Consider the following 141,860-nt stretch of genomic DNA (forward strand, 5'->3'; position numbering starts at 1 on the left):
TGCCATGGATGAACCTTGAAAGCACTGTGCTAAGTGAAAGAAAGCAGACATAAAAGGCTACTTATTGTGTAATTCCATTTATATGAAATGTCCAGAATGGGGAAATCTATAAAGACAGAAAATAAGTTAGTGGTTGTCAAGAGTTGAGGGAAGGGAAGAATGGAGAGTGGACTGAATTGTGCCTCCCCCAAATTCCTAGGTGGAAGCACTAACCCCCAATGTGACTATATTTGTATATAGGGCCAGTATGGAGGTAATTAAGGTTAAATGAGGTTGTAAGAGGTATCCCTTATATGGTAAGATTAGTGCCCTCATAAGAAAAGACACCAGAGAGCTTGCTTTCTCTTTCCCCTGAGCATGCACAGGTCACGTGAGAACACACTGAGAAGGTAGTCACCTACAAGCCAAGAGAGGAGCCCTCAGAATGAAACCTACCTTGCCAGCACCTTAATCTTGGACTTCCAAGCCTCCAGAGCTATGAGAAATAAGTTTCTGTGCTTAAGCCACCCAGTCTATGGCATTTTGTTATAGCAGCCCAAGCAAACTAAAACAGGAGTGATTGCTAATGAGTATGGGGTTTCTTTTTGGAGTAATAAAATGTCCTATAATTGTAGTGATGGAGACACAACTATAAATATACTAAAAGCCATTGAATTGCACACTTTAAATGGATGAAATATATATTATTGAATTTTATCAAGAAGGCTGTTTTTCAGCATAGTATTGGCAGAAAAACGGACACACTGACCAATGGAACAGAATTGAGAGCCCAGAAATAAAACCACATGCATATGGACAAATAATTTTTGACAAAGGATCCAAAAATACACAAGGGAGAAAAGAGCACCTCTTCAATGAATGGTGCTGGGAAATTTGGAAAGCCACATGCAAAAGAATGAAACTTGATTATAATTTGCCCCATATACAAAAATTAACTTAAAATGGATCAAAGACCCAAATATAATATCTGAAACAATAAATTACATCGAAGAAAACATACATACTAAACTTATGGACCTTGGTCATAGAGAACATTTTATGAATTTCACTTCAAAGGCAAGGGAAGTAAAGGCCAAAATAAATGAATGGGACTATTATCAAACTAAAGAGCTTCTGCACAGCAAAAGAAACAGTCAGCAAAACCAAAAGTCATCCCATTGAATGGGAGAAGATATTTGCAAACAATAGCTCTGACAAAGGGTTAATATCCAAAATATATAAAGAACTCAACTAGTACAACTCAACACCAAACAAACAATCCAATTTAAAAAAATGGGCAGAGGGCCTGAACAGACACCCCTCCCAAGAAGACATACAGACAGCCATAGATATAAGAAAAAATGTTCAACTTCACTAGCTATAGGGGGAAAGCAAACCGTAACCACAATGAGATACTACCTCCCACCTGTTAGAATGGCCATCATTAATAAGACAAGTGTTGTGGAGGTTGGAGAGCAAAGGAACCATCATTCACTGCTGGTGCGAATGTAAACTCACACAAACACTATGGAAAACAGTATGGAGGTTCCTCAAAAAATTAAGAATAGAGTTACCATAATACTCAGCAACCCCTCTTCTGGGTATCTACCCAAAAAAGTTGAAAACATGTATTTGCAAAGATATATGCACCCCTATGTTCACTGCAGCACTATGCATGGTGACCAAGACATGCAGACAACCAAAGTGTCCTTCGACAGAGGACTGGATAGAGATGATGTGGGACATGCACACAATGGAATACTACTCAGCCATAAGAAAGGATGAAAAATTTCCATTTGCAACAGCATGGATGGGCTTTGAGAATATTATGCTAAACGAAATAAGTCAGGCAGGAAAAGCTAAGAACCATATTTCACTGGAGCTGAAACACAACTGAGTCCTAGATGTTCTCTCCAGTTTGACTGAAACTGTCTCTGTGGTCAACAGACCTGAGGCTTTGTTCCCAAGATTATTTGATGCTGATCAGGGCCTCATTGTCCTGAGGGCTTAATGATTAAGGGAATGGACGTGCCAGGGAGAAGGAAGCAGATGAGGCAGGTGCTGGATGAGGTCAGTTTGAATCAAAAGGAAAGGAGAAAAGATCATATTTAAGAAATAAAGCTTCTGCATTGTTACAATAGGATCAGAGTTATGCCAGTCAGGTCCCTCCAGCCCCTTCTAGGGAATTTTGGTTCTACCTAGAGATCTAGAATCATAGACAGAAAAACTGTAGCTCTGCATCCCAATTTTCTTATTAAGTGAAGATTATAGCTGTGCACCCCACTCCTGCATTCATACCGTGAGGTGGGCCTGCCCCTGAGCAGGTGATGACGCGTTTCAGAGGGAAGGATCGTGACCCTGTCTTGAGGAGGCAACTGCTGGGGGTCCAGGCAAAGAGTGCATGATGGGAGAGGTCACAGCGGGCGGTAGATGAGCACAGCCAGGCAGCAGGGTCAAGGCTCCAGAGGGAGACAGCAGCTCCCACAGCCCCTCTGCTGGGGCTGTGGTCTTTCACCCCTACAAGGGAGATCAAGGCTGTGGACAGAACTGTCTCAAAAAGAGAAGGCCCTGAGCAGTGGATGGATGTTGCCCTATCACTCAGTCTCAGTGATAGTGTGGTAGGTATGCTCAGCACCTCCTCAGGGACCCTCAGGGACACTGTGGGAAAAGGCATATTCATGTACACACCTGTTTTGACTTTCTCCCGAGTGGACCATAAAGCTGAGCTTTCCAGCTGCTCTGATTTCATTCCCCACACTGTATCCACAGTACCCTGGTTGTCGATGCTCGTCTTGAACACTTACTGTCCGAACTCAGCCTCAGCTGTTGTGGGACATTTTTAACTATGAGAAAGTCCTTCCTTTATTTGAGCTGTCATCTGTCTATGACTGCTATGCACTGGATTTTGTGTAAATCAGTAGTGTGTGTGCACGAGTGCGCACCATCAAAATGCAACGTGCACCCCGCTTGACCAGCAGTCTCCCTTCTAGGAATCTGTTCAAAAAAGGTGGCACAGTATGCAAAACAGAAGCACACAAGGGTTGTCACAGGGAACTGCAATCTGCTCCCCTGCTGTTCAAGCAGGACCTGCATGCCCCCCCAAACAGATGCTGTAGAGGGACCCCTACATTAAACAGGATGTGAGGGAGAAAAAATAATTTTCCTCTACCCTTCTAAGTTCTGCTGGCTGGTCTAATCATCAAATTGACATGAGACAGGTTAACAAGGGAAAATGACCAAAATTAATATGTATGCACATAATATGAGGCCTGAGGCCCAATCGGCCACTTGAGGCTCATGTGCCTATTGAGCTAAGGGGAGGGTGGGGAAGAACAGTGCGCTGGGCCTTCCAAGGGCAGGAAGGCAATCCAATGGAGATGGAAAAGCAAATACTGCGACAGAGAGAGGGCCTCGCTAGGTCCCCCTGTCCCTCGCCGTGTTCATGGTAAACTACAGGTACCTGTGATGACAGCGCCCTTCCTGCAGCAGGACCTCTACAGCTTCCAGGGAGGTAGGTGGAAGTCAAAACGCTTGGTTTTGTTAGTTGTCCACTTTTTGAAAATAGGCCGCTTAAAGAAATATCCCCAAAAGGCATGTTTCGGGGTGGCAAACTCTGCTTCTCAAGGACAGCGCGCTTGCCCTCAAAGGGCCCCCTTAGGGCTCTCACGGCAGATGCTCTGGCCTCACCTTCTGGCCTCTACCTGGCCTCTTTCTCCGCTGCGCCCCTGGGGAGCAGCCAAGGGCTGCGTGGGGGGCACGATGAACGTCAGGTGGGGTTTCACCTGCTCCGGGGGGCGTCGAGGACCACCGCCGCTGGCTGTGCTGCGGGAGAGTGAGGGGAGGGGGCCCCACGCGCCCCTCCCCACATAAGCTCGTGAAATGCCAGTCAAGCCGCCCACGTCCGCTGCTCTGCGGTCTCCAAGCCCGCAGCCTGGGGGTGAGCACAGCCCTCCCCGTCTGCAAGGCCGGGGCGGAGGGGCCGGGACAGACGCGCCCCCGCCCCAGGGGAGGGGCCGGCACGGCAGGGGCGGCCCGCAGGTCCTCAGGGTCCCGCGGTCGTGGCGGGGCTGCAGCGCGGCCGTGGGCTGGGCACGGGCCCTCGCGGGGCAGCGCGGGGGCGGGGCCGCAGGAGCAGAGACACCCGCGGGGCTGCGGGAAACAGCTGAGGCCCGGAGCGGGCGCGTCCCGTCCTCGCAGGGGGACGGCGACGGGAGCAAGGCGGTGGGGACGGGTGCGGGCGTCGCGGGGGCGCGCAGAGGCGGAGCCCAGGGCGGGCCCCTCTCCCCGGGCAGGGCCCTTCCTCGGCCGCCCCGCAGAGGGGACGGAAGGACAGGGGCTGAGCGGCCGAGGGACAGGCGACCGGGCTCCCGTCCTCGCAGAGCCGCCGTCGGGGGAGGGACCCTGCGCCGGGCTGCGCGGGGACGGGCGTCGGCGGGCGGAGCGTCGGGCGGCGGGGCCGGGCCTGCGGCTGGGACCCCCGGGGCCGCGGTCACCTGGGACCCGCCGAGGGGGCCGAGCCCGGGGCGGCCGCGGGGTCAGCCCAGCGCCCCGGGGCCCCGCGCCGCCCCCGCTGCAGGGTCGGGGAGGGGGCGCGACAGGAGCAGCTCCGAGGACGCCGTCCTCGTCGGAGCCCGCGCCCCACGGCCCAGCGGTGACCTCACGGCGGACCCCGTGACGTCACCGTCTGCGGCGCAAGTTCCCAGCCTCCCGGGCGCCCGCACCTCACGCCCCTGCCTGAGCCAGAGCGCGCTGGGCCCCCCTCCCCCGTGTCCTCGTGTCCCCGGGTCCCCGTGTCCCCTCCCTGAGCGCAGACAGCCGGCCCAGGCCCCGGGTCAGGCGGGGGCCCCCGTCCCCCGGGGCGTGGGGGGCTCTGGCCGTCGGCAGGCGCGGCGGGAAAGCCCGCCCTGCGCGCCCCGGGCGCCGGGTCCGAGCTGGAGGATGGGGGGGGCCGCACGTGCTTCGGGACCCGCGCGGGTGTCTCAGGAAAGCGGTTTGCAGCAGCAAACACGGGGGGGGGGGGGGGCAAAGGGCCCTGGAAGGAGGGCAGAGCAGGGCGGGGCCGCACCCCGGGGGGGGGGGGAGCGGCGGGGGACGCGCGGCGCCGCTGGGACGGAGGGAGGGTCAGGGGCGCGTGCTGGGCGCGACGGTGGGAGAGGCGGCGGGGAGCGGAGCGAGCGGGGTGTCCGCGGGGGGGCATGAGATCAGAAAGGTTTCGACATAGTTGATATACGACAAAAACCTGTTCAAGTCTGAAAGATCCCTTCCTATAAGATTAAAAACTCCAAGTGACAGAATTGCAAGATCACCAGTGCTGTTATGAGAAGTAAAAATAATACACATACGTGCCTGTGCCCTACAGTTGGTGCCCTATGATGATGCTAATACTATTATTGTTATTAATACAATGGTTCCTTTACTCAAAGGGCTTACATTCTGGGAAACAAACATAAACATAAAAATATCCATTAAGTGTTTAACGAGACAGCAGAGGAGGTGCTTTGAGGTTTCAGTGAAAAGTGAGAGTTGGAGTAACCAGGGAAGCCTTCTGGATGGGACTTAGAGAATGAGCATGATTTCATTAAAAGGAAATACAATTTTAAGTCGAGAAGAAATGAATATAATGTATTTTCAGAAGAATTAAGAGGCCAGATGCTTACAGCAGAAAACTAAGAAGAAATGCCATTTAAAAGATACTTTTTAAATGAAAATATAAAATGAAGTAATTTGGAAGATGGATTTACTGTTATCCACCACCCCCACCCTACCCCTCAGCAAATACGTTGACCAGAAACACAGAGGATGAGCAAATATCCAGGTGACCATGTAACTCAAGCAAGTTTTCCAGAGAGAGGGACAGAGTGCACAGGGAACATACCTGGGCTTACAACCTACATCCCCACAGACAAACTGGTGACCTTGGGCAAGTCACTTGAGTCTTTTAAGTTCTGTTTCTTCGGCTGTGAACTGGGACCAGTGATGCTTGCCTCTCGCGGTGGTTGTGAAGGTCAAATGCAGCAGTGTTATCAGCTGCTGTTCATCTGCTGACAGAAAAACCACTATCCCTCTTTTAAGTAGACTCTTTCTCAGGGAATCTAACTTAAGACATCCATGCAAAGTGCCTCCATTAATAGAAAGTACTTAATATAGGGAAGCAACCATATTTCGAGTCTAAGAGGCATGAACATAAGATGCATGCTAGAGACTGAACATTTGTGCCCTTTCCTCCCCCCCAATTCATGTGTTGAAACCTAAGCCCAGTGTGATGGTCTTAGGGACTGGGCCTTTGAGAGGTGATTAGGTCATGAGGGTGGAGCCCTCATAACAGGATTAGTGCTGTAGAGAGCCCTTCCACCCCTTCTACCAAGTGAGAACACAGCAAGAAACTACTGTGTCTATGAACCAGGAAGCATGCTCTCACTACACACTGAATCTGCCAGCCCCTTGATCTTGAACTTGCCAGCATGCAAAAGTGTGAAAAAATAAGTGTTTCCTGTTTAAACCACCCAGTGTATGATCATGTTACAGCAGCCTGAATGGACTAAGACAGTGCATGTTAATTGAGGGATTAGGGGCTTACGAAACCATTGAAAGGGCTGGAGGAGTGGGCCCTAGCTGGGCTTTCAGAAATAACTCCCAGAACAACACCCCAGAAATGACCCACCCGGAGAACGGCCACCTCTGTCCCCAAACAGGAGCTGGGGAATCAGGAGGCTGCCGAGTGACAAAGATCCAGGGCCATGCAGCTTAGCAAAGATGCAGTGATAAAGAAGTCACTGCCTCTGGGGCTCCAGGGACAAATGGCCTCGGCTCAAAGACGACCAGGAAATTTCTCCAAGAACCACGCCCACAAAGTACATGTCCCACTTCCTGCCTGGCATGCCCGCCCATGCTGCTGCAGAACAGCTCTTTCAGCCTGCTTGCCGGCAGCAGCCGGGGAGGCAGCAGAAGCAAGGCCCCCCCATTTCACTTCTGCCCCCAGGATCGCCCATGAGTTCATCTGACTGGCCGGCGCTTCATCTCGCCACAGACCCTTGTTGTGATGGAACCAGAAACGTGGCTTTTGGCCTCCAACCTCTTGAGTCCAGGAAAGCCAATGAGGGGAGAGCAGAATGAGCGCCAGCCCTCCACACTCACCCCAGGGCGCTAGTGCAAAGAACCCAGCACGGCGCCTGGCACCTATGAAGTGCTCCGTACATTTCCAGCTGGAAAAACAACATGAAAATGCGTATATTTTCTGGCTTAATTTAGGAGAGGATCACAGGAAAGAGGGAGGCTAACCTGTTTCTTTCCCCCTGGGTGACCTTTGTCCCCAAACAGGAATGTCTCCCACTGTTATCTATACAACAATAATACAGATGGTTCTCTGAAGCAGCTGGTTTGCAAAGTAGCTGTGGCGGTGAAACTCCCAGGTGAAACAAGCAAAAGACGGGCCTCTTGTAGCAGACTCATTGCAAAGCCCTTTCTTTCCTGAAAATACATTGCTCCTTCGTAATGATTAATTACGCCAGCGAAGCCCTGGGCATTTCAGAAACTCGCTGAAGTGTTTTACTCCTGGCTTCCCACGAACAATTTCAAGACTCATGATACTTGTTTCCTCAAGAGAATGATTCATCTAACCAACACCTGCCCTGCTCACCTCCCGTTAAAGGGGACCCTCTTCTTCTGTGTCCTCTGGGATACATGTGGGGGGAGCTCAGGGATGAAGGGCCACATCGTGCTCTGCTCCTTGAGTCACCCCTTTGCATGGTCCTGATCAAATTATTCTCTTCTCGGGCCTCAATGTTCTGACCTCTAAGATAGGGACTAAGCCTGTTTTTTCTACCAACGTTCCCCGCATGTTAGGACAAATCATAAAACACGGGTACAGGATGCACTCATTTTCAAGCAGTAATCTGGTTTGCCTTGTCCCCCTCCCTCCGTCCCCCACTGCACCACAGTACTCTAAATCTTACTATCTCCTCGGGCTTTGTTGTGTGTTTGTTTGTTTTTGTAAAATGCTATTCCTGTTGCTTTTTTCACTCCAATAGAAAAATTATTACTACGGCTGGAAACCACACATTGCCCACTTTCTTTCTTACCTAGGAACATAACATGAAAAGCTAAGAGTACAGCACCCATGCCCTGGGCACTGGCAGCAGGCTCCATGGTTAAGAGCAGGGTCTTGGGGTCGGGATTGGATTTGAATCCTCTGCAACTAGTTGTGAGACCTCATACGAGCTGCCCAATCTCTCCAAGCCTCAATTTTTCTCTTCTTACTGGGGGATGCAAGGAGGGGCCCCCCATAGAGTGAAGAGCGGGTGACCCAACAGAGTGCGGTGCTTGCTGTGGTGTGCCAACCAGATCAACCCTTCAGAACTGAGGTGCTTGCCCCCAGCTGCCAACAGCAATGGCCGATGACAGCTTGCATCTGAAACGATCCCCAAAATTGCCCTTGGTCAAAGGGAGACCCTGCCCAAGGTTACAGCCCATTTGGGAAGAGCCCTTAGGTAGAGGGTGGAGCCTGTATCCAGTGGTGGTTGACGTGGGAATATAAAGGCCTGCTCCACGTTTGCTTCAACTGGGGACACCTCCGAAGGATCATCTCAGTCCCAGAATCTCTACCCACTATAGTATCAGCTAAGCCCTCTGTCCTGGCTGCATTGTAGTTACATTCCCCCTCTGGCCAGCCGTGCTGCCTTCCCTGTCCCACAGCTGCAGATCTTGAGAGCACTTGTCAACAAGCATCTGCATCAAGTCTCAGCTCAGAGACTGCTCACCGGCAACCGGACTCAAGGCGTGTGTGCGAAGAGCTCATGAATGAAGGGAAGCTACCAGATGCCATCAAGTCTTAGAGGCACCAATCACAAGATGCCCATTATACTGTGTACCACTAAGAAAGAGAAAGCATTGGATTAAAGATGATGGCAGACTGAGTGGAAGCCACACTGACACTCTCCCAGGACCAAACTGGCATTACAAGTAAAATATAGAAAAACCATCCTGAATAATCAACTGCAACAGAAGACGAGCTGCAGAGCACCCTCATAACCAAGGAGGAAAAGGGGAGCCCACATAGAGACTGGGAGGAAGTGCAGAGGCGCCAGAGGGCTGGCTGGGCTCCCCCAGGCAGCAGCTGAAGGTCGAGGGACATCTCAGCTGTGGGGGTTCCCACTGAGGACTCTGAGACCTAAACCCCAGGCTGGGCTCCCCAGCCAAGAGCACCAGAGCTGAGAAAGGTGCCCACATAACATGTGGCTGTGAAAAGCAGCCGGGTTTCTGTCTGCCAGGGAGGGACGGCTGGAAATGCAGGCCCCCTCTTAAAGGGTGAACGCACATAGTTTCATATGCAGCCACTCACCTTGGGCTTCAGCAGAGGGAGGCAAAGTGGACTAGAGCGGTGAGAGGAGAATCTGGGGTTTCAGGCTCTGGAGATGAAGCTCAGAAGGCGACCATCTGGATTCCTGTGCTGCCATTTGCCCATTCTAGAGGACATCTCTCTTAGGCAGACCTTTGCCAGCCAGGCAGCTTTGTCTGGGGGGGAAGCAATTGCCCCACCCACTGGAAAACCTCTTGCCCCACCCTGTGGAGTTTAGGCCTTGCTGTGGTCTACAGCCTGAGGCTCATTAAGAGATTAAGATCAATCAGCCAGCAGGCGGAGGCAGACCTCTGGGAGCCTAGTGTCTTTGCCTGATCTGCTTCTGGACCCAGTATTGGAAAAGCAGACTTTGGTGTTTGCCACTTTTGAGTAAGGCTGATTGGATAATCTCAAACCTTTTAGTGAATATTAGTTACCAAATGGTAAATTTGAGATAGAACATTTAAAATATATATATTAATATCTTTATTGACTTCAGAGAGAGGAAGGGAGAGGGAGGGAGAGAGAGAAACATCAATGATGAGAGTCATTGATCAGCTGCCTCCTGCACGCCCCCAACTGGGGATCGAGCCCGCAACCGGGGCATGTGCCCTGACGGGGAATCAAACCTCGATCTCCTGGATCATAGGCCACGCTCACCCGCTGAGCCGTGCCGGCCTGGCAATATTTCCTTTTTTAAAGCTAATATAATCACCTATGTACTCAATAGTACAGAAATATTAATTTAATACTACAGAAATGTGCACAAGGTCTCCTGAGGATGCTTTCTTTTTAAAAAAATGTGTAGTGAATTTATAAAAGTCCAAGAGTTCTGGTGTACAGCCTTGCTAAATTCGAAGAGTAGAAAAGTAAAATCCACTCATGGTTAAATATGTTTATGAGACCAGTTTCTTTTTGTGTATCTTGCTTTTGAGTTGCTATACTAAGCCATCAGGCGGGCTAATGATTAAACAAAAGCTCTTTTAAGTGTACAGTTCAGTGGCATTAAGTACATTCACACTGTGCAACCATCACCACCATCCATCTCCAGAACTTTTTTATTTTCCCAAACTAACAATCTGTTCATTAAACAATAACTCTATTCCCACTTCCCCAGCCCCCAGCAACCACCAAGTATTCTGTCTCTATGAATTCGACTACCCTAGGTACCCCATATAAGTGGAATCATACAATATTTATATTTTTGTGTTTGGCTTATTTCATTTAGCATAATGTCCTCAAGGTTTGTCCATTTTATAGCATGACACCAGTCTCCCTCCCCCTCTCCCTCCTTCCCTTCCTCCCTCTCTTCCCCTTTATTTTTTACTTTATTTTTTTGTAGAAATTAACAGACTGATTTAAAAGTTTATATGGAAGTGCAGTGAACCTAAAAGAGAACATTTTATGGAGGAAAAAATGTCAAAGTTGGAAATCTTCTATTACCTGATTTCAAGATTTATTATGAAGCAAATAGTCACCAAGAGAGACTGGTGCTGGCATAGGATAGACATGTGGCTGAGTAGAACAGAAAAGCAAATCCACAAAGAAACACACGGATATGTGATCAGTTGATTTGTGACAAGCTACCAAGGTAATTTAATGAGAAGAGAATAATACTTTCAATAAATGGGGCTGGAAAAACAGGATGCATGGAATACAATGAACCTTAAATTTTACCTCACACAATATACAAACATCAGCCCGAAGTGAATCATTAACTTCCATGTAAGAGCTAAAATGTAAATTTTCTAAAAGAAAACATAGCAGAAATTCTTTGGGACCTTGGGCTAGGCAAAGATTTTTTTTTAAATAGGACACATAAAATATAAACTATAAAAGAAAATCGCTGAGTTGGATTTCATCAAGTTAAACTTTTGCTCATCAAAAGACACTGTTAAAATTAAAAGGCAAGCCAGAGAATGGGAGTAAGCATATTACAGACAAAGGACTTATATCCAAAATATGTAAAGAACCCTTGAAACAAATAACCTCCCCAAAATGGACAACAAAATTTGAGTAGACACTTCACACAAAAAGATACATGAATGGCAAATTTGCACATGAAAATATGTTCAACATCAAATTAAAACCATAATTAATTAACACCACGGCTGAAATTAAAAGACTGATATCAAGTGTTGGTGAGTATGTAGAACAGCCAGAACTCTCATTTACTGCCGACAGGACTGTATAATTGTACAATCACTTTAGAAAACTGTTTGCTAGAGTTTTCTTTATTCTAGGCTAAACATACACTTGTCATACAATCCAGCCATTTCTCTCCTAGATTACTCCTGGATTGCTCCTATTTACTAAAGATAACAGAAAATTTGTTCACGCTAAGATTTGTCCACAGACATTCAGAGCAGCTCTATTCATAGTAGCCCCAAATTGGAAACAGCTCAACTGTTCATCGCTGGGAGAGCAGATGGATAAATCACCTATTCAGGCAGCAGGCGACTCAGCCATAAAAAGAAATGAGCTACAGACACATGCAACCAAGTGGATGAATCTCAAAAGCATGCCCAGGGAAAGAAGTCACACATGAAAGATTACATACTATTTGATTCCACTTATACAAAATTCTAGAAAAGATACAACTATAGTGACAAAAAGATCAGTAGTTGCCAGGGGCTGGGGGAGGGGAAAAGGGACTGCAAAGACGAATGAAGTTTTTCAGGATGGTGAACGTTCTATATCATTATCGAGGTGTTGGTTATACGACTTAACATTTATTAAAACATCAAATCATACACTTAAATTGGTGACTTCTGTTGTAAGTAAATTATACCTCAGCAGAAGAAAAAGTACAATGGCCTCTTCCCTCAGAGCTCCCTAGTCCACCTAAAAGGTCCATACAGGCTTCTGAAAAAAGTGTGAGGCAATGTATGGTTAGCAGGCAGGTGTGGTTCAATGGTAGTCTCCTGGAAAGGTGAGAGTAAGGGTAAGGAGACCAAATATAGAAAATTTGGTAATTCCACATAAAGAACATTTGTGGGCCTATCCCTCAGGGTTGTGGGTTTTGAGTCTATTGGAGATGAAGCTCCAAACCTAGTAGTTCTAATGATAACCCCAAAAAAGCTGAAAGAAAACTCTTAAGGCAGCAAAGGGGAAGGGGTGGCAGTGGAGATGGATGCGGAGTCCTGGAGACGCAGGAGAGGGGGGCTTTCTCCCTGACACGAGATGTACGAGGACAGCCCGTTTGAAAAACAGTAACCCCGCCTCCCAAAGAACATTGTTGTAAGTATAAATAATTGATTTTATTTCCTTGGAGAAAAAAGTTGAATTTGAAGCCAAGGAAGCAAAACTATACCTTTGTCAAATAATGGTTTGATCCAGAGCAGACACATTTCCCACAGTTTTCTGCAGGTGAGAAGGTGACCGCATACACGAGGCAAGTTACTCTGCGAGGTTATGAAGAGCCTGCCCCTGGAGGTGGGGCGTTCTGTTGGAGCTGCTCATGGTAAAAGGTTGTCGAGCGGGATGCCGGCAGTGAGGAGGCCACGGATGTGGGGCAGGGGATATGTGGAAGCTCCCTGTACCTTTGCTCAGTTGGATTGTGAACCTAAAACTGTTCTGAAAAAATGAAGTCTATTTAAAAAAGATCATTAGCAAGAGTGGCTTTGTTTGACAGGAAGAATGGAGATTTGGGATTAAAAAAAATTCTAGGAAATGAGAGGTTTCTGGGTAATATGTAAACATGAGTGGAATAAATTGCCATGTTTTTCTGGCTCCAAACTTTTTTTTTTTAATGAAATCACCATTGAAAGTCAAAATGGACAAGCGACTCTAAATGTCAGAGCACTGGGCCTTCTGAACTGAGGGAGTTGTGAGCTGGATTCTCCGGTGAAGGGAACGGCTGGCTGCTCCCAGGACACTCACCCGCCACGCCCGCCCTTCCCTGCCTGTCTCGCTCGGTTAACGTGGGGCCTGTGGCCCAGCCTCTTACAGGTCTGGTGAGGAATGGACGCTGAGTGGAACTGGGTGTCATCTGGGAGGGAGGGAGGGAGGGAGGGAGGGAGGGAGGGCCAGCAGACAGCGGCTGACCCCTCACAGAGAGCAGGTAGGACAGGCAAGCCTCCAAATTTGGCAGCTCTTAGAGGACCACGGAAATGTCACCACTGTCCTTTCACCAGGAGGCTGTAATGGAAAGTGCCAGAACTTCCAGCATCTCTTCAGTTTAGTGAACATTCTTCTTCGGCTGTGGAAATGTTGAAAGCCCATGTCAGGAACATTACTGAGCGGCATGTCAGAGTGGTGGGGGTGGTGGGAGTGACACTCATGGGGCAACTGTTCTGAATACAATGGACCCAACATACATTATTTCACTTAATCCCCACCACACCCTATGAGGCAGGAGCTCTCTGTCCCATTTTACAGATGAGGAAACAGAGACAGAGAGTTCCAGTAACTTGCCCAGGACTACACAGCTGCGAAGTCTCAGGACAGGGGTGCTAAACCCAGAAGGGTCTGCCTCCAGAGCCTCTGCTCCTAACCAACCCCTGCACTTACTGCTTCCCTGCGGCAATCATCTGAAAGTACCCCTTCCTTTGCTTCAGTCCAGAGTAAAAGTAGATTGTGATCTAAGGGGACTGGCCAGGGAGAGGGGCTCAGGAGTGGGGAAGGGCCTCTGGATGAGGGGCCCCTGACCCTGGAGGTGGGCCAGATGCAGCTGATTCAAGTTCCCTGCTCAAAGCCATATACCCAGATGCCTCCACCTCTTCCAAACTCCCATCTTCCTTGCATGATCTTCAAGAAAAGAAATGGTCTGCTCTCAGAACTGCAGGTGTGCAGTTGATTCACACACATTTTCAAGTCTGTGTGGAAATAGGCAATTACCACACTCCACTTTTTGTACCCCTGTTGTTGAAAGCCTTTCCCATTTGGAACTGAACCTTCTCTGGGTGTCATAACTATGAGGAGGGTGGCAAATCCTGCCACAGAAGGAAGAACTGGTTTACAAGAATGACACTAGAACCCACTGGAATGTAAGCTCCATGAGGGCAGGGATTTTGTTCTATCTATCAATGTAACTACAGAATCTAAAACGTAGGACAGACTGGCCAGGCGTGGATCAGTGATTGAGCATCGACCTAGGATCCAGGAGATCGAGGTTCAATTCCCAGTCAGGGCACATGCCCGGGTTGTGGGCTTGATCGCCACCAGGGGGCGTGCAGGAGGCAGCCGATCAGACTCTCATTATTGATGTTTCTCTTCCTCTCCCTTCCTTTCTCTAAATAATAAAGACGTATTTTTTAAAAAATTTTTAAAAATAAGACATGTAGGACATGTTCAATAATGATGATAACAATAATGTGTATTTAATGGGAGAAAGTGTGAGAAAAATGAGTCTCGGGAAAGTTAAGTGGGTTATCTTAGCTGAAATAGTTAATTAGGACTAGAAATGGACTGGAGCCCAGCCCTCCCAATTTCTGCTCCAAGCTCTTCCCTACTGTTATTGGTCTTACTAGATATGTTATTTTTAGCCATAGTGGGTTATTATCGCAGTGATTCCTACTTTGGAGCTACCAGCTTTGGGGTTCATAGGGAACCTGATCATTTTCCATGGTCAGTTTTGACTGTCGTGAGCTACACGGGTCACGATGGGAGCTCCCGCCACTGCAGAGTGGCAGTTGGCCGTACTTGTATCCTTGTGAACAGATTAATGCCGTACTTCACTGAGTCTAACACATATACCGTTCTCTCTTGTTTTAACATCTCTGAAATCCGAATGGGTTTTACGATCACTGTTGACAAGAGAAGTTGAATTTTTCCAGGAGAGTTTGTGCTTGTTTCTGCCAGTTCCCTACATGTCCTGTTCTGCAGGGAGACATCCTTTGGTTGGTCCCCCAGGTCTATTTGGGTGTCTCTCATTAGACTTCTTAATGCTTTTTCTTATTTTGGAATTTATCTTTATTGTTGCAAGTATTACAGATGTCCCCGTTTTTCCCCCATTGATTCCCTCCACCCCACATCCACCCCACCCCCAGGCCTTCCCCACGCCAATGTCTGTGTCCATGGGTTATGCTTATAAACATGTAAGTTCTTTCATTAATCTCTTCCACCCACTCCCCTATCCCCAACTTCCCTCTGAGATCCCTCAGTCTGTCCCATGCTTCTATGTTTCTGGGTCTATTTTGTTCATCAGTTTATTTTGTTCATTAGATTACACATATGAGAGAGATCATGCAGTACTTGTCTTTCTCTGACTGGCTTATTTTGCTGAGCATAATACTCTACAGTTCCCTCTATGCTGTCCCAAAGGATAAGAGATCCTTCTTTTTTACAGCTGCATAGTATTTCACGGTGTAAATGTACCACAGCTTTTTTATCCACTCATCTACTGATGTGCACTTGAGAAGAATGTGTATTCTGCAGCTTTGGGGTGGAATGGTCTGTAAACGTCAATTAAATCCATCTGATCTAGTGTGTCATTTAGAGTCACTGTTTCCTTGTTGATTTTTTGTCTGGAAGACCTATCCAGTGAAGTCAGTGGGGTGTTAAAGTCCCCTAGTATGACTGTATTGCTGTCAATCTCTCCCTTAAAGTCCTCTAGAAGTTGTTTTTTTTTTTAATAAATTTAGGTGCTCCTATATTGGGTGCACATACATTTATCAGGGTTATGTCCTCTTGTTGGATTGATCCCTTTAGTATTATGTAGTGACGTGACCTTTCTTGTCCCTTATGACCTTCATTTTGAAGTCTATTTTGTCCTACAGGAGTATTGCTACCCCAGCTTCTTTTTCATTTCAATTTGCATGGAAAATTTTTTCCATCTCTTCAGTCTCATCCTATGTGTATCTTTTGTTCTGAGGTGGGTCTCTTGTAGATAGCATATATTTGGGTTTTGTTTTCTTATCCATTCAGTTACCCTATGTCTTTTTATTGGAGCATTTAATCCATTTACATTTCAGGTTTACTGATACTTATTTTTTGCAATTTTAATTCTTTATGCCTATGTTTCTCTCTATATATATCTACTTCTAATTATAGCAGTTCCTTTAACATTTCCTGCAATGCTGGTTTGGTGGTGATAAACTCCTTTAGACTTCTTTTGTCTGGGAAGCTCTTTATTTCACCATCTATCTTGAATGCTAGCCTTGCTGGATAGAGTAGTCTTGGTTTCAGATCCTTGCTTTTCATTACCTTGAATACTTCATGCCATTCCCTTATGGCCTGTAGAGTTTCTGATGAGAAGTCAGCTGACAGCCTTATGGGAGCTCCTTTGTAGGTAACAGATTGTTTTTCTCTAGCTGCCTTTAAGATTCTCTCTTGGTCTTGATTTCTTGGGATTTTAATTATGATGTGTCTGGGTCTGGGCCTCTTTGGATTCTTCTTGCTTGGGACTCTCTGTGCCCCCTGAACTTGTGTGACTTTTTCCTTCATCAGGGTAGGGAAGTTCTCTGCCATTATTTCTTCAAACAGGTTCTCTAACCCTTGCTTACTTTCTGTGAATATTGTTATGTTTCACGTTGTCCCACAGCTCCCTTAGACTGCCCTCCTGTTTTTTAATTGTTTTTTATTTTTGGATCTCTGATGGAGTGATTTTTTCCTACCCTGTCTTCTAATTTGCTGATCTGATCCTCAGCTTCCTCTAACCTGCTGTTTATTCCTTCCAATGTATTCTTTATTTCTGCTATGTCATTCTTAATTTCCTTCATAGTTTCTATATATTTTTTCATGCTGTTGAGCATCCTTACAATCAGTATTCTGAACTCTTTATCTGATAGATTGTTATCTCCATTTCATTTAGCTCTTTTTCTGGAGACTTCTCTTGTTCTTTCATTTGAGGCTTGTTTTTTTGTTTCGCCATTTTGGCTGCCTGTTTGGGTCTATTTCTATGTATTAGGTAGATCTGCTGGGACTCAGTATTTTTGGAGGGTCTCTGGTGCAGGCCAGTATCAGACGCAGTTTGTGATTGGCCCTGAGTACCCTGTTTGGAAGTGTTAACCACCCTCAGCTTGAGGTCTCCTCTGCTGGGGCTGGGTGCAGTTGGACAGGACCGAGAAGCACACCAAAGTCTGCTTTTCCAGGGCCCGGGTCCAGAAGCAGATCAGGAAGACTCAAAGCACTCCGAGGTCTGCTTCTGGCTGCAGGCTGATTAATCTGATTCTCTTAATGAGCCTCAGGCTGTAGAAACTCCACAGGGTGGGATAGCTCGTTAACAGTCTCTTAAAGAGCCTCAGGCTGTAGAATCTCCCCTGGGAAGGTGAGAGCTTTTCCAGCAGGGTGGGGCAATTGCTTCTCCCCTAGCCAAAAGCAGCAAAATGTCTGCCTGAGAAAGATGCCCTCTGTAGTATGGGGGAATGACTTGGCACAGGAATCCAGATGGTCGCCTTCTGATCTCAATCTCCAAATCCCACAACCCTAGGTTCTCCTCACACAGCTCCAGTCCACTCTGCCCTCCCTCTGCTGAAGCCCAAGGTGAGTGGCTGCATATGAAACTCTGTGTGTTTGCTCTTTAAGAGGGTGCTTGCATTTCCAGCCATCTCTCCCTGGCAGACAGAAACCCGGCTGCTTTTCACAGCCACATGTTATGTGGGCACCTTTCTCAGCTCTGGTGCTCTGGGCTGGGAAGCACAGCCTGGGGTTTAGGCCTCAGAGTCCTCAGTGGGAAACCCCACAGCTGAGGCATCCCTCTTGGCCTTCAGCTGCTGCCTGTGGGAGCCCAGCCAGCCCTCTGGCGCCTCTGCACTTCCTCCCAGTCTATGTGGGCTCCACTTTTCCTCCTTGGTTATGAGGGTGCTCTCCAGCTCATCTTCAGTTGCAGTTGATTATTCAGGATGGTTTTTCTATATTTTACTTGTAATGCCAGTTGGTCCCAGGAGTGTCAGTGTAGCTTCCACTCAGTCTGCCACCATCTTTAATCCAATGCTTTTTCTTTCTTAGTGGTACGTATTATAATGGGCATCTTGTGATTGGTGCCTCTAAGACTCGGTGGCATCTGGTAGCTTCCCTTCATTCATGAGCTCTTCGCATATACACCTTGAGTCAGGTTGCTGGTGAGCAGTCTCTGAGCTGAGATTTAGGTCTGCACCTCCACTTTAGGTCCTTGGTTATGCGGGTGCTCTCTAGCTCGTCTTCAGTTGCAGTTGATTATTCAAGATGGTTTTTCTCTATTTTAGTTGTAATTCTAGTTTGGTCCTGAGAGAGTGTCAGTGTAGCTTCTACTCAATCTGCTGCCATCTTGGAATCTGTTTCTTATTGAATGTAATCAGTGCTCTGGGCTCTGCACAGCAGCTGCCTTAACATGTACATTTAAGTGACCATGTCAGTCTAAGTATCTAAGAAGTTCCCTTAAATTCTTCTGCTCACAAATGGCTCCTCTTGAACTTCAATAAGCATTGTTTTCCAATGGCAGATTGAAACCACACCCAAACTCTCTTCCTTGGGATAAGCAGGTGGGATGCAGTAGACAGGAAGATAAAGCAGATCTGAGTTTTTCTTCAGCTGATTCCAGCATCCTAATGTTGAGATTCCTCCAGGAATCTGGCATTTAATTGTCCAGCAGTCTTAACTTTAGGAGGGGCTGTGAGGTACTTTCATGTCTTCACGTAAAATCCTGCTTTACAAAGTTGATCAATGCAATGAACTTTGGTTCATAACCAAATGGCATCAAGTTATAATACAGGTTTGTTTATGAAATCAGTTTTAGCTTAACAAAATATCAGGCAGTAAATTGTTGTTGTTTTTAATTTATAAAGGAGTTCAGAGAATTCTAGTGGACCTAAAGAGACTGCTATGAAATGACAGATACTACCACAAGATCAGAATCCACCAAAACGGGTTCACAGGTAATTAAGTGGCTTATATAGTGGTCAAGACCAGGGACTCCAGTTCCAGTATTTGTTGTTTTGTTTGTTGGTGAAATAACTAAGCATCTCTATGCCTAAATTTTCTCATCCATAAACATCTATCACCCCCATCTTTCAAGAATTATACTAAGCACTCTGGGGATTCAAAGATAATCAAAATGTATTTTACTTTCAAAAGTTTACAACCTAGTTGGAGATAGTAGTAGTACATAAGAAACAGTACATAATTATAATACAAGTGGAAAAACTGAAAGTGTAAACCCTGGAGCAAGACTGCTTGGGTTGGAATTCTAGCTCTACCCCTTTCTTTGAGAAGTAAAGCAAGTTACTTAACTCATGAGCCTTAGTTTCCTCATTTCTAAAGTGGTGATAATATTTACACCTCAGAGTGTTTTATGAGAATTAAGTAAGTTTAATATAAAGAGCTCATCAAAAACCACAATGAGGTAGCACTTTATACCCATTAGGATAGCTATTATCAAAAAACAAAATAACACCAGGAAATAACAAGTGTTGCAAAGGATGTAAAGAAACTGGATCCCTGGTGCACTGCTGATGGGAATGTAAAATATACAAACACTGTGGAAAACAGTATGGTGGTTTCTCAAAAATTAAACATTGAGTTATCTTATGACCCAACAATTACACTTCTAGGTAGGCACTCATAAGAACTGAATGCAGAGTTCAAGCAAATTTTTTACACCCGTGTTCACACCAGTGTGGAAGGAACAAAAAGTAGAAGCAACGCTTGTTCATCCACAGATGAACTGACACACAAAATATGACATATACATACAATGAAATATTTAATTTTAAAAAAGAAATTTTGACACATGCTACAACATGGATGCACCCTGAAAACACTATGCCAAAGGAAATAAGCCAGGCAACAAATGAATAAAATATTAGATGTTAGGTGATAAGAGTCTGCAAATGCTCTCGTCAAAATTTAAAATAAATTAACAACTATTATATACTAGGCATGGGGGTTATATCGATAAATAAGTCCAAAACACAAACAGGTACGCATGGGAAATTAATACGTCCAAGGATCAAACAAATACCTCTTATAATCTAATTCCACATCTTATTGGATAGTCTGCAGTAGTTACTATACTTAAAATTTTGGACTTTAAACGTAACTCTGGTTACATTTTAGATCATTTTTTTCCATACTATCCTATTTTTCCATAATCCCACCATTCCACTCTCCCTTTCCATTTATTTCTCTTCTACTAAAACACCCAAGTATGCCTTTTAATTTTACTCGTTAGTTTCTTCCAGTTAGTAAAATAATTAAAACCATAATGAAAAATAAAATTATAGATTAAGTTGTACTGTATGAAACTGTTGATCATTCAAATCATTTACAAAAGCTGCAATTTCATATAGCTCACCATTATGGTAACTCCAAAGTCCTTGTTTTTAAGATTTTTAAATCTGAATTTTAGATATTTAGAAATTAAGTAAAATGGCAAGTAGTAGGACTTCATATTGGCAAGTGACCTGTTTCCAACTTAAAAATCTTGAGAATTGTTTTCTATACCTGAAACCTAACAGCCAATCTGATCTAAATCCAGCCAACCTTTCTGTCTTTGTCAGTTACATAGTGAAATAATTAAGGTTTCATTTCTATCTGGAACCTACTTTGGAATCTTTTAAGTTAGTTTTCCAATATTCAGATATGAGGAGCTTAACATTTATTTTTATTTAAAAAAAATTTTATTTTAATCCTCACCGAGGATATTTTTTCCATTGCTTTTCAGAGAGAGTGGAAGGGCGGGTGGGAGAGAGGGAGAGAGATCAACATGGATGCAGGAGAGAAACATCGACTGGCTGCCTCCAACTCAAGCCCTGACTGGGGTGGAGCCTGCAACCAAGGTATGTGTCCTTGTCCTTGGCCAGAATCAAACCCAGGACCCTTCAGTCCGGGGGTCTGAAACTCAACCACTGAGCCAAACCGGCCGGGGCATGAGATGCTTAACACTTAATGCCCAAATTTCACTGAATGATCTACCATATGACAGAACACCCTACTAGCAACAAAAAGGAATAGACTACTGACACAACAACGTGGATTAATCTCAAAAATAAGTGGAGCGGAAGAAGGCAGAGTACATACTATAGTATTCCATTTATATGAATTCTATGAAAAATATATCTCATCAACAGTAACAAAAAGAGGATTTCTGGTTGCTTACAGCTGGGGGTAGAGAAATTGATTGTGGAAAGGGGTATAAGGGAACTTTTTGGGGAGATGGAAATGTTCTCTATCTTGATTGAGGTGATAGTTGCATAGGGTGTTTAAGTTGGTAAAAACTCAATGAAATATACACTTAAAATGGATGCATTTTATTTTACGTATACAATACCTCAACAAACTTCATTTACAAAAAAACAAAATGACAGTATATTTTTAAGAGTTCATTTACAAAAAAGAAAATGACAATCTTTAATCAACAACCATGAATATGTTATTTTTTAAAAATTAATGTATTATGGATAAAGCTAAAGTTTCCTTTGACTACTCTCCCAATCCTCACTGCCACCCCTTATCTCTCCCAATTATACTGTCTCTCCCAAATAATCACTGTTGTGAGTTTGGTATGGACTCTTCTGACCTTTAAAAATATATTTACATACATAAATAGCCATTGAAAACACATAGTATGGTTTTGTACAAAGATATAACTTGTACATATTTTTTCTGCAACTTGCTATTGTCACTTAACATTATGTATCTGAGATCTATCCACGTTAATATAAAGTTTATTTCTTTTAAATCTGATATAAATAATCTATTATATTATTATAGTGCATTTTAGTTAGGCAGGCCTTTCCCTCCAGACAGGTATTTAGGTTGCTTTTCCCTATCACAACTCACCAGTGCAGTGGTAAATAGTAGTCACCACGGGGCAGCCCCAGGGAGGGTGGTGTTCTGTAGGATTAAGTTTTACAGTGAGAATGCATTCGCGTATTATTTATATAATTTAAGTACTAACTTTAATTAAAGAATTTTCTGATAAATTATCAAAAAAGAAAAAAAAGGTGAGTAATAGGAAGCAACCATCTATTAAAGTATACAAAAAACAGAGTTATGGGGCATAACAGTGTACTCATGGCTTGAGACATAAGCACTTACTGAAAAATAATGACTAGAGCACTGAACAGGTCATATAAACACATACTCCTACTCAACGCAATTATGAAAATATCAGCATATTGGTTACCATGGCATCACCATAATTAATATATGCATGAGTACTTCATTTATACTTTTTGTTTTCTTCTTTTATGACTATGATGTCTTTCCCCATCCCTGAAATGAAAGGGGTAGAAAAAAAACTGTCATAAATGATGAACATTTTAATAGAAGAGCGTTAAAATAATAATTCATCAGTAAAATACTTACATCATATATAAACCAGAACAAATTAAAATGACTTAGAACTGAAAAGTGATTTTTAAAGAGTAAATATAGAAACTACATCATTAAATCAAAGGGAATAAACTGAGATGGGGATAAACAAAATAGTTTTTAAAAACTGCACTTTAGAGTTCCACTTTAAATTTAATTTTGAATATACGTACACCGTTGATGATTAGAGAATTCACAGCAAGTAGAATATTAAAGTCAGGGGAGAAACTCAGAAACTGTCTGATGTCCTTTTCCTGGCTCCTCCCTCAACTGCCCACAATTCATTCTCTCTCTGGGGGAGTATCAAAGATTAGCTACTGAGAAATATTTCCTGCTACTACTCAGTTTATCCTCCCTAAAAGAAAAAGTATTCATGTTTAGATTTTGAGGCTAATGTATTTAAGTCAATAGGGATTGATCAGACATGTCGAAATTTAAGTGGAACAAGCACTAACAAACCAGAAAGAAGTTAAAGAGCAGGATGTCCGATAGCTAATCAAAAATTAAATTGTGTAAAGTTATTATAAAATGTCATTCACTATATTAATCAAAATGGATTACTAAGCAAATATTTCATTTTTATAAGAGAAAGACTAAATCATAGCTAGCTTTAAACTCATGAACTGAATGATACTAAGATAAGCAAAATTGTTAAACCAATAAGCCTTATTAATTCCTGATCACCAGAAGTCCTGGAGAGACAAGATATCATTTGAGAGCGCATTATGAGACAAGCACTGTGCACAGAATACTAAAGAAGACATGGGCCTGCCCCTGAAGAGCTCACAGCCTGGTAGGGTAATAATTAAATTCAATAAAAAGTATGTGCCAGGAAGACAGGTAACAAAATAGAAAAGATTAGCTCTATTTCAGTGAGTGAAAAAAGGCTTCATGGGTATGACTAAGCTGGGTCTAAAAAGATGAGTTTACCAAGCAGGCTTTAAAAAAATTTAGGCAGCAGAACATGATGTGGCAAGGTATAGATGTAGCACAATGCAGATGAGGAACTGTAGTAATTTGGGCTGGTTAAAGCATTAGCTATCTGCATGTCATGGATGGATGGGTAGTAGCAAAATACAAGGATCAGATGCCCTGATCCCGGAGATCTTGAGAGCCATTCTAAGGAATGTGAATTCTGCCACTGAAGAGTTTTAAAAGGTGAAAATTCACTGTGGCAGTAGGGTAGGAATGGATCCATAAGCGACAAGCGTCTAGACAGGTAGAACTATTAGGAAAGCTACCATCATTTCCCAGATGGATAGCAGTAATGACAGAGGAAGAGAAGGTATGTATGAGGTATCTTCAGGCAGAACTGACAGCAATTAAGGCCAGATGGTAAGGAATAAAAGAGGAATATCTAACATGACTCCTTGATTTCTGGCTTAGGTGAACAAATGACGGTCATTCATTAACCAGGATAGAAAACCTGGGGAAAGAGAAGCAGACTGAGAAAAAGATAAGTTCAGTTATAGGAGATCTAGGCAGATGCCCAGTAAGGGGCTGAAATGCAGGAACAGACCTCAACTGCTTTAAATGTATTATTTTAATATTAGTTCATATCTCTCAGGTATCGAAATTTCATCAGGGACATTCAAAAAGGCAAAACTGGTATCAAAGTTTCGATCTTCTTTCTGACACTATACGCCTGATAACTGAAGAATAAGCAAAGAAAGAACAAAAGGAGAGGGAGAGTTGGAGGCAGGAGCAGACAAAAAGCAAACACCTTTCTAACAGAGTTAACTTTCTACCTAGACGTTACTTTCATACGCCTGAGTTAGAAACTAATAAAACCAGGAAACCCACATCCAATCAGGCATGTAGAGCACTATGTCACCACAGCTGTGGTTATTTGAACTGAAACAGGACGAACATTAAGAATTTTCATCAATTATTTACTCTCCTTACCATAATTTATTCTCACAATCTATTTTTTCAACATGGTCTATAGCAGAAGAAACTGTCTACTTTTTAAAGGTAAACAATTAATCACTGGATGATACAGTGTTAGACTTACCTCTCTTTCCTTCTTCTTGAGTCCCAATTTTTATCTTTATCTTTATTTCTTTTTCGTTTATGTGGGCTCCTACTCCGGTCCCTTCTATGCCGTGAACACTCAGCATCCAAATAGCTTCCACCAGACTGCCGTGAATCTACTGAAGCTGATCGCCTTTCTTCATTCCTGAAACATAGAAGGAACATTTATCAGTTAGCTTTATCCACTGGTCTTCAGCATGGACCAGCCTAAAGTCCAATATTCTGTATCAAACCAATGATACATACAGTATCTAAATAAATATGTATAATCTTACGCTCCATATAAGAGGGCAAAGAAGCATAGTTTTTATAACATGTTCTACAATTCTGGTATAATAATCCTGAGCAATGACAATAAGCATTCTAATGAATTCTAGTGTGCTACTAATGGCCTTGGAAATGCTAAAATTTAGTTAAACAATTATAGGTAAGAGTTTAAAAAGAGAGTATTTTCACCGAAAAACACAATGGCATACTTTTCAGCAGCATCCTCTGCTTTTTCCTGCTCTTCTTGCCAATGATTACTGAGTTCTTCCATGTGCACATTTATCACATCCCGAATCACCTTAGGAAAGTTAAGCACAGAATTCCAGATGAGAAAGCTGTTCAAAAAATTAAGGCTATAATGCTAGAAAAAAACTGCTGACAATCAAATATTTATAAAAAGCAAAGACACAGTGAACTGTGGGATGGTGCTGTTTAGAAAACATTAAAAAGGCAATAGTCAAATTGGAATACGAATGGTAGATGAAAAGTATACCAATGTTAAATTTGCTAAAGTTGATAACTATACTATGACTATGTAAGAAGATATCCCTATGCTTAGGAAATAGTATTTAGGGATAAAGGATCATGATGTATGTAACCCTTAAACAGTTCAGAAAAAAATTAATGTACAGACAGAGACAGAAAGAACAACAAATGTAATGATAAAGAGAATACACATGACAAGCAAATGGAGCAGAATGTTAACAGTAAGTAATCTGTACAAAGAACACAGTTCTTTAAACTATTTTCAATTTTGCAATTTATTTGTACATACAAGATTATTTACAAATAAAACTCTTTTTAAAGAACCTTATAATTAAGTCAAGATGACAGACAAAACATGAAACATTATAGTTACTTCACAGATACTTTCCCAGTGAGACTACGAATCACTTACGTAAGAACCATTTAAAAGTTTTTTCCTTCCTATTTATCTAATGTATCGTGAAACTTAAATAGAAGGTTACAGTTGGTTCCCACATGCCTAACTAGGAAAGCTTTAGGAAGAAAGGTATGGGAAACCAGGGGCAACGTCAGAGACACACACTACGGTTCAGGTCTGACTGCTTTTCTCCCCACCTGAAAGAAATTTTCAACGGCTCCTGAAGTAAAATGGAACAATGTCCGAACTCCTTAATAGAGCCCCTTAAGCCTTCCCCAACTTTACTGTACCACATAGTGGAAGCCAGCCTTCTTTCCTATGGGATACTCTTTCAAAATCCCTAAGTTCTAGCCACCCTGGATTACTAATGGGTCTCTGGAAAACTCCTACACTTTATTTTTAGGAACAGTAGTCCTTCCTCCTGGAAAATCCTTATCCGCCATTTCCCCCCCTCCACTAGAGCCTCTTGCGGAAAATCTAGGACAGGTGAGAGTCTACCTAAGGGAGTGACGAGTCACGCGTACCTGAATTCCAATTCCAGCTCTAGCACTTCCCTACATAACTCCCTGAGTAGTAGCTCTGTGAGCTCTGTGAAGCCAAATGTCACTGGACGTGGTTTCCACAGAGCCGCCACACAGAAAGAGCTAATAAGCAGACATTCATTTACCCCTCTCTCTGCTTCTCCCTTCTCTCAAATGCTATCTTCTCTATGAAGCCTACACCAATCTTTCCTTTTAAAAAACTGATTCCCTCCTCCCAGACACTCTGATCTCACCTCATTTTAGCACTTACCATAATCTGTATTTTGAAAGGTCTTTTTTACCTCTTAAACTAGAATAAGCTCCTTAAGGATGTGGTCTACATACATTTATCTTTACATACCCCACAGCAGTATGTTATGCATAGTAACTGCACTATGTAATAAATTTTTACTGAAATTAAAGTTCAAGTTCTAGTTCAAAGCAAACAAAAATTATATAAGATATAAACGAAGCCAGGAATGGATAAAATGTTGAAAAAGCCCTGACCAGAGATAACTGAACGAACTGTAAATACTGAAGCATTTGCAGATGAAAGATATTTGGGATCTGTTTCCAAAATTACCACCCAACAGGGTGGAGGAAACAGGAAGTAAATGGGAGTATAAATCAAGATCAAATGTTGGTAACTACTGAAGCTGGGTGATGGTACGTAAGAGTTCATTAGACTATTCCATCCACTTTAGGACATGTTTGAATATTTCCATAATAAAAAGTTAACCATAAAATTGTAAAAAACACCAGCAGCAACACAAACTTGATCACAAAGTTATGAGACTAGAGAAGAAACAAATGATGTACAATCAAGTATTTAAGGGACTGTAAAAATCACTAAGGTAGTATAACATGGTCCCAGACCTCTACTGGGAGAGATAAGTCTAAAACACATATATGTACTTTAATTGCAAAAAGAACAGCAAAAAATTAGGTGCTAAGCTGTGTGGTGCAGAGCATAAGTGCATTAAGCCAGGGTACATCTCAGAGTCAATTAGCACCTCATGGAAAGAGTGGATATCAAGATTTAAAACAGTGATTCTAGTTCAGGACAGAGGCACAGGAAGACCCTGAACTCACATCCTCCCACGGATAAAACAAATTTAATTTTCTCCTGAAAAGAACCTGAGAGCTAGAGGAACTGTATCGCCACAGCAAAAGATAAAAGAGATACATAGAGATGGGTAGGAGAGGCAGAGACATGGTCTCACCTGAGTCTCCACTCCAAGCATGGTGACCTACCTACAACCAGAAGAAACCCCCCAAAAATATGAATTCCCCCTCAAAGACTGAAGGGATTATGCCCCACATTAGGCACCCCAACTCTTGGATGTGGCACCAGAAAAACGAGCCCCCAAAATGTCTGGTTTTGAAAAACAATGGGGATTATGTTCAGGAGGAACACAGAACTGTAGGGAATAGAGAATCTGCTCTTAAAGGGCTCATGTGCAGACCCACTCAACCTGAGATCTAGAGCCAAAGCAACACCCTGAAAAAGCCTAGACCATAAGTGAGGGAGACCCACTTACTAAACTTAAATTGGCTGCCAGGGAGGCAAGAACCTGCCAAGACTTGCCCCAGGGACAGAAGCGCTGGCTGGCACTATGTTTGCAATCTTATTCTAACCTGCTGATAACAAAACTGGTTTGTGCCATATTTGGTGCCCTTCCTCTAGCCTCCCAGCACTGGTAGAGTGATCTTCCCACCCCGTGATACTACCAGGCCAGGCAAGCACTGGTGCCTTGCCTACCCCAAGCAGCAACAACACTATGAGCAGCCAAGTAAGCTTACCAAGCCCTACCCTCCCCACGCAGCAGCTGCACCACAGTCAGGCCAGATGAGCACCCTGCAACCCACCCATCTCACTGCAGCTGGCCCTGCCACAAGCTGTGGGTAAGCACAGCCCACACAAGGATGCACCTTAAGTGCCTGGCTCTAGTGGCAAGAGGAGATTGTGTCTCTGGGTCCCACAAATCATCTCCTACACAAGGTCACTCATTCAGGACTATTTCGCCTAATATATATAGACAAACACAGGGAGTCGGGCAAAATGAGGAAACAAATATGTTTCAAACGAAAGAACAAAACACACCCAGAAAAATACCTTAATTAAACAGAGATAAGCAATCTACCTGATAAAGAGTTCAAAGTAATAGTCATAAAACTGCTCATTGACTGGATGAACAAAGTGAGAACTTTAAGAAATGTAAAGTATAAAAAAAGTACCAAGTGGAAGTTATAACTGAACTGGAAAATACACTAAAGGGTTTCAACAGCAAACTGGATGAAGTAGAAGGAAAAATCAGTGAGGAGGAGGAGAAAGCAATGAAACACACCCAGGCAGAGCAGCAAAATGAAAAAATAATTTTAAAAAGTGAAGATACTTTAGGAGACCTCTGGGACAGCATCAAGTGGAATAACACTCACATTATAAGGGTCCCAAAAGGAGAAGAGAAAAAGGGCCAGAAAAGTTATTTAAAGAAAAAATGGCAAAAAATTTCCCTAATCTTGGAAAGGAAACAGATACCCAAGTCCAGGAAGCCCAGAGAGTTCAAATAAGATGAACCCCAGCCCAGCCGGGCGTGGCTCAGCGGTTTAGCGTCGACCTGGGATCCAGGCAATCGGGGTTTGAGTCCCGGTCAGGGCACATGCCCAGGTTGTGGGCTCGATCAATGACTCTCTCATCATTGATGTTTCTCTCTCTCTCCCTCTCCTTTCCTCTCTCTGAAATCAATAAAGATATATTTAAAAAAAAAAAAAAAAGATGAACCCCAGAAGAACCACACCAAAACATACTATAATTAAAACGGTAAACTTGAGGATAAAGAGAAAATCTTAAGAGCATCAAGGCAAACCCCATAAGGCTATCAGTGGATTTTTTTCAGCAAAAACTTTATAGGCCAGAAGGGAGTGACGTAACATATTCAAAGTGCTGAAAGAAAAAATTTCCAACCAAGAATTCTCTACCCAGAAAGGTAACATTTGAAGGAGAAATCAAGAGTTTTCCAGATAAGCAATAACTTAGAGAGTTCATCACACTAAACCATCCTTATAAGAAATGTTACAGGAACTTTTCTAAGCTAAAAAGAAAAGGCACCAATTAATATAAAAACATACGTAAGTAAAAATATCACTTGATTAGGTAAATATATAAAGGTAGCAGATCAATTATGTATAAAGCAAATATCAAGGTTAAAAGACAAAACAAGTAAAAGTAACTAAAACTACAATAATTAATTAAGGAAAACATATAATGATATAAAATGTGTTGTCAGAAATATAAACGTGGGCGGGGGGAGTAAAAATGCAAAGCTTTGGAATGTGTTCAAGTTGCTATCAACTTAAAAGAGACTACTGTATACTATAGGATGTTCAATGTGATCCTCATGGTAACCACAAAGAAAAAACATAACGCACACAAAAGAAAATGAAAAAGGACTCTAAACATAACACTAAAGAAAGCCAGAGAGGAACGGAAAAAATATAAAAACAGCCAGAAAACACTTAACAAAATAGCAATAGATACATACTTAGCAATATTTACTTTATTTTTAAATATGTTTTTATTGATTTCAGAAAGAGGAAGGGAGGAGCGAGAGATAGAAACATCAATGATGAGAGAGAATCATCAATAGGCTGCCTCCTGCATATCCCCTACTGGGGATCAAGCCCGAAAACCGGGCATGTACCCTGACTGGGAATCAAACTTTCATCTCCTGGTTCATGGGTAAACACTCAACCACTGAGCCATGCCGGCCTGGTTTAATAATTACTTTAAATGTAAATGGAATAAATTCAGCAACCAAAAGAACAAGAGTGGCTGAATGGATAAGATAAGACCCATGTATATGCTGCCTGGAAGAGACTCGCTTCAGAAGGCCACACACAGACTGAATGTGAAAGGATGCAAAAAATATTTCATGCAAAAAGAAACAAAAAGAAAGCTGGTGTTTCTATACACAGATAAAAGAGACTTTAAAACTAACATTGTAATAAGACAAAGAAGAGCACTATCTAAATGATAAAGGGGACAATTTGCAAGAGGATATAACATTTATAAATATATATACACCCAATATAAGTACACCAAAATATATAAAGCAAATATTAATGGACCTAAAGGAAGAAACTGAAAGCAATACAATAATAATAGGGGACTCTAACACCCCACTTACAGCAATGGATAGATTATCTAGACCCAAAAAACCCAATAAGGAAACAAAAGCAGAATACACATTCTTCTCAAGTGTGCATAACAGTCTCCAGGATAGATCACATGTTGGGCCACAAAAAAACCTCAATAAATTCAAGACTGAAATCATATCAAGCATCTTTTCCAACCACACTGGTATGAAACTTGGAAATCAATTACAAGAAGATAAATGGAAAAACTTACAAAAACCTAGATATTAAAGAGCATGATAATAAACCAATGGATCATCAAAAAAAGTCAAAGGAGAAATAAAAAAATAGGTAAAGACAAATGAAAACAGAAATATGACTTATTAAAATCTAAGCAATGTTCTAAGAGCAAAATTCACAAGACAGGCCTAAATCAAGAAACAAGAAAAATCTCAAATAAACTATCTAACTTTACACCTAAAGAACCTAAAAAAAAAAAAAAAAGATGAAACGAGCCCAAAGTTAGTAGAAGAAAACAAGATCAGAGAAAAAGTAAATAAAATAGAGACCAAAAAAATTTAAAAATCAATGAAACCAAGAACTGGTTATCTGAAAAGATAAACAAGATCAACAAAACCTTAGCTAGACTAACCAAGAAAAAAGGGCTCAAATACAAAATGTAAGAGAAGTTGTTACAACACTTACCATAGAAATACAAAGGATCATAAGAGACTACTTACGAACTACTATATACCAACAAATTGGACAACCTAGAAGAAATTGATAAATTCCTAGAAACATACAATCTTCCAGGACAAAATCATGAAGAAAAAGAAACCCTGGAATAGACCAGTTACTAGGAAGGAGGTTGAATCAATAACCAAAACCTCCCAATAAGTAAAAGTCCAGGACCACATGGTTTCACTGATGAATTCTTTCAAACATTCAAAAATTTAGTATCTATCCCTCTCAAACTCTTCTAAAACACTGAAAAGAAACTCTTCCAAACACATTTTACAAGGCCATCATTTCCTACATCGAAACCAGAAGAGGACACCACAAAAAAAGAAAAGTACTGGCCAACATCCTTGATGAACACGAATGCAAAAATCCTCAATGAAATATTAGCAAACCAAATTCAACAATACATTAAAAGAATCCCATACCACAATACAGTGAGACTTATTCCTGGTACGCAAGGATGGTTCAACATGCATAAACCAATCAATGGGATACACCACATTAACAAAATGAAGGATAAAAATCATATTATCATCTTGATAGATGCAGAAAAAGCATTTGACAAAATTCAACATTCATTTATGATAAAAACTCTCAACCAAGTATTACAGACAAAAGTATCTCAACCTAATAACAAACTTATATAATATACTCAATAATAAAAAGCTGAAAGCTTTTCCTCTAACATCAGGACAAGACAAGGATGTGCACTCTCACCCGTTTTATTCAACATAGTATTGGAAGTCCTAGTCATAGCAATTAGACAAGAAAAAGAAATAAAAGGCATACCATTAGAAAGAAAGAAGTAAAACTATTTGCAGATGACATGATACTATATACAGTGGTACCTCGGTTTTCGAACGTCTCCATTGACTAACATTCCAGTTTACGAATGCAGTAAACTGAGACAGAAGTGCTTCGGTTTTCGAACACACCTCAGAAGTCAAACATGCCACATGGCTTCCCCTGAGTGCAAGATCCTGAGGCCTAGCTGTTGGCTGTTGATCCTTTGGTTTTCGAATGTTTCAGAACTCAAACAGTCTTCCAGAACGGATTACATTTGAAAACCGAGGTACCACTGTATATAGAAAACACTAAAGACTCCAGCAAAAAACTGTTATAACTAGTAAATGAACTCAGTCAAGTTGCAGGATACAGAATCAACATACAGAAATCTGTGGTATTTCTACACACTGATAATAAACTATCAAAAATATAAATTAAGAAAACAATCCCATTTACAACTGCATCAAAAATAAAATACTTAGGAATAAATTTAACCAAGGAGGTGAAAGACCTGTACACTGAAAACAGTAAGACACCAATGAAAGAAATTGAAGAACCACGATAAATGGATTTGAGGAATTAATATCATTAAAATGTCAACACTACCAAAAGCAATCTGCAGATTCAATGGAATTCCTATCAAAATTTCAACGGCATATTTCATAGAACTAGTACAAATAATTCTAAAGTTTGTATGGAACTACAAAGATCCTGAATAGCCAAAGCAATAAGAAAAACAAAGCTGGGGGTACTATGCTCCCTGATTTCAAACTATACTACAAAACTATAGTAAGTAAAATAGTAAATGGTACTTAGACATAGACACACAGACCAATGGGGCAGAATTGAGAGCCCAGAAATAAACCATATATATATGCACAATTTATGACAAAGAAGCCAAGAACATAAAATAAAGAATGAACAGTCACTTTAATAAATGTTGGGAAAATTGGACAGCCACATGCAAAAGAATGAAACTAGACCATTATTTTACACCATACACAAAAATTCACTCTAAATGGATTAAAAACTTGAATATAAGACCTGAAACCATAAAATTCCTAGAAGAAAACATAGGCAGTAAGCCCCCTGACATTGGTCTTAGCAATGGTTTTGTGGCTCTCACTCCAAACAAAAGGGAAACAAAAGCAAAAATAAACAAATGGGACTACATCAAACTAAAAAGTTTCTGCGCAGCAAAGGAAACCATCATTAAAAAGAGAAGGCAACCTACTGAATGGGAGAAAATATTTGCAAATTATATATCTGCTAAGAGGTTAATATCCAAAATGTATTTAAAAACTCACACAACTCAAAAACAAAAAAAACAAACCACCCAGTTTAAAAATGGGCAGAAGATCTTGATGGTTGCAGAGGGGAAGGAGGTTAAGTGAAAGACAGAAAGTGGTCAATTGTGTGGTGACGATAGTAACTAGACTTTTTGGGGTGATCATTCTGTAGTGTCCACAGATGTCAAATTATAACGTACAAATGGAACTTATATAATGGGGAAAAATTAAAACACCAAAATGAGCATTTCAAATGAGGAAACAACATGTATTAGGACACAGAGGTAAGAATAAAGCTATGTAAATCAGATATAGTTTAAGAGACATGCTTGACTAAAGCAAAAGAAAATGTTTGATAGAATGAGGCCAGGTTGTGGAAGGTCTTTGAAATCATAGAGAAAAGAAAGAAATAATGTGGAAACAATTAGGGATTCAATGAGGAAATTATTTCAAGTCTGGGCAAGGTAAATTCATGTACCAAAAAATTCACCAACTCTACCCACTAAATGACATCTGAAAATAAATCTAGGTAGACATCAAGAGAGTGATGTAATTATATAATTTTATAATATATTATATAATTATATAAGTTATATATAATTTATACCAAGACATTTCTTTAGCCCAAATATTTAGCAGAGTACATAAAAACACACTAAAATTTCTGCAAAAAAAACACAGATATTTATTGAGCAATTTGTTTCCACATGTATAATCTCAATCAATTCTTGTAACAACCCTGAAAAGTCTGTATTGTGACAAAATTTTTAAAAATGATTCTTAAAAAGCTCAAATAACTTGTCCAAGTCAAACAGCAATGATAAACAGCAGAATGAAAACTTAAGCCCAGGTGTATTTAAAATCCTCTTACCACTTTCTCTAAAGCAGGTATTTTTTAAAGACTGTACAACCTCTTTATATAAAGTTTTTGTACCCTAAAAAGCCTTTGTTTGGTAAGGGGTGGGTCTGCAAATGATGAAGCAACTACAAACCAGGTGCGACAGCTTAAAGATACTTACCTCAGTATACGATTTCTTGGTTATGTGAACATTCTTAGCTCTATAGGACTGACGTCTTCTTTTATAATCCCTTACTTCTGCCAGGATTTCAAGGTAAGATTTTGGGCTTTTTCGACTATTATCTAACAAAAAAATAAAATAAATACATCCTTATAAACATTTGAATTCTTATAAATTGGCAGGAAGACCACTACAATCATATTTCAACACATTTCAATGTAGCACACAAAAATATTCTAAAAATTCCACATTATATAAATGGGCTAAGTTTTATATCATTCCTTCTCTCTAGCCATCAGTTGAACATAAGTGTTTAGGTGCATACATTAAAGTAACATCACAGCTGTAACATTTTCACAGAAGGAAACTATACTTAATGTAAAAATCAGAGAGCAAAATTTCATTACTGAGTAAACATCTATTATATGTGAATACCAGATGATACAAAACCATCCTATTCCTACTCAAAGTGGCTTGAAAAATCATCTTCGTAATACTCGAAGAATGGAATGACAATTAAGAAATAGAAAACTATGATAGTCATCTCAAACCTTGATTGACTTTTGCAGCCAAGTCTACAAAGAGATCACTGTCATTTTCGATAACTTGAGAATCAGAGCGCTTTTTCTTTGTCTCCTCAATTACAAAATCATAGAGGGCAAGACGATCGGCTTGGGTCAGATCACAAACAAATCGTTTGTGATTCAGAGGCACTTCAACAGGTAATGAAGAATAAATTCCTAAAGTAAAAATAAAACCACAAGAATAAAAATACATGAAGTATTGTGGAATTAAGATCTACCACTTATCTATAAACATGTGCTATAGTAATGCAGTTATTAACACAGTTTTTTTTCATAATAATCCCTAAATTACAAAGTATCTATGTGAAAGTGATCAACAATGACTCTATCCTGAATGCTACATTCACATAAAGGATATACTGTGGATATTCGCTCTTCTCTCCAGCAAAGACAGATCCCATGAAGGCAGGCAGTAATTATCATAAGGCAATATTCATAAGAAAACCTTTTGGGTAACAATCAAAGGCTACCCATATTATAAAAGTAGATATTAACTTCCTTTCTCTTTATATGCTTTTTCCCATAAAAGCTGCGGTGGAGGGGACTTTTAATAGGTAATACACATTATAGTTCCTTTGAAAATAAATTATGGAAATATGAAAAATGTGTTAAAAAAAAAAGTCCTTTTCACATGAGACATCAAGCTAGCTGGTTCCATATTCAAAATACAGCCCATTTGTACACTGACTCAGAGCTATGGATGAAAAACAATTAAGTAGCAGAAATCCCACACTTTCTCAGACCAGAGAAAGACAGATTACATTGAGAATAACCTGTTTTAATTTTTTGAAGAGGAAGCATATCGGCTTAACCAAGTTAACTGAAAAAAGTTAACAGCAGTGCCCCCACAACAGTTACAGAACTTTCTAAAATCTGCTCATTAATGAAAAAAAGTAAATACAATACCTTGATATGATGTATTAAACACTGAAGAAAATTTTTGTTTTGAGATTCAAATTTTCTCAAAGAAATAAAAAAATTATTGTAACTGTAAATAAAGCAATTTAAAATGATAGTCCCAGACCTCATTATTTACTAATGCAAAGAACATGAGCCACTAAATACATCCTATTAATATTTACTAGGTTACCCTACAGTAATAACTCTGGTTTATAGAACAATGTAAAATCAGTAGCTCTTCCCAGATACTTATATTTGATAATAACTTTGTTGACATTCCTAAGACACACAAAAATAAATCAAACAAAAGCATACTATGAACTAAGCATTGCAACACACACACACACACAAGATTGCTTTACATTTGTCTACAAATTAAGAGGATAGTTCCAATGAATCTGAGTCTGTAGTTTAACTGCTATAGATGGCCATTTGTACAAGTCAAAGGATTTTGAATTAGTGAGGAAGAGTCCCTTTCAAGTCAGTCAACTTTACTCCACTTCGGACAGACACCAGGAAAAGCCCTTTTGTGCAGCCAGCCAGATGTTAAAACATTTAATTTTGTAATATAAAAATGAGTTAGCTTTGATAAACCTAATTCCTTTGAATATAGGCTATTAAAATCTGGGAAAAAAATTAGAATTAGAAAACACTGATGTTCAGTCATGCGCCACTTAATGAGGGGGATATGTTCTGAGACATGCATTGTTAGGCGATTTTGTCACTGTGGGACTGTCACAGAGTACACTTACACAAACCTATATGGTATATCCTCTACACACCTAGGCTTTGTGGTACAGCCTATTGCTCCTAGGCTACAGGCCTGCAGAGCATGTTATTACTATACTAAATACTGCAGACAATTGTAACTCAATGGTAAGTATTTATGTATCTAAATATAGTTAAACCTTAAAAGGTAGAGTAAAAATACTGTATAAAAAATTAAGTATGTGTGTGTGAGCGCTGGCTTGGGGGGACAGGGGAGGGCTGTGGAGAGAGGCACCATGAAAGAGAGAGTAGATATAAGGAGGTGGGAGGGAAGAAGGGAGAAACAGAAGGGGTGAGAAAAGGGAGAGCAGAAGTAGAGCTCAAAAGAGACACAGATAAAACTTGAGATGAAAATAAAAGGGGGAGGAGAGAGGAGGGAAAAAGAAAGGGAGACAGAAAAAGTGAGAGAGACTGAGAGGAGGTTAGAAATGGAACTGGGGGGAAAGAGACACAAAGAGAAACCACAAGAAGGAAGGGAAGTGAGTGTGTGCTGGAGTGTGAGTGCATGTGTGCAGGGGTGGGGCAGAGAGCTCCTGGATTGCCCCCCTCCCCAGCCCGCTCCCCTCACTCCTTCACCAACTCCAGGCCCCAGCCAGAGGGAGGGTGCAGGGCAGGTAGACAACATGCTGAGCACCCTTGTCTATTTAAACCACCCAGCACTAACAGTAAATTCAACATCCTAGTTGGATCCAGCCTTTTCTTTCAACATCACAAACTTTTGCTTATGATCCATTATAATCTTATGGATCACCATCATCTATGCAGCTCATTGCATACCAAAACATCATTACGCAGTGCATGACTGTGTTATGAACAAGTGCCACGTAAACCTTTGTCTGTTATTTTCGAACAAAGAAATATAATTTCCTCCTTGAAATATACTGGAGTTTTCTTTATTCATCTTAAATTCCTGTATGTATTACCTAAATTCCTTGAAATTCAACTAAAATTCCAAATCAAGATTGTAATATTGTGACAGTAACTAAGATAAAGTTTAGAAATTTGAATGATACTTTTAAAAGGATATCATTTGCAAAAAGGATACTGCATATCTTTAAATAAGGAGTACATTCAGGTTCCTAATTCCTCTTTATACTCACCCCAATTACTGAAAAAGAAAAAGTACAGGAAAAGTTAAACAACAAACTGCATTCGAGTCATTCAGAACATAGATATTTCTGACAAAAAAAAAGGGTAAACACACTTAAATATGCTTACATTTCCATAAAATGAAAATTTTCAAACACAAGTTTCTATGATTTAGAGTACATCTCAATGTGCTGTAATCATATCAATTCTGTGACCTTCTATCTACATTTTTGTATAGTAGTTTTTAATTGTGGTAAAACATACATAACATAAAATTTACCATTTTGACCATCTTTAAGTATATAGTTCATTGGCATTAGTATATTCACACTGTTGTGCAACCATCACTTCTAACCATCTCCAGAAACTTCGTCACCCTGACCTAACACTCTAGTCTACTTTTAAATAACTAATTCTCAATTCTTCCTTGTCACTTGTGCCACCATAGGGCATCTTAAACGTATGAGATACAGTATTAAGTATTAACAAGAGGTACACTGTTTCTGAGATACATATTTTGAATTTTAGGGAGAATTCATACAGAGTCAATTTCTTAACATTAGAGATAAAGAAAAAAAAGCCCACAGAAGCAAAATGACTTGCCAAAGTCTCACAAGTGGGAACAGATGAACTCTAGAACCCCTCTAATCCTGTCTCTACAGTTCGTTAGCCATAGTACCCTGATCTTCAAATTAGGGCCATGACTCAAATATAGTTGACCCTTGAACAAAGCGACAGTTAGAGGCGCTGACCCGCCTCTTTCCCATGCAGTCAAAATCCTCGTATAATTTCACTCCCTAAAAACTTTACAGTCAGCTCTCGGTATCGCAGGGGGTTGATTCTAGGAAACTCCAGAGATACCAAAATCTGTGGGTGCTCAAGTCTTTATATAAAATGATGTAGAACAATGCACAGTCAGCATTCCACATCCCTGGATTCCCAACCATGGATCAAAAATACCGTTTTGGTATCCTCCTCAGATACCAAACCCGCAGATGCGAAACCCACAAATACAGAGGGCCAACTGTATTTATTGGAAAAAATCCACGTATAAGTGGACCAGTGCAGTTCAAACCCATGTTGTTCAAGGGTCAACTGTATATGTCATGAAACTGAAGTATCGCAACTTGAATCTTTAATACTGAAGGAAAAAGATAAACCATTAAATATAAAATGATTGTTTATGATTGAAATTAATATCTTGGTTATAAAATTAACCAAAGTAACTATATCTGAAAACATATAAGTGGATCTAACAGTTATTAAGCTTTCACAAAGATTAATGAATTAAGACCTAATAAGACTGATAAAATTAAAACATAATATAACCTCATTGAAAAGACTTATAATTCAGTGGATAACAAAAAAATATAAATTACATGGAAAAATGGAAAATTGTTCATGTTAGTCGTCTTCCTCCAAAGTAAATACATTAAAAATAAGATATTAAAGAGATTTCTGTCCTGGAGAAAAATGTCTAAGACATAAGTAAGCAAAAAATAATCTCAGCTGAGAAAATGCAGAACTCTACACAAGATGGAAAATAGTTTTAAAGAGGGTTACAGATCATATAAAAATATTTCTTAACAGTTAAATCTTAATTTAAGTCAGTGCAAAAATTCAAAATCAAAATCTGCCTATTACTGTTATATAAATAAAAAACTCAGAACATTAGAAAATGTTCTAAAAAATTACTCATATATGTAATTCTCACCCATATCAGTATCTTAATATTGCTTTCTATACATTAATTTGCTTAGAAATTAAACTGCTTAGACAATAACAGCTACCAATTATTAGTTCAGGCTAGTTTAGCATTCACTATTTTTACTGCTCTAAACACTCCAGAAGATAGTTATATATTACAGATAAGAAAGCAAAAACTCAGAAAAGTTGCCATTTGTACAAGGCCAAGCAGCCAGTTTCTTTCTTTAAAATAGGCTTACCCAAAGCAGAATAAACAATGAACAGTATAAACAGTAGCATTAGGTACAGATTTGTAGCTCATGATATTCTCCTACTCAACCACGACAGACATAATAAATAAGGAAGATATGTGAGCAAGCACCTAGAATCCACAAACACAGCTAAATGTAGAGTTTCTAACAGAATGCAGAATAACTCAGTGCAGGGTTTGTGCCAAAATTCAGAACTTGCTCTCGATCAACTTTGCTATTACCTAGCAAAGGACTGTTTATTCTCTTATATGCACCTCTACTTCTGCACCTACCGTGAAGGGGAAAATGCTCGTCCAGCCTATCACAAGTTTGTAGTGGAGTAATAAAACATCTAAGAGGGCTTCGAAAAAAATCTTTTAGAAGTATTAAGTACCTTTAGAACAAACACACCAGAACCTTATCATCTGTCAGTCAGGGTTTGTTTCCTTTTCGGTAAAAAGCACACCCCAGATTAGATGATTTCCAAGTTCTCTTTACACTCTAATATAAATTCAGTAAATCTAGCTAACTAGGTAAGGTCAAATAAAATCCTTTAACAGTAACCCCTCCAAAAAAACAAGATCCTCTCACTTTTTAATTGGTTAACTAAACAGGGGCAATGGGTAGAACCAACAATAGGAGACAAAAAAAAAAAGCTTCACTGATCACAGCTCAGTAACCTCTTCAAGAGGAAGTCAAACGTCTCCCTGGGAGAAAAACCAAGAGTTTAGCCTGGGCTGGCCTGCTCAGCGGTTAGAGCGGCCTAGGGACTAAGTGGTCCTGAGTTCGGTTCTGGCCAAGGGAAGATGCCCTGGTTACAGGCTGGGTGAGGGTTAAAAAACCAAAAAACAAAAACAAAACCCCTGGAATTTAGCACAAAAGCACATAAAAACAAGAGCTTCAAAACAGGAAATGCAAGGCACGTGTGTCTGGCTGCTGTAAGGAACCAACGTAATGTAGACCAAGGGGTAAGGACTTCCTCCTTTCAAAGCCACTGTGCAATGTGGGGGGGAACCAAGCCCAGATATTCACTTAGAGAAATGGGCTAAGACCCTGGACTTCAACAAGGGAGAAAAATCGTAACAACGGGCTGGTGAATGTGATTCGGCCAAAAAGCGGGGTGAGGGAAAAAGGTAAGACGTCCGGGGAAAGCTCCTTCAGAAGGGTCAAAGGACAACTCGAATCCTTGTAAAAGGAGCCGGTCAAGCTTAGCTTAGATGTTTATCTAGGTTCAAAAATCTATGAAATCTATTTACTCATTTACCTTCTATGTTTCTAATGGATTAAGTTTTCTTTCAATTTCCTAAAAGATCACACTTAAAAATTCTAACCTAGTCTCTACTGAACTAAGTCCCAGGTAGAAACTCTTAACCCAGCTCCAAAACTGGCCACGAAAGGATCCACAAACCCTCTGAAACTGTACCACACACTCTGTGTTTGTGCTTTACACTGAGGGGCAGCTGTGGAAACTAATCTCTTTTAGCCTCAGCCTTTCCTTTTTTACTGCATTTCAATATTCTTACAGTTAACAATGGGCTAATCCTCGAGAGAGGAAACCTAGGGTAAAACAGTCTCACTAAATGGGATTTATTTACAAAATAATCATAATTTAAAGAATTATCTACAAGGCAATCTCATCTATTAGGAAATTCCAGAGCAGGAAACCCCAGCTAAGACAGTGTCCTAGTGAGACTTGTGTATTGGAGCAGAAAATATATAACAAATAAAGTGACACCAAGCACGGTAGTCTAATGTTAAAAGTAAAACTTAACCTTTCCCATGCAATTGTTTCCACAATATTTTTCTTAAAAATTAGTAATGTGCTTGTGGGAGAAAAATAGTTTGACTCATTATTTAGCTCAAACTAGGATGCCACTTACTTTGATTATAACAATCACCATCTTTTCCAACTGTGGTTCTAGCTTGTTTAATTATCTGGAATTGTGAGTCCTTATCTGTCAAAAAAATCCATTAACACAGTATGAATCATCAGTGTCCACAATTAGATTATTAACTGGTTTCCAATCCAAGTTCTTTAGACACAAACAAACCTATAGGAATCTTAAGAAAGGAAACACCCACATCATTGCCTAGGTAATCTGAATGCAGAATTCTTTCAGATCTAGCTAGATTCCAGTCAGTAACCAGAGTTCAAGTGTTTCAGAAAACATTATAATCAGGTGCACAGCAGTAGCCGCTACAAACTTTAGCAGCCAATAACTAGTATCTTGAATCCCAGCTAAGTGTCAGGCATTATGCTAAGAATATTGCATATATCATATAATTAATCCTCACAAAGTGCTATTACCACCATCCCCATTTCATAAAGAAATTTAGGCAACAAAACAGGTTAATTATCTTGCGGAAAGTTACATATCTGTTAGCGACAAAACCAGGAGTTGAATCAGGGCCTTCTGATTTCAACCTCTTGGAACTCATTTCCATCTTCAGTCCTGTCTTCAAACTGTGTTGTGTGGCCAGATTTTTGTCATACCCAAGAAGAAAGGTGTCTGTTCTACTGTACAAAGTTTTGCTGGGTTTTCAATGACTACTATTATAAGCCTGGTCTTTAACTTTGATTACAAAAACTAGTTTCACTATACATTAATCAATTCTACATTCTCTTAAGGTACAAAATGTCCTTAATCATAAGCATACTTATAAAGTCCATTCTCTTGAATATTCAAAAATGAATTATCAATACATATATATAATAAGACATTTTAAAATTATTATCTATTAAGTTAATACTTACTCAAAGTGACTGAAGGTATCTTCATATTCTCATAGAAAAATTCAGAATTATACATTTTATCCTAAACAATAAGAAAAACAAAAAACTCAGTGTTCTTGAGGATCAGATGATTAACTATTTTAAGATTTGACATAAACCAACAATAGATTAGTATCACTTAAATATCTCTTGCAATAATGTGCAAAATTAGGCTAGTACCATTCTACTCCAGAAATGACTATTATTTTATGTCAGAAAACCTCACCTTATACCTTCCATATACTGTGAATTTATTTATGCATGAATTGTATGACACACACATAATAAATATATGGTACCTCTTCTTCTTTGGTGTAGCCCAGTTTCCTCAATCTACATGACACCATGTGCTTTGCTAAAGACGATTTAGGCATATGATGATTGGAATCATAAGGGCACATCACAACTTCATCCTATAAAAATCAAACAGAATCAAAGGAAAAAGGAACATGATATTTAAAGATTTAAGTAATTGTACCACTAAATGTTTACTACTTTATTAAGTGATACTATCTAGTTATGCCCTCTTCTGCAGGCCTCTCCCAACACCCTGTTTGAGTGCATGTGCATATTAAAAATTTCAAAAAAGCTGTGGCCAGTTCCGCACACCAAAAGGTTATGGGTTTGATTCCAAGTCAGGGCACATACCTACGTTACAGGTTCGATCCCGGGTTGGGGCACATACAGGAGGCAACCAATCTGATGTTCCTCTCTTCCTCTCTCTCCCCCTTCCTCCCTCTCTCTGTAAAATCAATAAACATATCCTCTTGTAAGGGCAATAAATAAATAATTCTGTACACCTCCCCCATATAGCCTCTGCCCCCTCTTCACCCCATCAAAGCCCAACTCTGAAAGATTTGTTCATGTTCACTGCACCAACCACCTCACCTGCCCACCAGTAGGTCACTAACAACCTTCTTGCTACTATAGTCAAAGCATATGCCACAGTCCTTATTAATATTTGAATGCTGCCCGGCGGGGCGTGGCTCAGCAGTTGAGCGTCGACCTAGGATCCAGGCAATCGGGGTTCGATTCCTGGTCAGGGCACATGCCCCGGTTGCGGGCTCGATCAATGACTCTCTCATCATTGATGTTTCTATCTCTCTCTCTCCCTCTCCCTTCCTCTCTCTGAAATCAATAAAGATAAATATTTTAATATTTGAATGCTTAGAAGGTCACAATCCAACTGTCTATTTCCATCACCCTGATACGCTTTTCCTTCTACTTCTGTTTCTCTGGCTCCTTCTACCTGATCTCCTCTAAAGATGACTTCCTTCTTTGACCTGTCCTCCTCTATTTTTTTTTCAGAGGCATCTTATACACCTGGGTTAAGCATATATTTTCTTTTACTTATTTCAACTCCCATCAGCTTGTCCTTTACATCTATGGGTCTGTTTGTTTTGTTTATTCATTTGTTTGGAGTTTCTTTAGATTTCATGTATAAGTGAAACCAGAGGGTATTTGTCTTTCTCTGACTTACTTCACTCAGCATAATTCCCTCAAGGTCCATTCATGTTGTTGCAAACGGCAGGATTTCCTCATTTTTATTGCTGAATAATATTCCGCTGTGAATGTGTACCACTCACTACCCATCCCCTTTAAATGTTGGTGCCTCATGTAGGTCTAACCAGTGGCCTGTGCCATTTGACATATACTTACCAGAAGAACTCATGGCTTCAGTTTTCACTATATATAGTGATGACTCCCAAAATCTATAGCTAATTTAGACCTTGTTTCTCTCTTGAGTACTTTACACTGAAGACACTAAAATTTCAACATGACCAAAAATGTATTCTTCATATTCATTGTCTGCTGACCCCAAATCTGTTCATCTTGTGTTTTCTTATTTCAGTAAAAGGTCCTACTTGCTCAAGCAGATACCTGCCTCTTTTCCCGCATCATTCACATCTAATGAATCACCTACCTATACTTTTTACTGCTAAATAACTCTGAAATCCCTCCACATAATCCATCCCCACTACCACTTCCCCAGTTCAAGATATCATGGATTACAACAGCCATTGACCAACTGCCACTTCCTTTTTTTTTACTTTTTTTAATTGAATTTATTGGGGTGACATTGGTTAATAAAGTTATATAGGTTTCAGGGCCCTGGCCAGGCAGCTCAGTTGGTTAGTGCATTGTCCTGATATGCCAAGGCTGTGGGTTCAATCCCTGGTCAGGGCATATACAAGAATAGAGCAATGAATGCACAAATAAGTGGATCAATAAATAGATGTTTCTCTCTCTCTTCCCCTCTCTCTCAAATCAATCAATAAATAAAAAGCTTTTTTTAACTCATATAGGTTTCAAGTGTACAATTCTATAATACATCATCTGTACACTGTATTGTGCGTTCACCACCACAAGTCAAGTCTCTTTCCATCACCACTTATACCCCCTAAACCTTCTTCTACCTCCCCAAACCCCTCTCCGCTTAGTCTCACTGTCCATTCCATTCTCCACACTGCAGCAGAGTTTGAACCCCAGGTCTGCAACATACTGACTGTATTAAGTTAGTCAAAATTCTTAACCTTTCTTTGCTTCAGTTTCCTCATCTGTAAAATAGGTATAGTAGCAGGACCTCTCTCACAAAGCTATTGTGAAGATTAAATAAGTTATACTGGAGTTTATATACATACAGCAATTCAAACAGGGCCTGGGACACAGCAAGCGTTCAAAAAATGGAAGCAATCATTATGTTATTAAAAAGTAGACATTAATTACGATATGCCCTGACTTAAAATGCTTCCATGTCTCCCCCATGGCTCTCATTAAAAAATAAGTATATATAGATTCTTTAAAATGGCTGAACAGGACCCGTAGATCTCGCCCCCTACCCACCACCACCTGAACACTCTCCTTCCTGCCACGCCTTTTAAAAAAAAATCACAGCGGGTCACTCTAATCCACTTGCCTACATTTCTGCAGGACAGTTCTAACGTTCAGCAGCGTTGCTCGCCACCATCTCTTAGCGATACCCTTTCGTAACTCTAGAATCGGTGCTGCCCTGGTCAGAAGCGTACAATTTTGGGTCGAGAAAGGCGAACTGAACTCCCAAGCCCTCCACACACGGCCTCTGGTACAACCGCGGGTTCCATGTGACAGATGACAAAGCAAACCGCCGCCGCCGTGCTAGCAGAGCCCCTGGCACTGGTTTTCTAAACACACCCCAGCGCTGCCCGGCCCTCCTCACCCCGAGCACTCTCACGTTTTCCTTAAACCCGAAGTTCCCCGGGAGGTGCGCCACAACAGGGGGCGTCAGGGGCACTGCGAGCCGAGTCCTGGGAGCCCCCCAGGCTCCGCGCACGGCGGGGGCCCCCAGCGTGGACTCCTCCACCGCCCGCGACCGCATGCTCAGGGTCCCCAAGGGCTCCCCGCACCCCTCACCTCGGCCACCTCCTCCTCCTCCTCGGGGTCCAGACGATCCAGGCTCCAGCCCAAGGTCGACGTCACCTCCTCCAGCTTCCGACAGCAGCTCTCGGCGAACTCGGTCAGCTCCTCCTGCAGCCGCCGCCGCTCCTCCACCGGAGGAGGCTCGCCCTCCATGGCCGCACCCGGCCCGGCGGAGGGAAGCTGCGGGACAGCCGGCGGCGCGCGCAGGCTTCTGGGAGCTGTGGGCGGGGTCAGCCCGTCACGTGACTGGAACCGCCTATCGGGAGGGCCCTGGGGCGGGCGGGGGCTGTCGCTCTGAGGCGTTTTCCGGCCTCTTTCAAACGGCGCTGCCGTAGTAACTGCCGCCGGGCGCGCTTGCTCCGCGCCGCCCCTGACCGGCGTCACCACCCCACATAAGCGTCTAAAAAATAGTTTATATCTAAAGAAAGGTTTAAAGACTAGCACAGTGAGCGTTCGCGTAGGAGCTGTTAACATTCGGACCCATTTGCTTTCTCCCGCGCTACCTACCTGCGCAGCCTCACACACGACTTTTGCTGAAGCATTTGAAAGGAAGTTGCAGATACTTCACCCCCAAACGTCCGCATGAATCTCTTCATCATGAGGATATTTTGCCTCCATAACCACAATAAATGATTCAACCTAAGAAAATGAATCATTTCAAAACGTCTCGCATACGGTTCATTATTCAAATTTCCCCAGTTGTCCCCCAAATTCCTTTAACAGCCGCTCTCTATTTTCCAACTCATGACTCTAATTGGCTATTGTCTCTTTTAATCTACAACAGCCTCCCCTACTCTCCTTTTTAAATTAAGCGGTTGTGTCTGTCAGGAGCCTCAGCCGCTCGTCGTGCAGACCGTCCCTCCTCCTGGATTTGTCCGATTTTTCCCCTTTACGATTAGAACCCGTTTAAGTGTTCTCGTCAGGAGATGCGTCTCACGGAGGACACGCGCCTTAGATCCTGTCAGCGGCGCGGAATCGGCCCCGGGCTGAAGGCGGCGGCTGGCTCCCGGTCTAACCGCCCGTTTCCCGGCGCCCGGTGGCCTGCGAGTGTCCCGCCGCCACCCGGCCCGCGCGGTCCCGCGCGGCCCCTCCGTCGGCTACAATTGCCTTTTTTTTTTTTTTAAGATTTCTTATTGATTTCTAGAAAGAGAAGGGAGAGAAACACCCATGTGAGACACTGACCGCCGCCTACCCCCCACCCCGACCTGGGGTGGAGCCCCCAACCTGGGCGCGAGCCCCAGCCCCGAAAGAGCGGGTGGCGTCCGTCTGGGGCACAGGACTTCACCCAGCCCCTGGGCCACAGCAGCCGGGCTCAGGGGGCCCTTTCCTCCATCGTGGCTTCTGCGTGTGTTCGCTGGCTTGCTTACCACACCTTCACTGTTGTTTCACCGTGGAGCCAAGGTGAGTTTTTTTAAATTATTGATTTATTATTATTTTTAAATTCAATATTACTGTTCCATTACCACTGTTGATTCTTGTTGAGGCTCTACCTGTCTCAAACTGGACCTGCGGGGTCCCTTCAAGCCAGTCCCCCATCTCTGTGCCCTGTGCCCGGGGGGGGGGGGCCGGGGGGGCCGGGGGGGGCCGGGGGGGCGGGGGCCCCCCGAGGGGGCCCCCCCGAGAGCTTCCTGTGACTAACCCGAGCTTGCTCTGCACCAGTCCTGCACCAGACCCGGAATCAGCGCCTTTTCGTTTCCCCAGGTGGTTTTAACTCCCAGAACCTAATCCCTCGTTATATTATTTTTATTTTATCCAAGCCGATGCCCACCCTTTGGCTCCCTTGGCATTTATTTGTTTGCATCAGACGAAGAAACAGACACGAAGGCAATTTTTGTGAACAGCCCTTTCCAGAGGCAAACAGCACCGTTCTCTCGCCGACGGGGAAAAAACGGCGACGAGTGTAAAAGGGCAGCGCCAGGAAAGACGGAAAACAAGCCGGTCGCTGCAAGCAGGTGTGGGGTCAGGGAGTTCTGGAAGTAGCTCGCTCACTCTGCCCACAGCATCTTTATTTTTTTTTTCATTCACATTTACAGTTAGCCCAGCAGCCTGGAAAAATGTTAAGACTTATTTGAATGTGAGATGATTTTCATTGAAAAAATTATATACTTCCCTTTTCGGTGGATGCAGTGTGTGTGAACCACATCAGAACTCAGCGCAGGTCGCGAGTGTCCTCTCCCCCAGGACACAGGCCCTACCTCGTCTCAGGGCTTACTGAGGACGTCAGCAGCAGCTTGGAGCCGGCACGCTCCTTCAGCCTCAGGAGCTGCTTCACACGGATGCCTGTTCATCTATTTCACCATCCTTTCCCCAGAGCGGTCTCCTGCCCTGTTCTAGGTTAGGCCTCTGTAGTGGGCTGAATCGTGTCATCCTTCCCCCCCCCCCCACTCCCAAATGCTTGTCTAATCCCTAACCCCCAATCTGTATTTGGAGATAGGGCCTTTAAAAGAGGTCATTAAGATGAAATGAGGGGAAAAGGGGTTCAATGAGGTTCCAAGAGTGGAGCCCTAATATGATAGGATTAGTATCCTTACAAGGAAGAGACCCCAGAGCTCCCTCCATACTCATCACTGCCTACGAACCTGAAGAATGATCGCCGGAAACCAACCCTGCACTGCAACATTTTTTTTTTTTTTTTAACATATCTTGATTGATTTCAGAGAGAGGAAAGGAGAGGGAGAGAGAAACATCAATGATGAGTCATTGATTGGCTGCCTAGCCCACAACCCGGGCATGTGCCCTGACAGGGAATCAAACCCCGATCTCCTGGATCCTAGGTCTATGCTCAACCACTGAGCCACGCCCAGCTGGGCCTGGACTGCAACTTGATCTTGGAACTCTAGCCCCCCAGAATTATGACAGTCCAAGCTAACACAGCCTCCCCGCTCTAGCATAAGGAATCTCTATTTCCCCCAACATAGCATTTATCACATACTATGTTTTTCCTTTCATATTACAAGGACCATTTTTTACCATGTTTTCCTACCACACGATGTAGTTTCTGGCACAATGTGTTGCATACAGAACTCAATATTTAGTGAGTGAAACTAATTACAAGTCTTCCAGGCTTGGGGGGGGAGGGAGGCAAGGGCAAGAAAAGAGGTCAGATATGAATGCTGTTTTCACACAAGTACCAAAAGCCCCAATAATTTAAGTATTATCTTAAGTAGGATCTTTTTTGTTTTACACAATTAGCATTTCATTTGCTTTCCTATTTTCTCTCTGTATTATAAAATGTTTGGTTGTCTTAATATACACTAGTGACATATGCAAGTTGTCCCACTGACTGCTTCATGTGTGCCTTCTGTCCCCGCCCAGGCTGCAAAGGCCTGAAGTCAGGGGTCTTCTAAATTCTGTTGAGTCCTCCTACTACCTAGCACAGTACTAGACACAAAACAGGTGTTCAGTAAAGTCATGTTAATTTAATGACAAATGTCTGAATTTCAAGTTTCTCTTTGATTAAAGGAATAGGCTTCTATCTCATTGTCTTCAACAGGCAGCCAAGAACTCTTCAGGAACTATTTTCATAGACACAGGACAATTCTTTTAGGGGACAAAATGAAATACCATGTATTTTGAGTATACCCAAAATAGAATCTTGGCAACCTTGTGTTTTTTAAATGTTATGATGATGACTTTTGCCCATGTTACTTGATATTCATTGTCCAGAGTAAACTGGAGCTGGGTATTGACCTCTGGCCTGGCCTCTACACAGGCTTATTTCCAAGGACTCACTGCCTGGTACACAGCAGGCACTCGAGAAGGGTTGGAAAAAAACTAACTTCAAAAACCAAATTCTAACAAGAATTCAGAACGAAAATAGTTTAGAAATGGTCTTCCTTAATATGCATTTTGAAAGCAGATGGTTTTAGACACATTTTACAACAATCAAAAAGCTTTTGCTAAGTCCCTTGTGTGTATAAGTGTTATTAAATCAAAACGCAAAAAATTCAAAAGTCCAAAAGTTTATTGCCAGAATAGCAAACTTCATAGACACCTTTTTAAAGTACATCAAAAATGATAAGCAAAATAAACAGAAAACTTTGACCAAAGAAAAGCAAAGATTGCTGCTATCATGCACATACAGTCAAATTAATACCAAACCAACAGATACATAAGAGTATATGGGTCATACAATCCACATTCTAAAACTAAAAGGAGACTCATTCCAAAATGCTTAGGTTTGGGTGGGTTTTTCTTGGGGGGAGAGGGGTAATTTTTCTCGTAATACAGAAAATGGAAATATGTAGATGAGAAACAAAATGATGACTAAAATATTAACGATCGATTTAATTTTCATCTCCAAGAAACAGAAATCTGTATTAAGGCCAAAAGAAATTCAAGAAGAATGGACCAAAAATCTAAACACAGAAGAAAATTCTAAACTCAATTTGTGCTATCCTTACAACTGATTACCATTTCATTTACACTACATCCAGCGTATTACAATAGTGAAGGTGAGCTAAGAAGATAAAAGCCAGAACAGCCTTTACTATTTGATTTCAACCCTAGCAACGTTTCCTTAAGCACAGAAGATTCTATCGCTAGATTGCAAGCACTAGATTTTCTTTATTATTTAATAAAGTGAAAATTCCTATAAATGAAGTCAAGGTCTAGCGCCCATTTCTAACTGACTACTAGTGCCCAATAGAGCTACTGCTAAAGGTGTAGGAGTAAGAGTAGGAAGAATTCCCTGTGGCATCAAAGCTTCCTCTCCGGGACCCACTGCGGGAGCCAGAGCGGGAGCCAGAGCGAGACCCGGAGCGGGAGCCGGAGCGGGAGCCTGGGGCAGAAGACATGTTATAAGGGCTGGGCAGGCCCTTGGATGAAACAGAGGCGGCCTCCAGAAGGCGCAGGCCAGTGACATCTTCCACCATGGAGCGATTCATAGCATCCTTATAGGAGATTTTTAACTTGGTTTTGGGGCAGGTCAGGATTTTGGCGTAGCTGCTGATGTCTTGCAGCCTCTGGGCTGCTCGGCCGTCGATGAAGCCCTTTCTGATGGCCTCCTCAATGCCTATCCTGCCGTGCACCTCGGGGTCAACGAGGCCCCCCGTGAGGTACTGGAACTCCAGGAAGCGCTGGCCAGCCTCGTAGGGGAGCCACTTTTCTTTCACTGCCTCCGCTGCCGACATCTTCTTCCCCTTCACGCCTTCAAAGCCAATGAAGGCTTTCTGAGCAGGCTTCAGCCTGGTGGCCATCTCTTGGTCAATCAGGCCCTGGGAGACGGCATCCTGGAGCGACAGCTTCTGACCCGTGGTTGGATGGATGATGCCGCCCGTGCAGGCCTGAGCCTCCAGGAGCCTCTGGCCAGTGATGCTGTCCACAATGCCCCGCTCTATGCCTTCTGCGATGGAGATCTTCTCCAGGTTCTCGGTGTCGAAGATGGCTGCAATGGGGCTCGATTCCTCCAGGGCGTCAGACAGAGAGCTGCTCTTGATGGTTAAATTCCTGACACTGGATATGGTAGAAATCTTACTGACCGACTCATGTCGGGAGCTGCTGAAAACATCATCACTGACACCGCCACCCATGCCACTGCCATTGCCAACACCATTTTTCAAGGAGATCATATCAGCAAATTGAGTGAGGCTGAGGCTACCGGATCGGTACTGATCGAAAAACTTCCTGTCAACCAGGCCCTTGTCAATAGCATCTTGAATATCATACTGACTGCCTGTCTTTCTATCTACCAGGACCACCCTGGTGGAGCCGTCAGATCCAGTGATGGTTATTTCTTCCCACTCGCACTCCTGCTCACACAGTTCCTTATAGGTTTCGTAATCGATAAGGCCCTTCTTGTAAGCCTCCTGAACAGACATCTCCTTGTTGGTTTCCGGGTCCACGATGACCACTCTGCGCTTCCTCAGCGTGTTCTTCTGTGATGTCTGCACCTGCTTTTTCTTTTCTTTCAGGGGCAGTAGACAGAGCCCCGTCTCCTCGTCCTTGATGCACCTTTCTTTTAATTGTAGATAGGTAAGATTTTCTTCAGTGTTTGGGTCAAAAAATCCTTTGGTATCATCAGTTGGATCTGAGAGAATCTCACTGAGCTCCTCATTAAAGTAGCCCCTCTTGTATGCCATGTCAACGGGTAACCGATGGCTCTCCTTCGGGTCGATGATCCCACCGGTTGCAATCTGTGCTTCTAGTAATCGAATGCCATGGCCCTTTTCGATGAGTTCCTTGTTCATGGCTTGGAACAAAGAGATGATGTTTCCTGTTTCAGGATCATTATACCCGGTGACAGCTCGTTCTGCAGACAGGAGCTTCTCTTTGAACTCAATACCCACCAGACCTCTTTTATAGGCTTCCTCCACTGTTAACCGCAAGTTGCCAACAGGATCCACTATAAAACCAGTAGCTGCTTGGGCTTCCAGCAACTCCAGAGCAGTACCAGGTCGGACCAAGCCAATTTTCATGGCCTCGTAGATGCCAAGCTTCTGTTTTGTGGTCTCATTGTAAATGCCTGCTATGCAGCTTGAACCCTGAAGGAAGTCCTTAATTCTCTCACCAACTTCATCATAAGAAATTCGACCTGATTCCAGTTCATTTACAGTGGATAGTCCCAATATACCAGAATCCACCAGCTCAGAAACGGTCACAGGTTGTCTGATTCCTTGGAAGGACATGCTTCTCTTCTGTACAGACAGCAAGAGCAGACCAGTGTGAGGTTCGATTCTGCACCGTTCCCTCAGCTGCATGTAACTGACCTTCTTTTGGGTAACTGGATCCACAAAGTTTTTCTGACTATCTCGGGGATCATTCAGGGACCGATACAAATCTCTGTCAATCAGCCCACGGGCCAAGGCTACATCTTTTGGCAAAAAGACGCTGTTCACGGGGTCCACTACACCCCCTGAAGCAAGCTGGGCTTCCAGCAGACGCATTCCGGTTTCTCTATCAATCAAATTTTTCTTGATGGCTTCTGAAAGGGTTACTGTCTTGCCTGAAAATGGATCATCAAAACCAGTGATAGCTTTTTCTGCTGTATATATCTGTTGACGGTCATCGAAGTCGATGAGGTCCCGGGCTATTGCATTGTCAACAGTCAGCTTCTCATTCCTATGGGGATCAATGATACCACCTGTAGCCGCCTGGGCCTCCAGAAGCATGACTGTGGATTCTGGGGTGATTAGATTCTTCCTCTTGGCCTCTACCAAAGAGTACTTTTCCTTGGGGGAAACAGAAGCTCCAGCGATAGCTCCTGCACCCCGAAGGAAAGGCTGGATTTCAGAAGCAACTTCTTCCACTGACTTTTTCCCCTTCAGCAGTTTGTCCAAGGTTGTTTTGTCAATCAGCTGGCACTCGTAGAGCTGCATTGCCGTTACCTTCTTCCTTAGTCCATCAAACACCAGCTTGGAGGAGTCAACAGTCCATTCATACTCAGTCTGGGTCTCCCGATGGGACCCATATGGGCGCTGTTTGAGTTTGTCGATTTCCCTCTGAAGTCGGGAGCGCTCTGTCTCCAACTGTGACTGTGTCTCCCTGGTAGAATCCTCCAACTTTCGCCTGCACCTCTCTTCAATCCTCTTGATGTCTGCCTGGAGTCTTTCAATCTCACTCCTAAGGCAGTTCTTCTCTCTCTCGCTCTTTTCTCTTTCTGACTCTATCTTTCTAATAGCCTCTTCTTTCCGGGAGTATTGAGTTTTCCACTGATTCAGGTCATTCTGGATTTGCTGTTTCTCACACTCAAGGCGCTGTTTCACCCTACTTTCTGCCTCTAGAGTTGCTTTGGCTCGGTTCAGCTCATCCTCCAGCCTCTGCAGCCTGATCTTATCTTGCTCCAGAACTTTGATTTTCACCAGAAGGCTCTCTCTTTCCTGCACCACTTGAGTGCACTGACTCTTTGATTCGTGAATCCTGTTAGATGCCTAGAATTTAAAAAGAAAGAAATGGGAAAAACATGTTTGGATCATATCGTATGGCTACCATAATTTAACCTGTTTTCTTACATTTTCTAAAAAAATACATTTCCCCTGGGTATACTGTTATTTTGTTATCTTATAAATTCATGAAAAAATTCTGTAGATGTATGTTGCCACTTTGAGAAATGGCTTCATACTTAATATTTTTTCCATAAAAGGAAATAGAAGTTATAGACCTGTCTTATTATTAACAGCGGTGTTCCAGGTAATTAATTACACCCGCTATACCCACAGCTCGCCTGTTACAGCTATACTAACATGCTTTAAAAAGCAATAATCATCTTTGCATATATACATACCCGACACCCAGCCCCACACAAATATTGTCTATAGAAGCCAAATGTATTAGAAGTTAAAGAAGTTATTTTTAAATTAGGGATTAAAAAAATAAAAGCCAAACAAACGGGGCCATGACCAAGAGAATAATGCATGCAGGAAAATCATGTAAGCAAGAGGGAAAAAGTGATTTTTAAAATTGCATAGAAAAAGCCTATGGATGGCTCTTATTTAGGAAAATTTAAATTTAAAATGTAGGTCATGGCTCAGTAAGTAAGAGCTATCTTCTAGACAACAGAGAGAAACTCAGGGGAAATGATCTCATTGTTATACCCATGCTAAAGTTTTAAAAGCAGAGCCAAACACGGGTTACACTCAGGCTGGCATAGATGCAGTGACAGAACAGAAGGGCAAAGCGCACTGACGCTACTCAAAGCAGTTGTCTGGACAATAAGAGAGTAGTACAGTAATAAAAAGAAAAATTAGACTTTCTACCAGCATCCATCTCAGTAGCAAGAGCATAGTTCAGACAGGGTGACAATGAAGTGAATTATTTGAGAGACAGTGGAGCTGTGATCAAATATTTGTGAATACCTCTAAAGCCTGCTTTTGGAATTTCTCAATTTCCTGTCTCAAATTTTCCCTCTCTCTCTGTAAATCATTAATCAGCCCCTGCAGTTCCAGGGTTCGGTTGTTGCTGATCTGCAGTTGGCTCCTTAGTTCAGAGATGGTTGTATTTTTATCACTATCTGCTTCACTCCGGCCCCTCCTGAGCTCATCATATTCTAGCTTCAGGTTCCGTAGTTCTTCCTCCAGCATCAAATGCTCCTTGGTCAAGTTCTCTGTGAGCGACTGCAGCCTCTCGATTTCTATTTTGCTTTCATTTAAGCTCCTGCTTTTATCTTCTATGGCCTTCTGGAAATGCTCATTCCTCAAGTGAGCCTGTTTGACATTGTCTTGTTCCTGGAGCAGCTGGCGCCTCAGGGCCTCCACCTCCAAGGAGAGCCTCCTCAGCTCCTCCTGGGTCCTCTGCTTCTCCCTCAGGTGGCCGTCCAGCACGTCCCTCTGCTGCCGGAGGTCATCCTCGCTCCTTTTCTTCACAATGGACACCTGCTCCAGCTGCTGGGTCAGGCTGGTGATTTTTATCGCTTGCTCCTTCAAAGACCTCCTCATGCCTTCCAGCTCCTCCTCTAGCAGCTTCCTCTTGCAGGAGTCATCTGAGGCCGTCCTCTTCAGGCGATTCAGCTCCTCTTCCACCTTCTGCTTCTGCAACTGCAGGTCTTTCAGAGAATTCTGGAATCTTGTGATGTCCTGGTCCTTCACGATCCTCTCCTGGGAAATCCTTTCATAGTCGACTTTCAGGCGCGTTAGTTCTTTCTCATGGACCTTCAATTTGCTTATAGTCTCTGTGGCATTGTCATTTGCTTTCTGCAGATCATACTGGGCTCTTTGTAATTTAGCATTTTCATCTTCCAGGCACTGGCGTTCCTTCGTTTCTGTTTCTATAAGTTGTTTCAGCCTTTCTATCTCCCTGTTTTTATCCTGAATTGTCTTGGCAGCATCATCGAGAGACTGCTTATATCTCAGGCTCTCTTCTGTGCGCATCTGAGTGACCTGTCTCAGCTCGATCTCCAGCTGCTGCTTTCTCTGGGACACCTCCGAGCCGGCAGCCTTTTGCTGCTGGGCGTTTTCTTCGACCCTCCTGAGGTTGTCCGTGGTCTGGGCTAACGTGCTCTTCAGCCGCTTTACTTCCTCAGACAGGCTCCTGTTTTCCCTGGTGAGGTTGTCTATCTGGGCTCGGTAGCCACTGGTGTCTTCCTCCTTCTTCAGGGTGAGCTGGTGGATGGTCGTCTTCGTGATGTTGATCTCGGTCTCAAACTGGTTTTTTAAGCTAATGATTTCCTCATCGTAATTGCTCCTTACCTTAGCCAGTTCATTTTCATACTCCCAGCGGCGCTTGGCCTCCTCCTGAAAGTCAGCTTTAAGTCTCTCGATCTCCTTATTTTTGTCCTGAATGGTCTTTGCAGCCTCCTCCAGAGACTGCTTGTGCCTCGCATTGTCCTCGGAGCGCTGCTGGATGACCTGCTTGAGCTCCATCTCCAGGTGCTGCTTCCTCTGCAGCATCTCAGAGCCGCAGGCCTTCTGCTGGAGGGCGTCCTCCTCTGCGCGCCTGCGCTGCTCCGTGGTCTGCAGGATGCTGTCGTTCAGCCTCACGATCTCGTCCTTCAGGTCGCGGTTTTCCCTGGAGAGTCTGTCGAGCTGGTTTCTAAGGTTTTTGGAATCATCCTCCTTTTGCATGCTTATCTCCTGGATGGTGGTCTTCGTAATGTTAATCTCTGTTTCAAACTTGTTCCTTAAATTACTCATCTCCTCATTATAGTGGTTTCTTACCTTTGCCAGCTCATTTTCGTATTCTCTCTTCCGGGCACCCTCCTCCTGCAGAAGGATCCTCAACCTTTCTATCTCGAACTCCTTTTCTTTGATGGCTTTCTCTGACTCTATTTTCTGCCAGCCCAGGCTCTCCTTTTCACATTGCCTCGCTTTCTGCAGTTGGTCATAGTCGCTCTTCTGTTGGTCAAATCTGTCCTCCACAGCCTTTCTTCTCCTCTTTTCATCTTCAATCTCATAAGTAAGCCTGGTGATCTTCTCGTTGAGTTCCTTTATTTGCCCATAGCACTTATCTAGGTTTTGCTTAGCTGCCTTCCCATCCAGCTCAGCTTGTCGCTTTAGTTCCTCCAGGCTCACGAGCTTTGCTTTGAACTGGGAACACTCAGTCTGGTATTTCTGCAGGTTCTGATCCAGGAATTTGTTCTTATTGCAGTTTTCAGAGTTGGCATCTCGGGCCAGTCGGAGCTCCTCTTCCAAAACTTCGATCTTGGTATTTTTCAGCTATAAAAGCAAAATCAGAAATATGTTGAAAGAAAAGCACTTCATATCACAAGAGAGCAGCAGTACTTTCCTCCTCCCAGACTGGTGTGCACTCTTATTTCTCTTTACACACCCACACGCGCGCACACATATACACACATATGAGCACATGCTTGTGCACACACACAAGCACACACATATAGTGATACAAGACAAAAACTACTTGACAAAAATCCAATAAATCTGTATTTTCCTCATAATCCTTCAACTGTTTGTGCGATCTTAGCAAATGATACACCTTTGAGTTTCAGCTTCCTCAGCTGTAAATGAGGTCATTTCTTCCAAGATCAAAAACTTATGATTTTATAAATTATGTTTTCTTTATTTCAGGGTAAACCATAAGTTTTCACATAAACTCAATTTAAGTATGAGAAATGAGGAAATTAAACCATCACTCAACATGAAAAATTCAACTACAGCTCATTCAGTATGTTCTTAGTCGTGGTTTAACACAAAGAAATAAAGCAAATTACTTGATCAAACTAAAAATTAAGTTACTGGTTTTGGGCAAGGTAAAATAGCTAAAATTTTGCAAATACTACCTAAGGCATTTTGAACAGTGTACTAGAGCATGGGACTAACCCCAGGCTCATGAGCAAACTGTATTAGACTAACTGTGTAGAGAAAATCTAGGCTCATGAGCAAACTGTATTAGACTAACTGTGTAGAGAAAATCTAGTTTTACCAGTAAGTATGCCCAAATCCATGTTATAATGAGGCAATATTAATAAGGTTCTACTCTATTTTATTTTTTTGCTGCCTCAAGGAAATGAAGTAAATAAATTACCTTCAGGTCTTCCAAACTCTTCAGCATCTCACTTAAGAATCTGTAATAGTCTCCAGACCTTGTAATCAGTTCTATGTACCGAGCATGCATATCCGCAGCCTTGGAGAAAAGGGGTGAAAGAAGATAAAAAAGATATTACATTCCAAAAAAGTCCTATGCAAGTGGACCGATTTTGTTTTTCCAAAACTATGAAATAGTAAAAGTATAATTTAAAGAGTGAATTCCCTTCTTTCATGCATGCTAATGCCAAATTCTAGGAGTACATCAAAATAAAGGGCTAAAAACATTGTATTCCATTTTCATCACTCTGGGGTGTTTCCCCTAAACCATCTGACCGGTGATGTTCTCTGACATCTTTGGGAGAGTTGACTTTTAAAAACCCACAAAATATTTTCTACTTTTTTAAAGTATCCCTCATTAAATCCAAAATTTAAGCCTAATTTCTGCAAAAGTTCTAATAAATTGACAACAGATTCAGACTTCTACTGATCATTTCCTAAAATGCACCACATATTGATGACTCACACTAGGAGGAGTATAACCTTCCAGTCAACCTTTTTGAGTGGATCCCCTGTAACAAGGGATGAATTTAGGGAAAACAGGAAGAATACAGGGAAAAGGGAGGAGGCAGAAGGAATGACATACATATGTAATGACATACATACCTCTTGCAGGATCACTCCAGAAGGAGACTGAACCATGGTCCTCTTAATAGGTATGTTCAGTAGAGTTTCCAGTCCTGAGGTATATGATGCCAGCTGGAGTTCATAATCCTGAAGAATAATAGAGTTTAAGAAAAACATACTCTGTTAACTTACAAGGACACACTGACAGCTACAATTCCACAGTTGCATCAAACTGTATTTCTAATGACTAACCCCAAAGGGTATCATGTGCAGCTAGTGCCCACATGGCTAATATTACATTATTAAACCAGGCAGTACATCTTTATGCGCTAACAGGAGAATCAGTCCTGCACATGCCACCAGTCTAAAGAAGGAAGACCAGCCCATTCCCACAGATACAATATCTGTAATGAATTCAAGTGAATTCAATGTGTAATGAATTCAAGTGAATTCAATGTGTAATGAATTCAAGTTCAAGGATAGCAATTTTTTATGGTTTGTTTAGGAGAGAATATATAAAATCCATCATTGCTATCTTCAAGAAGTTTATAATCTTGAAAGTGAATCAGAAAATAATGCAGTTAATAATATGCTTGATGAAATACCAACATTCTTTGTAAAACCAGCATACCTTAATTGAATTTGCACAAAGTTCAGCAATTTTTTGTACTTCTTCTGATTTGTCACGTTTGCCAGAAATTTCATTATGCAAGTTCTATATAAAAGATAAAATGTTATTTATGAATGTTAAAGTGTATAAACATTTAAAAATAAATATTATTTCACTTTCTAACCACTGTTACTTGTTTTTTCTCTCTGTTTATTACTACATGTACTGACCTCATATTCTCAGTTAAACCTTAGGAGATGAGTGTATGTTCTACTCAGAAAAGAGAACAAAGCTCTTCAACTTATTATCCACCTAAAAGGTCACTTTCTAGTCAAAACTCTTTTCTGATCTTTCACCTCAATTTATAAAAGTACTTTAGTACAACATTACATTATTTCAATATTCATAATTGCATTTCTTTGTAAGTATCTCAATTGTTTTCCTCTAGGCAGTCTTTAAGCATTCACAAAATAGGCTAGTAATATTAATCATTTCAAACCTAAGCACTGCTATGAAAACCACAGGAAAATACAGCGTACACCCAAGTAATTTCAAAATAGCCACAGAATGACATGTTGACTTTTACCTTCTGCTCATTCAAAAATCGCATGACTGTGCTGGAATCTCCAAACTTCATGGATTCTAAGGAATCCTGGCGGCGTTTGGCATCATAGAGCCACTTGCAGAAAGCCTGATAGTTATCACGATAATTCCTCAGCTGCTTGATTTGTTTCTCCAGGTCCCATAATCTAGGGAAAACACAGATAAAATTATTAAGATTGTGAAAGCACTACTGTTGTCCCTCAAAGTATTTAATATAGAGTCCCTATATGGCCAAGCAATTCCACTTGGTATATACCAAAGAGAAATGAAAACACACATCCACACAAAAAGTTATACGTGAGTGTTCATAGCACCATTTTTCACGATAGTCAGAAACTGGAAACAACCCAAATATCCATCAACTGATGAAAAGATAAACAAAATGCAGTATATCCATACATAAAATATTACTCAGCCGTAAAAAGAAACAGAGTACTGACACATGCTACACCATGAGTGAACCTTGAAAACACTGTGCTAAGTGAAAAAAGCCATTTACCATTGACCGTCTATTGTATGATTCTATTTATATGAAATGTCAGGACAGGCAAATCTATACAGACAGAAAGTTGGGAAGTAGTGACGGCTGGTGGGTGGAGGATTTCTTTGTGAAGATAAAAATGTTCTAAACTTAGATTGTGGTGGTGATTACACAATTCTGAATATAACTAAAAACCACTGAATTATACACATTAAATGGGTAAACTGTATGACATGTGAATTACATGTCAATAAAGAAGTTTTTAAAAAGCACTGCTAGCCATGGCTGGTGGCTCAGTTGGTCGGAGCGTCGTCCTGTACACCAAAAGGCTGTGGGTTCGTTTCCCGGTCAGAGCACACACCAAGGCTGTGGGTTCGTTTCCCGGTCAGAGCACACACCAAGGCTGTGAGTTCAAATCCAATCGAGGCTCATACGGGGGCAACCGATCGATGTTTCTCTCTCACATCAATGTCTCTTTCTCTCTCTCTCTCACTTCCTCTCTCTCTCAAATCAATAAAAATATATCCTTGGGTAAGGATTAACAAAATAAAATAAAAAGCACTGCTAGTAAAATGAAATACAAGCAAGATTCGGGAGATATTTTTAAACCTTCATGCGCAGTAAGGCATTTCTTTTGTTAAGATTTAATTTTCATAAACTTTCAGTGAAAAAGCATCTACTTCCTCCAACAGTGATAACAAGAGTTTGCTTATAGGGCACAAAAGAGCTTGATCAATGTCTTCTATTTCCCCAAGAACCTGGATGGCACCTGGCACGGGTTGGTTCAAGCTTGGCTATCCTAGTCCATAAATAGAACACCTGTATTAACTAACTTACATACGAAACAAAACCATTATTTTTTATAGTGATTATTTCAAGTGGCATTATCCTAGGAACAAAGAGCTGGGAAGAATGTGCAGAAGGAGGCTGGCATACCTGTAGTCTATCTGTTTATCTATTCTCTGCCAGCGATCTGTCAGCTGCGTGACTTTTTCACTGAACTTGCCCAGATCCAAGTCATAAAGTGGATATTGCTGTGAAGTCTGGGAGTGGATCTGCTGGGCTTTCTGCAGTTCTGTCTTCATGGTGGCCAACAGTGACTTCTTCAAGTTCAAGTCATTTTTAATTTTCTGTCATCAGAGAAAAAAAGAGTACAAATTCATCTCATATCCTACTTCATGCCTCACTGCAAATCACCAAACGAAAAAAAAAAAGTTTATAAAACTCTTTTAGAACATCCGTATTTTTAAGTGGTGATCAATTCAGGAAAATATATTTACTGATTGCGTTTCCCAATATTTGTGTATTAATAGTTCTGAGAAGTCCTAGAGTAAAGAAACCAGTTTAACTACTTTCACCTAAGCATTCTGCAGACTAATCTCACCACAAATTACTTTCTCACCTAGTTCCTACTAACATACTCCGGGAAAGCAGTGCACCAGAGATAACAATTAACATCAACATGTGTGGCCAGCGAAATCTGGTAATCCTCAAAACGAATGAAAACTTAGCGAAGCTTCCTCACTGGGGACTGAGTCCCGTCTCATTTCCTACAACCGGGGCCGCCGTTACACCCTCCCGCATTACCTTCAGCCCGCAGCGGTAAGCTTCCACTTTGTCCAGGTCCAGGCAAACGGTTTCCTCTTCAGTGAGTCTGGCTTCGTAAACCTTTAACATGTCTTCTGTTTGGAGAATGGCCTGGAGCAGTGCTCGCACTGTGCACAAGCTGTGAAGACCAAAAGAGGCAAACAGCATTGCCGGTGATTTCATTAAATTTTGAACATCTGGCCCCTGCCGCTATTAATGAAAATAAACAATATTAAAGCAGGTAATTCATTTTGCCTCTTTTACAATCTGCAGGAGCAATACATCTGCTCCAGGCCACCGTTTTGCGTTCACTGGAGAATTCTAAGTTCTGGCCCTTAGAGTGTACCTGAGTTGTAAGATCCGTTAGACCTCAGAGCAGTGGAATTAACTCCCTTGGCTAGAGGAGCCTCTCAAAAGCACAGAAGAATGTCAAGTAAGCATCTAGTGAAAACAGAAACTGTAAGGCAAAGGATTCAGCAAGCCAAGCATATAAAGCAAGTAAATCTGACAAAACGGAGCTCGAGCAAAGCAGAAGGTCTGAGATAAGCGTTAGTTGTGATTACCTATTTAAGTAGCCGTCTGTAACGCCATTGATGTTCTCCAGTTTCTGAAACAGCCCGAATACCTCATTCTGTAAGTAGCAATATTTTTCCGAACCTCTGAAGTTAGCTAGCATATCTTTAAGCTGGTTGAGAACTTCAGCAATTGCTTGAGAATCATTCTGCACACCCTGTCAAAAAAGGAGGAGAGCTCTTTTGATTTAGCTGTGATTTCTTATGATCATTTTTGTCCTTAAAAAGTTCACTACATGTAAAGGATTCAAGAAAGAAACTAACTTGACCTTTTGCTTCCTCCTTCAGGGAGATCTTATGAACACTGTGTAACTGTGACCCCTTACTCAGAATTTTCACCTTGGACATTCCAGTGCAGTGCCAGGCGTGGCCGGGCAGAGAAGACCACTGAGCTGTGAGCTGAAACACTTGCACCGCGGTCCCAGCTCCATCAGTGGCTTTAAGCTTTTACTCCACCGATCAAATCTCTCAGTGCCAGTTTCCTGTCTATAAATAAAGATCATTCCACCTGTCTAGCCCATGTCATAGGTTGTTTTAGGCAGAAGCCAAATTAATGTTTGTGAAACATTTGAAATGAACCAAGTACTACATGGCACAAAGGAAAAACACTATAGCCTGATTTAGCAACTCACAACCTAACAGCAACGGTGGCTTAGTCCCCAGCCTGGTAAACTTCTACAAATCTGGAAGCACGGGAAACAAAAAGAAAAAATCATGCCAGAAACCTGTTTTCTCGAAAATTAATGTTTCTTGCTTATAAATATTTAAACTAGGAGTTTTTAAATTAGTTTTCAGATAAATATAAATATACCTGGAATCAGGCAAAATATTAATAGGTACCTACCTTTAACTCATTTATTTTCACTGTGATTTGGTGAGAAGACCCTTGGTCTGCCAGAAGGATGTTTTTAAGAGCCATTCTGCCCTCGCAGTGCTCCATCTGCCTGCGAATCTTCTGGAGCTCTATCAGCATCCATGTTTCCTGCTTGTCATTTTCTCTGTTGGTTTCAATTACTTTATTATGGTTGACATCTTGGCAGGAACCAACATGAGTGATTTCAGTTGTGGTTACTGTAAAAATATGTTAGGGCCACAAAAATCAGAGAATTCCTAGTTAGAAGGGAAATCCATACTGCATAAAAGTGTAGCTACTTCCTTTGATTTGATTTTGAAAATTTAGGGTATAAATGAATTTTGATATATTATTTTTCAAAGAAGTGATTCTGAAACTAGTTTTATGCCAACTGCTTTCTTTTAAAACTGCATGTATGCTTGACACAAAGAGAAAGATGCTCCAAACCAACCTGTCTGGTGCTGAGGGTGGCCGGGCAGTTGGATGACCAGCGTCTGGTAGTGCTTCTGGGCATCCGTGAACTGCGACTGCATTTTCCGTTTGTCGTCATCTCCAAACATCTCTGAGCCTTGGCTGTTTCTGATGAACTCTTGGTAGTGTAACTCAAGGTCAGATATTGTCTTCATGTAATCTTCCTGCCGCATGGTTTTCAGCTGGAAGTAAGCCAGGCAAAGTGATTTATGGTTGCCCCCATAGTGCGACCAAGAAAAAGTCTGCTGAAAAATGCCCTATGCTAGATGGGGCTTAAGGCAATGCTCTTAAGGCCCGTTAAAACACAAAAGGTCTTTGAGGTGTACAGATTGCTCCTACGAAACAAAGCAATTTCTTTTTTCCAGAATTATTCTTTAAAGGAAATATTATTCGGAAGCCCCAAATGTAAAGCAGATCACAGCAAAGCTGTCCTGACTAAAAAAAGAAAAGGTTAAGGGAAGCCAAAAATGACCCATTTTGTGCCCCTCTCCTCACAGCCATTCCAGTCATCCAAGAGGACCCCTTCACCTCGAATTCTTAGACCCCAATTTGAAAACCAATGATGCTGAGTAACTAATGCTTTGATGTTCTTCCAAGAATTCTATTCCACCTTTGATTTCTGTGGCATCCAGCAAATAATTTATGACCCAACTTTCCATTACACCTACAGAAATAGGATCCAGAATATTACAGGACCACGTGCCTTTGCCACAGGTACTAATGGCCTGTCAGGTAACTTGAATTGGTCTGGTAACCAGCCGCACGTGAATTCCTCCCATTCTGTATCGGACAGGCCAGCACCTCTACGGCAGGCTGAGCTGATTCTCTCGGTGAGAACAGCAGCATTAGCTGCACAGCCAGAAGGTCTGACCGGCAGAAACGCACACTGTGGGGAGCAGCTCAGTGCCTCTTCCAGGCAGCCTGGGGGGTCCTGGGGACATACCTTGGCAATAGTCATGGCCCTGATTTTCTCGATGTCGATCATGCAGTAGTGCCAGGACACCAGGCTCTTCATGTTGATGTAGAGTTGGTTCCACAGAGCCAAGATCGCCTCGTAGTACTGCTCGATCCTAGGAAGCAAGGGAGGACACCCTGAGCCTGGCTTTCACACTCCGTGTCACTCGGGAAACCCGGCCATGCTTACGTGACCTCACAAAAAGCTAAAGAACTAACAGAGGAACAGGCGAATGTGTAAGTTTCAAAACAGTCGACACTGCAACGCATTTGGACTAATTTACTCCCCAAAAGTACATTCTCCATGATCTGTATTAGCGTAGATAGTTCCAATCATTTTGATCAAAATATACAGTATGATGTTTTTGATCTGATCTGCGCAGTTTGTTTGCAGAGCACACTTTTTAATCGACAGAGGCCTAACACTGGGGGCACTGCAGGGACAGTGCGCCCCTGGGACGCGGAGGGCTGCGGGGCCTGCAAATGAGCACGCGGGGCTCCTTCCTATTCGGAGGGCGCTGCCGTGGACAACCGGCAAAACAAATGTTCCACCGATCGATGAGCGGATATTGATATTCAGGGCATTTTATACTGTGGCTACAGGCAAAATTACTGATAGTGTAAGAAGGGAAGAGCTCTGAAACTATGCCTTTTAAGCTTATGACAATCACACTCTCTAGGCTCACAGGCAGACACTCCTTCTGCTCCTCCCGTAACTGCTGCAGTACCTTCAACACAAAGTCATAGGGAGTGTGAGGGGACCTTCGTGAGGCTCCTGCTGGGACGGGGAGTTACAGTAACAAAGGGGGTGTTCGCGTTTCCTGCCTAAGCGCTGGCCCCATTGCTCCCCACTCCCACTGTCCTGGGAACGAGGAACTTGAGCGACTCACTTGCCGGCCAGGTCCACAGCCAGGGGGTTGGGAGGAGGAATGATGAGGCTGACGGAGGGCACGAGCATGTCCACGCCTCCCGGGCCCGTCACGTACCACTTGCTGCGCTCGTTGTTGTCTTTCAGGATGCACTCATCCCCTTTGTGCACAATTTTCTGTAAGGCAAGCAACCGGCCTTTGGCTTTACTCATGAGCACGCGTTTTTATATTTTTCCTCCAAGATGGAAACAGGGATGAAAGCGTGCAAATGATTTGGGCTTATTACCTTGCTAGCTTTTCCTCAGATGAAATAATCTTTACTCAATACATGTGAGCCTGAAAGGTGTGTGTAAAGGGAATGAGGTGAAGCTGTTTTCCAGAGAGAGCCCGGGGAACCCACTAATCAAGTGAGAAATCCTTTGGGAAGGCAAAAACTCACCACATGGCTTTTCTTTGTTTGTGATTTCGTGTTTTATATATTAGACTGTAGTGTGTGGGAGTCACTTGTCTCATTCATTTGCTCTTAAAATTTTTAAATAAAAAATTCTGGTATCAGGTCCTCAAGAAAATAACTTTCTAAATTAACTCCAGCATCTAAATAGCTTCCTTTCTAAGTTAACTCTATATAGCTTCTTAAAATGGGTAATTAAAATATGAAAACTATCTTAACCAGTGAAATGTAACAAGCTTGATATTTATGTACTTCACTCTCCATTTCAACTTCTTATTTCTAATCTCCACATAAGTTCTTAAAACATTTCTGCATGGTAAAATGGCTCCATTGTTTTATAATATTTATCTAACCAACTAAACACATTTTATATTTCTTAAGTCCTCCATAATTTTTGTAAGAAAATAGAGCTATGGTAATTACATAAATAGTTACTCAAAACAAGTCCTCTTTCTATACAAATATCTGTATTTCACACCAAGCCTGTAGAATTGGCACGCTCGGTTATCTGCAATGACTTTCACTCTACTTGCAGCAGAATGCTCACACGTCTCATGTTAAAGTTTGAAGGTAAGAGTGAACACAGATTAATAAGTTTTGCATATCAGAAGAAAAAAGCTTGAAGACTTAGAGCAGTTTAAACATAAGCCCTGTCCTAATCACTGGCACTCTCATGTGATCCCAAACAAACCTGCTGCACTTGCTCTGCACTTGCTGCTTTGTGTGCAAAAGAGAGACATTTACTGAGGCATTCGCTGGAACCTACATTAAATTCTGCCCTCTCAATGGACAAAAGCCTTTATGTAAAGGAGGGAGAGGCATTGAGACGCGGGCACACACCTGGTCTTGTTTGTAGTCGCACAGAGCCCTGAGAATAATGGGCTTATTGCTTCTGTAGTCAGGGTTCCGCGGTTTCAGCTGCACAATCTTCTTGGACTTGTTCACCAAGTTCTGCACCTGGCGCTTGTATTCAAGGATTTTCTCTCGTTCTTTCTGCAATTGCAAATAAAATCATACCTTAACATAGACAGTCTGTGAATTTTAGATAAGATCTTCAAATGGCATTACGAGAGCTGCTGTGCCATTACAAATGACGTATCGCTGTATTAGCTGTAAAAAGCCACAAATTCATCTATGTCCAGGGACTATGGTAATCTTTCCTAATAAGCGGCTCCAGAAGCCACACAGCGTGAATGAAGAGGGCAGGAAAGAATATCATTGTGTAAAAAACACTGATGTTGATAAAACTTGATATAGGCTTTTCCAAAGGAATTTTCATGTTTTTCTCTCCATTTTTGTCCTGAGCAATAGTAATTACTTTAGCAAAAGTAATTTTCAACAGTAGCTGAGCATGTAAAGAAATTTATTTTGAGAAGTCACTGAAAGATGAGGAAATGTTTGTGTGAGCTCAGGCATGTATCGTTCTACACAACAATGCAAATCGGCAGCCTGAACTGCGTCGGGCAGGGGCACTTTATCCTGCATAAGGCTGCCGGGCCTGGGTCTGAGATGGTACCTCCAGCTCCTTGATCTGGTCCAGCAGGCGCTGCAGGGGCATGTTCTTGTCACAGTGGTACTTCTTCCTGATGGAGTCTTGAAGGCCCTTCAGGTAAGCTTCGGTCGACTGGGCCTCTTCGAAAAACTATTAAGGGTGAGAGTGATTCCGTGTCAATGAAGAGCATCTCCATAAGCAATACCATCTACTATTCTATTTCAAGGACTATCCTCCCTAAGAATATATTTGACAGGTGGCTAAAGAAAAGATTACAGCCTGGCTGGTATGGCTCAATGGTTGAGCATCCACCTATGATGCAAGAGATAGAAGTTCAATTGCCGGTCAGGGCACATGCCCAGGTTGCGGGTTCGATCCCCAGTAGGGAGCATGGAGGAGGCAGCCGATCAACGACTCTCTCTCATCATTGATGTTTCTCTCTCTCTCCCCCTCTCCCTTCCTCTCTCTGAAATCAATAAAGATATATTTAAGGGGAAAAAATGAAAGAAAGAAAAGATTACAGCACAAAGTATTTTAACTCATGTGGCAACAGGAGGCTATTTGAACAATGGATGACCAGGTTATCAATCTATGTTTCTCTAAATTAAAAACCAGTAAGCAGCCCTACCAGAGTGGCTTGGTGGCTGAGCACTGACCTACAATCCAGGAGATCAAGGTTTGATTCCCAGTCAGGGCACATGCCTGGGTTGTGGGCTCGATCCCCAGTAGGGGGCATGCAGGAGGCAGCTGATCAATGACTCTCTCATCATTGATGTTTCTATCTCTCTCTCCCTCTCTCTCTCTGAAATCATTAAAATAATACTTTAAAAAACAAAAAGCAAAAAATCCAGTAAGCAGTATTTATGTAATACTTTGAATACTGTTTTTACTATTTTTTAAAACATTCAAAAGATAAGGTATTAAGATCTAAAAGACAATTAAATTATTACTAAGCATAAAAACCTGAAAGTAGGCAGCATTTTCTTTGAGATGAACATCAATGCATTTGGTGATCTGAAGAATCCAGCTCCACTGTGTCTGCAGAGTATCCATATATGCCTGAAACAGAAAACATCAGCTGTCTCACCACCACTCAGCCGTACAGGGACATCTATTCTTTAATAGATATGTGAGCCTGAATGAAAGCTATGAAATATTTTTTATCTAAATCCAAATCAAGGAAACTTCTTTCCAAATATTAAAAACAGGATTTCCCAACAGGGAACTCTTAGACTGAAGAAATTAAATTTTAAAACCAGTTTTAACAAATAGATATCATTAGGAGTATTACTCAAAATATTCACCCAAGTGGCATACCTACTGACCAGTCAGAACAGACACTGGGGACAGCCCTGGAACAGGGTTCCTCCACCGCACAAGCCCTGTTCCTAGATCATGGGAGGCCCAGGCACCCATGCCAGGACTTGAGGAGCTTAAAGCAATGACTCTGCCCAAGTGATATGGTAATATTTAAATTTTTTTAACAACCAATATGACCTTACCAGTGCTACCAGCTAATGTCAGCCTTGAGCACAGCCCACAGATGGCAGTCTAGGGCAGAGGTCAGCAAACTACAGCCCCAAGGGCCACATCTGGCCCACGTGCCTGCGTCTATACATAAAGTTTTATCAGAACATGGTCATGCTCACTCATTTACATATTGCTATGGTTGGCTTCACACTACAATGGCAGTTAAATCATTTTAACAGAGACCAAATGACTGGCAAACCTAAAATATTATTTGGTCCTTTCCAGAAAAAGATTTGTCAAGCCCTGGTCTCATTTCCCTTTTTTTCCTAGTAAGGACCTAAATCTCCCGAAGCTCACCTCAATTTTGTCTGAAGCCGGGTGCTGATTGAGAACAAGCTGGTCGCTTTCTTGTTTCAGCTTATTGAGCTCCTTTTCCTTAACCTCCAGCTGACTCATGCGTATCTGTGAATGAAAGGAGAGCAAATCCTTCAGGACAAGTCGCCAATGGCCTCCCAGCATTTCCACCACAGGATGTTAAACACAGAACTGCAGCTGGGAAACGGACCATGCCAGAGAATCTCGTTGTGTGTTCCTCAAGAATCCTAGCATTTTGAAGACCAGAAAGGATGTTTGAGATCATCCAGTATGTGGCTGAGGCCAGACTGGGGACATGTCCAAATTCACACAGGTAAAGTGACAGAGCTACAGCAAATGCTGAGATTTTCTAATTCTAGGTGTTAATCCACCACGCTACTGTGCTACCCCTGGGATACGCGAACCAACGAATTCCTACACCGCCTGCTCTCTTCTGGGATGTAAATGCACCCTCCCCCTTAAGTCACTCAAAGGAATGGTTTTTCATGACTGTTTTATCATAGCCTATTTAAACTTAAATTAAATTATGACAAGCCCATTCATCCCCACCTCCTAGGCCTCGAGGGTGACGGCCTTGAGGGGAGCATCAATAACTACTTAGGGCAAGCTTACGGAGAAGGCCTCCTGCTTCTGGGCGATGTTGGTGTTCTTGTCGCTCCAGTCATAGAGCAGCTCCTCCTCCTCGCAGTCGTTGATCCACATGATCTCTCGGGACGTGGCCTGGATGATGTTCTGCAGCTGTCGCAGGTGATCCATTCTCTCGAAGGACGCTTTCTGTACGGGGCGTTCAAAAGCAGCATTAGGACACCACCAGGCAGATTAATGGCATTCTCTGCAGATTTCACAGATACACCCGTGTGGTCCCTTTTCCCCAAAAAAAACCCCCGTAAGAATCAGTAAAATGTTAACCTCTTGCATTCACTGGCCACCTGGTATGTGACCCAGCCAAACTTTTGAGGAGCAAAGGAGCAATTTTAGATTCAGTGAAACAGCCTAATCCAGAAGGGCCTTCATTCAGATACTGATGTCTGGATTCACTAATTAGTTTGAGACTATAAAGGGGAATATGGGATTCTTAAAAAGATAAATCAAGCTTTTTCTGCCCTCTCCAACACCCCCAAAATTCAAGGTGCCATCAGTCACTCCCCAAACCTAATAGGAGTGTCACTATTAGCCACGTTATTTAAAAACTAGCACTGCCAATTAGAAAATATTGAGAACGTGAAGACAGGGTGACACAAATAGGCAGAAGAATGGAAATATCTCTTCTTATGAGTCAAGTAATTGATTCAGACTTTATCATAAAATGGTGATGATGGTGTAAGGAAAGCAAGCCTCACTCTTGCTTACACCTCATGAAAAGACTACAATTCACAAGCAGAAAGGCTTTATTGCTTTAACTGCAAGTACTAACAAGTGCTACTGATGTGCCACGATGCAAATAGAACAGCCTTCAAATAAGAAAATCTTTTAAAATTCACTTCTAAAGGAAACCAGCAGTGGAAATGAAATTAGCGTCTCCAAACCCCCAAAGTGTACTTCTAAGTCCTTCCAAAGTTGTCAGGTATAACACCTAGCAGGTGCCTTACCCCAAGGCAGTGCCCCATACTTATGGAGCCGCACTGAACTGAACACGGAGGCTTCAGAAATAAGTCGGCTTACCAGCAGGTTTTCATACTCTTCCTCCAGCTGGTAGATGGCAGATTTCTCGCGCTAGAAGGAGAGAAACAGCAGGTAATGATTTCACTCCCCGTGTGGGTTTGTAGAGAAAGAGCAGTTTCTCTACACCTCCTGTTGTCAGATACTGACTTGACATCATTCCACAGACTATTTTCTCTGGAACATCTTTCACCCACAGAGCCCTCTCCCCAGCTGCTGAGAAGGCGAACCCTCGCTGGCCTGGAGGTGCCATCTCCACAAGTGAAGGCCTGATCACTGTCACTTAAAGACCTGCTTGTTACAAAATTGTAGAAGTCTGAATATATAATTTAGGACTCCCTAGACTTAGGGAAAATTGATCAGATACTCAAGTGGACAAAAGTAAGGCAAAAAAGAAAGCCAGCAGAAAGGAAGATGAATAGCTCTGTTCTAAATATAAAAAAAAGTCTATTGCCCTGACGGGTGTGGCTCAGTTGGTCCCACGCACCTCCCAGTCAGGGCACATGCCCTGGGTGCAGGCTCCATCCCCAGCAGGGGGCATGCAGGAGGCGGCCCATTGATGTTTCACTCTCACATCAATGTTTCTCTCTTCTCTCAAAAAAATTTTTAAAAAATCAATAAAAAAATCTTTTTAAAAAATGTATAGAAGCCTGGGGGTGGGAAACTGAGTGCTTAAAATCAGATGAATATTTTATGTTGTAATTCTCAACCCAGCTTCGAGTCAGTCCTTTCAGCAAAGGAATCGGGATGAAACATAATTTTCCTCAGTAGATACATTTTAATTACCACATAGAAAAGGAATCACCAAGGACATAAAACTGTATGACAGTCAGATTGTCTCTATTTGAAGAGACGCTCTGCATTCTGAAGGAAAGAACTACCACCCCCAAAACGCTCTCTTACAAACTGCACACAAATGAGTGTTTGTATTCCCTTAGACTTTTGCTTGACTGCCCCTACCCAGTGTTAACGCAATATCCAGATCTATTGTGTTCTACTTCCCTGTTTAAGAGATGGGATTTTTTAAACTTTCCAATCATTTGGGAAAGTAATCATAGGCTAATGTTTCAGACAGAACTGGCTGGGATCAAGTAATTACACAATCCTTCACCATGCTTTTTGAAAGTGAAACATTTCAAAGTACCAGGTCAGCTTTAATTTTGTCCAGCTGCCAGCGGTAGTCCCCGATGGCATTGTGGATGCTCCTGTGGCTGCCGATGTGCTGCTCCACCGAGGCCATGTCCACACCCCAGGAGACCATGTCCATCTCCGCCTGCCGAGGGAGAGAGAGTGCCCTTCATTCCTGATCCTGTGCACCTGACACATCTTCCTACAGCATCAGGGGTCAGAGTACCAAGGGCCACACACAGCTTCATTCAGATCAAACTGAAGATATAAATATTCAATATTGAAACAAACAAACAAAAATCTTTTTTAAAGGCTTGGGATTTCCAAACAGCTAGTGGAGGTTGCCAAATACTTTGCTCAACTTGTCTGACCCCAGCTCAAGATGGGCTGAGAGGTGATTCAGAAATGAGATCCCTGAAGCCTAGATGCTGTCCTCTGAAGAAAAAATCTACATGGGCACATGCAAGTGGCATGTGTATGTGTGTGTACCTTGTGTGCACACCTATGTACTATACCTAACATATAACATGTCATAAAATATTGATAAGTTTCTATAGTCATTTTAAAATGGGCATCAAAACAATCATATACTTCTTCCCAAGCTAAATAGGTAACCTAAAAGTATTTTTTGTTCTTTTTCTTTAAATTGTTTTGATTAATATAATTGTTGACTCTTTAAATCCAGCATTTACTATTACCTTTCAGAATGCAAAGCTACTACAGCCCATTTCAAAGAAGAGTTACAACAAATACGCAGGGGAACTTCAATTCATGTTGGCAACCTTGACACTGTGGGTTTACAGTAGCTTTTTAAAAATGAAATCTAACTTCCTATTTTGTCTCCACTACTTCCAATTTAAGAATGCCCCCTGAGAATCAAACACATTATTCCACAAATTTCATCTCCTCTTTCTTTTGCACGAGCCCATGTAAATTTCCAAATCACCTGTGTCATCTCCCAGACATGCCAAGGGCAAACATCCCAGGCTCTTATTACAGCAAGAACATAACACATATTGTTCTAAGCCACATCCAGGTTCCAACACACTTGGCAAGCTTTCAGAAAGGGGAGCCATTTCAGAGTCAGACAACCGCGACTCACCCAGGACTCTGACCCTTCTTCCCCACAGCTCCTTTTGGCTTTCACCGAAACAGGTGAGTGCACTGGGTATTAATAAGATGACCAGGCTCCTGCTCAAACCCCTCATTACCATCCAGGTGTATAGTATCTGACTGGTCCATCAGCAGAAACACAAATCAGGGGAACAAAACAAAAACCTGGCACTGGAGGTGTGTGCCCGGGACACTGCAGCCTTATCAGCCGGCCCAGCGGCTCAGTCTCCTGGGAGTGAGAGGAAGAATGCGAGCTATGCTTTGGGGACTAAGGGATAAGAGGAAAAGAGGCCCGAAAGAATCCCAGAGCAAGCCAGCAATCAGTGATAAAACCTCATGTTCTTTTGAAACCACAGGGGCCACCTGATCTGAAAAGCATCGCTCATCAACGGTTAGAATAGGCTCCCAGCGCCGCAACAAAAAACTGAGTCCCTGTGACGATGCCATTTTCCAAGATTTAAAACACTGAGCCTTTGCCACAAAGACATTCTTACAAAGCTGCACCCAATGTGCATACAAAAAGTGACAAATTCTGAGTTGTCGTTTTACATAACTGTCCTACTAAAAAGAAATATAGGGAATCTGATGTTTCAAAATTTGGTTCAAAGGTTGTTCAACCAAACATCACCGACCCTGAAGATGTAGCTCCAGCCCTATCAAGCCTCCCTTTGACCTCTCCATTCCACAGGTATTGAAGCGTACCCCTCCCCCAGTCCTACCTGAACAGGACTTTATTACAACTCATATACAGTATTTAATCCCACTCTGCTCTGCAGAGAAATTTGGCATTTGGATGTATGTATCTTGTTTTCTTCAACAATAAGTCATTTTCAGGGCCATGAAACATAATTTTTGAACCCACAGTTTCTGGCATGGTGCTAATACCAAGAAAATGCTCAAGAAATGTGTGTTCAGAGATTAGAAGGGAACTTCACAATGTATATTATTGTTGAATCACTATGTTGTACACCTGAAACTCACATAATGTTGTATGTGAATTATACCTCAACTAAAAAAAATTAGAAGGGAATTTGAAAACATGCAAATAGGCTTGTATTTAGGTATCTCATACAAAGTTATTAGGGATTAATAACTTACTTTTAGCCTACCTTCTGTAATAGTGATATGCAGTCCTTATAATAAGTGGGAAAAAGTAAACTCAGTGGATGATTATTTAGCCCCATAAGCGCTCACCACTTAGGAAAGTACACATACAAAAATTTTTAAGTTGTCGAGAAATTTTAGAGCCACTGCTAAATTGGTCCAAGAACTAGTAATAAAACCAGCATTTCTTAGCACCACAACCACACTGCATCACAAATGATCTCTCCACAACTTATCATCCTGACATATCCACCTTCTAGAGAAGGATGGTCCATTAGGTGCCAGGTTTTCATTATAAAGTCCCCATCTCCGTGATTATGGCACATTTCCACTGCCACCTGCTCATTACAGCGCATAATCACCACGTAAAACAACAAAACAGTAATTAATGCTGAAGAGTACTTTGCAGAAACTCCGGTTCTAGGGAAGGCTCCGCACACACTTCTGATGCCATTACTTCACTTCACTCCCACACCAGTGACGTAGGATTGCACAAGACAGCTGACACTTCAAAATATGAGGTGAGCAGCCGGCGAGCCCAAACCAGAATATCCAGTTTTAGCAGGTTTCCAGCTCCTCCAAATTTGTTAACATTTTAAGTGGGCCTCCACAACATTCTGTTTTTTTAAGTACCTATCAGTAACCCAGATGAGATCAGTTACCACTCGAGAACAGTGCAGGTTTTTTAGCACATCAAGTCCCACAACAGATTTTCCGGTTGTGCACAGTAAGAGCTAGACAGTCAAAATCTACTAATTAAATGATACCTGTTAAATATTACCTGTGTGATAAAGTATGACTAGAAAGCAGTGAGGTTGATTCTCTAAGCCATACGGGGGGCGAAAACTAACAAGTTTCATTCATTTCAAAATAGACGCCCACTTCCAAATTGTGTACGAGGAAAATTCCAAAAAAAGTCGTCACTGCCATCTCAGGGCCAGAACACCCTTTGTGCTCCTGACCACTGGGGCTGCCCCCGCCCCGGTCCATACGCCTGACTACAGACTGGGGACGTCTGAGAAGCAGCCCTTGTCCCTCTGGAACCTGCTTACTTACCCTCTGCTGCCTCATCCACCCCAGACACTCGCTGGTGAGGCGCTTGGTGAATTCATCCCACCCAGAGCCACTCTGACAGGTGTACCCGCCGCCACCCTTGGAGCTGGCCCTCCGGACTCGAGGGACACTGATGGCTTTATACAGGGCTCGCATTTGCTCCTGGAGCTGAAGCAGTCTGAAAGGAAAGGAAAACAATTATAGCGGCACAGGAAGACAGCAAATAAAAACCCGTGCTGGCTAATTTCCCCTTTTCTGAGTCTCCTTTGTGTCAGTACAGGGGTCACAAATGTCTTATTTGAAGAATATTTTTCTTTACCAACAGGATGTGAATCCTGATCGCATACAAAAACTTAAATATGACGATGCTCAAAGCCTGCCACATCATAAACTTCCACTGGCTTTGCCTAACCTGGCCGTGCCTCCCGCTTGCTCATGAGTTTCACCCTGGGATTTTGAGAGCAAGATTCCAGGCACCACAAGAGCAAAATCAGACTGCACGTCTCTGCTTCAAACTGCATTTCCAACCCTAAGACTCTCAATTTTGTTTTCATTAAACTGAGCTTGACTTAGTATCAGGCTCCTAGAGAAAAATGCTGTGCCAAAGGCCTTTGCTGGCTCCTCAAGGGATATACAATGAACATCCAACGAACTCAACTCTTCAAAATACACACACTCTTTTGGGCAGGTCTGGTCAATTCTCACGGCAGCTTTGTGATTCCACAAAAGATGAAGGTAGTGCTTTTAGTCCATTTGCATTAGACAGACATAAAGCTGCAAAATCCCAAGGAAGAGAGCCTGTCCCTGTGAAGATCTATCTATGCTTCCTTCGGGGGAGGGCCCGAGTCCCGGGGTTGAGTGTAACTAGTTGTACGACATTCTCTCGAAAGTGCATTCGTGCTCTCTGAGAAATACCTTTTCTGATAAGCATCGCAGGGCTGGCCCATCTGCCGCATCTCTCTGATCAAGCTATCAGTAATCTCCATCTGGTCATTGGCCTGAGCAAAACACTCGTCCAGTTCTCTGCTCCGAGCCAGCTGTATTCCATCTCCATATTTCAGTTCCTAAAAGAATGTGGGGAGGCTCATTAGCCAAAATCTGTGGGCTGTATTTTAAATTTCCACCAGGCTTCTAAGAGTATATTTACAGAATGCTAATCTTTCCCTTTCTTCTGAATCTGAAATGCCTATCTTTCATATTTACACAGAACTCTCATCTAATGGGAATATTTCTGAGGTAAGAACACTGTGCCGTGACACTGGTGAAGGTCTTTTACCCACAAACTGAACTTTTCTTGCATCTTACAAGAAAATAAAATTTCAGTTCTTAAAAAGAAAGCTTTCTAATCCACCGCATTGAGACAATGGATTTCCTGGTTTTGACGATGCACTAATTATGTGCTATGTCGCCTTGGAGGAAGCTGGGCGATGAGTGCCCAAGACTGCTCTGTACTAGTTTTACAACTTCTTGTGAATCTAGAATCATTTAAAAATAAAAAGGGTTTTACATGGATTAAAGTGAAGTTATTTTTTAACTGGACAAAATAAACCAGAACAAGAACCCACACATTATTTAAAATTAAGAAATTAGAACATTAAGATAGTCTGCAAACAGATATATAAATTCATTTGATTAAAATCCCTCTTTTTATTTAACAGGGGTATTTTGTCATGAGGCAGATTCCAGATATAAACCGTACATTAATAAATGTCAGCATTGAGGAGATTGAAGAGATACAGTAAACTGGAGAAAGAACAGAAAAGGTGGCTATGGCCCCACCATTTTCTAGCCCATTTTTAGCAAACTCAGAGTAAATGTGGATGCTACTGTCTTTTAAAATAAAAACTTTAAATGGGAGGAACATCACGGAAGCCGTGATTTTCAAGCCTTTGTCAATGGGATCCCAAAGCTCTCTCAGTACCATCAAGGAACATCATGAGGCTTTCATAAATGTTACCATTTTTTCCTCAATTTTCAATTGCTTATTTTTCCACATATATATCTTTTTGTTTCTCAAATAGAATTGTTCTTACAATACGGTGATTTTTTTCCTGAAAACAACCACCACGTATTAAATTGATGGTGTACATCACAATCAGTGACATAAAGCATTTCTAGGAAAAGAAAGTATCACAAAATAAACAACAGGTTGCTGCAGTTCCAACAGGTTGTTACAATCTGCAGTGTAAACATTTGTTGAGGGGAAAAAAAATTGTGTAAAAACTGGTTCCCGTTGTGAAACCAACATGACAAGTAGGTTAAGAAGATATGCATCCCTATCTAGTCTGTTCTGAAAAGACCATCTCCAAACACTGAGCGAAGGAGGGCGTGAATGAGGGCGCACTGGTGGGGCGAGGAGAGCCTAAGCTAACCGGGGACAGGCCGGGGTGCGGGTGACACTGGGGGGCAGGAAGCTCACCGGCTGCACAATCAGCTCGGCCCGCATCAAGCAGTCCGCGCAGTTCTGCAGAAGCTCCTGGATAGTGTTCTGGTTCTGGTGCCTGGACATCGTTCCGGTTTGACTGATGAGACAAACAGAGAAGCAGGCGTGAATGATTTTCCCAATTCTGAAATGATGTCCAACTTTCAGAAAAGTGGCAAAAATGAGACAAAACACTCCTGCAGTCCCTTAGCCCAGATTCCCCAATTCTTAACATTGCCTAGTCGCCTCTATCCCTCTCTTTGTATATAAATGTATTTATACATTTTTCTGAACGATTTGAGAATCGTGTCCCTTTAACCCAAAATATTTCAGCACGAATTTCCAATTATATAACCACAGTACAATTCTCAAATCATAACATTTAAAATGTATTGAACACTAGTTTCTACCCTACAGAACTTTTTCAAATTTTACTACTTAGCCCAATAATGATCGTCACACCAAGTTGTTGTTGTTTTCCAGGTCCAAGATCCAAATCAGAAATACTCCTCTGAGTTGTAGAAACACATTTCTGGCAGCTTATCTGTCACACCTCTTGCTTCAAACCCCACTATGCCCAGCCCCGCATCCCCGGGGGAAGACCTCACAGCCTAAAGGTGCTATTGGCAAGTCCAGCTAAGGAAAACAGGAGCAGACAAGAGAAAAGTGTATTCAACAGAAATATTTTCTGCAACCACAGCGAAAGAAAACAGTGGTAAAGAAATGATGGTGTGAAGAAAGTGACGGAAATTTAAACATCTTTAACGCAAAAACAATTCCTTTCAAGATGACCCTAGAGTATTTCCACACGTACATGTCAAATGAAGCTCTTTTCTGGAAGACGCACGGCAGAAACCTTAAAACAACAGTGGTGCTTAAGAAGAATGTTGTAGATGTTCCATATTTTAAAGAAAGACATTACAGGCATTTAATCTGCTCCAGTTTTAAGTAAAAAGAGCAAGGTATAATAACACAGTCTTGCTTTTTAATTTGCCAGGATCCATTATGCCGCAGCAAAACCTACGGCATAGTTTAGTTTAAGAGAGATTTAAAGCATATTAAATTATTGTTTAATGATCGGGAAAAGGCCTCATGAATGTGCTACAAGAAGCCTGAGTCCCTCACGGGGCTTCAGAGCCACCCAGTCTTTCGGCCAGGGCCGCCTGCAGATTAAACCGATTGATGCCTGTTTGAGGTACTGGGCTTTCTCTTATGTGCGTCTGTGTCTGGGGTGAGTGGGGTCGGTGTATCTGTAAGTGTTTTAAAGAAAGAATTTCACTGTTTAAGAAAAAGGGTTTGAAAAGCACAGGCTGTACTATGCCTAGATGGGGTAAGATCAAGAGAAAGTGGGGAACTTCTCCCACCAGGCCCGTTCCGTGGCATTTCCCATCAGGAAGCACTCACCGACTTTCTCTCTGCCACCTATGAGGTCCCTCCCTGCAAGCAAGGCTCCTCGACAAGCCCGCACTAGCTGCATCTATGTGGGTGAGGAACCAAGCTTTCCCTGGGAACCACTCCCAGGTGACGGATGACATGGCTCCTCCAGGCAGGCCCAGGCGATGTGCCGCCTGCACGGCCCACCTATCAAAACCAGGTCACCACACCCCCCATGAATGCAGTCAGTCTTCCCTCCGCGCCGGGCTGCACAGGAAACCTGGCACACTCCTGGTCCCGCTGAGATACAAACAGGGCTGCTTCAGCTGTCTAAACTTGCACAAAATTCCGACTGAAACAGAACACCTTCCAAAATGCGCTTATTGTAAAACAGAGGAAAGGAACTCAAGAAACAAGAGAAAAAATTCAGGAATACGGAAACCTCCTTTAGAACCCTAGGATGGGTAAGGAATTAGGAAGGTCCTATGTAATTACATTGGTTGTTTTTATTGAAGGGAGAAGAGAGTCCCTTTCTTCTGAAACATTCAGTAATTCTGTTCAGCTATTTGGTTCACAGGGTGATTCCCACAAAGACTGCCAGTCCCTAGGATATAAGCGAAAGGGCTAGCTCTGAGCATTATGGAAAGCCCGAGTTTCTTAAATGATTTAATAATATGCACTTCTGTAAAAACTATCACTAACTGAGCTATTAGGCAGCGGCAGGTGGGGGAAACTGGGTGAGGGTTATATGAGAACTCTCCAGTATCTTTGCAACTTTTCCATAAATCTAAAATTACCCCAAAATCAAAATGTATTTTAAAAAAGACGGACCAACTCAGCTGTGAACGAGTATGCCGAAGGGTACATGTGTCTTTTTAAAGCCAGTTTATGACTAAGTTCATTTGACAACAAAATATAAAACTCGCCTGCTTTTTACCCCACTTCTACAGTAGTTAGTTACAGGACACTTAGAAACTGACTGTAGCTAGGAAAAAGAAAGGTGAGGCAATTAAATGTTGGCTTAAAACAGTGAACTTCCCACATTGTTTCTGTTCCCTCCTACTTTTAAAAGACATTCCTACTTCTCGAGAGAGCAGCTGACATTTCTATTAAGATAAGTCACCTTATCTGCTTCCTGTCACCTTCATACATCTGAACTTAAAAACAAACAAAAAACAAACTTCATATGCTGTTGATAGTACCAAAAAGAATTCTTCATGCTCACTGAAGGATTTGCCTGTGTTTATCACACATGCCCTTGACATCCACTAAAACCCTATGGGTTTTACTTGACATTTTAGTAAATAGATTAACAACTACGTAGGAAAGAGGAATGCACAAAAATCTAATCCCTTTAAGGGTCAAAAAATGGAAAGCTAACATGTTAGAATAATGTAACGAAGAATCTTTGGTATTGCTATTTGTCCACAGGAAATTATCTGATTAACCGAATTTCATCTTAAACACAACTCTCAATGACTGCGTCTGGTCCCGAAAGCAGGACCTGCCTCTCCTGCCTTTCACTTCAGTCTGAGTGGCTGAGGGCGCCCTTTGGAAGCAGATCCAGGTGAGAAAGGGAACCTCGGGAAGAGCTCAGTCCATCCAACTGAGCCGGAGGAAGGGAGACTGAGGCCCCTGAGGTTTAATGAGCGGGGAAAAGGGAATCCACCTTCTCAGCCCAGGGAAGAATCCACACGGAACCGGCTGCACTCACATCAAAGGGGAGGTGCAGGTAGAAAGAGCTGTGACCAAGGGGTCGGGCTGGCGTCAGACACTCAACACTGTGCAGAGCTGGGCTCTTCAGCATGACAGCCAGGAGAGCTTGCTTCAGGAAGTGTGTGCGTTTTCTCAAAGTTGTGTGCCAGGCAAAAATTTTAAGTCAAATCCTGTTTTCTATTGGCCTCATAACAATTTTAGACCTTTTTTTTAATCTCAGAAATTTCTAGACCTTAGTTTTCCATCTGGTAGGCTAGATGGCATCTAAGATTTCTCTAGTTCATGCTTTCTGTAACTCTGTTTTATAAAACTCATTCCTCCTTTGAAAAAGTACAAAAGTTCTATGTTCGGTCTAACGGTAATAAGTGTCCACGTCAATTCATATAAATGAATGCACTTTGAGAAAAGGCAAAATTCTATCATATGTGAGAAAATAATTTTTATAAGGATTTTAAAAATCCCCAGCCTTGAAGAAATTTTCAATCCTGGTACATTCGGGTGTTACGGGTGCAGAGGTTTTAAACCATGTTAGGATTGAACTAACAAGCTCAAAGTTCAATTTTTAAATCCCACTTCAGTGGCATGGAAGAGGAAAGATGTCAGGTAAAAATAAATAAATAAATAAAAACCCTCATTTGGGCGAAATCAATAAAAAAATATTGACTTCTTAAACTAAAATTAATAGCTGTCCTTAAAAAAAATAACATTTATTCTTAAAAGTTTTTAACTTTTTCTGAAATTGTTTTATCTCCAAACTCACAAAGACAAATGATTCATATGTCTTTTAAGTTGACCTTCTAAAACATGTTTGAACAAGTAGTCGTTCCAACAGTTTGCCTGAAGATCCCTTTGTCAGTGGCTAAAAGGAAAACAAGTTGTGGATTTTAATCCAAAGATGAAGTACATGAACATGTGAACAATATTAGAGAGCTTTGTATGTTTTGTTTTACCACCTCTAAGTAACACTCTTTTCTTTTAAAATGACTCCAAAATTAGCTGTCTTAAGGCATTAGTTTAACCCTTGTTGCCAAGAATATTATTAAAGAAAAATTATTTTGAAGAGAGGTATGCAGCATTACAAGGTAAAAAATATTTTTGAATAATAATAGTTACTCTGCTTTGTTTTATGAAAGTAATTTTATAGCAAACTATTCTGTTCATTAGACTCTTGGCCCAGGGTCTAACTGTGCATTTTTGTGTGTATACTTTCTCTCCCATAGGATTCCTTCTTTCCCTTCCTCCACCTCTCTCTCTGTCCCCTCTCCTTCCCTCTACCTCTAGACTTTCTTTTGTTCACTCACCCACAGAGGGTCCTGTACATGTGCCAGAAATGGTGTCATGTCTTTTTGTATTCAGATTCATAGAATAATGGCCTTGGAAAAGCTCAATAAATATTTGTTGAAAAATAATGAATTACGCAATGCACGAATATGGATCTTAAAACCAATAGGCTTAGCATTTGCACATATACTACTTTGAGTTTCTTTAAAGAATCTTAAGTAAAAAGAAAAAAAGATGTGATATCTGTAAAAAAATATTTTTACTTCTTTGTTTAGGAACAATACCCTAGCTCCAGGACTCACTAAACACTCTCCCATCCTCCAGGAGTTGCAGAGCAACTGCTGCCTCCTCTGCTGAGCTTTCCCACGCACACCTCTGCTCTCATTCTGCTATTTACACACCTGTCTTCCCCACTCCTGAAGATCAAAGTCCCACATCTTCGACTCCTGAAGGCGCCTAGCAACACAATTTGCATGCAGAAGGTGCTTAATGCATGTTTGTTTGATTTATAGTAAAGTGTAAGAAAAACAAAGTCAAATAAAAGACTGATATGAGGATGTTCCCACTCATCTCATTACTCCAATTTCCAAAGCTCGATCAGGTAGCACAACTATCCCCACCCATTCCCACCCTAACAGCGAGCAAAAAAGGGTGTGTTTTTTCCTATAAATTTAAAAAAGAGGGCCTCCGCTGATCTTTCATCTTGTCCTCACGGGGGAGCTTTGGAATTAGTGCTCTAATAATAGTTTCATTTCTGTTCCCTGTTTATTATTTTCACACTGTTTTTGGTGGATTGGAGGGAGGGGGGAGACTGATCACCTATCATTAACTTCAGAAAGGCTTTGAAGGCGGACAGACTTGGCCTCCACTCCCTGCCCAGCCGCTTCCCGGTGTCCGGTTGGGATCCTGAGCAGGTTAGGCTCTGTGGCTGGAGTCTCCGCATCTGCGACGTGGAGCCGCACCCACCTCCTGCGGGTGCCAGGCGCCTGCGCCACTCATGCCTGCAAAGCCCAGCAAAAGCTAAATCCTCACTGCAGGCGAGCCCTTGTGTGGTGGCTGCTGCTCCCATGACAAGGCGCTCAGATTTCATTTTGATTTTTTACTTTGTCATTTTTGCCCCAGTTCATAATTTTAAGGATATCCTGAAGCAAATTGTGGGATGAGCAAAAAAAAAAGGGGGGGGGGGGATAAATGGATTAGAATTAAGTGTGAGACATTGCAGAGGTTCCTAAAATTACCTACAAGACCCGAAAATAATAGTTTAAGACAATTCAAAGGGAATGATAGCATGAAAGAAACTTATTGAAGAGATAGGGAAATTCAGAACAAGATGTGTTCCTTTCCTTTATTAAGCAGGGATGACATATAAATACTTGGTCCTTACAAATTCAGTGTCAAAATAGGGATCTCTATTTTGAATTACTTCTCTGTGAAAAGTTACATTCATTCCGAAGTCTGAAGGAATCATTTACAAGTTATCTGATTATCCATCAAGAAGTCAACTCCTTTTTAAATTTTTTCCAGGTACCAGATGAAGCAAGGGACATTATGTTTGCAGGTCAAAAATTTTAATTACGCCCGGCTGGGCATGGCTCAGTGGTTGAGCGTCGACCTGGGATCCAGGCGATCGGGGTTCGATTCCTGGTCAGGGCACATGCCCAGGTTGTGGGCTCGATCAATGACTCTCTCATCATTGATGTTTCTATTTCTCTCTCTCCCTCTCCTTTCCTCTCTCTGAAATCAATAAAGATATATTAAAAAAAAAAAATTTAATTACAAGCAACTTAGACCTCTTACTAACATGTCGTCACTTTCATAAAATGTAGATTTCACTTTCACGAGGTCTTTGAAGGTCCTGGACCCTTCCAGCCCGAGCTGGAAATGATTGGGCTGCACTAGCATTTTACAAGATGTTGCTTCCATTGAGTGGCTCACTGAGTCTTGGGGCCTGTAGGCCAGTGGCTTCAACATCAGAGCCACACCTGACCATTTTCCCATGAGTGTCAGAGGGAGAAAGAGAGAGACAAAGGGTGGGGCAGTGCTCCCAGCGCTGGTGCCTCCAGACTGAAGCAGCACTCTTCTAGAACCTCCTCTTCTGGAAAGACTGGTTAGCAGAGAACTGAGTTAGGCTCTCCGAGTCACACCCAAGCCCTCCTTTGCTCCACCCTAAGAAGTCAGCATTGAGGCATCAGGGGCATCAGCAGTTTTTCTTCTTTCCCAAGACATCTCAATCACCTGAACAACAATGAATTATGCCCATATTTAGAGAAAAAAATTAACTACTGTAGAAAGCTGTTTTGTAGATCTGCAGCATCAGACTGCATTTTTCCTAAGCAAGTGGAAACTCGACAGGAGTATTAATGAAAGAACACTGTGGTTATGAAATTAATATTTCACAGGAATGCAACAAGTGAATAAGTGAAAACTCAGATACAAGAGTTTACAAGTAGGAGAGATGAATTCTAATCACTACAGTTTGATAGTTTGATTTTTTTTTTCCTTGAGTCATTGTGGTATACTGGATTAAAATGTAGCTCAATCACTGTATGATCAAGGCCAAGTCATTTAAACTACTTTAGCCTCAGTTTTCCAGCTATAAAATGGGCAGTTTGTCATGAGGTTTGAGATAAATACATAATATACCTGGCACATCACAGACGTGTTTGCCAGGTGATGGTAACTATTATTAACCACTGATGTGATATTTTTTATAAAATATATCACTTTTTCAAACTTGATAACCATGTAAATGTTATCTAACACATATTAAGCTAAACTGAATCTTACTTTGCAGTCGTTTCCCAGAAAAATATTTAGAAAATCTATTCTATGAGTCACCCAACTCTCAGCCTGTTTTCTCAGACTCTCCCTTGCCTCTCACGTCCAATTCTTGGCTGAAGCTGCCACTCCACCTAGCAATATCTACTTTCCTGACCTACTGTCATCAGACTCAATCAGACATTTGTCACCTCCCTCCTTCACTGTTGTAATTACTTCCTTAAGCCAACTCCCTCCTGTAGGCCCTCCCCACTTCATGCCACCTGCATACTGAGGCCACTGAAACAGTGCAAAAGCTCTCAATGCAGGAGACCTTCACTGGCTTTGATGAAAATCTGCAATGGCTCCCCTCTACCTATCCAAATTTCCCCATGAAGTCAGGTCTGTAAGGCACTGGCCCCAACCAACCCTTCCTCCTTAGGTCTTACTGCTTCCCCACCGACAGTGAATGCTCAGAAAGGACATCACTCTATAGGCCTTGAATTTGCTCCTGGGTTTCCACCTCTCCAACAGTTCTTCTCATGCTCTCTTCCCCCCCTGGAATGCTCTCTGCCCACCCACCTTTACCAGCTGAAGTAAATACTCCGAAGTCTAATTCACCAGCACTTCCTTTACAAAGTCTTACTAGTTACATTCTTACTACATATGTTATCTTGTCTCCTTAAGGAGCTTCTTAGTCATGTACACCCTTCTCGTCCATTACCCTCCTGTGTTATAGTACTGTGTGCTTACTTTCCTTTAAAGAGCATGCACTCCTTTAAAGAAGGCTTTGTATTTTCACCTTTGAACCTCTCCAACACCTAGCACACTGCAGATGCTCCGTAAATATTTGCTGAATGGAGAAATGGAATTGAGATACTTTCCTCATATATGTGCAAGACTGTCTAGTCTAACACACAATGAACTCTCTCTAAAGGCACAGGGTGACAGCAGGGCAGAGGGGAGGCACCTTAGCTTCTCACTCAACTCAGCCAACAGTGGGCTGGGATTTGAGGCAAGTATTAATCTCCTTGTCTCTAAGGTGGAAAAGTGAGGGGTTTGTACTCCTTACATTCCCCTGACTCTAATTCAGTGCAAATTAACCTGTTTATCTCATGCAAAGATATAGGCTTCTCTGAAAAGGTAGTTTAAGACAAACTTAAAATATACAGGGTGTCTCCCCAAAAACGTATACAAACTTTAACAGCTGATAGCTTAATTTTGACAATGAAATGTATTTTAATAAACACTGCCTTTATAATTATTCAAAGTGTGTGTATACATTTTTTCAGGACACCCTATATGTCAAATAGTGATCACATGCATTTTGGTTTTGAAGTCATGAGTTGTGGAGAAAACTAATAGCATTATAACCACATATTTCTGAATAGTCATCTTTTAATCCTATAAAATCCATGCTCCAATCAGTGATTTAACTGTGGGCCTTTGTCATTTGACCACCAAATTTCACTACAGATTTGTAATTTCTTTGAATTATAGGAATAAAACTAGAGTAATTTGGCCTTAGTTCAAAACAATATTAGTATAACATCCTACACAAGAAAAATCCAAAGTTTGTATTTTTCAATATATACCTATTATGTTATCAAGCATGTAACATTTACCAAACTTTAAAATATGAAGTAGAGCAGAGAAGACGTTAAATAAAGTAGATGCAAATTCCATAAAGACAGGTCAGGGAAGAAGGAAGAATTAGAAGTTAGATATAATACTGCCCTAAAAACTGACAAGTGTTACGAATGTAAAGGACAAAGTGAAGATGTTTTAAAGTCGCTGTTTTAGAAAATAAGGATTGAGCTGTCTACACACTCAAATCAGTTTATTAAACACAAACACTGAGTATTTTGAAAACTACCAATCTCATTCAGCTATTAAAGTAGCAATTTTTTTAAAGTAAATTATGAGTTTAAATTCAACCAGTAGTTTTCATACTGGTTTTGTGCTTTAAAAACAAGACACCTAGCAGAGGGTCACAGGTGGCAGCCGCCTTCCACAAAGAGCCTCCGGGAAAACAGCAGCAGGTGCCTGCCCTCCCTTCTGTCAGTCGTTGTCATTTTAAAAAGCAGAAATCCGCATTTGCAGGTAATTTTGTATTATGCTAAATAATTCTTCAGCTCCAGGAGGGTTGGGAGCAGTGAGGCGGCCCAACCGGCTGGGGAAACCACCGCCTGCTGACTCCAGCCCTGGGCCTCACTCCCTGGGCCTGGCCAACATCAAGGCGCAGGAAGACGCCCTTCCCAGCACCAGGTCATGGATCGCTTGGGTCTGTTTGCCCTTCTCAGAGATGTAACACTTGACAGGTTTATAATCGGCCTTAGGTTGGAAAAACTGAACACAAGAAATGATGCAATCCTATGAGAAAACATCGAGACTCCCCAAAATTTAATTCTTAAAAGCCTCGTATCTCTATGGAGCTCATTAACCAATACATTAACTTCAAATTTCGTCTACAAGAAGCCAAGGGAGCTTAATTTCAATGAACAGGAATGTTTATTGTCCATTTTAGAAACAGAGATTCTAGAACAACAAAAGCATATTGAAAAACACACACACACAAAAACTTGGTTCCTAAAATGCCACAAAAAAGAAGCTGCTAGAGAATCCCTGCAAATTCTGACTTGGATTTAAATCTGTGGATATTAGATACTGGAAGACTGGGAGGGAAAAGGAAAGTTTCAGATTTAAGCGGTTGGCCGGGTTTTAAAAACAAATTAAAACATGTTAAAATGTTCCCCCCCTTGTCCCTATGGCTTGGCACTTTTTTCCTGGAAATTCCCAGGTGCATTTTGTTCAGACGAAAGAGCTTAAGATGGAGACAATTTTTTTTTTTTTTTTGCCAACTCACAGCAAAATAAGTTACCAAGATGCTCCGGGGAAATAAATATATAGATAAAACTAACCAGAAAACAGGCTGCAACTCGACCCGTCCCTGCCTCCAAAACTGCTGGCCAAACAAAAACTCCCGGAGCCTATTCCGGTAGCTCCTCCCCAGCCTGAGGCCACGGGGCCGCGTAAAATTCGCTCTGGAAACCTGGCGTCTTCCCCTGTTTGGGAAGGGCTCGCGGGGTCAGGGTTTACAGGGGCTGGGGAGGTTGGGGAAGACACCTTCCCACGGCTCTCGTGGGCACCCCGAGCCCGGCACCCCACTCTCCACCCACTCAAGTGGCTCCCTCGGTGGGTTTCCTGGACGATCCGGAGAAACAGACCAATTCTTCCCAGCGGGCCCCTCTGGGGGACCTTGGCCGAGGCTGGCCCAGCGTCGCGGGCGGGCGAGGGTGCGACGCGGCGCCCTCCCCTGGACAACTCCCTGCCCGCGCCCGGCCGCTGAAGGCGCAGGACGCCCGCCGAGGGGCGCGACCCAGACGAGGGGATCGTCCCTCGGGTGCTTTGTAAAGAGGGAAACAAAGGACGCGAGCGCGCGGCCACAGGTGCGCTCCCGGGGGCGGGGGGGACCCCGCGGAGGACCTGGGGGGGCCGGCGTCTCCCTGCGGTGCTGCGTCCCGGCGCCAGGTGGCCGGGCAGCTCCGTTTGAGCAGCAGAGGAGGCCAAGGCGGGCATTTCCAGGGACGGGACCCCCGCGCCTCCGGGACGCGCAACCTCTACCCAAAACCCTGGGGCTGCCGACGCGGTCTCGGGGTGACCAGGAATCTGGGATGGGCCAGGAGACACAGCGGAGCGCCGAGTCCGACCCTGGCCCCTGGAGAGGCCCGAGGGAGGCTCCACTCCTTGGCTGTTTTATTTTTGGTTACAGTTTGGGAGGCTGGGTTTTGTTGTCGAAGCCCCGCCTGCCTGACCCCCCCACCTGCCAGCCTGGACAAAGGGGAGGCCGAGCAAGGGGCAGTCGTGCCAACAGCCGAGACCCCCCGCAGGCTGGCCTCCGGCCCCGGCCCGCGGAGAGCAGCACAGGCGGGACGGAGCCTCGGTTCGCACCCGCGCACGGCGGTGCGCACGGCGGGCGGGCGGGCGGCGGGCCACCTGGGTCCTGCCTGCGCACGAAGAGGAAACGCTTCCCGACCTCGGGCACACAGGCTTCCCTCCTTCTGGACCCGGGTGTCCTCGCGCGTCAGGAGAGAACTGTCCCTCTCCTTCCCAACCGGCGGGGGCTGACTCTGCGAGGAGAGTGTGGAGACCCCGCACCCCGGCCCCGCACCCCGCGCGCGCCGCGCGCTCGGCACCGCCCGGTACGCACCAGTAGCCGTCGGAGTTCTGGTCGTTGACGGTGTAGCGCCGGGAGTAGTACATCCTGCTGGTGCCCCCGCCGCCGCCGCCGCCGCCACCGCCGCCGCCGCCGTAGGTCACCTCGTAGCGCAGGTCGGGGCCCGACTCCGCGCGGGTCATGCGGCCCAGCGTGTTGATCCGTGGGTGGGACCCCCCGTTGCAGCTCATGTTGGCGGGAACTCAGAGAGCCACGCAGCGCCAAGGCATAAGCGAGGACCACCGGCTCGGAGCGGGCGGGGGGCTTCGAAGGCGAGGCCAAAGCCGGGGGCCGGAGCGGGAGGCACAAGGGTGGCGGGGCCGCTCCTCCGCCGGGCGTCCAGGCCGCTGCGAGCGCGGCGCGGGGGGAGACGGGCGCTGGGAGCCGGAGCGCAGGGAGAGCTGTGGCGCGGAGGGCGGCGAGAGCGCACAGGAGCCGGGTCGCGGCTGGGTGTCGGTGTTGGTCGGGGGCTCGAGTCTCCTCCCCGCTGGCAGCCGGCGCCGAGCCACACCTGGCCCGTTTCTTTCCAGGGCGGGGTGCGGCCGCCGCTCCTCCCCGTCCCGGGTGCCCCGGGGGCGGCACCGGCGCGCTGGGCCCTCCCCGCCAGCCCGCCCGCCCGCCCGCGGCTCCGCCCTGCGCCGCCCAGGCCTGAGCAACGCGGGAAGGGGCGGGGGCCCGAGACCCGGCGCCCAGGGCGCGGCCCCCCGGGGAGACGCGTCAGCTCGCCGGCTCCAAGGGCCAGAAAGCGCGGCCCCTGCTTCGGACGATTCCACGGCCCCCAGAGCGGAAATTAGCTGGAAAGTAAGGGCCGTTCGGTTGGAGACTCGCTAAACATTTACTTTTGCTTATCCCTGGAAAGGGTGCCAGCAAAGCTTTGACTAGAAACAATTGAGGAGTGTTTAGATGATGAGGTTTCGTTTGGGGACTTTTTTTTGCATTTTCTTTTATTTCAGTAATACAGAAAATTGGCTCAAAAGTCCGATTTCCGACACGTAAAACGATTTTTACACAGAACCACCCCTTTCCGGAGAGGTCTTCACCATAAATAAATTACTTCTCCAGCGTGAAGATAAAAACTTTGCACACCATTTTTCACGGGGTAACATGAAAATATAAATTGCAATTCTTTTTATTTTGCCTGTTCGTGGTCATTTAAAACTAGAAATTGCAAAGACTTCCACCCTTAGACCCAGTTTCCAAATTTTGTAAAAGAAACTTGGGAAAGCTTGTCTGTCAGGTCCCCAAGCACCTTCTCCCTAGACCCAGACACCCAGCCCTTTGGAAACTCAGCCTTCCTGGGACTTCAGTCTCGGAGCAGCAGAGAACCCTGGACCGAGATCACCCGCTTGGCACAGATGAGTAACCCTGAGCCAGAGCATTCTGGGGATCTGCTCCAGGGCCCCTCCCCGTTAGTGGCTGAGTGTGAACTGCACCCTGCACCCTAGTCTCTGTGACCTGGGTGTAGATACAGAGCCAGTCACACCATCCCTAAAAAGCTCTTTCTATAATTTGGAAAACAGCTAACTTACTCTTTAATACACATTTAAAGATCTTTACAATGAATATTTGTCATCTTCCCAAACAATGCCTGTTAACTTACCCTCTTGAATAGTATAATTTTGAAGTGTTTATGAACTAAAAAGAACAAAAATGAAACTACATTTGCATGTTGTCAAAGGTGTAGGGGGAGTTTTCTAAACGGTCCCATATTATTGCACCACTAACTACACCTTATTTTTTAGGCACAAATCTGTGACAAAGTGCCCTATTCTTTTCCTTCACAGTTGACTACAGAAGTGACCGGCCTAATCCAAGGAGCCAAACGTTCAATAAAAGTTCACCGCTGCTAGCACACCCTGTAATTCCCATCACTGCCTCGGTTTCCTGTCATTTTTAATAAAGGCAAATGCGATAGATAACATGCTCAAATGATTACACGAACACTGGTGTGGCGACAAGAAGTGTTTCTTCTGAAACGGAGTCAATGGCTGTAAGTCAGCCCCAGCACAAATGACCCAGGATATCCATTGGTTGGGAGGAATAAAAGCTATTTGGGGGTATCTGCATAATGTACAAAATTTGATTTAGGGTGTTTTCCATCTATGCATCTCATTTGTTCAGCAAATAATTAGAATTTACAATACGGAAGGGCCAGTGCTAGACTTTGGAAAATACAAAGATGAAAAAGGCACAGTCACTGTCCTTAAAAATGTTATAGCAAAACTTAAATTTTAAAAATTCAAGGATTCTTTGATTCCGGTAACATGTATAAGAAGATCACGCAGTTGCACAATAGAATTCTAGTTAAAAACAGCACATATCTATGAACCTCCTGCCAGGGACCACGAAAGCTCCACTCGACCCGGGGTCCCTCTGAGAGCTCACACTGGGTAGTCACAGACCCAGACACCACCCGGACTCACAGGCCTGTTCAGTCCGTTCACCAAACGGGAAAAGCACAGCCCACCGATGACAGCTCCGCAGCCGGCGCTTCACAGCAGACCTCACTGCTCCCCACTCTCTGCAGGGATTCCCAGCTAACCAAACACGCCACGGCTGGGGAGACAGTGACTTTCTTTTACTACCTTTGTCTAAGGAACATAAAAGAAGATGAGAGGATGAAGTAAAAAGACTGACATGATGGAATCCAGACACACACACGAGTCTAAGCGGCTCCGCTCCTGCAGGGCGCACAGTGACAGCTGGGATCAGAAAGCCATGGTTCTGACCTTAGTGCTACAGTGTCCTTGGGCAAGAGCTGTTTCCTCAGGCACAAAGTGGAAAACGTAACACTTGCCCTGCAAACTTTCCAGCTCTACAGTGAGCACCAAATGAGACAAAATATTCTTGAGAACTGAACATTCTTGAGAACTGAAACGTCATATAGCCAAGGTACCACTCATTAAACCAAAAACTCTTAGCTGGATGTGACATTTTAACCTTTAGTGTTTCCGTCTTATCCTATGTGTGAATCAATAAGACTCCCTCTTGTAGACATTTAACATTCACTCATTTAAAACGCAATTGTTAAATATCGATGTGCCACATATTAGGCTCAGTGCTAGCAGGTCACTCAGGGCTCCTGATCTGTGGGATATCAGGTCTGCAACAGGAAGACAAATCATTACAATGCAATGTCAGGTATGCTATCATAAAGGTATATTTATAGAATTGCAGGAGCACAGCAGAGGGTTTAAAAGTAGCTCATTTCTTACAACTAGGTTTTAAAAGTTCAGAATCCGAAGTCTGGCAAAGCCCTTGCTAGCTGACCTAAGGTCAGCTATTTTTTCCCTGCCACTTGTAGATACCTCCCCCTGTACTGTTAGAGACAGATCACTGACATGTAACTTTCCCTCTGTCTGACCTTAGAAACGACCTTGTGGTTAGGAAAGAGGCACCAATCATATCCTGAGCATATTTCGTAAAGTAAACAGAGCACCTTAACTTCAAGGAGCTGAAGAGGAGTCATTTACTTGCTCAAAATCCCATGGGAACTCTCTCATATCTCTTTGTTGGTAAATGATATCCCTTTGCAGCAGAAAAGATTCACAGCCTGTCAGCTAAAAGAGCTGTTCTGCCTGCCAGGGGAGTCGTATTTTAACAGATCAGAACTACAGAAGCCGGGATTGGAACTGGAATGTGAGATAAAGAAAATGCCTAATGGTTAAAATGGTTAACAATTCGGCTTTTAGTAATTATATATCTTTGCTCTTTCTTACTTGCTCCATCTTTTGTATGAATAAATTCGAATCCTCCAGAATTAACGAAATCTGGGTTCTCACGATCGTAAAAATCAGATCGATCTCCCCAAATTAAAGTTGAAATATTAAAAGCTTTCACTGAAGAAGGCAGTTGGATGAACCACATAAATTCCATCTCAGAAAAAGAAAAATGTTGGTGAAATATATACATTAGACCAGAACTATCTTTATTTTCCTTGATTCAAGTGTCCTCCAGGAGCAGGAGAGGTTTTCTGTTTGTAGTGGTCTCTCATGTCCACGAGGGGAAGGTGGCTAACCTTTTTTTTTTTTTAAATATATCTTTATTGATTTGAGAGAGAGGAAAGGAGAAGGAGAGAAAGAGATAGAAACATCAGTGATGAGAGAGTCATTGATTGGCTACCTGGCCCACAATCCGGGCATGTGCCCTGACAGGGAATCGAACCCTGATCACCTGGATCCTAGGTCCACACTCAACCGCTGAGCCACGCCCGGCTGGGCAGTGGTTAACTTATAAGAAATTAAATAGCAGAGAGTAACATTCAAAATATATTTTCTGATGAAGTTTTTACCTTGTTGCCAGTTGTTTTAGTTTCTGCACAGGTAATAGCTAACAAAATGTTCTAATTTTTGTGTGGTTTAAGAGGGGGTTTTTTTGGTCGCCCTTAATTGGATAGCATGGATATGGGGGATTCACCCATACATTTCTGCCTGACCTTCTTCATTAAGAGCCCAAGTCTGCAAGATGGGAGAGGTTGGAGGTTAAGGATACAGATGATGGTCAGCACAACTGTGGACCACACAGGGTCCACACTATGTCAAGTAATTTCTAACCCACCAAGGTAAACAATAACTCATTAATTTTGGTGGGGAAGCTGCACAGTCAATAAAAATAATACAGATGCCAAATAAGTTAGCCTTTTTATTATAGTGTTCAAGTAATTTTTTAAGCTTATCGGGATTGTAAGGGACTGTTACGCTGGGACTGGAACACTTAAACTTCTATAAATATAAAGTCAAGATGTGGATTATTGCTGGTAAATCCAGTCGTCAGCAAACACCGCATGGATATATAATTGGCTAATCTATGTGAAGAAAATTATGAAGAGCTACTCAGCCCTTATTGAAGGACTTTAAGATTTATACTCTACAGAGAATTTCAGAAACAAAAGCTGCCTTCAGGAACTTTTATACCAGCTGTTTACAAAACTTGTATAGCCTCTGAACTCTTCCTACAAATGCAACCCTACGCAGACAGCCAGTAGCTAAAACAGATTATGATGGTGTCAGACTGGTTGTAACCTGGTGGGACCCCAATCCCCACCCACTGCACCTGCACCAGGCCTTTTCATGCTCTGCCCTCCACCCCGCATTTCCCTAACCAAATCTCCATCTAAACCCAAACCAGTTGGATTCAAGAAAAAGTCATGCAAACCAGGAGGAGAGCCAAAAGGATTGTTTCTTCTGCCATAAATTAATGCCCAGGACAGCAAGTCTAACTTGTGCATTTTTTACTGACTTGCAGAATTTTAACCTGAAACATTTAAACCATGCTGAACATCAGACAGAAACATTTTCGATTTAGGGAAAAGTTATAGAGAGCACAGTTCCACAGCAGTTTCGACAAACCCGTGAAGCACTCCTATCTTGCAGAGGTGGTGTGGAGAGCCACAGATCATTCTCGTTCAACCTGTCTGACTGCTCACTGCTCGCTCCCTCAAGTTTTAACTGCTTAGCAGTTGGGCTTAGTGTGGAATCAAGCAAAGCACTGGGAGTTCCCATTAGGGCGCTCAGAAGAAATGTTATCTATGTCTGTAAACAACCTTTTATTTTTGCTTTACTGAATAAAGAAAAAATAATCTTATGGTTTAAAATTGGAATTACTGTGTTCTTAAAACCAAAATCAATATTCTTGTTTAATGCATCTTTGAGAAAATATGTAATATAAAAAAAGAGGGCTTTTTAAACCTCTTTTGTAACTACAGAGGGAATTGTCATTATAAGAGGGCTTTAAAATAATATGAAACCCATCTTGATCCCAGAGTTATTAAAAATAAATGTTAAGAAAATGGGTGTGTTTACATAAACATGGATGTAGAAAGAAGGCAAAATGTATTATAAAGTTCATTTTAAAAGCAATTATGAAGTCATATATATAGTGTGGTCAGATATTTTACATTAAAAATTATGTGTTGAAAGAGACAGATAAAGTGACCTTAGGCATAGAGGCTATCTCTGGAAGATGGGTGTAGAGCAGATTTGTTAGAGCAGACATTTCTTTTTCTTTTTTTTTAAATATATCTTTACTGATTTCAGATAAAGGAAGGGAGGGGGAGAGAGAGAGAGAGAGAGAGAGAGAAACATCAATGATGAGAGAGTCACCAATCGGCCACCTCATGCATGCCCCTGACTGGGGATCGAGCCTGCAACCCCGGCATGTGCCCCACCCGGGAATCGAACCTCGATCTCCTGGATCCTAGGTCGATGCTCAACCACTGAGCCATACCCGGCCAGACAGAGCAGACATTTCTAATAGTAGATCTTTCCGATAAAGGTATACAATTTTTCAAGAAAAAGGTGGCTTTCATACCTGATTTTGCAAATGAAAGGGAGATTCCTAACACTTGAATCTTAAAGATCTGATATTTATCAACATGAGAAAAATAGTAATTATTCCATTCATTTTACAACACTTTACAGGGCTCTTTTTTATTTTTTATTTCTAAAATTGTGATAAAATATATATATATATATATATATAATATACACTTCAGCCTTTCAGCTCTTTTTAAGTGTGCAGCTCAGTGGCACTGAGAGTGTTCACAGTGTTGAGCAGCCATCACCACCACCGTCTCCAGAGCTTTTCATCAAATCAAACTGAAGCTCTGTCCCCATTAAGCACTAACACACAACCCCCACCCCAGCCCAGGACCCTCTCTTCTACTTTCTGTGTCTATACATTTGACTATCCCAGATACCTCACCTAAGAGAAACTATGCAGTTTTCGTTATTGTGTGTCTAGATTATTTCACTTAACATAATGTCTTCATGGTTCATCATACCATAGCATGTGACAGGATTTTCTTCTTTTTTTAAAGGCTGAATAATATTCCATAGTATGTCTAATCACATTTTGTTTATCCACTCATCAGTTGATGAACATTTGGGTTGCTTCCACCTTTTGGTTATTGTGAACAGTGCTGCTATATTGTTTTTAAGTAGTAAAATTTATTATAAACTTTTCCTTTTCTTTACAACTTCCCTTCTCCCCAGAGTTAATAACTGTCTTTTCTTTTGCTTAGTTGTCTGTTATTATCATTAATTGATCCCCAAACTCTCCCCTAGTTGACTAAATGTTTTCTCAACGCAAACATTCGCATCAGGTATTGTTTCATCTGCTGGAAGAGACCCTTCCAGGTGTGGGTTGGGGGGCGGGAGAAATGGGTGAAGGGTCAAAAGGTACAAATTTCCAGTTGTAAAATAAGTCATGGGGATGTAATGTGCAGCATGCTAACTATAGTGAAAATACTATATCGCATATTTAAAAGTTGCTAAGAGAGTAGAATTTAAAAGGTTTTATCACAAGAAAAAAATGTTTTTAACTATGTCTTGTGACAGATGTTAACTACACTTACTGTGTTGATCATTTCACACCATATACCAATATCAAAGCATTATGTTGTACACCTGAAGTTAACATAATGTTATATGTCAATTGTACCTCAATTAAAAAAAAATTTTAAGGTATTGCAGCCTCCCAAATGAAGGAAGGAAGGAAGAGAAAGGGGGGAGAGGGAGAGAGAGAGAGAAAGAACAAGTGCCTTCCTGGAATATTCTGACCTGTGCTAATCTGCGTCATTGCTCTCCAGACATGCTTCTTCATTGCTCATGAGTGAGCTCCTTTCACCTTCACCCTGTGAAACAAAAACCTTCAAGGTCAAAGGTTATCCTGAAAGAAATAGTTTACTGAGCCCTTTGTTAGCCAGAAAAAAGACCAGGTCCTGAGGCTTACAGTCTAAACCACCAGCAGCAGCGCTAGACAGAGAAGACATTGTCCTGGGGTTGAAGAGGTTCTTCTATATGATGAGTTTGGAGAAGAAACATAAGTTGTTTTAAAAGAATTTACATTGCCTATAGATAAGGGGGGAAGGAAAGAGGGAAGCAGGGAAAGCTCTGGGATAGGTGGACAGCCTGTAGGTAAGAAATACGTGATGCTTCTTGATTGGTTGTGGGCAGCAGTGTGGAATGTTCATGCATAAGCAGGACGCAGTGGTGCCCGCCGGTTGGCTGTTGTTTCTAGATAATTGCTGAAATAGCCGCCTGGAAGTTGATACAAGTTTAAACATACATGTTCAGGAATGTGAGCAGTCAGTCTTCTTTGGTTTCAGCTCAAGTGGTTGCTTAACTTGCCCTACTCTCTTTCTCCCACCCTCCAGCCTGCTGTCATTAAATTTAGGACATCTCAGAATTTTTTCTTTTGTCAGCCCTAAGGGTTCCCTTTGCCTGCCATATATTGGTGGACCCTCTGCTTTCTGGATCCCATGCCTTTCATTCTCTTGGTTCACTGCCTCATTTTGGTGGCACATATCTTCCATCAGCTTTACTGAGAAAAGTACACGGGAGATTAACTTTTTGAGAACTTGTGTGTCTGAAAGTGTCCTTATGGCACCCACACACTTAATTGATAATTTAGCTGGGTATAGAAGGCCAGCTTGGAAATAATTTTCCCTCAGGTTTTTGGAACTATCACTCCATTGTCTTTTCTTTGAAGAGGTGCTATTGAGAGGTCCGAAGCCACTCTGGTTCTTTGTACATTTTTGCGAAACCTTCAGTAATCAGTTCTATCATTTTTAGAACATAAAATCAAGGGAGGGGTCAACCTAAATCCCCTTCTTGCTTGGTCTCCAGTGCAGGAGAAAAAGAGTATATTATGAATTGCAGGGAGTTGCTACAGCAAAAAACTCAGCAGTTAGTAAACATGGCAGTTATCGGGAAAAGAAAGTGGGTATTTTAAAATTTAGTAAATATGGTAAATGAATGAATGAATTCCCCTTAAGAATTGGAGAAAAAACGGCCCCCTCTTCCTTCCCTCCCTCCCTCCCTCCCTCCCTCCCTCCCTCCCTCCCTCCCTCCCTCCCTCCCTCCCTCCCTCCCTCCCTCCCTCCCTCCCTTCCTTCCTTCCTTCCTTCCTTCCTTCCTTCCTTCCTTCCTTCCTTCATCTGTACTTCTTTCCAGAGATGGTTCCTTTATTTGGGAAGAATCACTTCCTCCACGAGAGACAGACCCCTTTCCTAGAAATGCAACAATAGCATGCAGCCTGCTCCAGCTCCACTCCCCGAGCATCACCTGCTTCCTCCTAGTCTAGTGAGAGTGGAGTGGCAAGGGGCAGTCCCCAGAGCCAGCTCAGGTGACAGGAGGAGTGGGAGTGGCCAAGTCTGGCTCTCATCCCACTAGGCTTCACCTGTACTCTTCACCACTGGAGGAACCATCCAGCACCTTCTCTCCATCTCCTCAGTCGGGCAGCTCTGTCCCCCCACCCCCGTGGGACTCCCATTCTACCTGATCCAATTCACCTTTCTCCATGCAGGTGAGTCTCTTGTTGGCAATTCAGCTACCCTAGTTCAGTTTCAAGTTTCATAGATTAATCCACTTCCTTTGCCCACCCTAACTCTAACCATTGTTTATATTCCCAAGTCTCCAAGGAAAAAAAGACATCCTGGTCCTCAAAACACCTTGTTGACTCAGTGTATGCCACATGCTCCACATTCCTCGTCCATCCAACTTCAGCTTGTTTCCTCTCCAGCTAAACATTCACCTGTAATGATTTTCAAAAATGCCATCTTGTATATTTCAAATATATATGTGTATATATACACATATATATGTATATGTGTGTATATATATGTGTGTGAGTATATATATATCTGCACACGTGTTGGTAAATGGCTTAAATGACCACATTAAGAATTCATAGCAAATAGAAAAGACACTAGGACTGCCCTTTCCTCAGCCTTTCCTGTGTCTGTCTTTATTTCCATAGCTGTAGTGCTGGCCAGGGACTTGACAGTGTCCCGCTTAGAATGGACTGCCTGTTCCCTTTTCCACTGCATGCCACACACCAGCATGAGACTAACCCTCTGAGAAGTTCTCTCCTCCTGTCATTCTCCTCCTCGAAATCTGCACTGACTCCCCACTGTCAGCAGCCAGAGGCACACCCGCAGCCTGGCATTCGAAGCCCTCGGCACCGTCCCCCAATCCGCCCCCTGCACACGTCGCGCCTTCCTGCCTCCGTACTTCGATTCATGCCGCCCCACTGCGATGCTCCCCACCTCACGGCCTCTGCTTCTCCAAGAGACCCTCTCATGTCACCAAAGCCCACGGCTCACTTGTTTTAATTCGTCCTACTGTCGATCCACCATACCGTTCATCCTGCCATTCAGCAAACACTGTACTAGATGCTGAGAAAACAGAAATAAATAAGTCACCTTTTCAAAGCTGGCAGGATTGACAATTTGATAGAACAAATAATAGCTACCATTTAGCTTGCACACACCATAGACCAGGTGTAGTACAAACCTTTCAAAACACTTTGTTATAAATTATCTTAACAGTAACACTGTGAGGGAGGAATGCTAATCCTGATTTTATTGACAATAAAACAGACTCTGCAGGGTCAGGTTAACCGTCCATAGTCACTCAGACGGTAATCAGCAGAGCCAGGGCTGAGTCTATAAAACCTGCCCTGATGCCCACACTCAGGTGGCACGTGCTCTCACCACACCCCCACCTCTCTCCTCTTTCCCTCCCCCTTCCTGCCCCTACGCTTTCCTCTCAGCTCAAAGCGTTTGGCAGTTGGTCATGTGCTATATGTTTTCTTTTTCAGCCTTCTTAAACTGTTATTTAATTTTTTGTGTGATTATATCATATTTCCCCAATGAGATTTGTAAAAACCGAGAGACAGGGGAGTTTGAAATGGATACAGTCAAGGATATTGTGAGTTTTACAGAGTAGGATTCATATGTTTGCTCTGGTTATAAGAGTTTTGTCATGTTCAACCCGCAGTATTTTATGGAGCTGGGAGGAGGGCATCCATGACTTAAACGGAGATCACTAACACTCTCAACGACCCCAAACTTCTAAATTACGAGGACCATTTTCTTATTATTTTTAAAAAATATATCTTTATTGATTTCAGAGAGAGGAAGCGAGAGGGGGAGAGAGACAGAAACATCAATGATGAGAAAGAGTCATTGATCAGCTGCCTCCTGTAGGCCCCGGACTGGGGATCGAGCCCGCAACCCAGGCATGTGCCCTGACCAGGAATCAAACCTCGATCTCCTGGACCCTAGGTCGATGCTCAACCGCTGAGCCCCACCCGGCTGGGCAGGACCATTTTCTTATTAAAAATTGCAAATCTGCACATGAGCAGTTATGCTCCTGACAGCAACCAGCAGAGAAATACACGGTAACAAACAAACTTTCATGAATGTAACAATGCTTTTAAACAAATTGTGTTTTATTAATCACAACTGCACATCACACTATTGAAAAATAGCACATGTGGATATAAAACATTCCTTGTACCATTATAGATAACACTTGCAAACCCATAACGAAAACTCCTCTCCTCGGGCATCCACCTCCCATAGACTAGAAACCACTGATCTATGAGTCTGCTGACCCTGAGCCAAGCATGGACAGAATGTCACCTTCTTAAGAGACATTCTTTCCTTCTGAGTCCAGAAGTCTTTTATGGGCAGGAATCTTAATTTAGGGCAGAGCTCTGACATTTATCTGTCTTCTATGTTCGACAAGGATACAAGAGTGGGAGTGGTTCTCAGCTCACTAAATATGCAGTATAATTACAACAGGTGTCAATGGATTTACAGAGTGGATTCAGGGGGCAAATCTAAATACAGTTCAGCGAGTTCATTTTACCTGCCACTTCCCTCTCCATAGCCCAGATCTCAGAGAAATCTGAATTAACAGATTTGAGTTCAGTCGAAGCTGTAAATGTGCAAACTGTCAACTGATAACAGTGTTTGCCACGGGAAAAAGAGAATCGCCTCCCCCCCCCCCCCCCGTGTGCCCTCTGTTGAACCTTTTATAGTACTTCTTCCTGGTATTTTATCTAAGGCAAGCCTAGATTATCTGGCTGGAGTGTCTCTGAATGAACCTATAAGATGTCATTTGAAGCATAAAATACATGACATTGCATAACGTGAAAAGTTTATTCAATATTTTGTTCCTACATCTGCCTAATGCTTCCTTAAAGAGGCCTGAGGATCCTTCTGAGTGAGACTTTGAAGCACAAACAATACACAAATGTGGACTATGATTCTCACTATGGTAGCGGAGCTGAAAGGAAAGCGGGGCAGCCTAACAGCCAGGAAGCTGTTACTGCCAGGAAGAAACGCTGTTGCTACTTAACTGGCAAAGAGGTTTAATTTATAAAGTAATGATCTGGAGAGAAAACCCTAGATGGGGAGTGTGCCTGATCTTTGATCCGGGGGGGGGGGGGCCACAAAGGGCCACTAAATATTATCATAATCAGGATCAAGGATGGCTGTCCAGGCTCAGCAGATTGCCAGCCAGTGTCCAGCCCATGATGCAAACGGGAGATTAAATTCTACTCTCACCAACCGAAAATTTGCAGTCAAGTTACATCTGAGATGCAGAGCCTGGGGATGGAGTCCATCGTGTCAGCATTGGACAGCATCATATCCCCGATCTAGGCAGCCAAAACGTTAATGAACGACACAGTGCAAACAATGAGAATGCATACATTGCCTCAACCAAGGTCATCTGCATTCAGAGTCCCACTGGACCCCTGCACCCAGTTGTGGTGTGGTGTCCTGAAAACAAAACAAAATGAACAGACAAAAAACCCTGATTAAAAGACAGAAGAAATTTGTGCAGCTGTTAGATGAGGCTCAGCAAAAATAAAACAAAATTAAAAATCCATCCAGTGCAGGGCATGAGTGAACATACAGGGAGACGTGTCTGCTGAAACCACTATTCTACTCTAGTTCTATATTACAAATCCTAGCTAAACACAGATTTAATTTTACACGTGATTAGTACCATTAGTTCACTCACTTTTAGAGTTTAACTCACAAATAATGTGAAACATTGGAAGCTGAACCAACCTGAGCAACATGTATTTGGGATCATGTCATTGTCATCTCTGTATAGCAGCACCTAATAAGTAATCAACACCTGTTTGTTGAATGAATGAAAACTTCAGGTGTCATTCAGCAATTGCCGTCACAGAGAATATCTTATATCCATTACCAAATGAACATAGGAGATTCAAGTGAGTCTTGTTTGTTGGTAATAGCTCGACTACATTCACCCTTTTAATGTTGAATTAAAACATTGACATGAGCTCTTGATTTGGTTTTCAGTGAAAACAAAAGACCTCATAAAATATTTTCCCACTTAATCTCCACACTTTCTTATCTGACCTGACCTGGCCAAGGTGGGATTCTTGCTATTGGGGGGAAAAAATTCAATCTTTAGATATTTGTGCCAATTGTCAACTGATTAGGCTAACATCCATCAGAAACTAACCAAGCTTGAGTGGCAAGCTACTTCCTAGATTTTTAAGGCTAACCTAGATTATTAATGAAGCAATTTATTGACATTATAAAGGCTATGATGAATTTTGAAGCCACAAATGTGCCTTTTAGGGTTCCATCATGTTCAGCAGTTCTGCACGTTAGAGTGTTGGGTTTAAATGAGTCCATCAGAATTCATGCATGGAGGAAGAGCTATCACCCACTTGGGGAAATGGGACATCTAACTACATCTCTGAGTGAGTTGTACCAACAGAAGTGTAAGCAATTCTGCAAGACTCTAAAAATCCATTTGTGTCAGCTTGCAATTGTAACGAAAAGGAAAAGGCCAGTTTGAAAAAACCTTTGGCAGCAACTAAAATAGAACTGTGAATTGTACCATTGAATTACGAAGTAGAGCTAAGGGCAATCAGTGAAGCTGGAGTGATTTTAATCCATCACATTTTTTAAAATAAAAGTCATTGAGGCCGCTTTTATCATCTGGATTCATTTAAACCTAACCAATCCAGAGTTTTGCTGATTTATAATAGTCAAACATGCACCATACTATTCTCTTCATCCCAAAATGCATTTAGAGCCTTACTATGTGCATGGCATAATTAAAAACAACAACATTCTATTTTAAGAAATTAGGTGTTTCTTGTACTCTAAATGTCAGATCTATAAATACTCTGTTTGGGCTTCCAAGTCCTTCTTCCTACCTCCCCTTTGGAAAGTCCAGCTTCTACCACATAATAGGTGTCATAAAATGAATTAATGAATGAGTTCATGAATGGGATGCCTGTGGCTTCTGCAAACAACTGTATAAACACAGACACCCTAGAGCACTTGAGATCTTGCTCCCTGGCATATGTTGCTAGATTGGCTCAGATAAACTCTTAAGAGATTTTTTTTAAAAAGTCACAAACCTTAAAAAAAAGAAACACAGAGACCCTCATTCAACAAAAACTCAGGTTTAAGCCTCAGATTAATAATAAAAAAGCCACACATCCTAACAGTTGGTCTTACTATTCATATTCCCCTTCCAGGTCTAAATCTCTTACATCCAAAGCAGAAGGAAAAAAGGGATTCTCCAGGGTTGTATGTGGCTTTTGTATGATAAATAGTAAAACTGATTCAAGGCAGTGTGTGCAGAGATGATGAATTCTGGAGAGCAGGGTGGTTGAGGCAGGTTTCTATGCCAGGGGAGCATAGGGTCGAGAAGGCTGTCTATTGAAGACAGAAAAAGAAAAAAAAGACGTCGAGGCAGGAAAGAACAGGAAGCCGTGTGTGTGTGTGTGTATGTGTGTGCACGCGCGTACACGCAAGCATATGAGTGCATAAAATAAAAAATTTGAACATATGCACCGGTTGCAAAAGAGATGCCCACAGCACATCTGCCTTCTTCTGCAGCCCAATGATTACCAAAAAGACTGGCCCCAGCTGTGCGAAAGACATTTTAGCCTTTGAGCACCACGGCTTTATATCAAGCTGGTTCAACTCTCAAGGCACAGGGAAAAGACAAAATAAAGACCATTCTTTAGGATTTTGATTGCTGAGGCAAAGATATTATGTCCATTGGAGCAGTTTTTACCTGGTCATCTATTAAAATGGAAACATTTAAAACCAGACGATATTAACATGCATGGCGTTAGAATTAGGTCAGTAGCTACCTTCGGTGGGGACTGGCCGGGTGGCGCAAAAGAGGGGCTTTCTGCTGTGACAGTGATGTTCTGTTCCTTGTCCTGGAGGCACGATGTGTACTGTGGGCGAAAATTCATCCAACTGTACTCTTATGAGTACATACATTGTATGTATTTATCTATATGTTTTATACTGACAATGCCTATCTAGAAATTTCAAGGCAATAGAATCTACACAAAAGAACAGGCAATTTCTAAGCTATATGTGTTTTCTTTAAAGAAAGCGGCTGATGGATAGCAGACCAGCAATGAAGAGAATGCCACAATTAAGGGAAAGAGTGCCGATTCATGAGTCAGGTGTTGTGAGCTTCCCAGGACGTGAGGAACTAGTCCCACATAATTAAAGGAAGCATGGGGCTCCACTTGCTACAGAGCCCAAACCGATCGACCAGATAAAAGTCTAGGCCTGTGCAGGTCATGCGGGCACCCAGCCTGTACTTTCCAAATTGTTTTCTTCTCTGGTATCATTAAAGGCCTTACTAAGCTGCTGGTAAACAATAAATAGAGATTAGTGACCATTAACTGAGGTCATGGGTCACCTAATAGGAATGGCTCAGTGGGTAGTTTCTATTCATCTTAGTTGGATCTTTATTGATCCCCAGGGATGACCAGGTCTGTTATTAGAGCTGCATCAGGACAACATTCCACGCACGAGGACACGCTCCTCTCACTCCCCTCCTTGAACTTATGAGTGAGGGAGGCAAGCATGACCTGGGGATGCAGAGGGCCCATAGTCAGGCCTGCGAGGCCCTAAGATCTGACTGCTGCCCCCTTCTGTGAAGTGCTTCACCAGGGCCCCTCCTCCCCTGACTTTAGAGGCAGGTCTCTGAGAGCTGCCAGCTCCCAAAGCCTTCACTCTCAGCGTCCACTCCTTTAGCTTGCTCTCGCCCATCTCCAGAATTAGCAGAAGTGACAAGCAATTCGTATTCATGGGGGGAAAAAACAATAAGTATTTTTATCATTTTTCGTACTCAGAGGTAAAAATCTTTGCAGCGTTCCATGGTGAAGCGCAGGATTTTCAAGTCAAGTTTATCAGCGTTCCCCAAAAGTGCACTCCCACCTCAACAGGGACAGCTCCTCTCTTTTTCTATTAAACGTCGGATTCTGTGCAAGATTTCATGAGTAAAAAGAAGCTCTAATGCTTTTAAAAAGCTTGAAAACGGAAGCCCAGAGCTCAGGGGTGGCCAGAGGAGCAACGTCCAGCCAGGTCAGCTCTGCAAAGGCTCTCACTGTGCTCCCCACAGACACCCAGGGGCTCCCCACATGGCCTCAAGAGGCCAGACGCCATCCAAACTGTTCGTGCAAATGTTGAAATTAATGCTAAAAAAAATCATCAGGCAAAAAAAGGGCAGACAAATGGGGGAAGGGGAGCAAAAGGGAAAGAGCCAAAGCGACCAACCAAAAAATTGAAGAAGATTCTCCTGCAGGAAAGAGAGAAGCTGCAGCCAGGAAAAGGCCAGCCTCTGATGGGGCGGGAAAGAAAGAAGCCGGGTCTGGCCAACATCACAGACCGAGCCTGCCCGCCTGTCTCACCATCGCCCTTCTGGGCAACTATTTTGCAAATGCAAGTTTTTAACAGTTCCAGAAACACACTTTTAAGAAAGGAAGAAATCCACTGTATACCTTAAAAGGTTTTCTGATAAGTGTAAACACTTTTTGAGAAGTTGAGCACATGGGCTGGTTGTTTACCTTTCAGCACAACCAGAAATGAATGAAATATCAGATTAAGGGAGGTTTTGATCAGAGGCTGGGGGAGGTGGGGGAGAGTGTGTGGGCAGTTTTTAAAATCACTAACGGGACGCACAACCAAATGGCTATCTGAGGTCATAATCATGCATTTAGCTTGTAAACATTTCCAATCACTTAGCTTTAATCTCCTGCTGTCTTTTAGTAGAATTACTTGTGTAACGGCTCCCTGATCTTGGTTCCCCCTGACAGAATTGGGTGCTCTCTGTGACGTCTTTGTTCATAGTAGCCCCATGCATTTATTTTTATTTTTATTTTTTTGCTTTTTCTTGAGGGAGTGAATGAGGATACATGAACTCTTTATTTAAGGGAAAAAAACCCCTTTGTTGTCGTTAATTCTCACCCACGGATATTTTTTCCATTGACTTTTTTCAGAAAGTGAAAGAGAGAGAGGGAGTGAGGGGGGAGAGAGAGAGAAACATCCGTGTGAGAGAGACACATGGGCTGTTTGCCTCCCACAGGCACCCGGACTAGGGGCAGGGAAGGAACCTGCAACACAGGTATGTGCCCTTGACTGGGAATCGAACCCAAGACCCTTTAGTGTGTGGGCTGATGCTCTAACCACTGAGCCACACCAGCCAGGGCAAAAAGGCTTATTTTTTATTTATTTAAAATTTTCTTTATTGTTGAAGTATTACAGATGCTCCCTTTTTCCCCCACTGATCCCCTCCACCCCACATCCACCCCACCCCCAGGCCTTCCCCACACCAATGTCTGTGTCCATAGGTCACGCATATAAGCGTATAAGTTCTTCGATTAATCTCTCCCCACCCACTCCTCTACCCCCGCCTTCCCTCTGAGATCCCTCAGTCTGTTCCATGAAAAAGCCTTATTTTTAAATACACAGCTGTGTAACTTCTACATCATTATCAATATAAACTCCATTTAATTGCAAAGCACTAAAATAAAGCCTAAAACATAACTTTTTAAAAACTCTAAACTTTTCTATTGACACATCTCTTGGTTTCTAGAATCTTCTCCTATTGCTCTGCTCTATGTTTGAAAGAAACGTAACAAGTCTCAGCATTAGCCAATTCTTTTCCCAAGACCTATGATACTGATATATATGTAAGAGAAGTGTGAAATATTTATGTCCAGATATAATGTATATTGCATGGATTTAAATAAAAATTATGTATATTTTTTAGCATATGACAGTTTTAGGTGTGAAATGAGTAAAGTAGGCAGATACAGGATTAGATCTTTCTGGAGTCCTTTCACCATTTCTACAGAGCAACTGAAATGGACACATATAAAAAATATGACACAACTATTAAATTTTCTAATAAAAATTACAACAGATATTGTAAATGATAACATAGAAACATAAAAGATTGCTTAACTGATTTTAATAACAAGACATAAAACCCCTACACTTGATCTAATTGCTACATAAAATATATAGATGAATACTGTCTTCTTTTAAAAAATATAAAATAAGTAAGCAAGATGTGAAAATAGGCACGTTTCCATTGAATAAATAATTTTTTTCAAAGACTGTTTTGCTTTCCATATCAATTTAAGAAAGAAAATTATAATTTAAACAATATTTAAGTTTATTAAACAAAATTTTTAAATTATTTAAATTTCATCAGCTTTAAAGTTTTCATTGCTCCAAATTTTGCATATAACTTAACCTTCACATCTGTTAACACTCGCTGAATGGATTCCAATCTGGATTCTAAGGCATCAGTTTCTCCCTGCAAATTTTTCATTGCTTCTTCTAACGTTCCTTGTGTTTCTTGAGAGTGGGTAAGGGACACAGCACCAGCTTGATAAGGTACCATTAAGCAGTCATCATCTGCAAGCATGACGTCCTCACAAGCATCTAAATTTTGGAGTTGTTTATGTTTTACGTTTATTTCTTCCTTCAGCTCTGTGCTCCAAGTTGTATTCCGAACAAATCTGTTTATCTTTTGTGGATTTTCAAAAGTAACATTCACACCTTCTGCAGCTGCCTTCTTCAGGGTGGGGGCCATCCTGGGACTCAGCCCTGCTTTTCCTAATAACTTTGTTGATGTGCTGTGAGAGAATGGACATTGCTGAGCACCTAGTGTATATGATATTAAATCACGAATGTTTGCAATTTTAGACCTAACAGATTGCCAGTGTTACAAGGTAATGGTATTTGAGAGCCTCTATTTTTTTCCAGCTTTAAATTGAGGTATACTTGACATATAAATATTGTGTCAGTTTAAGGTGTAAAGCATGGTGATTTTATACATGTATAATTTGCAAAATGATTACCCCATAGGGTTAGTTAACACCTCCATCACTCCCATAATTACCTTTTTTCATTTTTCAATTAACAGTTGACATTTGACATTATTTTATATTATTTTCAGGTGTACAGCATAGTGGTTATACATTTATATAATTTACAAAGTGATCGCCCCAATAATTCTAGTACCCACTTGGCAGTATACATAGTTATTAAAATATTATTGACTATATTTCCTATGCTGTACTTTACATCCCCGTGACTATTTTGTAACTGCCAATTTGTACTTCTCAATCCCTTCGCCTTTCTCACCAGCCCCCAACCCCCTCACATAATTACCTTGTGTGTGTGTGTGTGTGTGTGTGTTGAGAATATTTAAGATCTACTCCTTTCGCCACTTTCAAGTATATACAATACAGTATTGCTCACTACAGTCACCATGCTGTACATTAGGTCCCCAGAACTCATGCATCGTATAACTGGAAGTTTGTATTCTTTGGCCAGCATCTCCCCACATCCCCCAACACCCATCCCCTGGCAACCACTATTCTACTCCATTTCTATGAGTTCAGCGTTTTTAGATTCCACATGTGAGTAGCAGCAGATAGTATTATATAAGTGTGTAACCACTGTGCTGTACACCTGGAACTAATTCTCTGTCTGACTTTCTTTGCTTAGCATAACACCTTCAGAGTCCTTTGACAGCCTCTTTAGGAACAATTTATCTCCAAATTATAAGCTGGAAAGTCAATAGAATAACTGTTTGATAAAGAACTATAATGACAACCTTGGCCGGTTTCCTCAGTGGTTAGAGCGTCGACCCGCAGGCTGAAGGGTCCTGGGTTTGATTCCGGCCAAGGACACGCACCTCGGTTGCAGGCTCAATCAATGTGTCTCTCTCACATCCATGTTTCTCTCTCTCTCTCTGTCTCCCTCCCATTCTCTCTGAAAAGCTATGGAAAAAACACCCTCAGATGAGGATTTAAAAAAAAAAAAAAACTTTAAAAAAAAGAACTATGATTACATAGCATTTTATATTCTCAGCTCTTGCATTAAGAACTATATGCAAATTGATCATCATGTTTACATATTAATCACCAAATGAAAAACAGTAAATTATCAATTAAGGAACAAAGAAATTCTGAAAATACAAGGTGTGGTAGAAATTATAGGTAGGTGGACAGGGGCTCCCAGCCCAGTGAGGTGATGTGACTCGTCTTACATCGCCTGGCAAACATCGAAATAGTAAACCAAGACTGGGACCATGCCTTCAGGTCCCTCCATAACTCCTCAGCCCGTGGCTGTTCCCCTTACCCCAGATGGCCTCCCAGAAGCACCCCCTCATCCTACAGGCGTGCATGGCTTGCAAAGCCAAAGAGCGAGTATGGGTTCAAATCTAGATTTTCTCACTCACTAGATTGCTTATAGCAATGCTGCTAGCACTTGCTGTGTATCAGGTCATCTGAAGGAGCTTTGAAAAAATATAGTTGTCAGGCTCCTTTTACAGAGATTCTGACTCATTTGTTCTGGGGCGGGGCTCAGGTATTTTGATTTTTTAAAAATCTGCCCAGGTGCTTCTAATACACAGCCAATTAGATGAAAATCACTTCTCTGTGGCACGGGCTCTCCACCCTGGGCACACATTGGAATCACTTGGGGGAGCTTTAAAATCTACCTGCCTGCGTTCCATCTTTAGAGATGCTGATTCACCTGGTGTGAGGTGCAGCCTCAGCACAAAAGCTTCCCAGGTGACTGGACTGTGCCCAGGAAACGAGAACCATCGCTAATGGACTCCCCAAACCACGCATCTCTAATCACAGTCATCTCCCAGGGAAGGTTTTCAGGGCCACGATCATTGTCATTCTTAAAATTCCAGCTCTGCCAGTGTTCAATAAATGCTCGTTGATAGAGCTGCCTGATGAGAATCGATGTTAATGGACAGGTGAGAAGAGTAGGGCAAGCGTAAGAAATGATGAGTATTTAATATGAAAATAACCTAGGGGTAGAGTGTAGAGCCAGCTAAGCAAATGTTATGACAGTGTGCAGATTATTTTACACACACACAGGTGGCCCTCTTAGGTGGGGAAGACTACTGTCCTAGCCTGAGATATTTCGAGAGCAGGAATAAACAAATTCTACCTGCTGTCGCTGATTCCTGCCGTCATTAACCCAGACAGAAGCACTCTCTGCTGAGTCTAACAGCAATCTCCGCACAGCCTCTGCAGAGCAAGGCAATTCTCTTACAAAATGCTCTGCCCAGCAGGTGAACGCGGATGGGCGTTACAAGTGAATTCCCGCCATAGAAGAGCTATTTTCCTGAATGGATTTGAGTAGACTAAAAGAGAAAAATAAGTTCCCCTTTTAGGATTATGAAACAAAAATATTAAGTTAACAAGTAGGACAGCGGAGCTGTCTGTGCTGCATAAACCCACATTAACAACAAACTGGCTAGGAAGAAACCTATCAAAATGGTAACGGGCCAGTCTTTAGACAGTGGGATTATGGTGGGTTTTGTTATCTTTTGTTCTATGTTTTCTAGATTTTTTTTAAAAAATCAGTCGGGGGTATTACTTTTTAATAAATAAAAAAAGAACAAAACCCCTTTTAAAATATTTAATTGTGCTCAAGCTTGGGGAATGACTGTCCAAGGCCCTCCTGAACCTGCTGGCATGTGGAGGAAGAGCAGGTTTGTCCTGCTGTTTGAAAATCCAGCAGGTCCATTCGTGCTCTCACAAGCAGTGGGAGATTGTGCAATCCCGGGGACGGGCTCGCCAGGCTCAGCAAGGCTGGTATCAGCCAGGTGAGCGATGAAGATGAAGCTCCCAATAACCAGGGAGGCTACCCACTTGTTGCCAGCCCCAACAACGTAGGAATGAATTAAACACTCTTTATATTGGATTGTCACTGTTGATTGATAATGTAAACTTCATGGAGATGTGGGGAGAAAATGCGCAGAAAGATTTATGATCTAACATCCTAGGTACTGACACTTGACAGAGTTGGCCTCAACATTTATAAATCAGATGCAAATAACATATGGTTTGAAAGTCAGAAGATGCAAATGTCATGTGTGTGAGTCTTTTAGAGAAATTCTAGTGTTGATCTTGTGTTCCTGGTTTACCTGCTAAGCCCAGTGAATGAAAGGGGCCAGTAGGGGCTCCCTAATAAAACCTCCAACCCTGTAGTGAGGTTTGCTAACCTTCAACAAGAAGAGTCTCTTTCCTCAGAAAGCTCCACATCTTCACTACCATCCACAGACTCCTATAAAAACCCTGACGCTCAGGCTCCTTTTCCTGTCCATTTCTTCCATCTCTTCCCTGAATTTTCCAGCCTCTTCTGTGCTTCACACAGGCACTCTTCATTCAGTGCTTCCTGAAACAAAGCTCTCTCTTAGTACCTACCCTCCCCCTCGAACGCCCCCTCCATACCCTGCAGTGCCCTTCAATGCCCATCCCATTTCACTGCCATCAGAAAACCTTACAGTCAGGAAGTTTTGTTTTCTGCCGAACTTCAAGGCCATCTACTATAAATTGAATTGTAAACAATTCAAGGGAAGAAATCTACCGATTCATCTTCATATCCCTTCAAAAGCATGTAGCTACTGTAGGTTATTACACATTTGTTGGACAAGTGTAGCACTTTATAAGGATATCATGTGTTTATTTTTATATGGAGCCGTTTCTAAGCATATGAGACTTATAGCTCCAAATGAGACCCCCCGAACTGCAGAACTGACATTTCTGGGAATTTATTAGAGAGGCAACATCTTGGCCTCCTGCTCCCTCCCTCTGCCCCCTCCCCCCGCCCACACCTACTGAGTCAGAATTCCAGTTCTAATAAGACCTGTGACTTTCCAGTGTGAGAAGCATTAGTCTAGCATATTGTCTCTCAGTGTTGGCTGCACACTGGAATCCCGTGGGGATTCTAAAATACAGTGGTACCCCGGTTTTCCAGCATCTCCATTGATGAACATTTCGGTTTACGAACTCCATAAGCCCAGACATCAATGCTTCGGTTTTCGAACATGCCCCGCGGCTTCCACTGAGGGCAAGATCCTGAGGCCTAGCTGTCGGCTGTGATCCCTCGGCTTGCGGATGTTTCAGAACTCGAACGGGCTTCCGGAACGGGCTACATTCGAAAACCGAGGCGCCACTGTACAGATGCCTGGGCTCCAGCCCCCGAGATCCTGATAGAGTCAATCTGGGTGGCGCTGGGAATCAGAATTCTTAACAGTGCCCCCAGTGTGCAGCTAGGGGCAGAAGCCACTGAGTGCCCTCGCTGGGGCTCTGCAGATCTCCTGCAATCTTTTCCAAGCCCAGGGCCTCACCTCTAGAGCGTTTTCTCTCCTCTTTCCTACTCAGCCTTTCCCTAAGGTTGTATCGCTTCTCATCTTCACAAAAATACCTGCTAGTTTCATTTGTCAATAAACATTTATTGAACACCTAGAATTTGCATAAACCCAAAACCTGTTCTTAAACTTCCTTTCACAGTAAATAATCTAAGTTCTCTTTCTTTACTAACCCCATTTTCTAATTTTGTAAGCATTCTTTGGTGCTACTATAATTATGACTCATGGTTTCCAGAGTAAAGGAAAATTAAGTACTTTTTGTCCAGTTTTAAAACAACCTAAGGATTATTTTGAGTCACAGAGACATCAAAAGCTGATTATATTTAAAAGGAAATATATTCTGTTCTTGGCCTTCAATAAATACACCAGTGGTCCACTTTTGCAGCCCCAGAGGGCTTGCCATGCCCCTGGCACTGTGCTAACTGTTCACTTGTGTTCATCATCTCAGTTAATCCACCCAACAACCCCATTCTATTGTTACCCCTGTTTTTTTGGATGAGAAAATAGCAGCACAGAGAAGCCCAGTTGCCCCAGGTCCTACAGCATGTCCCCTGAAGACAGGGTAGCTAGCGCCCAGGTTGTGGGACACAGAACCCGCTGCAGCCGTTCTGGCTGCTCTGTGATGGGCGGTGTTTGGGGAACATACGATGCTGTGGGTTAGGGTTCTGTCCGAGTTCTCCCAGGTACCTCAGTGCATCTGTTCCAACCTTTCCCCACTTTAAACTGTGGCCCATAAAGCGCTTTCCCAGGTGTAATCCACAGAGAAGTTTAAAGGATTTCATGTTTCAACAAATTCCTCCTGGGTGTTGAGCAAGTTAAAAAACAAGTTCTGACGGATACAGTGATGGGCTAAGCAAAGAAACCTTGATAGTTTATAAGGAAATGTTCCTCTCCTAATGAAACCCAGCTTCAAATTTTAGTATCTCTTTGCAAAAAGAAGATAAATAATGCATGTCATAGATGTGGCCTCTGTTCACTCTGTGTGTGTGTGTGTGTGTGTGTGAGTGGGGGGGGAATATAAAGACAAGAAAGTTAAATGTTAAATAGTATACCAAAGGCATTTTGGGGGGAGCCTCCTCTACAACACCTTTTTTTTTTAACCCTCACTTGAGGATATTTTTTCCATTGTTTTTCAGAGAGAGTATGAGGGGGAGAGAGAGACATTGATGTGAGAGACACACGTCGACTGGTTGCCTCCCATATGTGCCTCAACCGGGGCCAGGGCCGAGCCTGCAACTGAGGTATGTGCCCTTGGCCAGAATCGAACCCGGGACCCTTCAGTCCACCTGCCGACGCTCTAACCACCAAGCCAAACCGGCCAGGGCCAACCATTCCTTTTTCTTTTTTTTAATTTAAAATATTACATATGTCCCTTTATCTCCCCAATGACCAGTTCCACCCCATCCCACCCCCCTCCCCAGTCCCTCTCCCCCATTGTCTGTGTCCTTGGGTTGTGCATATCTGCATATCAATTCTTTGGTTACTCTCTCTCCCTCCACCCACTCGCCCTCCTCCATCCCTCTGACATTCGTCAGTCTCATCCATGCTTCCATGTCATTGAGTCTATTCTGTTCATCAGTTTCTTAAGTTCTTTAGATTCCACGTATAAGCGAGATCATGTGATGTCTTTCCCTGCCTGGCTTATTTCACTTAGCATAATTTTCTAAAACCACAATGAGGTATCACTTCACACCTGTCAGAATGGCTCCATCAACAAATCAGCCAACGACTTGTGCTGGCGAGGGTGTGGAGACAGGGGAACCTGGTGCACTGCTGGTGGGAGTGCAGACCGGTGCAGCCACTATGGAAAACAGAGTGGAGTTTCCTCAAAAGATTAAAAATGGAGCTGCCTTTTGACCCAGTGATCCCACTTCTAGGAATGTATCCTAAGAATCCTGAAACACTCATCAGAAAGAACATATGCACCCCGATGTTCATAGCAGCGCAATTTACAATAGCTAAGATCTGCAAACAGCCCAAGTGCCCATCAGTAGATGAGTGGATAAAAAAAAACAAAAAAACCATCCCTTTCTGATAGGTCTCTTCTTTCATCCTCGCAGCTGGGAAATGATTTCTTTTAATCCCTCTGGTTGCCCTAGAGCAGGTTTCTCAGCCTAGCTCTCCTGACCTTTTGGGCGGGTAATCCTGCTGTGGAGGCTGCTGTGCTCACTGCAGGATGTTCAACAACACCCCGTCTAGCCGCGGGATGCCGGTGGTACACGACCCCCCACCCTGTGAGTTGTGACAACCGAAAAGGCCTTGGGACATTGCTACATGCCCCTGAGGGTGAGGAGCCGAGGGCAAAATCCCCACCAACTGAGAACCTCTGTTCTGCAAATACTCATCGGAATTGTAATACTACATCTTCATATTCTGCTATATTTCATCCCTAAATATTGTCTCAAAGATTTCAAGTCCACGTATTAGATCTCCCTAGTATTGTTTAACTGCATTTCACCCTGTCCTTGCCTTCTTGAGCTTTCATCCGACGAACTTTCCAAAAGGCAGCATGCGGGCTGCAGCAGGGCACAGAGAGGGCCTTGGAGGGTCTGTGCGTGGTGTGAGGGGCTGGGGGTAGGGCGCCTCTGCGTGGGAGCTGCCCTCACCGCAGGCTTGGCCTGATTCCCAGGGGCCCGCTCCGAAGCTTATGTGAACAGCCCATACACCTCCGACATGATTCCAGCAGCTCCTCGTAGAAAACAAACATCTAACCTTTGATGGTGTTGTAAACATCAAACATCTCTGCCTTCAGTGCACTTGCCCAAGGGCAAAGCGAGACTGATATATCAGCAGAAAAGACAAGTTTAGAATCCATGAAATCAACGTGCTGCCTGGACGTACTAGCTTGTCTTTCACTCCATGTGTGTGCGGGTCTTAATGGTGCACGTATTTTATGGATGTGAATATGTGTGGTGAGAAATTATTGCTTCATTTTTTGGATTAAATTAAAAACAACAAGTAAAACAAGACCGCCCAAGGCCAGCTTCTAGTTCATCTTCAACCATGATGCCTGCGGACTCGACAGTAGCAATCGCTACCTTTATTGAGCACGTAGCATGTGCCAAGCGCTTTGCCTGAGTTGCTGTATTTAAACCTTTCAACAGCCCTGAGAAGAGTGCAGTGTTCATGTCATTATCACCTCCCCTTTACAGGTGGCAAGGACCAGGTTGGTCAGGTAATCGGACTAAGCTCATATTTCCAACACGCTGTGAAATAGGGATTCGACCCAGACAGTATGCGGCCATCACCACCATCCATCTCAAGAACATTTTTCATCTTCCCAAACTGAAACTCTGTACTCATTAAACAATAACTCCCCAGCCCCAGCCCCTGGCTACCACTGTTCTTCTTTTTGTCTGTGTATTTGACTACTCTGGGTACTTCATACAAACAGAATCATACAGTATTTGCTTTGGTGACTGGCTTATTTCACTTAGCACATAATGCCTTTAAGGTTCATCCATGCTGTAGCACATGTCAGAATTTCCTTCCTTTTGAAGGCCAAATAACATCCAATCTTATGCATATGTCACATTTTGTTTACCCATTCATCGATGGACACTTGGGGTGTTTCCACCTTTGGCTGTGTGAATAGTGCTGTTACAAACATGGGGATATAAATATCGCTTTGATATCCTGCTTTCAATTCTTTTGGGCATGGATCCAGCAGTGCTGGGTCATATGGTAGCTACATCTTTAATTCTTTGAGGAACTGCCACACTGTTTTCCACAGTGGCCGGACCGTTTCACAGTCCCACCAGCAGTGCACAGGGGCCCAATTTTTCCACATCTTTACCAACACTGATTTTGGGGGTTTTGTTTTTGGGAGTTTTTTAGGTGGGGTTGATAGTACCCATCCTAAAGGATGTGAGGTGTGTCCCTAAGGTTTTAAAATTTAGTTATATGCCAAGTCTTTCCCTTCTAGACCTTTTCTCCTTGATTCACTAGCAGTTGCAGGTGCACACACATGATGGAAAAGTTCCTCTCCACTCAGCTGTGTTTCTTTGTAGAGTAGTTAGGAGCTTGGCTGCGAGGGCAGGAATGGATGCTATAAACCACCTCCCCTCTCACCACCTCCAGTCTCCTAGATGTCAAAGTGTGCTTCATCCTGTTTCCTCTCATCTGTATTTTTAGGGTTTTCTGCAAGCATTTAGGAAACAGAAAAGTAATCACATTTCAAGAGAGACCAACCAGCCTATTTTGATTCCATTAATTTTAATGGGAATCATTTTTCAGGAAACCTGTCCTGACTTGATCAGGGGAGCTTGGTGTAGGCAAATTCCCCACCTGGCATTCAGAGCTGGACAAAAGGTGTGGCTGCCAAGACAGACGGGAGTGACTCACACCTGCTTACAGCTCAGCCAGGGCCCTGCCCTAGGTGTGGCCCTTTCTCTTCGCTGTTTCTCTGTCTGCTTCATGCTCCCAGGCCTTCCTGGCTTCCAAGCACCTGGGAAACAGTGGCTGAAATAACACTGCGATGAATCATAACCCACCTGACTGCTCCAGTGAAGGCAGGCAGGGCGCTAGAATGGATCCTGGGGTTTTCAGACCAAAGTTCCCAACTCTTAAGCCATGATGGTTTCAGAACAGCTCCTAGTTCAAAGGCCTCCTGGCCAGAGCTGCTTACTCAAGAGGGACGAGCACGCTGAGTCTGGACCAAAACCGGCTTTCATTGGGATGCTGATGACGTTCTGTGGCAAGTGAGTGCTATTAATTAGGTTTGGGGTGTATCCGGACAATTTCAAAAATCACCTGGCGTCAGCATTATAGAATTTTAGGGCTGAGAGGGATTTTAGATGCATAATATTAAAGAATTTCAGGGTTAAAATAATGTGTAACATTGATCTCGCCCAGAGTTGTGCTGAAACTGGCTTGTACTGTCCCACCAGAGCCCATTGTTAAATTTTCAGGAAATCTGTGAGCCAGTTGACTTCAAGTTGGTAGCTTGAAATGGGAATTTGGTGGGATATTTACACCACAGAGATTGACAAACACAACAAATTAGGGCTTCCCTCTCCCCTCTTCTCCACCAAGAGCTTGCTGTTTAATTTTTTACTAGTGCATCATTGATCTTATCCAAGCCTTTTATTTGTAGATGAGAAAACTGAGCCCCACACAGGGGAAATGACTTAACTAGGGTTTCGCTATTAATTCGTGTCAGAATTTAGAATCCACATCCTTTCTTCCTAGTCCAGTGAATGGCTACTTAGAGCGTAGCCCTGTTACCTGAGGCCCAGCATTCTAGCAAAAAATAGGACCAGGAGGATGTTATTGCAATAACAACAGAGAGAGACACATTGTTATCTCAGAAACAGGTTCTCAGAAGAAAGAGATTACCCACTGTTAGACCTGTCCTGGAGGCCCCTCTGCCCATTTAAGTGAGTGGTGAGCACTATTCTAGTCATACTTATTTACATGAAATGCAGTAGGGAGACTTGGACACAACCATATGTTTCTGCTATCCTCGAAAATAAGAGGCTTGGTTACCCTTGAGGAAAAAAATGTGACATGTTTGGTAGACATTTATCACAAGAGAAAATAGAGCAAGTCTGATAATGTGTCTTAAATGATGGATTTTCAGGCGACCAATCCTAGTCAGGCTGTTTACCCCTAGTTGATAAATGTGGCTCCAGAACAAAAGCAAACACACTCTGATGTTTGCTCCTTTATTTGCTCCTTTAGTCTGACTTTCCTGTCCTTGCAAACTGAACTCAGAGCTCTGATTTAGGACTTTTGTAGGCTGGCAAAAGTAAGGAAAGCATGGCCAGCTACAAGCCAGAGCAGCCGGCAAAGAAAGGACGGATGGAAGAGATGGAAACCGGACCCGGGCACACATTCCAAACGGGCCCCCAGAGCTGGTGCTCAGAAAAAAAGAGGGGCCCCCACTCTGCAGAAGGCAGCGAGCCCGGGAGGAACAGCAAGGCTTCTGCTTCTGCCTGGTTGAGTCACCCAGACCAATACTGAGCAGTGACCGGGAGCAGCCATGCTGTTTGACATGACAGAGAGAGGAGGAACCGTAATACTTCCAAGGAAGGAGACAAGAGGTCCAACGTCTCCAGCAGGGCTGTGGATTCCACCCCCTCTATATCCCCGACTGTCTCGGTGACGCCGGCTTCACGGCCACTTTGCTCTGCCATAAGCCACCAGTGCCCTTCTCATCATGTTCTAGAGGCTCTTTCTCCATCCCAGTGTCCCCAACCTTGACAGTGTTTGCTACATCTAACTCTGGGGGAACACTGCCTCCTGCTCTCAGACTCCCCGATCCCACACCTCATGACTATAGCCTTGATAAGGTTGCACAGTTGTTATCTCGTAAACCTATCATTATAATCTTGGTCTTGAGTAGAGTTGAAGTCCCATCTGAAGAGTGACATAATCCTAGCATCAGTGACCAGCACAAGAGGCCACTCACGATGAGCAAAGGAAACGGGGACTCAGGCCCTGGATGAGCAGCTCTCTTGTACAGACATCAGATGCCAGGAATATGAGAAGGGGTTCCTGTGTGGGAGCTGCAGAAGGAAGCCAGTCAGGTGGAAATAGCCAAGTCCTGGGAAGAGGGGCCCAGACAGGGACCCAAAGAAGCTATACCACCCCTGAGGTCAGCGTGTGGAGAACCCTGCCCCCCTCTGGGATGAAACTGATGAGCCCTGATGAGCAACCTGGTTGGGCCCGATTAGAAACATATACTTGCAAATCCGATATTTACTGTGTTCTCTTTTGTCCTCTGTTCGTACTGGCAAAAAGTTTTTAAAGTCCCAGCGTATCACAGCAGCAGTTAGGGGGGGAAAGGCAAGGGTTGCATCTACTCTTTGGCCAAAATACTAAACAAGCGGCAACGTGCTAAATCCTCAAGGTTCTGGGTTTTGCAGTAATTTTTTATCTATGCCACCTCCTCCCCAGATTTCTGAGCTTCTCCCCTGCCTTCTCTCTCCTCCCACATCTTCTGGTCACCTTTTATGCTCCCCCTTCTCCCCCATAAAGGGGCTGTTTCACAAGGTGAGGACTCGGCTCCCTTCCTTTTATCTTCATTTTGCCTCCAACAGTGTCCTCTGTTGTCAAGTCTTCAGTTAGAACTTCCTTGAAGATGATACCAAACTTTTATCTCTAGTTCTATCCTTTCTCCAAAGTTTCCATCTTCTTCTAGGCCACACTGCTTGGATAGGTGAGTGTTGCCTTAAATCAACAATTCCAAAACTGAATTTACTTTTTTCAGCCCAAGCTCAAAAATTTTGAAAAGATCATGGACAACCTCCCGTCTTCACATCTAGTAAAGCCTGTTGATTCCACTGATCTTTCCGCAGGGCTAAGCCCTCTTCTTTCCAATACCTGTGCCCCCATCCAATCCAGGCTCTCATTCCCTTTCCCTTGTGCTATTGCAAAACCCTGCTAACTGGTCTCCCCACTTGCGGTCTCTACCCATTCAAATCTACCTAGATTGAGGATTCCAAGATGACTGCAGAGTAGGTAGAAGCTACATTCATCTGCTCCCAGCCCCAAACTGGATTTACAGCTAAATTATAGAGCAATCAACCTGAATAGCCAACTGAAGGCTCACTCAACTGAAATATTATAACCAAGGATTAACAGAAGAAGCCACAAACAGACTAGTAAGAAGGGCAGAGAAATAGGAAGAGCTGCCCCCCCCCCCCCCAACATGCAGAGGCTGCAAAACTCTTTCCCCCTAGGAGGGAGTCTCAACCCCACGCAGGGATCCCCAATTCAGAGCAACAGAAATAGGAAGAGAAACCCATATAGCATCTGGTGGTGAAAATCAGTGGGAATTCAGTCTGCCTGGGAGAGAAGCGAGTCTGCTAGAGACCCAGACACCACCTTCCCAGGGTTGAGCGCTCTTATTGTTACAGCACCAGCCTGGGGAGTGCACTTCCCAGTCCTCCAGCTACTGGCGACACCACTCTGTTGTGCTCAGGTCCTGCTGAGGGGTCTGCTGGCTGCACCCAGAGGGACCTTTGGGGGGCTCTTTTTTGGAGAAGTTCTTTGCATAGACTCACAGTGAGTGAACTGTGTAGCTGTAGAAAAGGGACTATTCTTCCTCACCTTGAGCCCCTCCCCACACACACCTGCTGAATCACTTGGCTTGTCCTGCCACTCTGGGCCTGCTCTGTTGAGTTCAGTCACTCAGGGGGATCAGAGTACTGTGCAGAGCTGGGACTTTTGGAGCACATATTCAGGGGAGGCTTTTGTCAGGGAATCAGTTGGGGAGGTGCTGGGTTCTGTGGCTATATCACAGTGGGGCAATTCCTATTTCCCCTGTGAGCTCAGTCCACACTCTCCTGGGAAGGGGAAGAAGTGCCCACCCCCTTCCTACAGGCTTTCTGGCACCACCTCCAATGGGAGATTGTTTGGATCTGCCCTCCCAAGTCTCAGTAGCCCTGCCCTGCTAAGCTCAGTTTTACAGGGGGAAGGTTGTGCTGCTCGGAGCTGGGACAATTGAAGTGTGTCTCTCTTGGAGGCTATTGTCTGGGACAGGGATGAAGTGCCTGGCCCCTTCTTGTGGGCTTGTCTGGCAGGACCTCCCAAGCCCTGATGGCTCTGCCTTGAGCTTGATCCTGCAGAGGGGACAGCTGGCTGCACTCAACCTGAACCTGGGGGAGCTAGAGTTGGAGATTCTGGCAGAGACTGAGTGGTTTGGCTCTGGAGCAAGGGCCACATTCCCCTCATTGAGTGCCTGACCACGTGGTCACAAAGTAGGGGACCCGCTAGCCCATCCTCCTGACTCTGGTTGCCCCACTCTACCAAGCTCATGACCTGTGTAAGGGTCTGTGGCCAGCCTGGGCACACTCTACAGTCTTTCTTCTGAACAGGTCTCAAGGGGTGGCAGAGTAGCTGACAGGTGGAGGTGGACCTCAGGGAGCCTCAAACTTTTTATAGATTTACTCCCAGATCTAAGCTGGAGAAAGCTGACCCTTGTACACAGATAGGCCCCTCCCATGCACACCCAGGACTAGTAGATGCAGCCACAAATAATGAATAGTGTAGTAGCTCCAGACAGGTAGCCTAAGGCTGGTTACACACAATGTCTCACATTGACCTGTACCTGAACCCTACCCAAGTGGACCGAGAACTAACACAACCTGTGGTGGGCTGAACACCACATCAGAGCTCGACCCAACTAGCCACACAAGCAGTAAACCCAAAGGGGGATCCCAGCAGGCACCAGACACTGCTGGGAACAACTTTGCTTTAGGGTTTTGGGGGCAACCCCTGCACAGCAACTCATACATGATGATCAAGGTTTATCCTTATAGTTAGCCAGCCTGAAGGGTTAACTCTAGCCATGAAAGGGCCAACAGCATTCAAGATTCAACTACAACAGGAAGGTGCACATAACTCACAAGAAACACTCCTAGAGTACTGAGCTCAGGTGATCTGGAAGATTGTACCACTGAGTTCAATAAGACATCTATATCATAAAGCCATCATAACAAGTTTGGGAGCCATAGCAGATCTATATAATCCACTGCGACAAAAAGGGGAGACAAAGAAATATGCCCCAAATGAAAGAACAAGAGAAATCAACAGAAAAAGGATTATGTGAAATGGATGCAACCAAGACACCAGATGCAGAGTTTAAAACAATGGTTATAAGGATCTGGCTGGTGTTGCTCAGTGTTTAGAGCATTGGCCTGTGCACCGAAGGGTTGCAGGTTCTATTCCTGGTCAAGAGCACATACCTGGGTTGCAGGTTGGAACCTTAGCTCCAGTTGGGGGGCATATGGGAAGCAACCAATTGATGTGTCTCATTCACAACAATGTTTCTCTCTGTCTCTCCCCCTCCTTCCTTTTCATTCTCTCTAAAAAAACCAAACAACAAAAAACAAACTAACTAACAATGATTATAAGGATGCTCAAGAATGGATGATTTCAATGAGAACTTAAAGGAATAGTAAGCATTAAAAAAGACATAGAAATCATAAAAAAGAACCAGTCAAAAATGAATAAGACAATATCTGAAATGAAGCACATGCTAGAAGAAATTAACAGGAGCTTAGATGAAGCAGAGGACTGAATCAGTGACTTGGAGGTCCAGATAACAGTAAGCACCCAAGCAGAGCATCAAAAAGAAAAGAGAATTTTATATATTTTTTAAATATATCTTTATTGACTTAGGAGAAAGGAAAGAAGAGAGAGAGAGATAGAAACATCAATGATGAGAGAGTCATTGATCTGCTGTCTCCTGCACGCCCCCAACTGGGGATTGAGCCCACAACCTGGGCGTGTGCCCTGACCAGGAATCGAACCCCGATCGCCTGGATCCTAGGTAGATGCTCAACCGCTGAGCCACGCCCAGCAGGGCGAAAAGAAAATTTTTAAAAATGAGAAAAGTCTAAGGGACCTCTGGAACAACATCAAGTATAACAATATCTGCATCATAGTGGTACAGAAGGAGAAGAGAATGAATAAGGGAATAGAGAACCCGTTTGAAGATATAATGACTGAAAACTTCACTAACTTTGTGAAGGAAGAAGTCACACAAGTTCAGGGAGCACAGAATCTCAAACAAAGTGAACCCAAAGAGGCCCACACCAAGATACATCATAATTAAAATGGCAAAGGTTAAAGACAAAGAGAGAATCTTAAGAGCAGCAAGAGAAAGACAGTTAGTTACATACAAGGGAGCTCCCATAAGGCTGTCAGCTGATTTCTCAACAGAAGCACTTCAGTCCAAAAGGGATAGGCATGAAATATTCAAAGTGATGAAAAGCAAGGACCTACAACCAGGACTACTCTATCCAGCAAGGCTATCATTTAAAATTGAAGGTGAAATAAATAGCTTCCCCAACACACACACAAAAAAGCTAAGGGAGTTCATTACCACCAAATCAGTATTGCAAGAAATGTTAAAGGACCTGCTTTAAGTAGGAGAACAAGAAGAAAAAAGAGAGAGAAGAACATAGGTATAAGGAATAAAGTGGCAATTAATAAGTACCTCTCAATAATAACCTTAAATATAAACGTGTTAAATACTCCAATCAAAAAACATGGTGGAACTGAATGGATAAGAAAACAAGACCCATATATATGCTGTCTACAAGAGACCCACCTCAGAGCAATAGATACACGCAGACTAAAAGGAAGAAAAATGGAAAAAATATTCCATGCAAATGAAAACAAACAAACAATGCTGGGGGAACAATACTTACTTAAAACAAAATAGAATTCAAACAAAGACCATAACAAGAGACAAAGAAAGTCACTACATAATACTAAAGGTATTGATACAACAGGACGATACAACCCTTGTAAATATATATATATCCAACATAGGGACACCTAAATATATAAAGAAAAACTCAGTAGACATTAGGGAGAGATAGACAGCAATACAGTCACAGCAGGGGATTTTAACATCCCACTGAAATCAATGGAAAGATTTTCCAGATAAAAAATCAACAAGGCAACAGCAACCTTAAATGACACACCAGATCGGATGGATTTAATTGATATGTACAAAATATTTCATCCCAAAGCAGTAGAATATACACTACTCTCAAGTGCACATGGAACATCCTCAAAGAGAAACCACATGTTAGGACACAAAATAAGTCTTAATAAATTCAAGAAATTGAAGTCATATCAACCATCTTCTCTGACCATAATGTTATGAAACTAGAAATCAATTACAATTAAAAAATTGAAAAACATTCAAACACATGGAGGTTAAACAACATGTCACTAAACAATGAATGAGTTAACAATGAGATCAAGGATGAAATCAAAAGTTACCTGGAGACAAATGAAAATGAACACACAATAACCCAAAATCTATGGGAGACAGCAACAGCAGTCCTAAGCAATTTACAGTATTACAGACCTACCTCAAGAAGCAAGAAAAATCTCAAATAAACAATCTAACTCTACACCCAAAAGAAGTAGAAAAAAAACAACAAAGCCCAGAGTAAGTAGAAGGAAGGAAATAATAAAGATCAGAGAGAAAATAAATGACATAGATATTTAAAATAAAACAATCCAAAAGATCAATGAAACCAAGAACTAGTCCTTTGAAAAGATAAACAAGATTGACTAACCTTTAACCAGATTCATCAAGAAAAAAAGAGAGAGGACTCAAATAAATAAAATCATAAATGAAAGGGAAGTAACAACCGTCACCACAGAAATACAAAGGATTGTAAGAAAATACTATGAACAACTATATACCAACAAACTGGACAATCTGCATGAAATGGATAAATTCCTAGAAACATACAATCTTCCAAAACTGAATCAAGAAGAATCAGAAAACATGAATAGACCAGTTACAGCTAATGAAATCAAAACAGTATTCAAAAACTCCCAGCAAATAAAAGTCCTGGACCAGATGGCTTCGAGGTGAATTTTATCAAATATTCAAAGACGAACTAAAGCCTCTCCTCCTCGAACTATTCCAAAAAATTCAAGAAAAGGGAACACTTCCAAGCCCTTTTTACAAGGCCAGCATTATCCTAATTCTAAAACCAGATAAAGACACTACAAAGAATGAAAATTCTAGGCCAATATCGCTGATGAACATAGATGCTAAAATCCTCAACAAAATATTCACAAATCAGATCCAACAATACATTTAAAAGATCATACATCATGAACAAATAGGATTTATTCCTGGGATTCGAGGTTGGTTCAGTATTTACAAATCAATAAACACAATACATCATATAAACAAAATGAAGGATACAAATCACATAATCATATCAATAGACACAGAAAAATCATTCGACAAAATCCAGCACCCATTTATGATGAAAGCTCTCATCAAAGTGGGAATAGAAGGATCATACCTCAAATAATAAAGGCCGTATATGACAAACCTTCAGCCAATATCATACTCAACGGGGGGAAAAATGAGCATTTCCCTTAAGTTCAGGAATAAGACAGAGATGTATGCTTTCACCACTCTTATTCAACATAGTGCTGGAAGCCCTAGCCAGAGCCATCAGACAAGAAGCAGAAATAGCCCAGCTGGTATGGCTCAGTGGTTGAGCATCGACCTATGAACCAAGAAGTCATGGGCATATGCCCAAGTTGTGGGCTTGAATCCCAGTAGGGAGTGTGAAAAAGCAGCTGATTGATGATGTTTCTCTCTCATCGATGTTTCTATCTCTATCCCTCTCCCTTCTTCTATCTCTAAAAAATCAATAAAACATATATATTTTGTCAAATTGTTTTAAAAGAAGAGATAAAAGGAATCCAAATTTGAAAGGAGAAAGTAAAACTGTCATTATTTGCAAATGACACGATATTGTACATAGGAAACCCTAAAGACTCCACACAAAAAAACCCCTACTAGATCTAATAAATAAATTCAGCCAAGTAGCAGGATACAAAATTACTATTCAGAAACCAGTGGCATTTTATACATTAATAATGAAATATCAGAAAGAGAAATTAAGAAAACAATCCCATTTACTATTGCAGCAACAAAAAAAATAAGGTACTTAGGAATAAATTTAACCGGGGAAGTAAAAGATCTGTACTTGGAAATTATAAGACACTAAAGAAAGAAACTGAGAAAGATACAAAGAAGTGGAAGCATATACCATGTTCATGGATTGGAAAAATTAACATCATCCAGATTTAGGAAAGATTCCTTCCTCTCTCTCACTCTGCACTCAAGCTCTGTCAAATCTCTCTCATCTGTCCCCTTCTGTGCATCTTCCCTTGCCTGACTTTAGCTCAGGTCATCCTCATCCAGGACTTTCTACATGGCACTGAAGTGGGCAGCCTCCAAGCTCCACACTGCCTGCTACCCAGGGGACCTTGGGAAGGTTACTCAGCTTTTCTGAGCCTGTTTCCTCACCTGCAAAACAGAGTTAAAAAAACACACTCTCCAAAATGTTATGCACAAACATAATATATAAAAGGAGAGAGAGAGGAGAATGCTGGCATATCATAAAAACTAGACACTCATAAAATTATACATTTATGATTTATTTCCTGAACTAATAAAACAATTTCTTAACTGGCCACTGGCTGCAGTGACTCATGAATAAAATCCAGTGCTCAGTACGTCATCAATGAGCTCTATGACAAAACATATACCTTTTATAGTATTTTAATGCCAGTAGCTCTCAGAATAAAATTTTCTCATTGGTTTTTTCTTAGCTTAGCCTGTAGGCCTTGACACGGTGGCCCAGCTGTACCTCCTACTGCTCTGACCTGCCCCCAGGATAGAAAAGCAAGCATTCCCCCCAATGCAGAGAGCCCTTCCACACAACTAAGCCTTGCACATGCTGCTCTAGAGCCCTCAAACCCTCCTGACCCCCCTCCACCGCACTCCCTTCTGCTTTCCACATTTACTATCTCCCCAAGTTCTTCAAGACACAACTCAGCAGTGACCTCCTCTGAGAAGATACCTGGTGTCTCTGGGTAATTTAGGGAGCCTTCCTCTGTATTCCCACAGTCCCAGCACTTAGTGCATGCTATTTTACCACTAACTTAGCTGGCTGCCCTCCCTGCTGGACTCGAGGTCCTTGTCTTATTAGACTTGGTGTCCCCAGTGTCCCCACAGTCCAGCTCTGGACCTTGGGTGTATACACAAATAATAATCTTGAATTGAATGATTGAATGAAACCCCCCATTTTTATGAGTTCATCAAAAATCTTGTCTTGTATTTCTTCTAACATTTGCCAGTTGGTCTTACACCAAATAGCTTCTCAATGAACATCTAGGTGTTTAAGGAACAGCAAAGTAGACAGTGTGGCAAAAGCATAGTGAGCAAAGGGAAGAAAAAATGAGCAGCTAGGGCCAGGTAGGAACGGAGCTTTGAGGCCGTGGTCGGGAGTGCAGGCTTTGCTATAAGTACGATAGGAAGCTGTGAGAGGGACAAAAGTAGATGAGCACAATCAGATTTGTGTGGGGTTTTTAAAGCCAGACATAAAAGACCACATATTGTATGATTTTATTTATATGGGACATTTTTCACACTCAGAATCCTACTCAGGGAACACTGGTCCTCAATTTTCTCATCTATAAGATAAAATTAGACCAGGTGACCTCTAAGCTGAATTCTATGTTTTTTGATTCTTTGTTAATAAAAATGACTGTTAGATAGGCTAACTAAATCGAACCCAGTACAGCAATTCCAGGGAAGGACTCATGGTCTTGCTATTTGAGCAGCACTGTGATATAGTGGGAATGTGATATAGTGTGATATAGTGGGAGGTTTGGATTTTTCCACTAGTTTGAGCAGTTACCATTGGAATGATCTTACAGAGCCATTACATCCTGCAGGCCTGGGTTTTGTATCTCCGACACATGGGAGTTCTAGGAGGTGTCTTCTGTGGTCCTTCCCATGCAAAGTCTGTGTTCTTGTCCATCTTCGTTTTCTGAAGGCCACCTAGACCAGTCTGAATAAAGTATGTATTCACTCACATTATAGATTCTAGGAGCGTTAACAAAGTTAATGTCACTGATGTTTTTTCTGTTAGGAAAACTGAGGGGGAAGTACATGGAAAACTATGTATCTATGAAAAAGAACACAGTAGGTACAAATAGTGACATGCAAGATGTCCCATGAGTATTGCTAAGTTAAAAATGAGTTATAGCCTGGCTGGTGTGGTTCAGTGGTTGAGTGTTGGCCTATGAACCAGGAGGTCACGGTCAGGACATATGCCCAGGTTGTAGGCTCGATCCCTGGTGCGGGGTGTGCAAGAGGAAGCCAATCAGTGATGCTCTCTCATCACTGATGTTTCTATCTCTCTCTCTCCCTTCCTCTCTCTGAAATCAATAAAAACATATTTTAAAAAAAACAACAAAAAACTTGAGCTACAAAACAATATGTATAGTACGATATCATTTTTATAAGAAAATAATGTGTGCATATGCATATAAATACTCAAATCTGTTCCCTCCTAGGTCTTTACCATCTCACTATGCACCGCAATCCACCCCACTGCTCGACACAAAACCACAGGAATCAGTCACTCTTGGTTCCTTCCCTCCTCCATACCTGCCTCTTTCTCTTCATAGAAGGTGGGGAAAAGTCACATAAAACTTGTTATGTTTTATGATTTATTGGGAAAAGATAATAATGCACAAAAAAGGATTAGAGAATAAGTTGAAATAGATGTGTTATAATTGGAGGAGAGAGCGCCCTGGTGGCTGGGGTGGTCAGAGAAGAGGCATGAAGGGCTGAGTTAGGCTTGAGGAATGGGCCAGGCTAGCAGAGGGCAGGCTAGAGCGGCAGGCCTGTGAGGGCAGAGGAGGCAGTGAGTGTGGCGTGTGAGGGGAGGGAGGCCACCATTGAGGCAGGTGCCTGTGCTAGTCTGCTAGGGCTGCCATAACAAAGTACCTCAGTCTGGGTGGCTCAAACAGCACAAATTTATTTTCTCACAGTTCTGGAGGCTGAAAATCCAAGATCAAAGTGTCAGCAGGGTGTGGTCTTTCTGAGGCCTCTCTCCTTGACTTACAGATGGCTGTCTTCTTCCTGTATCCTCACACGGTCTTCCCTCTTTGTCTGTCTGTGGCCTAATCTCTTCTTATACGATCACCAGTCATATTGAATTAGAGCCTGCCCTACTGACCTCACTTTAACAATCACCTCTTTAAAAACCTTACCTCCAAACACAGTCACATTCTGAGGTACTGAGGGTTAGGACTTTAATATTTGAATTTTTTTTTTTAATCCTCACCTGAGGATATGTTATATTGATTTTTAGAGAAAGAGGAAGTAAGAGAGAGAGGGAGAGAGAGAGCGAGAGGGAGAGGGAGAGAGAGAGAGAGAGAGAGAGAAACATCAATCAGTTGCCTCAACAGGAGATCGAACCCACAGCCTAGGTATATGCCCTGACCAGGAATCGAACCTGCAAACTTTTGGTGTATAGAAAGACATTCTAACCAACTGAGCCACCCAGCCAGGGCCAATATATGAATTTTGAGGGGACACAGTTTCAGTCTATCACAGTGTCTATGCCTGAGGTATAGTAGGTGGTCAAGAAGTGGTCAAAAAATGGAATGAATGAAGTAATGTAATTGCTTTGTTTATAGGTACAGTGGGAAGTTTGTGAGACCTTAAAGTGGGAAAGATCATGGAGAACCTTGAGCACTAGAGAGAGAAGTCCAGATCCAAGCTTAAGATACCCTTGAGCAAAGGAACACCAAGATGTTGATGTTGTTGCAAGCACATTAGATGGCATTGGCTTACCCTATGATTTGAAGCACAGGTGAGCCTGGGGGCAAGGAGGTCAGATGAGAGGTTATTTTGTCATTCTAGGTGTGGGGTAACAAGAGCCTTGACCAGGGTGGTGGCCACAGAATAAAAGCTGGAGACAAATGGGTGTGCCTGGGGGTGTTCAAGCATCTGCACCCAGCTGATGTGTCTATGAGGCCCACATTCCACCTTCACCTTGAGAACAATGAGTCCTGTAGAAGCTGAAAGGGCAGTCATTACCAAAGCTGTGTAAGATGAGCTCACAGGTGCTGGGACAGCGATGATTCCAGACAATTCCTTTAGATACAAAGCCAGCTCAGTTTGGCCCCATCTTGGCTCTGTAGCTGGGTCCTCTCTCCTCTCTAATATGAGTGGGTTATATTAAAACCGATTCTTAAAGGTTCAGAGAAGCATTAAACTTACTCTTCGTTGTCATCTCTCCTCATCACACCACTCATACATACTAGGATGTTCTCTCTCCTCTTTTCTAACTCTGGAAATCCTACCCGGCTTTTCAAGGTCCTGTTTAGGTACTGCCTTTGTCCACACAGGCCTCAGTGGTGCTACAGCTCATGTGGTCCTCTCCCTTGGCTGAATCCTAATTATACATACTTATACTGTAAGATGCACCATGATATTAAATAATGTATCATGTCCATGTTTGAGATGCTTGGAATATTCATATGCCATGCATACTGCCCCATGAGACTCTAAATTCTTTGATGTTATACATTTGGAACTTCTTATGTATCTGTTACACTGCCAAGCCCAGTGCATATTAGGTGCTCAACAAATTAATGCTGGGACAATAGCCAAGACCCCAATGATCCATATAGGATTTCCCCTTAGCCCAGGAAACGGGGTTAGTGGGCAAAAAGGGCAGAGGTAGAATATAAACATGTTCATTTCAATCCATCAAAATGTCCTCTAAATCCCAACCCCTTACTTCCTTAATGCAGCTCAAAAAAGCACTAACCCCAAGTCAGAAGGGGCTCTTAGACCTCCAACAGGAGCTTAATGGATGGGAACTCAAAACTGATTTAACCTCATATGCATAATGTTGATAAAAGGGTTGAGTGGACCAGGCTCTTGGCAGTCTGCGTCCAAAGAGATGATTAACCTGCCCTGGGAAGCAGGTGGGGCCAACACTGTGATAAGGATCATGCAGAGGGCCTGAAGGGAACTGGCGCCAGGGTGGCTTTGGGGAGGAAGGCAGTTGTTTGAATACTCTTAATGGCCAGAAGACAAAGGAGGGTTGGAAGATTTTTTTGGGGGGGAGGGTGGGGAAGAAATAGAAATCCTCAGATTCATATGGAATTAGAGGGGACCATAAATAGCCAAAATAATCTTGAGGGGGGAAAAAGTTGGAGGTGTCACACTTCACAATTTGAAAACTTACCACAAAGCTACAGTCATCAAAGCAGTACGGTACTGGCATAAGGATGGACATATAGGCCGATGGAATAGAATTGAGAGTCTAAAGATAAACTCGTGTATCTACGATCACATGATTTTCAATGGTGCCAAATCCATTCCACAGGGGAAAGAGCAGTCTTTTCAACAAATGATGTTGGGAAAACTGGATTTTCACATTCAAAAGAATGAAGTTGGGTCCCTTGCGTATACCATATATAAAAATTAACTGAAATGGATCAATGTTCTAAACATAAAATCTAAAACCATAAAAAATTCTTAGAAGAAAACACAGGAGCAAATCTCCATGACCTCAGATTTGGCAATGGAGTCTTATATATGACACTAAAAGCACAAGCAACGAAAGAAAAAAAAATAGATAAATCAGATTTCTAAGTTACAAACTTTTGTGCATCAAAAGACATTATCAAGAAAGTGAAAAGACAACCTATCAATTGGAAGAAAATATTTGCAGATCAAATATCTGATGAAGGTTTAATATCTAGAATATATAAAGAACTCCTAACACGCAACATCAAGATAAACAACCAAATTTAAGAAATGGGCAAAGGCCCTGGCCACTGTGGCTCAGGTGATTGAATTTTGTCCTGTGCACTGAAAGGTCACCGCTTCATTCTGGTTCAGTGCACATGCCCAGACTGCAGGTTTTGTCCTTGGTTGGGGTGAGTGTGGGAGGCAACCGATTGATGTTTCTCTCTCACATTGATGTTTCTCTCTCTCTCTCTCCTTTCTCTCTCTCCCTTCCTCTCTCTTTCTCAAATCAATAAAAACATTTTTTTTTTTTTAAAAAGAAATGGGCAAAAGACTTAAATAGACATTTCTCCAAAGTTGTACAAATGTCGGCCAAGCACATAAAAATATATACAAAAATATTAGTCTTTAGGAAAATCCAAATCAAAACCACAATGAAATACTACTTCATACCAACTAGGATGGCCATTATTTTTTAAAAAAGTAACTAACAACTGTTGGTGAAGATGTGGAGAAATTGAAACCCTGGTGGGAATGTAAAATAATGCAACCATTGCGGAAAAGAATTTGGTGTTTACTCAAAAGCTAAACACAGAATTACCAAATGACCTAGCAATTCTGCTCCTAAGTATATGCCCAAAAGAACTGAAAGCAAGTGTCCAAAGGGATACTTGTCTACCAATGTTTAATGCAGCGTTATTTACAATAGCCAAAAGATAGAAACAATCCAAGAATCCATCAAAAGATGAATAGATTAAAAAAATGTGGTATATACGTACAATAGAATATTATTCAGTCATAAAAAAGAATGAAATTCTGATACAACATGGTTAAACCTTAAAAACATTATACTAAATGAAATAAGCCAGACAAAAAAGGTCAAATATTGTGTGATTCCACTTATATGACACATCTAGAATAGGCAAATTCATAGACACAGAAAGTGTAGCAGAGGCCACCAGGAGCTGGAGGAAGGGTGGAATGGGGGTTATTGCTTAACGCTTACAGAGTTTCTGTTTGGGGTTGTGAAAAAGTTTGCACATTAATAGTGGGATGCTTATACAACATTGTGAATGTACTTAATGCCACTGAATTACACACTTAAGACAGTTAAAATGGCAAATTTTCCAGTATATGTCTTTTATCATAATAAAAAGTCTTTTTAATAGGACAAGAAGTGGCAGTCTTCCCAAGAAGTGCAGTGTGGATATGGAACTCTACAGAACGGGAAGTTACTGGGAAAGCGGGGGGCGATGCAGCTTTTTATTCCAAAGACATTTTGTGTTAGACACCTAAATACAAAGACATCCTAAGCAAGGGAGATTTGCTCCAGCAAATACAGGAGAAGCAAGGTGGAGCCTTGGTTAGGAGACTGGCCCATACGTATTCCGGCCCCCCCAAGGTGCTGAGATAATGATCTCTAAAGTCACTTTCTATGTCCAAGTTTTGTAATTCTGGTGGCATATGCTTCCTCTGCCATAATGAAGATTAAGTGCCATATCGAATATAGGAATAATATAATAAAAAAGATTTCAGCTGGCAGGTGCTGAAAGCTTGCTTAGCTAGGAGATATTTCATCTTACAGCCTATCTTCTGGAAAAAAAACCCCAAAAGGCACAATGGCTTGCATAGCCTTTTAATTTACTTTTTAAGACAAAATATGTCCATTTCTTATTCTACATTATCACAAATTCTGCAATCTTGAGAGAAAGCTGCATGGAGTCATCCTACCTCCGCACAGGAATCTGACTTTGAACCTCCATCGTAGGGTGTTCGGGGATCACAGGTGGCCCAGGAGAGCGCCGCCCGACAGCCTCCAGGACACTGACTGCAGGGTGTGGCCGCGTCCCACCCATCTTCAGGTGGCACAGCATTGAGATTAGTGTACTCCACGTGCTTGACATATAGTAGATGCTCAAAATATGTTTGTAAAATAGTTCCTCATAAGATGGAGGAAGAAACAGGAGATTATTGTGAGGAGAGAAAAATGACATTCATGAATACTAATGAAGTTGAAGTTTCAGACAAAGACATGGTTAAGGGAGCGCATATGGTGGTTAGTTACTTAAAGTCTCTTTGAAAACCTCTGCAATTTCATTTGGATAATTTTAAACCTACGAGTGGATCAGAAATTGATTTTCAGGGACATCCGCTATTAAAGAGTGATCTGCCTGCAAATGAGACATGTTCTCAAATATATAAACCTCCTGAGTGAAATAGGCCCAAATTAAAAAGTGTGATGACTACGTTATACTGGTTAAAAATGAAAAGAGAGCCTTTAAAAACGATACGCACTTCTGTCTAGGTGACATTAGGGTAGATCTGGTATGACGGCTAGTTTGCTTGGTTTTCATTTATTCTGGTTGCTCTGCCTGTTTAAAGTGTACTGTGCAGACACACCACACAGCTGGCCCTAAACATGAGCGGCTAAGAGACGGCTCTTGCAGAGAAGTAGATTCAATTAGCATCACATCTTTAATTACACAGAATATTATATACTTCACATGTGTAATTATTTATTTTATGGCATAATGCCATCCTATAGATAAACAAAGACCTTGAGAAAATTTACTAGCTTTTCTGGGAGTGTCCGCAAAGGGGATAATTTTCATTCTGACCAATAACGAGGATGGGAATAGCCCTACCTGTAAACTGGTGACCTGTTGGTACAACAAGCTCAGAAATTTCCCTCATAAATTTTTTTCCTTTTGACACAGAACTGCAGAAATGTTCATCACACCCACATATGCAAGAATGGTCATAGTGTTGGAAATACAAATATGAATTATCTAGGGATTTTGTTTTCAAGGAACTCACAGCATAACTCATAGAGACTGGCCTGTAAGTAAATCACTAAAATGAAAGTCTGCTAAAGACACAAGGAGAAGGAGTGAGCAGAGGCAGGGGGGTGGTGGTTGCCTTCATGCGAAATCAAAATTAAAGAGTAAATAGGCATTTGAATGACATGCAAAAGTCAAGGGAACATTTCAGGAAGAGTGAACAGATACAAAAGCACAAGAAAAAGTGACAACTCCCTGTAGAGTTGTATTGCTGTGAGCTGGGGGTGAGTTAGGAGGAAGTGAGGCTGAAAATGCAGGGCCAGAGGCAGAGAGTGAGGCCTGAGAGTTGTTTTTATACTCCTCAATAAGTAATAATAAAGGAAGCCACTGCGCAGGTAATTCATCTTCATCTAAAATACACAACATAAATCGAGTTATTGGATTGTAAAATGTGATTGAGGTGGGAGGAGCGGTCCTAGGAACAATTGAACCAAGACTCTTGAAGCTCAGCAACATTCTTCAGAATAGCATCAAAAAAAGAATCTCTCTTGCAACCCCCTGTCCCCAATTTTTAAAAAGTGTCAGTTTATCACAAGCCAGGCAGAACAAAGACAATTCCAAAGTGGATGCTGTCAGGGCCATTCCCAGTGGGCTGAGCGGCGCCAGGCCCCGCCGCTGGTGCGCTGGTGTCCTGGGTCCAGCCCGAGAAGGTGGGGGGGCACCACGCTGCGCAACGCAAAGCAGGCTGGAGAACTGGTCGCTTTTTAGGCAATAGAGTCAAGCCCTGCAGAGGGCGGGGTGGGGGTGTTCCCCATTCCCTAAGGATGGCTGCTGCTGGCAATTCTTATTCCAAACCTGCTTCCCCTGCCCTCAGGTCTATTTTCTCTTTTAATGATTTCCAGCATCATGACATCTCACACAGTTGTCTGGTGTTCATCATGGGCCCGAGGAGTGCTCTGCCTCTCACTCCCTGTTTCCTCCCCTGAGCCCCCAACAAAAAGCGATGAGAAATTCCCTCTGATCAAGACATGGCAAAGTTCATCTGAAGATTCAACAAATTATATTTTTTTTGTAAAGCAAATACAATTTTAGTAAGTTGTTGCAGCATCTGATTGAGGAAGGGGGTGAGGAAGGAAGATAATATTTACAAACACACCACGTGCTTGACTCTGTGCCCGGTGCTCCAAGTATATCATCTTATTTAATCTCAACATGCCTTTGAGGGAGATTGGTTCTACCCATTTTACAGATGTGAATATAGTCGTGAAGTCCATGTTCTTGAGAACTCTAGCAGCAATCGTCATGCAGCCCAGTTTTGAGCACAATAGTCTAGGCAAGTATCTAGCACAGTAGATGACATCGATAAATGGGAGCTGGGCTCCACTGGATCCTTGTCCCTGATCAAGTTGATAAAGTTTTTCAACTTGTTTACCTAGTTTTTCAGCTAGTTTATCTAGTTTTTCCTGCCCTCTAGCTCCAGCCAGGTATCATGCCTTATTTCAGTACTCGAAACATATATTGGTAGAGAACAGAAAGTTCTGCATACTCTATTAGGCTTGGGACTTAAAGTGATTTTCTGCAAAGATACATAAAATAACATGACTCAGTTTAAATAAGAATAAAATAATAGGATAATAGATAACATAAACATAAGTTGTTAAAATAAAAGTTAGTAACAGAAGAGGGAAAGAAAAACCATAAGCACACAAGTGATAAGAAATATAGTTGCTATCATTAAGCCTCAGTTTTTACTTTTTGCTTACTAGTAATCAAACTAAAGAGAAAAACATGATCAGTTATATAGCTCTAGTTGTTAGAGAGAAAAAGAAACTTCCTCAGGGGAAGCCGAGCTTTTCTAAACACTTAGTTCTAAGATATATACCTCATACATAGTTTCACATTAGCTTCTACCCTCCCCACCTCGTGAGCAGGTAGACACTATACCAATCATACATTCCTATAGTAAAAGCAGTAGGTAAGGTAAAACTCTCTAGTAAAGGTTAATTGAGAGGTTTGCAAGCTAGGATACACATTTCGTACCTGTTATCTATTGCTGTGTAACAACTCACCCCCAAATGTAAAACAAACACCTTTTTTTTTTTCATGAGTCTGAAGGTCAGCAAATTGTGCTGAGTTCAGCTGGGCAGTTCTCTCAATGAACTAAATAAAAGGAAGTTTCCTCAAAGAACACTACACTTATTAGTGAAAGACTGATGATCATACAATGGACTACTAGCCTTAAAAAGGAAGAAAATTCTAACACGTGCTATAACATAGATGAATCTTGAAGACATTATACTGAGTGAAATAAGCCAGTCACAGGAGAAAAAACGCTATATGATTTCCCTTACATTAAGTACCTACAAAGTAGAGTGGTGGTGTCCAGGGGTGGGGGAAGAGGAACGGGGAATTGTTAACGGTAAAGAGTTTCAGTTTGGGAAGATGAAGAGTCCTTGAGATGGATGGTGGTGATGGGTACACAACAGTGTGAATGTGCTTAATGCCACTGAACTGCGCAGTTGAAAAACGATTAAAGTGGCCCTGGCTGGTGTGGCTCAGTTGGTTGGAGTGTCATCCCATACACTGAAAGGTTGCGGGTTCGATCCCTTTTAAGGGCAACCAATTGATGTTCTCTCTCACATTGATGTCTCTCTCTCTCTCTCTCTCTCTTGCTCTTCCTCCCCCTCTCTCCAAAAATCAGTAAGCATGTCCTTGGGTGAGAATTTAAAAAATAAAGTGGTAAATTTTGTGTTATGAATTTTTGTATTTCACTATAATTAAAAAATAAAAATAGTGAAAGAATGAATGCTTTTCCTGTACAAAAGAATAAGCCAAAGATATCTACTCTCACCACTGTTCTGTAGTCGCTAGCCAGTGCAGTATTACAAGAAAAATAAAAGGTATACAGACTGGACAGGAAGTAAAACTTACAGACAACATGTAGAAGATCCTGAGTCTCCAAAAACTTACTAGAATGAATAAACCAGATCAGCAAGGCCACAGGATACAAAACCAATATACAAAATTAATTGTATTTCAGTACATTAGCAATGAACAATCCAAAAATAAAATTAAAAAGCAATTCCATTCACAATAGCATCAAAAAGAACAAAATGCTTGGGAACAAATTTAATAAAAGAAATATAAGAACTATGAACTAAAACCCACAGAACATTGATAAGCTATTTACCTGAAAAGCTGAATAAATGGAGAGACATATGATGTACATCAATTAAAAGGCTCAATATTGTTAAGAGGGCAATTCTCCCAAATCAATCTAGAGATTCCAAACAAACCTATGAAAATCAGGGTTTTTGTAGAATTTGAAAACCTGACTCCAAAAATTATATAGAAATGCAAAGAACCTAGAAGAGCCAAACAGTTCTGAAAAAGAACAAATTTGGAGAACTTGTACTACCTGGTTTCAAAACTTATTATAAAGCTATAGTAGTTAAGACAGTCTTGTTTTGACCTAAGCATAGACATATGGATCAATGGAAGAGAATAGAATGTCCAAAAACAAGCCCTGACATTTATGATCAATTGATTTTCAACAGAGATGCCAAGGGTAAAATTTATAGCCTCTACCACACGCTCCACACAAAAATTTATTCATAGACCTAAATGTAGAGCTAAATAATTATCTACCTTAATGCCAAAAATGTACCTCTCCCCCCCCAAAAAATCCCTACTAAATAGCACTTGCTTTGTTTCATTTAAGAGAATGAGGCTAAAGGTGGGCCAATTATCTTGCATATTTTACTGATACTTCTTACCAATATTTTTCTCTGTTACCTGATACATCAAGCTGGGTCCCTTGGAAGAAAATCCCATTACAACATCCTGATAGACATCTGCATTGGAAGAAAAGGCAGTGGCATTTTTAGGTTGACCCCAGGGGTACTAAAAAATCCTAGATGGGTTCTGAACTCAGATTTTTGTTTTATAAAAGAATAATTTGCTTTGTTTTCCATCTATAGAATTTCATTGAGAGTTATGTCAATAATTTCTCAAATTTAGCTGTCACCATTCACCCTAATTTACTTTGAAGATATGACAAAGAAAGGAAGACCTACCTAGAGCTGTTCCCTATTGGGTTGCTTTGACCCTATTTAGGAAGGGCTGAGAGGGTCTACAGGACCCTGTTAGCAGCTGTGTTTTTTGGATTTCACATACTGCAGTGCCCAAGTGTGCCTATTTGACAGCCTGGAACGCTGCAGATCAGGACTGAGCCTGCTTAGGTGAAAGTCCTCCAAGGCAAGCAATCCCTCAATTAATTTCTCAAGGCTTCAGCAGACATGAGAAATGAATGGACACACCTCTCTCTCGTGGGAGAAGCTGTGGGTTTGTCCATGTCTTCTGGATTCCTTCCAGCTTCTGGGTAGGTTTTCTTCCTTGCAATTCAGGAATGGGTGTGGGAAGCAGCATATTCATTCACCTCCCAATACAAGCAGCAACTTGCAGGACCAACACAGCACTTCTTTTTTTTAGAGATTTGATACAAAGAAAAGCTGGTCCCCTTCCCATGAGGCTAATAAAAAAGAATTGTATTTAAAACAAGTATACTCAAAATTCGATTTCCATCTCTCCCTTCCTACTGACAAATACTCACTAAAACTGAATTTAAGAATAGTCATGCATGTCTTTTAAAAGATTAACTTCCCTCCTACTCATGAATTGAACTTAAAAACTCGATTTCAGTTAGTAGCCACCTTTATCTGAGAATGTGTCACTCTCTCATCAAAGACATCAACTCTTTTTTTTTTCTCATAAATAAAAATGTCACGATTAAGAATTACAACTCTTAATATTTATTTACACTCACACTCTGCTTTCTACCTGAGAATTTCAAGACAAAATTACATATCACATGATAGAGAATAACTGTGTGAGCCTGGGCAAGTCACTTTCCTCTTCTGGAGGAAACATGAGCAGGGGTTGGCACATAATCACACGGTCAGGTCAACTATTCTTCAAGGTTACGGAAAACAGATGAAACATGCCTAGGACCATCACAAGTTCCTGACACAGTTGAGTCTGGCATGTGATCCCTAAGTCCCCAGTGTTATTTCTGAATATTTCTCCTACCAGTGCTCTATCTCCCACCATTTTTGAATGAAGCAATGTTATCATCGCCTTGACTCTTTTTGATATTTTCCTTTATGTTTTGAAAATAGCACCCTTTTTCAGATTACAAAATTAATACTATTCGTTAAAAAATTTTAAATATGAAAAGTTATGAAGAAGAAAATCAAATCAGCCATAATCCCTCCACCAAAGGATAATCACTGTTAACATTTTTGTTGTATTTTCCTTTAGTATTTTTATGTATAATCACCTTTTTCCCCTAAAAGCTACATAGTAAATACATCAAAAGCAATTTTCCCTTTCTTAATCTATATCCATGTGATAAGACCACTTACATTTGGTCATGAGCTTATCCCACAGTGCCACCAGCCTGGGTTCTCTGGTCCCCTCCCCTGTCCCCCATGTTCTGTTTCTCCATCCACCATGACCCCAAGTTCCTCAGCCAGGGCTGACTTACACAGGACTCCAGGTTCAAATTTTGACAATTGGCCTTCAGTGTTCTTTGACCCCCTTGGACTTTGGGAATGTGAATTGTAAAGGCAAAACTCCATACAACTATGCACCAATGTAACAAAATCAAAGTAAGACTTTATTAAAACCTACATTCTTTGTTGTTTTTGATGCTTTGGAAATTAGAGTTTTACTTTGCTTTTTAAAAATATAGGTTATTTCCAAAGACATGAGATGCTAGAGTGTAGGATCCATATTTGTAATCCCAGCACATGGCCCACAGTAAGTGCTCAATAAATTTCCAATGGGTGTTTCAATAACATTTATCATACTCTTGCTTCCTGTCTGTGGGGAACACAACCAAAGCTTGAAGTTAAAAGCAGCATCAGTAATTAATGTGGTCAGTGGCTCTGCATTCTTTATCAGCCAGAATCACTGGTCTTTAATCATGTAAACATATCTCCTCCCTCACTGACTCTCACCTTCTTGACCACTAGCTTGTCCTCCTGCAGCCGTGGACTTATTCTACCTTTGTGACTGCCGCTTCCACTGACTCTCCCCTGGTTGACTTAGACTTTGCTCTGCCACCAAGGACACATTGGCCTCCTCTTTATTGACTCACTGTCTCTTCTCACCTCCCCCCGTTCCAACTACTGCGATCTGCTCCCACCTCCCTCTCTCCTCTGAAACCATTCTTGCCGAGCTCTAGGATCACTTTTAATCATTGTTTTACCTAACCTCCCCCAAACATTTGACATACTTGACCTTGCCCTCCTTGAGACTCTGTCATTGGAGTGCATGATGATTCCTGCCTCTGGCTCTGCTCATACCCCTGGCTGCCCCTTCCCAGCCTCTTCTTCAGAGTCCTCCTATGCCTGAGCTGTAAACGTTAGAATTCCCTGTGGTTTACCCCTCAGTTCTCATCTGCCCTCACCCTGAGACTCACCTGTCTGGTCGCACCCACTCCCATGATTTTTGCAGCATCTATAGATCCTGCATGCCATCTGTGAGGGGATTGTTGACTGCCTGCTGAATAAGTCCAAATGGAACTTACATCTTCCCTCCCAAACCTCCTGTTCTCTTATTGTTTTATGGAACCCAAGTCAGAAACTTGAAGATTCCACGTTCTTCTACTACCCCAGATCTAATGGTTCACCAAGTCCTGTTGATTTCAACTTTTTACTATTTAGCCAATTACTCACTGGACTGTGATCTTTCCAGGATGTCCATCAGATCTTTTCTCTCTGTAACTTCCCATTCTTCTTATAGTAATGGGACCCAACCTCCTTCAGAGGCCCTTGTCTCTCCATAGTGTTATTGTTGGAAGTGGGGTTATTGGGGTACCACTGCAATAAGCATTTCCAGAGGCCCCCATGGGAGGATGAGATGTGGTAGAAAGCTTTATTTCCATGGAATTACATCCCTGGGTTACTAAAGTCCCATTTCCCTTAGTCCAGTCATAGCAAAAGTGTAGCTGGGGTTTAAGTAAAGCTAGAAGCAGAGTGAGAGTCCAGAGTTTCCTTTCCATGTTGGAGCTGGGTCCAGTTCAACATCAGGATAGTTGCAATCCATTAGTCCATTGAGTATGGGGTTCTGCATGGCCATGGGCCACATGGGAGAATGCCAGGAAGCCAAGAGTGAGCCATGAGCCATGAACCAAGTGTGCCAAGGGGAAAAAAGAGAGCAAATTTCTTTGTTCAGGGAATTAAGTATCCCAAATCTTCATACTCTTGCCTAGCTGTGCCTACCCTGCCAACCATCTTTGTCCCCAGGTGTTATTGACAACAAGCACCTTTGTTAGTCTCCCCAACTTTACTGGACATGTGTCTTTCCTTTGTTGGACCCCTGGGGAATGTAAAGTTGTAGTTTCCTAGTGAAGCTGTCCAAATGACATGCCTATAATGGCTGGCATCTCCCTTTGCTCTTTTCCTGTTATTAATAACTAGTTAATTACAACAGAATCATTAATTCCTATGGTGCAGTCAAACCCAACTTCTTTTCATTCAGAAAGCCCTCATATCTCTCTCCTCCGGGTAGTTACATCTATTATTCCATGCACCTGGAACCCTCTCTGCCCCTTCTGTCACCTGGCCATCCCTTGCTCCTCCTTCAGGTCTTAACTTAGACATCGGTTTTAGGGAGGTTTTTCAGAAAGTCTTTCTGAGGCTCCAAATCTCTTGGAATGTGTTCCTGTTATATAAGCTCTGAGAATGCTCTGTATCATCTTGGCACTTACACACTAACTGTGACTGCCTTTGTACTTGCCTGGACTGTCAAGTGAGGGTAAGTGCTGGAGGCAGTCACAAGCTTACCCGTTCAGGTTTATATAGCCTGCACACAGCATGGCACAATGCTGGCGCAT

General features: G+C 42.5%; 2 protein-coding genes and 1 pseudogene across 2 annotated transcripts; all 3 read right to left on the minus strand.

Annotated features, from left to right (window-relative positions):
- Positions 1-21,459: 21,459 nt before the first annotated feature.
- SNRNP48 (small nuclear ribonucleoprotein U11/U12 subunit 48) lies at positions 21,460-45,826 on the minus strand. Its single transcript, XM_016202429.2, has 9 exons — positions 45,662-45,826; positions 42,571-42,684; positions 42,254-42,314; positions 41,379-41,453; positions 34,772-34,960; positions 34,221-34,342; positions 25,057-25,145; positions 24,561-24,725; positions 21,460-22,447 (listed from the first exon to the last, which is right to left on the minus strand). Exons 1-9 carry the CDS (start codon positions 45,818-45,820, stop codon positions 22,399-22,401), a joined length of 1,023 nt encoding a protein of 340 aa, XP_016057915.1. The 5' UTR covers positions 45,821-45,826; the 3' UTR covers positions 21,460-22,398.
- Positions 45,827-49,613: 3,787 nt separating this feature from the next.
- On the minus strand, positions 49,614-89,008 carry DSP (desmoplakin). Its single transcript, XM_087820656.1, has 24 exons — positions 88,812-89,008; positions 77,471-77,573; positions 75,967-76,115; positions 75,055-75,229; positions 71,798-71,926; positions 70,657-70,707; positions 69,607-69,768; positions 68,977-69,081; positions 68,113-68,208; positions 67,174-67,299; positions 66,498-66,650; positions 65,228-65,382; positions 64,327-64,453; positions 63,364-63,565; positions 62,904-63,130; positions 62,051-62,217; positions 61,488-61,626; positions 60,837-61,030; positions 59,403-59,565; positions 58,838-58,921; positions 58,246-58,353; positions 57,581-57,679; positions 54,460-56,754; positions 49,614-53,535 (listed from the first exon to the last, which is right to left on the minus strand). Exons 1-24 carry the CDS (start codon positions 89,006-89,008, stop codon positions 50,302-50,304), a joined length of 8,640 nt encoding a protein of 2,879 aa, XP_087676782.1. The 3' UTR covers positions 49,614-50,301.
- Positions 89,009-107,119: 18,111 nt separating this feature from the next.
- LOC107529111 (prefoldin subunit 4 pseudogene) lies at positions 107,120-107,521 on the minus strand (annotated as a pseudogene).
- Positions 107,522-141,860: the final 34,339 nt, after the last annotated feature.

This window comes from Miniopterus natalensis, chromosome 9 (assembly GCF_054644295.1).
Source record: "Miniopterus natalensis isolate mMinNat1 chromosome 9, mMinNat1.hap1, whole genome shotgun sequence".
Classification (NCBI taxonomy): domain Eukaryota; kingdom Metazoa; phylum Chordata; class Mammalia; order Chiroptera; family Miniopteridae; genus Miniopterus; species Miniopterus natalensis.

What these genes read in the sequence shown, in the direction of transcription:
- SNRNP48 (XM_016202429.2), bottom strand. Translation starts at nt 45,820, where the DNA reads ATGGAGGGCGAGCCTCCTCCGGTGGAGGAGCGGCGGCGGCTGCAGGAG. An exon ending in AGGAGGAGGAGGTGGCCGAG is followed by an intron (nt 42,685 to 45,661) that starts GTGAGGGGTGCG and finishes TGATTTTTATAG; the next exon opens with GATGAAGTTGTGATGTGCCC. An exon ending in GATACCTTCAGTCACTTTGA is followed by an intron (nt 41,454 to 42,253) that starts GTAAGTATTAAC and finishes TTTTTTTGACAG; the next exon opens with ATAAGGACTCACAATTCCAG.
- DSP (XM_087820656.1), bottom strand. Translation starts at nt 89,008, where the DNA reads ATGAGCTGCAACGGGGGGTCCCACCCACGGATCAACACGCTGGGCCGC. An exon ending in GCGACTACAAACAAGACCAG is followed by an intron (nt 65,383 to 66,497) that starts GTGTGTGCCCGC and finishes CTTGCCTTACAG; the next exon opens with AAAATTGTGCACAAAGGGGA. An exon ending in GATTTTTGAATGAGCAGAAG is followed by an intron (nt 58,922 to 59,402) that starts GTAAAAGTCAAC and finishes TCTTTTATATAG; the next exon opens with AACTTGCATAATGAAATTTC.